Source organism: Cervus canadensis, chromosome 2, assembly GCF_019320065.1.
Source record: "Cervus canadensis isolate Bull #8, Minnesota chromosome 2, ASM1932006v1, whole genome shotgun sequence".
Classification (NCBI taxonomy): domain Eukaryota; kingdom Metazoa; phylum Chordata; class Mammalia; order Artiodactyla; family Cervidae; genus Cervus; species Cervus canadensis.
Genome location: NC_057387.1, coordinates 105,234,126 through 105,378,304, shown reverse-complemented (window position 1 = coordinate 105,378,304; position 144,179 = coordinate 105,234,126). Strand labels below are relative to the sequence as shown.

The 144,179-nt window shown below is 47.5% G+C and overlaps 3 protein-coding genes and 1 non-coding gene across 6 annotated transcripts; 1 reads left to right on the top strand and 3 right to left on the bottom strand.

Annotated features, from left to right (window-relative positions):
• Nucleotides 1-38,367: 38,367 nt before the first annotated feature.
• On the bottom strand, nucleotides 38,368-42,798 carry SMIM12 (small integral membrane protein 12). Of its 2 annotated transcripts, none has more exons than XM_043461979.1 (2): nucleotides 42,682-42,798; nucleotides 38,368-39,278 (listed from the first exon to the last, which is right to left on the bottom strand). In XM_043461979.1, the coding sequence occupies exon 2, from the start codon at nucleotides 39,271-39,273 to the stop codon at nucleotides 38,995-38,997; it is 279 nt and encodes a 92-aa protein (XP_043317914.1). In that variant the 5' UTR covers nucleotides 39,274-39,278; nucleotides 42,682-42,798; the 3' UTR covers nucleotides 38,368-38,994. The 2 variants fall into 2 exon arrangements, with proteins under 2 accessions (XP_043317914.1, XP_043317915.1); XM_043461980.1 differs by lacking the exon at nucleotides 42,682-42,798 and adding an exon at nucleotides 42,440-42,591.
• Nucleotides 42,799-48,528: 5,730 nt separating this feature from the next.
• Nucleotides 48,529-111,511, bottom strand: DLGAP3 (DLG associated protein 3). Of its 2 annotated transcripts, none has more exons than XM_043461976.1 (12): nucleotides 111,312-111,511; nucleotides 89,603-89,685; nucleotides 87,042-88,196; nucleotides 82,532-82,737; nucleotides 82,129-82,201; nucleotides 69,729-69,942; nucleotides 69,132-69,445; nucleotides 68,626-68,711; nucleotides 51,552-52,036; nucleotides 50,534-50,625; nucleotides 50,131-50,274; nucleotides 48,529-49,420 (listed from the first exon to the last, which is right to left on the bottom strand). In XM_043461976.1, exons 3-12 carry the CDS (start codon nucleotides 88,143-88,145, stop codon nucleotides 49,202-49,204), a joined length of 2,937 nt encoding a protein of 978 aa, XP_043317911.1. In that variant the 5' UTR covers nucleotides 88,146-88,196; nucleotides 89,603-89,685; nucleotides 111,312-111,511; the 3' UTR covers nucleotides 48,529-49,201. The 2 variants fall into 2 exon arrangements, with proteins under 2 accessions (XP_043317911.1, XP_043317912.1); XM_043461977.1 differs by lacking the exon at nucleotides 111,312-111,511 and adding an exon at nucleotides 107,240-107,301.
• On the top strand, nucleotides 79,238-79,310 carry TRNAE-CUC. Its single transcript has one exon. It is a non-coding gene; the product is annotated as a tRNA-Glu (tRNA).
• A 16,060-nt stretch (nucleotides 111,512-127,571) lies between the features above and the next one.
• Nucleotides 127,572-128,852, bottom strand: LOC122437254 (ankyrin repeat and SOCS box protein 6-like). The gene is given in 2 exon segments (XM_043461978.1): nucleotides 127,572-127,811; nucleotides 127,813-128,852. Coding segments are annotated over 2 exon segments (1,218 nt in total). The 5' UTR covers nucleotides 128,826-128,852; the 3' UTR covers nucleotides 127,572-127,606.
• Nucleotides 128,853-144,179: the final 15,327 nt, after the last annotated feature.

Genomic DNA, 144,179 nt, shown 5'->3' with positions numbered 1-144,179 from the left:
GCTTTACAGAATTTTGCTGTTTTCTGTCAAACCTCAACATGAATCAGCCATAGGTATACATAGATCCCCTCCCTCTTGAGCCTCCCTCCCATCTCCCTCCCCATCCCACCCCTCCAGGTTGATACAGGGCCCCTGTTTGAGTTTTCTGAGCCATACAGCAAATTCCCATAGGCTATCTATTTTACACATGGTAATGTAAGTTTCCACGTTACTCTTTCCCTACATCTCACCCTCTCCTCCCCTCTCCCCACGTCCGTAAGTCTGTTCTCTATGTCTGGTTCTCCATTGCTGCCCTGTAAATAAATTCTTCAGTACCATTTTTCTAGATTCTGCATATATGCATTAGTATGTGGTATTTATCTTTCTCTTCCTGACTCACTTCACTCTGTACAATAGATTCTAGTTTCATCCACCTCATTAGAACTGACTCAAATGCATTCTTTTTATAGCTGAGTAATATTCCTTGTGTATATGTACCACAACTTCTTTATCCATTCATCTGTCAATGGCCATCTAGGTTGCTTCCATGTTATGGCTATCGTAAATAGTGCTGCAATGAACAATGGGATACATGTGTCTCTTTCAATTTTGGCTTCCTCAGGGTATATGCCTCGGAGTGGGATTGCTGGGTCATATGGTGGTTTTATTCCTGGTAAGGAAGGAATCTGATAAGGATTCCTGATAAGGAATCTCCACACCGTCTTCCATAGTGGCTGTATCAACTTACAGTCCCACCAACAGTGCAAGAGCATTCCCTTTTCTCCACTCCCTCTCCAGCATTTACTGTTTGTAGACTTTTTGATGATGGCCATTCTGACCGGTGTGAGGTGATATCTCATTAGTTTTTTCTTTACAATAATCCTTACTACATAAGTTTGTGATATCAGCTTGACCATATATTACATTTTTGTACATAAAATGGCCTATTTCTGGACTACCTAAAATTCTGTTCCATCAACCTATCAAATTACATGATACTACCACCCTTTTCATTAGAGTAGCTTTGTAACTTACTTACAGTAACTTAGAGTTACTTACAGTAACTTAGAGTAGCTTTGTAACATCTTAATATCTGGTAGCAGGTGGAGAAGGGGACGACAGAGGATGAGATGGCTGGATGGCATCACCGACTCAATGGGCATGAGTTTGAGTAAACTCCAGGAGTTGGTGATGGACAGGGAGGCCTGGCGTGCTGCAATTCATGGGGTCGCAAAGAGTCGGACACGACTGAGTGACTGAACTGAACTGAACTGAACTGAATATCTGGTAGAATACATTCTACCAAAGAATTAATGCTTTTGAATTGTGGTGCTTCTTTCTTGAGAATCCCTTGGACTACAGAGAAATCAAACCAGTCAATTCTAAAGGAAATTAACCCTGAATATTCATTGAAAGGACTATTGCTAACGCTGAAGCCCCAGTACTTTGGCCACCTGATGTGAAGAGTCGGCTCATTGGAAAAGACCCTGATAGTGGGAAAGATTGAATGTAAAAGGAGAAAGGGGTGGCAGAGGATAAGATGGTTAGACAGCATCACTGACTCAATGGACGTGAATCTGAGCAAACTCCAGGAGATAGTGGAGGACAGAGAAATCCGGCGTGCTATAGTCCATGAGGTCACAAACAGTCAGACATGACTAAGCAACTGAACAACAAAAAATTGTTCTTACTTTTCTTGAGAATCTTGGAAGCCAGGTATATATTCTCCAGGAAGATGTTTGAAATAATCTTCTATGTGGAATCTGACAGATCCAAAAGAAAAGACTTATAGGAATGGGCACTAGGATTCCTCAAGGAAACAGAGAGTTAGATGATCATGCAATGAAGACCTCAGTCAGGAAGCCCCACTCATTCACCCAGAGCAACTTTTCAGTGACCCTCTCTCAAATATGAGCACACAGCCAAGGATGTCAGGCATTCAAGGGAAGCATCTTATATGAAAGAGTCTGAAACAAACAGAATAAAGTTTTCTAGAGGATACAGATTATGTATGGAGACTGAAACTTATTTTAACTATCACCGCTTTCTTTAGAAAGATAAAAGTGTATTGCAGCCTTGAAAAAAAGAGACGATGTGCTAAAGAAGAAACATGCAGAGAACAACAAAATCAAATTCTTGGAAAATAAAAAAAAAAAAACATAATTTGTTGTTTTTCAGTCATGTCTGACTCTTTGTAACCCCATGGACTGTAGCATACCGGGCTTCCCTGTCCGTCACCGTCTCCCAGCGCTTGCTCAAATTCAAGTCCATTGAGTCGGTGATGCCATCCAAACTTCTCATTCTCTGTCATCCCCTTCTCCTCCTGCCTTCAATCTTTCCCAGCATCAGGGTCTTGTCCAGTGAGCTGGCTCTTCATAATATCTGTATCTTTGTCTTTTACTCTATTTTCTGGGGTGGTTGCCTCGCTATCTTCTAAGATGTTTATTGAAGTTTTCAGTTCTACTGCTATCATAATCACACTACTACCACCTCAATAAATATTTTGGAAGATAGCTAGGAAACCACTCCAGAAAATAGAGTAAAAGACAAAGATATAGACATTACAAAAGTTTAGCTTTTTTTTTTTTTTTAAAGTTAGAAGACCAACTAACGGGAGTTCTAAAAAGGGGAACAGAAAAAAAAGAGTGAAAGTAATCAGAGAAAATCCTAGATTGAGAGGACTTTCAATCCGTAGTGCCCGGCTCAATGGACAATACAGGTCCTCTATATTGTCTGAATATTTTCAACACACAGAAGACAAAGAGATGAGCCTACAAGTTTCCAGAGAAAGACAAAACACAATCTGAAGAATCAGAATGGCATCACACTTTGCAACAATACCAGAGGCTACAATAGTAGAAAATGAATCACAGCCTTCAAAATTCTGAGTCAAGTGATTTTCAACGTGAGATTCTATACCCAGGACAATGACCGACAAAACCAGACTATATGCTCTGCAATTGCTCTAACAGCAGATTCCCTAAAGGCTTGAACAAACTTGCTATAAAGCCAGCTGGACTCAATGCCATCTTTATGTCCTCCTTCAAAATTTTTTTCACCGTCACTCAGTGACTATTTGCCTGTTCAAAATTTTCTTCTTCATGAATCAATCTTAGTAATTTATATTTTGCCACAAAAATTACCTGCTTAATTGTTTGAGCAATCTTTTGTCATCAGACCATATATTCTCACATTGCTTACACTTCAACTAAAAGCCTTAGTGAAATATTCCTAGGCTTCTTTGTGTGCCGTATAGAGAGAGACGTTTCATAATCAGGGTCATGCTAGTTTGGCAAAATATAATTGGAAAGCTTTCCAGCTAAAGCCCTCAAGTGTTTTACATGTGGGCTGCCACTAAGCTATTACTAAGCCCGAGCTCCTGCAATTGTGAATCTGAGAATTAAACCTGACACATCTGACGTCTGCACCAGCGAAATGCCATCATGTCCACTTCAGTCCATTGCTCCAAGTGACAAGATCCGTCCTCTTAAATCTGGATTCTGTCATCTGGAGTATTAGCCACTTCTAGCTTCCATAAATTGGATTTATTTTTCATCTGTCAAATCTGAGAGTTTAATGCAATTAAGTAGCCTTTCCTGGTGGAGACTGTTTATTCCAGGATCTGTATGTTTGGGGTCTTTGTTAAGTGGAAAATGTTGTTTCTAAAAGGCATATCCTAGGACTTCCCTGGCCCCCAGTGGCTAAGACTCCACACTCCCAACGCAGGGGGCGCAGGTTGCCTCCCTCGTCAGATAACTATTAATAAATCCCACATGTTGCAGCTGAAGATCCCTCATGTGGCAACTAAGACCCAGCACACCCAAATAAATAAATACTTTTAAAAATAAAAGTAAATGTATAAAAGGCATAGCCTTTGCTCCGCCCCCTCCAGAGGCAGGGAGGCAGCAGAGCAAAGTGCCACGTGAACCTGAGAGTGTGGGGCGCCTGACTACCCAGGCCAGGTCCTGGGCTCACTGGACAGTGGTCAGGCCAGCTTGGCTGTGACCCAGAGGAGCTCTGAAACCAGAAACAGAAACTCAGTTCAGGGAGGGTGAACTCCCACAAGGGGGAATGAGGGGCAGACACAGGAGACCACGCCCAGCACAAGGCCAAAGGTGTGAGATGTGTTGGGTTAGGACCATAGGTGCACAAGCCAGGTTTTAGCCATGGGAAGACCCACTCTCAGCCTTACGGTAGTTGGTCCCTGCAGAAAACAGAACTCAGTAAGGCAGTAAGCCCAGGATGGCTTCCCAAGATGGGCTCTAGAGAGGCCTCCAGACAGACTGAGGCGATGACAACAGAGTGTGGTCAGAGCCAGACATACCTAGAGTAGAGGTAATGAAGGACAACCAAGACCAAGAACTCCACCAACCCAACAGAGACATTAACGGGAGTTTTGACATTATTTCCAAATGAGGTTAAACACACAATTGGGTTTTAACAAACGTGTTAAAAAGCATTAAATACTAACATATTTCAAACATTACACAATTTTTGTAACTCTCTATATACAATTCTTTGCCAAAGAACACACAGAAGAACTATACAAAAAAGATCTTCATGACCCAGATAACCACGATGGTGTGATCACTCACCCAAAGCCAGACATCCTGGAATGCAAAGTCAAGCGGGCCTTAGGAAGCATCAGGACGAACAAAGCCAGTGGAGGTGATGGAGTCCCAGTTGAGCTATTTCAAATCCCAAAAGATGATGTGGTTAAAGTGCTGCACTCAATACGCCAGCAAATTTGGAAAACTCAGCAGTGGCTCCAGGACTGGAAAGATCAGTTTTCATTCCAATCCCAAATAAAGGCAATGCCAAAGAATGTTCAAACTAGCGCACAATTGCACTCATCTCACAGGCTAGCAAAGTAATTCTCACAGTTCTCCAAGTGAGGCTTCAATAATACATGAACTGCAAACTTCCAGATGTTCAAGCTGGTTTTAGAAAAGGCAGAGGAACCAGAGATCAAATTGCCAACATCCGTTGGATCATCAAAAAAGCAAGAGAATACCAGAAAAACAACTACTTCTGCTTTACTGATTATGTCAAAGCCTTTGACTATGTAGATCACCACAAACTGTGGAAAATTCTTCAAGAGATGAGAATACCAGATCACCTGACCTGCTTCCTGAGAAATCTATATACGGGTCAAGAAGCAACAGTTAGAACTGGACATGGAACAACAGACTGGTTCCAAATTGGGAAAGGAGTACGTCAAGGCTGTATATTGTCACCCTGCTTATTTAACTTATATGCAGAGTACATCATGCAAAATGCTGGGCTGGATGAAGCACAAGCTGGAATCAAGATTGCCGGGAGAAATAAATATCAATAACCTCAGATACATAGATGATACCACCCTTATGGCAGAAAGTGAAGAAGAACTAAAGAGCTTCTTGATGAAAGTGAAAGGAGAGAGTGAAAAGGCTGGCGTAAAACTCAACTTTCAAAAAACTAAGATCAGGCATCTGGTCCTATCACTTCATGGTAAATAGATGGGGAAACAATGGAAACAGTGACAGACTATTTTCTTGGGGTCCAAAATCACTGCAGATGGTGACTGCAGCCATGAAATTAAAAGATGCTTGCTCCTTGGAAGAAAAGCTATGACTCACCTAGAGAGCATATTAAAAAAGAGACATTACCTTGCCAACAAAGGTCCGTCTAGTCAAGGCTATGATTTTTCCAATAGTCATGTGAGAGTTGGACTATAAAGAAAGCTGAGCACTGAAGAATTGATGCTTCTGAACTGTGGTGTTGGTAAAGACTCGTGAGTCCCTTGGACTGTAAGGAGATCCAACCAGTCCATCCTAAAGGAAATCAATCCTGAATATTCATTGGAAGGACTCATGCTGAAGCTGAAACTCCAATACTTTACCCACCTGATGTGGAGAACTGACTCATTGGAAAAGACCCTGATGCTGAGAAAGATTGAAGGCGGGAAGAGAAGGTGATGACAGCGGACGAGATGGCTGGATGGCATCGCCAACGCTATGGACATGAGTTTGAGCAAGCTCTAGGAGATAGTGAGGGACAGGGAAGCCCTGGCGTGCTACAGTCCATGGAGTTTCAAAAAGTCTGACATGACTGAGAGGCTGAACTGAACTGAACTGATCCTCAGGGGAAACTATTTAACCAGAGATTAAGCTATTCTGGGCTTCCTAGGTGGCGCTAGTGGTAAAGAACCCGCCTGTCAGTACAGGGGACATAAGAGAAGATCCCCTGGAGGAGGCATGGCAACCCACTCCAGGATTCTTGCCTGGAGAATCCCATGGACAGAGGATCCTGGCGGACTACAGCCCCTTGGGTCGCAAAGAGTTGGACACAGCTGAAGCGACATAGTACACATATTACTGGAGTTTTATCAGAGCCTAACTGACCTGTGAGGGAAGGAAAATATTCAGCTCCAATCCCCTATTGCCAACTCGTCTCACCAAAGGGAAGCAGGGAGGAAATACATGAGAAGAACTTGGGAGGCTCACAGTCCAGAACCTCATTAAAAGACTGAGACAATCACAGGACTACAGAACACTTCCCTTGTCCCCACACCTCCCCACCACATTACTAAAGTCCTATTTACATCAGTTCCCTTTACCTAGTACATCATGGCCAGCTAGCAAGAAAAAATTATGAGACATACTAAAAGGCAAAAACAGTTTGAGGAGTCAGAGCAAACATCAGAACCAGATACAGATATGATAAGGATGTTGAATTTACCAGCTTGGGAGTTTAAAATAACTATGATTAATATGATAAGGGCTCTCGTGAATAAAAGAGATAGGATGCAAGAACAGATGGTCAATGTAAACAGAGAGACAGAAATGCTAAGAAAGAATCAGAAACAACTATTAGAGATTTTTTAAAAAAAAAACATTATAATAGAATTAAAGTATGCCTTTGAGGAGTTTATAAGTAGAATGCACATAGCTGAGGAAAGAATCTCTGAGCTGAAAGATAACACAATAGAAAATTTCAAAACTGAAAAGCAAAACAAAAACAAAAAAGCCAGAAACCAACAACAGAATAGAGTATCCAAGAACTATGGGATAACTATGAAAAGTATAATATATACATAATGGGAATTCAAGAAGAAAAAAAGATAAAAGAACAGAAGAAATATTGGAAGCAATAATGACTCAGAATCTCCCCAAAATTAATGTCTGACACCAAACCACAGACCAAAGAAGCTCAGGGAACAATAAGCAGGATAAATGTCAAAAATACTAAAATTAGGCAAGTGTGGCATCACTGACTCAATGGACATGAGTTTGAGCAAACTCCAGGAGATGGTGAAGGACAGGGAAGCCTGGTGTGCTGCAGTCCGTGGGGTGGCAAAGAGTCAGACACGACAGACATAGTGACTGAACAACAAGGCAAGTGTGTGTTAGGCACTCAGTCATGTCCAACTCTTTGTGACCCCCATGGACTATCGCCCACCAGGCTCCTCTATTCCTGGGATTTCCCAGGCAAGGATGCTGGTGTGGGTTGCCATTCCCTTCTCAAGAGTATCTTCCCAGCCCAGGGATCCAGCCCAAGTCTCCTGCATTGCAAGCAGATTCTTTACCGTATGAACCTCCAGGGAAAATATCATATTCATATTGCAGAAAATCAAAAATGAAGAAAAAAAATCCTGAAAGAATTCAGAAGGGAAAAACACCTTACCTATAGGAGGAGCAAAGATAAGAATTATATCTACCTCTCCTCAGAAACTATGCAAGCAAGAAGAAAGTAAAGTGAAATAAACTCAGAATAGAGGGTAAATACCTCAACTTGACAAAGAATATCTACAAAAAACCTACAGTAAACATACCTAATGGTGAGAAACTAGAAACTTTCCCTCTCAGATTAGGAATAAGGCAAAGATGTCTCCTTTCTCCACTCCTTCTCAGTGTCACAATCAAAGGAGTCAAAAAGCTATGTCTACGTACTCACTACTGCAAATGGATAACCAACGAGGACCTTCTGTAGAGCATGTGGAACTCTGCTCACTGCTATGTGGCAGCCTGGATGGGAGAGAGGTTTAACATTATTTGTTAACCGGCTCTATCCCAGTATAAAATAAAGAGTGTATATGCACGTAGAGGAAAAAACTATAAAAAAAAAAAAACTTATGTCCACAAAATTAAAAACAAAGAAACCTTATACCCACACAAAAAGTTGCACATAGATGTTTACAGAAGCTTTATTAAAAATTTCCAAAACTTGGAGACAGCTAAAATTGCCTTCAGTAGGTGAGTGGATAAACCGTGGTACATTCAGACAATGGAATACTATACAGCACTAACAAGAAATGAGCTATTAAGCCAATGAAAGACATGAAGGAAACTTAAATGCTTATTACCCAGTAAAAGAAGTTAAAAAGCTTACGTACTGTATGATTCCAACTATAGGACATTCTGGCAAAGGTGAAATTATGGCGACAGTGAAAAAAAATCAGTGGTTGCCAAGGGTTAGAAAGGAGAGAGGGATAAATAGGTGTACTGATCATTTTAGGACAATGAAACTATTCTGTATGATACTCTAAATAGTGGATACATATCCGTATACAGTTGTCAAAACCCACAGAATATACAGCAGGAAGAGTGAACCCTAAAGTAAACCATAGACTTTGGGTGATGATGTATCAGTGTAGGTTCATTAAATACAACAAATGTATCACTCTGGTTCTGGATGTTGATAGTGGGAGAGACTGGAGGTGGGAGGGGAGAAGGAAGGTGGTATACGGGAACTGTGCATTTTCTGTTCAATTTTGCTGTAAACCTAAAACTTCTGTAAAAATGATTTGTATTTTCTTAAGGAAAAATGGAAAAAAATACCACCCAAATACTAACAGTTGAGATATTGATATATATATATCTATAAGACAAGATATACTTTAGAACAAAGAATACTACCAGGGATAGGAGAGCATCTCATAATGTAAAGGCACCAATTCAAGGGACTTCCCTGGTGGCCCAGTGTAAGACACCACACTTCCATTGCAGGGGGTGTGGGTTCAATCCCTTGTTGGGGAACTAAGATCCCACATGCCACACAGTGTAGCCAAAAAAAAAAAAAAACCCAAATTCAAGAAGATACATCCATCTTAAATGGGTATGAATGCACTTAATTACAGAGTCTCAAAATGCAATATTCCTAAAAAAAAAAAAAAAAAAAAAAAAAAAGAACTAGGTTAGAGGATATATACTATCTGTTTTAAGGACTTACTATGATTAAAAAGGTGTGGTATTAGTATAGCAGTAAATAATAGATCAACAAAACTGAATAGAAAATTCAGAAATAGATCTACACGTATGTTTTCAGTTGCTTTTTGACAAAGATGTAAGATAAGTGAGTGAGGAAAGGATGGTTTCTTCATCAAAAGGTCCTGGAACGATTGGATATTGAAGCTGTAAAGGAACCTGAGCCCTTACCTCACACCATACATAAAAATTAACCCCAAGTAAGTCAAAAACGTAAACATGAGAGCTAATAAGAAAAACTTCTAGAAGCAAAAAGAAGATAAATTCTCGGGTTGAGTAAAGATTTGTTAGAACACGGAAGTACAAACCATGCAAGAAAAAATTGATAAATGGGATTTCATCAAAAGTGATAATTGAAATACATGAAAAGATAATGTAAGTAAATAAGGAAATACATGTTAAAACCATAATGAAATACCATAACAAAACCCACTTGGAAGGATAAAAGATTGATCATACCAGCAACATGGATGAATTGTAAAAACAAGCTGAGTAAAAAACACAAAAGACAATGAGTTATATAATTCCATTTATGAAATTCTGGAAAAGACAAAACTTCAGTGAGAGAAAGCAGATTGATGGTCGCCAGCTTCCTGAGCTATAAGGAGGGCACAATCTCTATTAGAACCTACCTCATAGGGTTGTTGCAAGGATTAAGTAAGAATTAAATGAGAAAATCTCTATAGGGAACTTAGCACAGACCTTGCACATGGAAAGAATTCAGTGATGGTTGTGAAGTTGAAAGTCACTCAGTCATGTCCAACTCTTTGTGACCCCCACAGACTGTAACCTGCCAGGCTTCTCTGTCCATGGACTTCTCCAGGCAAGAATACTGGAGTGGGTGGCCATTTCCTTCTCCAGCTACTCCCTTTTCTGGGGGATCTTCCCACCCCAGGGGTCGAACCCAGGTCTCCCACATTGCAGGTGGATTCTTTACCATCTGAGCCACCAGGGAAGCCCTATGATTGTTAGTTACACATATTTTTCAAAGCACTGATATTTTTGTGGCAGAGCCTGCTAGGATTCACCCATATCACGTTGTCAACTTCTTCCTGGACACACCGCTACACTCCATTTCTGGCCTCTTTGCATTTGGGTAGGACCACACAACTAGTCCTCACCCATATGTAGATGAAATGTGTATGATGAAACGCAGATGAAAGTGATATGAGTTACTTGTGAGCATGGCAGTTAGGAGTGAGTTGCCTTCCCCATGACCTCTCTGTTTGCTGGAGAATAGAGAGGATCCAGTGGAGGACTCAGACCCTAGAAGACAACGAAACTACAACACGGAGGAAGCCTCGGTCCCTGAATGGCTGCATAAAATAGCTCCCTCCTTCCCACACTGGACTATGAAATAAGCAACAAATGGACTTTACCTGTATTAAGCCGTGGAGAGTTGTGAGAGTGTGTGTGTGTGTGTGTGTGTGTGTGTGTGTGTGTGCTCAGTCGCTTGGTCATGTCTGACTCTTTGTGACCCCATTGACTGTAGCCCACCAGGCTCCTCCATCCATCTTGCTGAGATTATCCCAGCAAGAACCCTGAAGTGGATTGCCATTTCCTCTTTCAGGGAATCTTCCCAACTCAGGGATCGAACCCAGGTCTCCTGCATTACCAGGAGGGTTCTTTACCACTAAGTCACCTGGGAAGCCCCATGGAGAGCTGGGTGAGTTCTTATTGCTGGTGTTATTGCTATAGCATTAGTCTGCCTGACTAATCAAATATATGTATACCCATTCTCATCCTTCCTACTCTGAACACCACTCCCCAAAAGCCCTCAGCTTTCTATTCTTCAGTTTCCATCCCTTGCTCTATGCTCAACCTCCATCTTTATTTTTTCTCATAGTCCTTAGTCCAAAGTCACTGAAAGACCAAATCCCATCAACAATTCAAGGTTCTACATAGTATATCTTTATCTATAGGCAGTGAGGCACAATAGAATGAACATAACTTGGCATTTCTAAGACTTAGATCCAAATCTCTCTATAAATTACCAGCATTGTGACCTTGGTTGCGTGACTCTTTCTCTCTGAGACTCAGAGTCCCCATCTGTAAAGTGGGGATACCAGCGTCTTCTTCAAATGATTGTTGTGAAGGTTAAACTAGGTAACAGATGGTAGAGCCTATATAGCCTGATCCATGTGAGTCCTGCAAATGAACCCAAAACTACTTGCCTCATCCCCAAGGGCTACCAAGGCTGGCCAGGCTCCCAGGAGCCAGCCTACCATGCAAAGGTCTGTGAATAGGTGGGGAGAGGTACTCCTGGCCCCAGCACAGGATAGCATCTGCTCAACCCCCTTCCTGAACCCAAGGAAACAGGACTACAGCCCTCTTACTGCTAATATTGCGGCGACCTCCTTTAAATCACACACTGACAATAACTCCAGCAGCACCCATCACGTACTAATGCTGAGTACAATCTACGGGATTTATTGTGGTGTGTATTCCACAGAAGAAAAATAAGATGCTAGAAGCACATTTCATTTTCACAGCAAGCCTAGGAGGTACTTATTCTACCGATGAAGAAAGCAAGGTTCAGAAAGATTTTAAGTAACCTGCTGAAAGTTACATAGCCATTAGGTAGCAAAGCTAGAAATTGACCTGTGCATACGTTCAATCTTCCATTGATTTATTCAACAAATCATTTCTGCTCTCTGCTCTGTGCCAGGCCCCTAGGCTGGGCCTGAAGCCACAAAGATACAAGGAGACCAAGTCCTCGAGGTTCTCACAGAAAGAGACCCCTGACCCATTAGCTACAGTCCCAAGCAGAATGGAACCTGTGCAATGCTGGTCCCGCTCTGGTCCCCTCCTCCCATTCTGCTACCTCCCAGAGCTGTAGAGCCCCAGCAACAGCCCAGAGACATTTCCTGAGGCCACTATTTTCCTTGGCTCCGTGGTGGGAGACAATGTGCCCAGCAAGGTGGAAAACAAGATGGGGGAGGGGGCAGACCTTGCAGCACCCTGTCCCCGTCGCTGGTGGGAGCCTGGAACAGACGGGGCTGCCCTGGTACGCGGCCTCCAGCCCCTCCAGGCCATTGTTCCCGTGTTGTGACAGGGGGTTCAGCTGGGGCCTGCAGGCCGGGGGCTTCCTTCCCAGCCCGCCAGCCAGCCTGCTCGGACAGCTGGAGGAAACAGGCGCGGGGGAGCCAGCTCTCCACTCCAATAACAACAGGCTGCCTGCCCACTGGCGGCCTTGCTGGGGGCCCGGCCTGGAGCCAAAGAGGCCACCCCACTCCACCCCGCCACTGGCAAAACATGTTTTCTTGTTTTCCAAGGGGGAGCAGGAGGCTCGTACCCATCCTGAGTCAACACGGGAGCTGATAAGCACAGACAGGCCTGGCTGCCAGGGTGCCAGCTGGGGCGGTGGAGACAGGAGTAGAGCCAGGGCCAGGCCTACCTGGGAGACCATTCTGGCCAAAGGGCCAGGTTCAGAGTCAGAAGGGGAACAGCAAGGCCCTGGCTGCTCCAGGGATAAAGCTCCCAACCTCAAATCTGCCTTTACTGAAAAGAGAAGACCTCAGGGGCTGCCAGGCTCCAGCACCATCACTGACCTCAGACACACAGCGCACAGCGCACTGACTTTGGGGGTACAAGTGCCCATCCACCTGGCTGCTTCTCGGCCAGCCTCGATGCCAGGCCTGTTACCAGCATCACCATTTTCAGTCCTCGGAGAACATGAAAAGTGAGGACTGCTGCCCATCACCTTTTTCAGATAAGGAGACAGGTTCAGGGAGGCACGGGGACACACCCAAGGCCACATGGTGACTGGTGCCCGTTTAGGATCTGAATCTGCACTTGCCAGACCAGAAAGTTCCTGTCCTTCTGATCACACTCTAGACAGTCCTACAGCCCTTTGTGTTCACAGGGGCTTTAGCTCACGAAACACTTAACAAGTTTACTCTATTACTTTCTTAGCACTGCAGTGGGAGCCACTATCAACCTGCCATTTTTATCAGGAAGCTATTAGTGTCTTAGTTTCTATATCCCCCAAAGCAGATCCTGCAGTAAGGGTTTGAATGCAAAGTCGTTTATTCCAGAGTTGATCCCAGGAAGCTCCTACAAGGGAGGGAAGAAGGAAACGAACTCAGGGTGACTCAAGAAGCTGGGACTGCTATGGGCAGTCAGGGCTCAGTCCTGTTGGAGACGCTGGGACACACACAGAATAGAATCGTGCCCAGAGATGCAAGGAAGCTGCAGTATTTACCCACCACTCCCACCCAGCTCTGGCTAAGAGCTAAGGTGCTACTCCTGACCCCTTAGCTCTCCAAGCCTTCAGACTGCCCGTGAGGGTGCTGAGCATGGTCCTGCAACCAGAGAAAGTCCTCAGGCAGAGAAACACAAGCTGACATAACAGTATGTATGGGAAAAGTCAGGGTCCAGAGGACATGAGTGGGGTGGGCACTGAGCCACTGTGACAGTTGGTAAAACAGGGAGCATCACTCTCATTTTGTAGACATAACCCCTTGTCCCCTTAGGCTAAACCATCCCCATATGCTATGCATACTAGAGTTGTGGTCCCATAGGCCCCTCATCAGCTTTAAGTAAAGAGTCTGATCTCTCACCAAGGGTCACAGCCGCTGCATCCAACCCAAAGGGTTTGCACCCCATCAAGAGATTTCAAGTCCCCCCATCCTCAGCAATTCTGACCCTGCCCAGAGAGAGCCTAGGTCCTTTGATTCCTCCCACTGACACCTCTGCCTTCCATCTCCACCCACAACTTCCCCCTCCAAAATGTTGGGGTTGTATTTCTTCTCTTTGGGGGGAGATGATCTTAATATTACTGTCCAGGAGCCATATAATCAGTCCCCCAATACCCCTCACCATTCTCGTGAGGATTCTCCCACGATTCCCAGGCTGTTGTTCAAAGAAGACCCATGGTAGGCTGCTCACTCGATGCCAGAGTGCCCAATGCAGACAGACAAATGAAGCTGCAGCCAGCATTCTGCTGCAGAGATGAGGGAAAGCTCTGAAAATCATGGGGTTTCTCCACCTTGAGAAATGGGATATTGCCTGCCATATCATTAAACAAAGGATGTCCCGGTCATCAGCGACTGCAGCCCTCCAACAGGAGCTGGTGAGCCCTGAGGAACCTCAGGAAGGAGAAGAATCCCTGACTTCTAATAGCCATCAGACTGCAGCCACTCCCCACGGTAAACCCTGAGGAAACTCAAGATATGAAAATACAGGATACTGGTCCCAGACAGCTGAGGTGCCTATCAGAGAAATGATTTCCGTGAGTCCAGACTCTTGCACCTTCCCTTACATAGAAAAGCACTAGATTCCTTAAGATATCTGGTTTTAATTAACAATATCTTTTGATGATCAGACTATCTGCCCTTTGTCACAAAACTCCTATATATCCTGACTTCCCCCTTTGCCTCCTCAGAATAGTTCTCTCAGAATTATTTGAGGTGATGCTCCTGGGCTTGAAGTCGTAAAAATTTCTGACAAATAAAACATAACTCCCAGGGACTTACCCGGTGATCCAGTGGTTAGAAATCTGCCTTGCAATGCTGGAGATGTGGGTTCCAGCCCTGGCTGGGGAACTAGGATCCCGTGCGCCAAGGGGCAACTAAGCCCGTGTGTCACAATGAAGACCCAGGGCAGCCTAAATAAATAAAATAAACAAAATTTAAAACATAACTCCTAACTTTTACAATGTGCATATATTCTTAAGTCAACAAACTTTAACTCAGGACACTCCCTCCTGATTCCAAGTCTTTGGAAAATACAGGGTGAGCATCCTGTCACCTGAGGTTTGTAACAGATGCTAGAAAGCAGTGCTCTGTCTGCTTTGGTCCCACCACTGGCCCCTACATAGGGGTACACCAAGGTTGGGGGGGGGTCTCCCTGGTGGCTCAGCTGGTAAAGAATCCGCCTGCAATGTGGGAGACCTGGGTTCGATTCCTGGGTTGGGAAGATCCCCTGGAGAAGGGAATGGCTACCCACTCCAGTATTCTGGCCTGGAGAATTCCATGGACTGTGTAGTCCATGCGGTCGCAAGGAGTCTGACACGACTGAGCGACTTTCACTTTTCAAGGCGGGTCGGGGGAGTGGTCCACCCCACATGTGGGCAATAAAGGGGGGCAGTATCTGTAGCAAATTTTAAAATAATAAAACTGGCTAGAACTCAGCCTGCTTTTCATTTTTGCCACACAGTGGCAATTCTGGAGAATGGTATTGATGGACTAGCACCCCACCACACCAAGGAGGACCGCTCCCACCACCCCTAAGGCATCAGTGCTCAGTGCCACTCCCCGCCCTCTCTGTGACTGTGACAGACATTACGAACCAGTCAGGTCTCCCCTTTCCAGTAAAGTGAGGTGCCACCTCAAGACCCCTCCTCCACCCTGTGCAATCCTTTTCTGAGCTGGCATCAATCTGATCCCTGGCACTAAGCTCGCTGGCCCAGGCCCTGTCCCAGAAGTGTTCTCTGGCTAGGGATCTAGCCTGACCACAGTCGCTCACACTTGACCCAGCTCCCACCCCCTCTCTGATCTCACAGTCCTCACTCAGCTTCCGTTATTGTCCTCTGCTCTATATTTGCTCTGCTCTTGTCCAACTACACACCTGCTTCCTCCCCCACGGCACCCAGGGTCCTGGCCTGAGAATTCATACCAAAAATGCTTGGCCTGCAGCCAGTCTACCTCTGGGCAGTGACCTCCTGATGTTCACACTGCACAGACCCACAGGGAGCACAAGAAGGTGACGTCGTCACCCCTGCATCGCGTCATCCACTTGCCCTCTGAAAAAGCCCCTTAAGGGAGGTCTGGATTTGATGGTTGATCACTATCCAAAGTTATATGATAGCTGTGCTTAGGTTTAGGGTCTGTCTCCCTCCACTGGAAAATAAATTTCAAAAGGACATCTTACTCCCCGCTGCATCCGCTACCGAGAGCAGTGCCTGGGACACGGGAGGCATTCAGAAGCGAGCAGCTGAGAGTCAGATGAGTTTTCCTCAGCCCACATTTTAGACCCTCTACCTCCGAGGCCCTTGGGCTCCTCTGCCCCTCTCACCCACCCCACAGCCCCGCTGTGCCCTCCAGCCTCCCCCCCGTACTCTCACCACCCTTCTCGGTCCCTGAGATCTGCATATGTCCCCAGCATCTGCTCAACCTCCCAGTAGCCCACGGGATCGAAACTCAGGAGGTAGGAGAGCAGAGTGTCTGAGCGCTAGGACCCTGGAATCAGACAGTCTGATTCTTAACCTCTCCAAAGCCTAGTGTCATTTCATCAACAAAACAGCAAAAATAGTAATACCCATCTCAAAGTTTGTTACAGGGATTGCTTGGGAAGCTAAATCGTCAGATGTGTAGTGAGCCCTCGGTAGCATTTACCATTGTTATTACCAACTTAATATGTTTTTTGTTTATTTTTTGGTTTGGGGGTTTCTTTTTACTTTTTCATTTGTTATTTTTTATTGGAGTACAGTTGCTTTACAATGTGTGTGTGTGTGTATGTAACATCTTTTCTTTAAATATATGTGTATATATATATATGTACAATGGAATATTGGCCATAAAAAATAATGAAATAATGCCATTTGCAGCAACACGGATGGACCTAGAGACTCTCATATTAAGTTGAAGTAAGTCAGACAAGTACCACAGGATATCACTCATATGTGGACTCTAAAATATGACACAAATGAACTTATCTACAAAGGAGAAACAGACTCACAGACATCGAGAACAGACTGTGGTTCCCAAGGGATGGGGGGGAGGGATGAGGAGTTTGGGATTAGTAGATGTAAACTATTATATAGAGAACTGAAAAACAACAAGGTCCTTCTCTATAGCATGGGAAACTATATTTAATATCCTGTGATAAAGCAAAATGGAAAACAATATGAGAAAGGATGTGTATATGTGTATAATGAATCACTTCAGTTCATCAGAAATTAACACAACATTGTAAATCAACTACACTTTAGTAAATTGTTTTAAATGGGGCTCGGAGACCCCCACCCCACCCCAGGAATCCGAGGAGGCTCAGCGGCGGGGGCTCCAGCTGAGATGGCACTGCAGGCAGAAGACCAGGGCAGATGCTGCTGAGATGCCTGTCCCTGCAGGCTCAGCCTCCCCGAACAAACCCCGCGGCTGCCTCCAATCTCTGGGTCATTCCCTCTGGCCTCAAAGTCCTGGGCCTGATGATACGTCCCCATCCGAGCTGCCAGAAAGGGCAAGGGAGGACTACCTCACCAAAGGAAACCTCCATAGTGAGATGGGGCTGTTTCCTTCCAAGACTCAAGTGAGAGTCCCTCAAAATCAAGAGAGGGATGCCGGGCAGCCAAAACTACATGACAGAGGTCAACCCTAGACCTTTGCCTCAAGGAGCTAGCGGTGTGGGAGGATAGGGGAGATGGGACCTTGGAGCTCATCGATTCCCACATTCCCGGGTGTTGTCAGTGGAACTCTCCGAGGACGCGAGTATGAAGAAGGTTCAGTGAGAGGTGCTGGCTAACCCGGTACCCTCATTTCAGGCCTCTGAGAGCCTCTGACGTGCCAGCATGTGCTGTGAACGTCCCGGAGGGGAAGCGAGCATCAGCTTTCCCCTTGTTTGACCATGCAACCCTTTCCTCGGAGACAATTCCACACGACGGGTATTCTGTTCCCGTACCACGTTAAGGGAAACTCCGATCTAACTCAACCTTCAGACAGGGAGACTGAGGGACTTTCCTGGCCTCCCTGGGTCCCCGGCCTCCTGACTGTCCACCCAGGACTCAGGGAAGGGACCTGTTCCCAGGAAAGGAGGCCAAGATGGAAGCAGGGTCCTGGGCCGAGACAGTTGCTCAGGCCCTTCCCCCAGCCTGGTGCCCGATGACATGAGCTCACCTCCAGGTGCAGACGAACAATGCACGCTCTCTAGGCCTTCAGGGCCCACTTCCACCTTCAGGAAACCGCTTCCAGGGAAGGAGGGCCAGTCATGGCAGCCCAAGGCCATTCAGAGCCCGGTCCCAGCCATCTCAGCACCAGAGGAAAGGAGGCAGGACACCCAGCCATTAGAAGGAGCCCACAACCTGGCTGAGGAGCAGGTGTGCCGGAGTCCAGGCCCCCTGACCTCCTCCCCCACCGCTGCACGGCTGTGTGTTCTTGGGAAGGTTAGTTAGGTCTCTGAGTCTCAGTTTCTTCAGCTGAAAGAAAACAACCTATTGAATTATAAATGACTCCATAGGATCTCCCTGGATGTCCAGTGGTTAAGACTCTGAACTTCCACTGCAGGGAGTGTGAGTTTGATCCCTGGTCTGGGAACTAAGACCCCACATGCTGTGATGCACAGCCAAAAAAAAAAAAGACTCAGGAAAGTGTGAAGTGTTCTTCACATATGAAGTACTGTTGAAACAAACGTGCTTATTTTTCTTAATGAGAGACCCTGAAAAAGACTTTGCAGGTAGGTCATGGCAACTCTGGGTGGGGGGGGCTTCCCCAGAAGGCGGTGTCTCTTATTTGGTTATGTTAGGCATGGCCATGGCCTACCTAGAAACAGAGATAGGACAGCATTGACATGAGGTATTCATTCCAGAAATATTTCCTGAATGCCACTAGAGTGCCAGGAATTGTGCTGAGTTACTTACACACACACTTCACACGGGCTCACATCTTCCATCTCTGCCCTGACAGCCCATTGTTGCCTAGAATAAACTTCCCCTCTTAACCTGGGAAATTTCTATTTATCCTGCCAACCTAGGATGAGGGGTCACCTCCCCGGGGAAATTCTTCCTGGGCTCTCCTCTCTCCAACCTAAGTTGATGCCTCCTCTATGCTTTCTGTGTGCAGACTCTCATCCCTGACCCTCCTATCCCAGGGGGTCCTTATCTGTCTGTACACTTGTCTCCCCCAGTGGGCTGTGAACGACTGGAGGGCTATGAGTCTAGTCCAGCACACACAGGTTGAGTAAATGAATGTAACCCAACTTTTAGCTCCTTCTGTTGTGGGAAGCCTGGGGTTTTCCCTCACGTCAATTCTTGAAACAAGAGTCCACATGCCTTCCCATTTGCCCTAAAGAAAATACATTCTGCAGCATCTGACGGCTGACATTTTGTAAAGAAGACAGACCACACACACACCCCACAGCAAGATCCTCCACATACCTGTCAGACATGCTTATTTCCAGTCTCCCTCCTACAACACCAGTAGTCCTCGATGGTAGCCAGAATGCTGTCCCCCTCCCAAGATATCCATGTCCTAATCCCCAAACCTGTGATTACCGTCAGGCTACATGGCAAAGGGGAATTAACTTGCAGATGGAATTAAGGTTACTAGCCAGCTGACATTAAGGTGGGGGATTATCCTGAATTATCAAAGAGGTCATAAAAAGCAGACAAAGACAGCACAGGTGAGAGGTTAAAGTGATGTGATATGAGAAGGATTCGGGCTGGCTTTAAAGACAGAAAAAGGAGAAAGGCAGTCATGTACCAAGGAATGGAGGTGGAGCTTGGAAGCTGGAAAAGGCAAGGAAACAGAGTCCCCTGGGGCCTCCAAAGAAGAATGCAGCCTGAGAACGCCCTGATTTTAGCCCAGTGAGGCCAGTTTCAGACTTCTGACTCCCAGGGCCACTAGTGTACTCGTGTTAGGCCACCAAGTTCATGGTCATTTCTGTCAGCAGCAACAGGGCACCAGTGCATCCTCTTGCCCTCGCCCCTTATCATGCCCAGACTCTCCTGTCTCCAACAATTCCACTCTGGCCCCAAACTTGCACAGCTCACCCAGATGAACAAAAGCCCTGCAGTTTGCCCAAAACCACCCTTCTTAAAAGGCTGTGTAGCAACCATCTTTTGTTATACAAGGCATATCCCTCAACAAGCAGGCTCAGATCCTCACAACTAATCAAAACACTCCTTCCAAATAGATGCAATATTCTGAGATATTCTCCTGGAAGGAAGTGCTGATAAACTTATTTTCTCCATCTTACAAGTGAAAATAATAATTAGCTAACATCTGGGAGCACTTGCTACAAGCCAGGCACTACTTTTAGTACTACATGTGTTAATGCATTCCATCCTCTCAACATCTCACTGGAGCAGGTGCTGGTCTCAGCCCCATCTTACCAAGAGTTTAGTAGCCTGCCCAAGGTCACACAGCTGAGATTTTAATTCAGATGGTCTGACTCCAGTCTGGGCTCTTAACCACTGCACATCCTGGCCCCCAGGATGAGAGCAAATGAATAAATGAGGCAGGTGTGCAAAATGCACATGGATATGCGTGTGGACGGATGCCTGTGTGTGCAGATACTGAGAAACCAGGTCATGAAGACAGAGGTCCTGTGCCCATGTTTCTCACAGTCTAGCAGGAGGTGGAGACCAACTCATCAGCCCAGTGCTCTGAGGGCATCTGCTCAGAGCTCTGGGAGCAAAGTGGGAGGGTCCTGATTAGATAGGAGTCAGGGAAGGCTTTCTGGAAGAGGTGGATCTGAGCCAAAATTTGAAGGGTGTGTAGGCAATAGTGGAAGGTGTCAAAGGGTATTGAGTCAAAAAGACCCTGAGGCCTGAAGAGAAATACAGAGAGAAGACAGAGTGACTGACAGACCAACACTGACGGCAGAGTAGAGAGGCAGAGAAAGAGGCAGAAAACAGCTGACTGTGTCACGCCTGGCTGTTCCCGGCCCAACCTCCCGCCAGCTCTGGGACAGAAAATAGCCTGGCTGACCCACAGTGTACAAAGCATTTCCTGTGCAGCCCTGGGGACCCCTGAGCTGCACTTTCTCAGGGGTGGGGCTGGTGGGGGTGGGGCAGTGAGGGCGGAGGAGGAGGGGATGTAATCTCTTGGAGGAGAGTGGCTCAAGATGGGAAGGAAGCATGTCCACGCATGTGCCGGGGTGTGTGTGTAGGAGGGTACCCCGAGTGTAGGTGATGTGTCTCTGTATGTGCACATGGCTGATCCCGGGGTTCATGGGTCTCTTTGTGATAAATGAAGGCTGGGTGGACACAGCAGGTCATGGCAGCCACCTCCCTGTCTTAGGTCTGGGGACAAAGGGCAGCTCTGGAACCTTCTCGAGGACACAAGTCATCTGCTCCGGGAAGCCACCAGCGTCAGTGTTCCTGGAGCAGCTTCCAGGGGACTCTTCATCCTGCCTGCTCCCCAAGGATGCCACCTCTGCTGCTCCCTTCTCTGGTCAATGACCTGGTCCCAACTTCTGCTGGGGACTGAGTGATCCAGCCGGAACCTTCCCCGAGGACCCTTCCCAGGGAACAGGAAGAGGGCTGGGGGGCAGTCAGGTCTGGCCTCCAGAGCCCAGAACATCTAAATGGGGGAAGACACCCTCCCCTTAGGGAGATCCCTAACATCCCCCAGGGCCTTCTCCGTGCCTCCTGCCCAGCCCTCCCCCAACCCACCTCCCTGAGTCCCTGTCCCTACATTTCCCAAGGTTGTTTTTGAGACTATCTTTAAACCAGCTCTCTACACCCTATTTTCACGCAGTTTATTATTTCACCCGCTCCCCGTTAGGTTGATTTATTTACTTTTGGCCGTGCTGGGTCTTCACTGCTGCGAGCAGGCTTTATCTTGTTGCAGGGAGCAGAGGCCCCTCTTCCTTTCGGCGCGCGGGCTTGTCCTTTGGTGGCTTCTCTTGTTGCAGAGCCCAGCTCTAGCGCTCGGGCTCAGAAGTTATGGTGCACAGGCCCAGTTGCTCCACAGCATGTGGAAACCGGGGATTGAACCCTTGTCCCCTGCATTAGCAGGTGGATTCCTATCCACTGTGCCACCAGGGAAGTCCCCCTTGTTAGATGATCTCTCCGACACATGCGATGTCTTTCAATCTAGTGCACACATTTTTCCTGTTTGATGGACCTGCTTTCTGAAACGTCCTAGCAGAGACTGAGTGGCCAGCTGCTGGACCGCTGCAAAGGGGATTTCTGACCGGGCTTTCATTTTCGGCTGGGTAGACCCACACACTCATCTAGGTGAAACAAGGGCTTTCAGGACACTCAAACTTATGTTCCCACGCTCTCCTCCTAAGTCTGAAGTCTCAGCCCGTGTTGCCTCAAATTCTGACATACCTAACAACCAGCCAGGACCTTTGATTCCACCACAATGGGGCTCAGCAAGCTCACCCCAAAAGACCACAGAAGAGCTTCAAGCCTGGAGGCACACTGGCTTCTTCTGACCGGGCGGCCAGACCCTCCTGCCCCTCCCTGGGGCCACCGCCCTGGCTCCCTAGCGGCTGCACAAATGAGAGTTGCTATCATCCACCGCCTCCTGAAAGGAGACCAGTGAACTGCTGGATTCAATAACAGGAAGTGATTTGTGGAGCACCTATCATGTACCTCCTTTAACCAATGCAATTGGTAAAGAATCCGCCTACCAATGCAGGAGACGGCAGAGGCGCAGGTTTGATCTCTGGGTCAGGAAGATGCCCTGGAGTAAGCAATGGAAACCCACTCCAGTATTCTTGCCTGGAAAATTCCAAGGACAGAGGAGCCTAGTGAACTGCAGTCCGTGGGGGCGCAAAGAGTCAGACATGACAGAGCATGCACACGACATGAAGAACCCTCCTACAAGGGAACAGCTATTCTGTTGAAGAAGGGGCTTCCAGGGGAGGCAAAGTCAGGACTCCAAGTCGGGTTGTCTCTGCCACATTGGATGGGCAGTGCCCCCTCTCCCCAGCATCCCTTCACAAGGTGCGGGTGAGACATGAGGGCATATATGGAAAGCAGGCTCCTGGACGAAGGAGCCAGAGTAGGATGACCTTCCCCCAGCCCAGCTCCTGGGACTGGGCCAGAATCTCAGGGGGAGATCCCAAGGGATCACGTGAGAGAAAGCTCACAGGCCACACTGCTCCGGGGCCCGGCAACGATGTGCACAATCTGGATTTGGGGAGAGGAACTTTCTCCTCACTTCATGGAAAATCCCTGTGGATCCAGTTCTGTGAGGACTGACAGAAGCATGCTGCCACCTGGTAGCCAGTCGGTTTGCAGGTCTGAAGGCCCTGAGGCAGCATTAGGCAGAGAATAAGGCTCTCCCACAGCCCTCCTGTGGCTGGCAGGCCAGGACCAGTCATGAAACAACAGACTATGAACACATGCGAGATCTACTAGGGACCCTGAGTAGGTAGAAGTCTGGGCCCCATAGATGGGGAACTATGAAGCAGAAAAAGTGGGGACATTAAGGCCAGTGTGATTTTGTCTGCAGCCACAGGTTGGTGAGGCCAGGGAAAGTCACATCTCATGCATGATAGAGACGGGGGTCAGGCTCAGAGAGGGCAAGTTGCTTTCGTTTCACAGCCACACGCCATCTGGGACACCAGCCGACCTGGGTCACCTCTCACACCCACTTCAACACCAAGGTCCCATTAATCCTCTTTGTCAGCCCCACCCCAGCTCCATTTCTTTTTTGTCTTTTCAAACTATGTATTTGTTTGGCATCACCAGATCTCAGTTGCGGCATATGAGACCTTCAATCTTCATTTCAGCGTGTGGGATCTTCATTTGCAGCATGCAGATCTACCTCCTTGACCAGGCGTTGAACTTGGGTTCTCTGCATTGGGAGCGCTGTCTTATCCACTGGGCCACCAGAGAAGTCCCCCAGTTCCATTTCTAAAGCCAGTGCATTTCTACTAAGAAACCACTGCAGCAGAGAGGGCTGAGCCCACGTGGCAAACCCCTGCCCTGCCCAAGAGGCATCAGCACACCTGTTTCCCCTTAATATCAGCCTCCTCTGAAGACCGGGGCCCCGTCAGCAGGCCCTGCAGAAGCGACCGTGTCTCACCAAACACTTCTCTTCCCCCAGGCGCCACCTACTAGTCAAGCACCAGTGCATCTCTTCTCTGGGATTTCTGGATTCAGAAACAAAGGATCAAAGTTGTTGCTGTAACATGTCAGACTTGGGAGCTCTCAGCCACTCTGTTTTCCTCCGCGTGGAAGAAACTGGTGTGCAAGGAGAGGCTGGAGCGTGCATAGCACAAGACACAGGTGCGAAGCGGAGAGTGGGTGTGCTAGGGACCCTCGGGTCTGCCCCTGAAGCAGCTCTGAGAACCATGAGGGTCTTCTTTGGTCACGTGCACAAGGCCCTGCCCGGCCCCCATGTGCCCTTTCCCCTCCATCGCAGGAGGGGCAGGACAACAAGGAGCAGCGCCAGGGAAAGAAAAGCTGGAAGGGGGAGCGCCAGTGGGGCCGTCCCTTGGGACTTCTCCCAACAATGGCACGGGCAGCACACTGTTCTGGGTCGAGACATGTCCCCAGATACCTCCAGCCCCTCACTGGCAGTGAGTCAGGCAGAGGCAGAGACGGATAGTAGGAGCAGCTGCCAGTATTTTTGGAAGCCTTCTGATGCCGGGGACCACATCCCTGACCTAACTTTGCATGAGCAGGGAGACAAAGAGGAGAGGTCAGATGGGAGATAAGAGAACTTGTTCTATGCTGGGGAGGAAGGGGCTGACCCTGGGCTTGGGTGGAGAAGGGGCTGGGAGGTGTCTGGCCAATAGAAGCAAATTAGATGCTTGTTTTTGCTGTTTAGTTGCTAGGTTGTGTCTGACTCTTTGCCACCCCATGGACTGCAGCCTGCCAGGCTCCTCTGTCCATGGAATTTTCCAGGCAAGAATACTGGAGTGGGTTACCATTTCCTTCTCCAGGGGATCTTCCCGGCCCAGAGATCAAACCTGCATCTCTCGAGTCTCCTGCACTGGCAAGCGGGTTCTTTACCACTGAGCCACCGGGAGAGCCCTACTCAGAGCGGCTTGAGTCAGCCCTTTCTCTCTTCTTTCCTGCAGGGTCCCCAACTGTGAAACATGCAATGGGAACAGAACATACTCTGAGTTAGAGAACCCTGACATCTCCCGAGTCTGAGGACAACTTGGCCTCCTGTGCAATCCCAGGCCCACTCCTAACCTTAGCACCTGCCAAGCTCCTCTGAACTCTGACTGCTGTGAGTGGCACCTGCCCAAGGTGGGCAAGCACAGGGGCCCACACCACTGGCCTCCGCTGGAGGCAGGCTGGACCTCACTGTTGGTGCAAGCTGCTGGGAAAGGACAGGAAGCTGGGACATGGGCAGGGAGGGTGAGCTCCTCCACAGGCAAGATCCAGCCCAACACTAATGATTTCAGCCGGTCTGATGTTCAAGGCAGACAGATTTCAGAACTGGAGTTTCAGGAGATGAGTATATTCAGAGCAGGACCCCAGTCCCGCGGCTCAGGAGTACGGAAACCCAGCCCAGCCCCTCTAGGGGTGAGGAGAGGGACACTAACGAGGCTACTTGGGGTGTCAGGAAGCAACGTGAACATGAAAGTCGTTCAGTCGTGTCCGAATCTTTGCAACACCGTGGACTATACAGTCCATGAAATTCTCCAGGCCAGAATACTGGAGTGGGTAGCTTTTCCCTTCTCCAGGGGACCTTCCCAACCCAGGGATGGAACCCAGGTCTCCCATATTGCAGGTGGATTCTTTACCAGCTGAGCCACAATGAAAGCCCAAAGCAGGTCAGGAAGCAAAGCAGGTCTTCAAACAACATCAACTGGGAAGGTAGGTGCAGCTGGGGTGAGACAACTAAGATCCTGAGGCCCCAGAGCTGATACTGGAGGCCAGCAAGGCCACGTGACCGGTCCCAGTGTCTACATCACGGACAGGAGAGAAAGGGGGGAGAGAGTCTAGAGCTGCAGCCTTTGGGGTAAAGAGTCTCATGGTGGTAGTCGCTCCCCTGGGTCGAGGCAGTCGGGATCCGTACATGCATGGGGGCTGTGGAACACTGTCAGCCTGGAGATGACCCAACGCTCAGAAGGGCTCTCTGTTCAAGGTAGGGCCGGAGTGACGGAGACAAGAGGGGGAAGAAGAGAAAGGAAAGCACATCTACCTTATTTCATCCTCACAGAAACCCTGCAAAGTCAATACAATTATCTCCACTTTACAAATGAAGAGACGGAGACTCAGCAAGTCTAGGAACCCGCCTGGGGCCACACAGTTAGTTCGGGCCAGAGTCAAGGTCGGAACCCAGGTGTCCGACTCCAATGTCCGCAGCGTCCCCCCACCACGCGGCTGAGGAAGGAGCGCCCTCCCCTGGAGCTGACGGGTCAGGGCCGGGAGGGCAAGGCGGCGGGCAGCCAGACGGGGCTCCAACGGGCCTCTTCCCGTGCGAGGTCTGTCCTGTTACAACCGCATTACTCGGTCTGAGGTGCATTTCTAGAACTCGGACACACCCAGCCCCGCACATAAGGCCAAAGGCACACGGCCAAAGAAAAATTATCTGCTTCCGCGCCTTCCATTAGTGCAGATAATTAACAGCTGATATGATATTCTTGGCATAAAGGAAGACAGAGCTCTGCTTTGTTTGGGCTGATATTAAAGTACCTCTTCACCCCCTCTGCACAGTGATCCGCTCACTCACCGGAGAACCAGACAGCGGGGTCAGAAGTGAGCTGGAAGGGAAGGAGATGAGGGTGGAGAGGGGACGAACATTGCCCAGACATCTAAGCCTTGCCAGGTACCAAGCTAAGAACTTCAACAAGTTACGCAAGTAATATGACTATTCGTGCTTTACAGGAGTTAAGACTGAAGCTCAGAGAGGTGAAGCAACTTGCCCAAAGTCACACCTTCGAGGGGGGCAGAGTAGGACCTCAAAACTCAGGTCTGCCTGATTCCCAGGCCATTTTTTCTCACACTGGCTCTCGGCAGAGACCTAGAAAACCCACCTGCTAACAAAGCGCCTGATCTCCTTTCCAGCTCTCTTGGGCACCACACCTGAAGCCAGGTTCCCACTACAGTCATCCTTTCTCCCAGAAGTTCAAGTTCCCAGGAGCGGGAGCGGACCCCAGCCCCCAAGCCCATTGTGCAAGGGATGACAATGCGAGGCGGGCGGGCGCCCCCCACCCAGCGCTCTCCTCCCCGCCCCGTGGGGTGCTGCCAGTCCAGCACAATGGAGCATTCTGTGTCCAGGAGCCTCTGCTGGCGGCCCCCTGGCTCCTGCAGCCCCTCCAGACAATGGCAGGGCCCAACAGGCCTGATAACCGGTGACAAATGTATGTGAATGACCAGCTCACAGGAAGTGGCCTTCAATAGTCCGATAGCTTCCTGTATCCTGACATTGTGAAGGCCCACTTCCTGTGCTGTCTCCGAAAATACAGCAAGGCAGAGCTGGGGGCAGGGGCAGAGTCCACCCCCCAGGCCCAGGCACTATTCAACCCTCTCCCCACCCCCACCCCCCATGCCACCAGTCTCACCTGACTCCCGGCCAAATCCCACCCCAGCCCAGGCACAACAGAGGACCTATTCTCAAAGAGCCTGCAGCCTTCCTCAGTCACCACCGCCCCCTCAACCCCGCCCGCCTGCGCCCAATTCCAGGATCCCAGGCCCTCTGCTGGGAAAGGCTTTCCCATGCTACTCGCATACCTCGGGTACACTGTAAGCACACTTCCCCTGTCCGCAGGTCACCCGACCCTAACGATAACCTTCAATAGGCTTATGAATGCTTATTAAGTCTACCCTTCCACCTTATCTCCCCAGAGGAGATGATCACAATTCCTTCAGCTTCCTCCTTGTCCAAAAAAAAAAGCACGGCACAGCAATAGCCGGGAAGGCGGGGACGCCTCTGCCCCGCTGAGCTCCGGTGGGACTCAGGAAAAGGCTTTCCCAGGCTTTGCCTCCCCAAGCACCGTGCGCCCTAGAAGGAGCGGGCCAAAGAGATCAAGACCGCCTGCCAACTAGCAGGGCAAGCGTCCGGAGGGTCTTCCATGGAGTCAGGTACAATGCTTAGTGCTCTCCCCCTCGACCATCTGCTGACAGAGGGAGTAAATCCTCATGTTAAAGACAAGCACTGAAATAAGCCAGACGGAGGAAGACAAATACTACATGTTATCGCCTATATGCGGAATCTAAAAAATACACTGGTGAAGAACAAAACAGACACTCCCAAACTAGTGGTTACCAGTGGGGGGAGGGAGGCGGGGAGGGGCAAGATAGGAGTAGGAGATTAAGAGGTACCAACTACTGTGTATAAATTAATAAGCTAAAAAGATATGTTGTACAGCACAGAGAACATAGCTAATATTTTATCAGTTCAGTCGCGTCTGACTCTTTGCAACCCCATGGACTGCAGCACGCCAGGCTTCCCTGTACATCACCAACTCCCACAGTTTACTCAAACTTATGTCCATCCAGTCAGTGATGCCATCCAACCATCTCATCCTGTCGTCCCCTTCTCTTCCTGCCTTCAATCATTCCCAGCAGCAGGGTCTTTTCCAAGGAGTCAGCTCTTTGCATCAAGCGGCCAAAGTATTGGAGTTTCAGCTTCAGCATCAGTCCTTCCAGTGAATATTCAGGACTGATTTCCTTTAGGATTGACTGGTTGGATCTCCTTGCAGTAATATTTTATAGTAACTATAAATGGATATAATCTTTAAAAAGTGTGAATCACTCTGTTGTACACCTGCAACATAATATTGTGCATCAACTACACTCAATAAAAACAATCTTTTTAAGAAAATAAAGACAAGCCCACAGAGAAGCTAGGTCATCGGCCCAGGGTCACTCCGAGGCAGAGCCAGACCTCCCCAGCCTTGCTTGGCACCGGGAGACAGGTTTAGATACAGGAAAGGGGAGGATACCTTTCACCCCACTCCTCTCATACCCGCTCTAGGACACCCACCCACCTTCCAGACGCTGAAATTCCCCCAACCCTGGAGAGGGGCAGGGGCTGCACCTCCACCCCCAGGAGCCTGCCACTGTGAGCATTGTTCTATGGCTTCAATACCAGGGCACTGAATCAGCCTCGGGCCATTGTGGTCACTGGTGGGAGGGGGGGCTGCTGTGGGGAGCAGGGAGGTCAAGAAGTGACAACCTATTCATCGCCCGCAGCCACGGGAGACCTGAGAGCCAGCAGCTCGGCCAGGAGCCCCGGGTTCCGTGAGTCCAGGAATCGGCAGAACAAAGAGGTCTCTGGAGATGGAAGGAAGGAAGCAAGGAAGTCCTCACCAACTTTCCCACCCTCTACCCTCCACCGTCACAGGGTGAAGGGGGTGACAGCCAGCTTTCCTGGGGGTACGAAGAACCCAAAGCCACCAGCCAAGGGCATACCTCCCACGGCCTCCTCCACCTGTAACTTAGCCTCTGAGTCTGTGTCCTTACTGCGAAGGAAGTAAATGAGATAACCATGAAGCACCTAGACCCACGCTCATTCGAGCTCAGGGAGCAAGCAGCTTTTCCTTCTCAACTCTTCTGGGCTTCATCTGCTTCAGGTTCCCAAGACCAACAAGGTCGACGACATCCAGCCCTTTGCCAAGAAGCAGGGAACCTCTGCTATCCCGGGACTCGAGAAGCGGGCAGGGCAGGAGGCCACTGGCAGCCTGGCTGAAAGCACCATCATGCCTGCCTCCAAAGCTGGCTCCTGGACCCTCCGGGAACCCGCGGCCACATGAGACCCAGGGCTGCTGACCCCAGAGGGAGATACCGAGGGCTGGGGAGGGGCAAGGCACCAGGGGAGGCCCTTGCAGTGGTCTCTAGTGCACCGAGTGGGGCGGCCTAACTGACAAGGATGTGTGGGCTCCTGGATTTGTCATCTGTGACCGACTCGGAATCCCGGCAAACCTCTGAGCCACTTTCCCCCCATGCTCAGCTTTTTATCAAAGAACACACAGCTCAAGGAGAAAGTCTTCACTAGAATATCAGCCTGAACCAAACCAATTGCGCAGGGGAATCTTCTGGGAGAAAAAGAACAGGAGTGATGCTTGGATTCTCAGTGCTGTGTCTACCCTCCCGACATGGAAGGTCCAGAGTTGCAGAGTTCAGCTAAAACCAAGACAGCTGGAGCTGTTCCCTTCAAAGTGCCCCGACAGGGAGATTCGGGGGTTACGGCTGGCCTCTAACAGCTGCCAAGAGGCAGAAGGGTGTCCAGGCTCCAATAAGAAGGGGAAGGCTAGGACCTGTGCCTGTGGTCCAGCCCACTGACTGCTCCTTCACCCCAGAGATCACAGGGATCATCGGCTCCGAGGCTTCCGTGAGGGAGTGGAGAAGCCAGCCCCAGCCTCACCCGAGGACCAAGCTGGGGGCTGGTGCGCTCCCACCTCAGGAGGCGGGGCACCTGCGTCCAAGGCTCTGGCCGAAGCCCCTCTCCCCGGCAGAGATTCCCCCTCTCTGCGTCGCTACTCTGTCTGTCCTTCTGGTATGGGTTGAACTGTGTCCCCCCAAATCCACACGTGGAAGGCCTGGCCGCTTCCCCCGAGCATGTGACTACATCCAGAGACAAGGCCTTTCACAAGTGACTAAGTGAGGGCCCATTCGTGGGCCCTAATCCGACCGATCAGGGCCTTTAGGAGAAGAGGAGATCTAGACGCAGATGCCAGGGACTCAGGAGCCAAGAGGGACAAGCTTGTGAAGAGGCATCAAGAGTACGGCCTCTGAAGCCAAGGAGAGAAGCCACTGAGAGAAGCCCAGTGGCTAAGACCCGGTGCTCTCAACGCAGGAGGCCTGGGTTCGATCCCTGGCCGGGGAACCAGATCCCACGTGCTACAAATAAAGATCCCAAGTGCCACAACTAAGACCCAGCACAGCCAAATAAATACATACTTTTTTTTTAACTACCACTAATCAAAATAACCAACTTTTCCTAAGTGCTAACGACAGGTAAGTCTCTTGTGCTAAATGCCTCGCGGGTGTTTTCTCTCCATCCTCACAGTAACCCTGAGGTGAGTGATATGCTGGTCCCACAGGACACGTGAGATGAACCAGAGAAGCAGCTTGGGAAAGGCAGCTGTCAGTGGCGGTGCTGGGCTGTGAACCCAAGCAGTCTAACTGCAGAGCTGAATTTCTCAGAGGGGAAAGGGACGGGCTGGGATCTGAGCCCATCAAGGTCCCGGCACAGGACGGTGAGGCAGGGGCCAGCCAAGGACAGGGGTTTAGGGAAAACAGCGGCGGAACAATCCACCTTGTCATCAACTGACCAAACAAGGAACACAGAGGCCTCCATCTGTGGGAAAGACAGTGACCTCCTACCCTCCCACACGTGGGGAAAACAGCCTGCAGAGCATCAAAGGGGCAGAGCTGCCCCAGAGGTTTATCTTTGGTCTGTGGGCCGGGAAAACCAAACAGGGAAAGGCAGGAGAAGCAGGCCGCAGAGATAAGGCACGCCAGCGCCAGCAGAGGGGCCGCGGCGGTGCCAGCACACTCTCAAGGGTGTTCCCCTTGCTCAGGTCAACCGGTGGGCAGACCAGTGGACCCCGGTTTGCTGTGATGACGAGCAGCAAATTGGGAAGGGGAGGGGCGGTGGGGTGGCCGCAAGCCCAGCGCTGCCAAGAACTCCCCGAGTTATCTCGGGTGAGCCGCTTCCCGTTCTGGGCCTCGATCCCCTGAGTGAACAAAAGCGGAACCGGGACCCCTCTCCTGTCTGCGCTCCTTGGGGAGGAGGCGCAAACAAAGAGGGCTTCAGATAAACACCAGACGTTCTAGGCCAGCTTCGTGATAAAATGAGGATACCCCGGGAGTTCCCTGGAGGTCCAGTGGTTAGGACTTAGGCCAAGTTAGGACTTGGCTCTTTCACTCCCGTGGTGCGGGTTCGATCCCTGGTCAGGGAACTAAGATCCTACAAGCCGTGCCACATAGTAAAAGAAAAAAGAAAAAAAGAAACCTAAGATTCCTCATGGTACGCAGTGTGGCCAATGATTAAGAAATGATTAAGAATGATTAAGAAAAAAAAAACTGAGGACATCGAAGCCTGCTCCATCTCTCGTTTCCAAGGCTTCCACCTCACCTGCCAGCCCACCCTCCCCTTCCAGGCCACAGCCAGAGGGGAGGCACGAAGGGAAAACGGAGAGAGAGGGAGCAGAGACACCCCAGCAACAGTGGTACCCTCAGGCTCCCGCGCTTCCCCACGCCTTCCCAGCATCTGTGTTCCTCGGAGTCAGCCCAGGGGTCCACAGAAGCCGAGAGCAAGCCCCAGCTGGTAAAGGCGTTACAGCTCCTCAGGCTCTGACCGGGGCCCCGCGGGTGCCTTAGAGGGCTCCCGTCCACCCTGCCCAGCTGCTGCACGACTTTGATGACCACGACACGAAGGGTTTCCTGAATGCTTTCCTGAGGACATTGTTCCCCTCTGCAGTGTCATCAAGGTCAAATTCATCATGGGCCAGGCTGGTCCAGGTCCTAGCCAGTGGGGAAAGCCCGCCCTCTGTCCAAGCCCCACTTCCCCCGGGAAAATTCAGCCAGTGCTTTCTCTCGTTTTAGCTCATTACCAGTCTCGGAGATGGCAAAGCCGTAGGAAACACGGCTGCCGTGAGCTCAAGACTGCAGAGCACACACCTGGGGGGCCTGGGGGGCGGCAGGGGGAATTCACAACTAGAGACAGACATCTGGGAGCCCCACTCCGTCTTCCTAAGAGGCTCGTCTCCACACCCAGCCCAGGACATGCTCCATCCCAGAATCACACTCAGGGGCCTCTGAAGTCATTCAATGTTTATTGGAAATGCCTCTGTGCAAGGTTTGGTCCCTCCCCTCAAGGAACTCACAGTCTAGGGGAACGGACACACAACCAGCACAACGCCTTGTGTAAATGCCGCGGGAGGAGAGCGGACCCCGGGCCGGAGAGGCAGTCTCTGCTCAACCTCCTGGGCCGTCCTGGAGGGGAAGAGAATTCACCAGGCATCCCAGGAGGCTGGCTGCGCAGTGCACACGAGGCCTCAGGACCCGGACGGGCACCGCACAGTCAGGAGGTGGCACAAGCCGGGCTCTGTCCTGGGGACGATGCGAGGGAGGCGGGGGCAAGACGGCGAAAGGACGTGCGTGGCGCACACGGGGCTCAGGAGAGAGAAGCCATGGAGGTCTTTAAGGAGGGACCTCATCAGGGATGTGTTTGACAGAGAAAATGCTGGGAGGAGTGGAAGGAATTTTCAGGAAGACACCAAAAGTTTAGGCCAGAGGTGATGAGGGCAGCGAAGCAAGATGGAGAAAACAGACAAAAAAAGAAACCGCCACAGGTGGGTGGGGGTGGGGACGGGGCAGGAGGGTCAGAACCCAGCTGAGCAACAGGAGAAAGGAGATGGAATATATGCTAAACACTGCACTGGTGTTTCACAAACACTCTCCATCTTCATCCCCACTGTACAGATGCTGCTTAGGAAAGCTGAAGTGACTTCCCTGGTCACAAAACTAAATCACACAGTTAAGCTTCAAACCCACGTCAACACCTTTAACCATCATGATACAAATCAAGACACAGAGATACATAGTGAGCTGTTTCAGAGGATGATCTGGAGCCTGGGGGGCGGTGGGGAATTCACAACTAGAGACAGACATCTGGGAGTCTTCAAGGTAGATCAGTAGGTGGCTGAAGGCACAGGTGAGGCTGAAACTATCTGGCAAGAAAACAAACATGGAAGCTGGAAGAACACTCATAGTTAGGAGAACAGGAGGAGGCGATGGCAGAAGAGATAGCTGGAAAAGGAAACGGTGGTGCGGTGATATCAAGACAGAATTCCATGAAGTGTGCTGGATATTACGACTAAGAATGGACACCAGATTTGCAATCATAAAGGCTTTTAGCCAAACTGGCTTCACCACTGCAGCGCTAGAGGCAGAGAGCAAGCAGCAAGGGCCAAGAGGGATGCAGGGATGGGGCTGAGGAGGCTGGCTTATTAAAACAAACAAAAAAAAAAGTGACCTTGAAGGTTGCATCTGAAACCACACGTGGAGACTGCCAGGCCACATGGTTATGTACAATTCTCCCGCTGCGCTAAGCAGCTCAGGCACAGAACCAAACAGAAATGGACAGGGGAGCTGGGGTTGGAAGTGCAACAGGGGCAGTGGAGAGGGGCGTAAGGACACAAAGGACTGGGCTCTTCTAGAGAGAACTGCCCTTTCTAGGACTCCAGTAAACATGTTTAAAAATACCAGAAATATGCGGAGGACCCATTCGAAATTTTTAAACAGAAACAAAGCCAAGGTCCTCCCTGCACTGAGAAGGATTTGATAAACAGATAACTAATGTTAACAAACTTAATTCAAAAGGAATAAACAGTTTTTAAGTACATGCAGAGGATGAGATGGTTGGATGGCATCGCCAACTCAACAGATATAAGCTCGAGTGAACTTTGGGAGTTGGTGATGGACAGGGAGGCCTGGCGTGCTGTGGTCCACGAGGTCGCAAAGAGTCGGACACGACTGAGTGACTGAACTGACTGAGGTACATCAAGGTACCCATGGAACAGGAAGCAAAATGATACATACTAATTATTAATAATGCCTCTTTACTCTTAAAGCTGACTCCCCCAGTGACTTCTCCTTAGCAGTTCGAGAGACTGTTCAGGAAAAGCACAGAGGAGCATTTATGTCTATTCCATTATCAGACTGGCTGCCATCCGAGTCGATAAAAGGGGGATTTTACCGGGATACAACAGCATTTCCATGTTTCTGAAGCTCTAAGCTGGCTTCTCACTCCTTTTACACTACAACAGGGAGGATAGCGGTATCCCCATCCTTCCGAGGCCAGCAGAGGTGGAGGTCACACTGTTCTCGTGCCTCCAAGGCTCCCTGTTCCAGCCATCCTGAGGGGCGACACTCTCGGGTGCTCCCCCACACCTTGCTCCCCACTTCTCGTCTCTGACCTTGACACAGCACCGATGTGGCTACTACTTAGCAACACAGGTCGAAGCCTGCACTCCCCTAGCCAGCCTGGCTCTGGGACATGGCAGTCCCTCCTATGAAACACTCCCCAAGAAGCCCTGGACCACCAGACCTATGAGGGCGGGTCCCGGGATCACTCTCCCAGCCACAGCGGCTTGCTCTCTCCTCCTGATCCCAGCTCACCAGGATCACAAGGATAGACGGAACTCTTTTTCCTGCAAAAAAACTAAAGCAGCCAACACTTACTGAGCACCTACCTATTGCCACGGGCTCTGCTAAGAACTTTACATATGATATCTTAGCTTTGCAACAACCCAGCAAAAACAGGTCTTCTTATTCCTGTTTACCAGGTAACTGACACCTGAAGCTCAGAGAGGCTACGTCATTCAGCTAGCAGTTGAGGCAGCATCATACATCTGTCGACCTCTAGGATCCACCTCGTTTTCACTGTACCACACGGCCCTGGCTCACCATTCTACAAGTGCCCAGAGACCTGTGCCAGAGGGGAAAAGGAAAAGTGAGATAAGACGAGCAAGCCTCTTGGTTTTCACTGCCTGGTTCCCGAGTGACTCTGGGGAGTCTAATCTCACGGTGTTTCGCTCAGCTGACAGCCTCGTCAGCCTGGGCCCTGGCAAGCTGACAGGGGTCAGAGGGCCCCCGGCTGGCTCGTCCTGGCAGCTGCCCAGCTGACTTGCGCTAACACAGCAACAGGCACAGGAAAGGCAAGAGAGGGAGTGGAAAAGCACCAGACACCAGGCCCCTGGGGGCAGAGACGCGAGCCCTGACGTGCTCAGACAGGGTAACGCTGCTCTAACGCCACACTGGGCCTCCCTGGCGGCTCGGCAGTGAAGAATCCGCCTGCCAGCGCAGGAGATGTAGGTTCAGTCCCTGGGTCGGGAAGATCACCTGGAGACGAAACGGCTACCCACTCCAGTATTCTTGCCTGAAAAATCCCATGGACAAAGGAGCCTGGCGGGATACAGTCCACGGAGCCGCAGAGAGTCAGACCCAACTAGTGACTAAACAACAACAAAGCCACCACTATTACCGGGGGTGGGGAGGCAAACCCCAAGTACATCTGCTTACAAGTATGTTTCAGGGGATCAGACAGTGTGGGAGAAAACCAGTCCGTGCCTTGGCTGGTCCCAACAAGTCTGGCCCACGTTTGTCAAATCCATGGAAAGCCTGCTGCTTGGGACTTCCCTGGGAGTCTAGTGGTTAAGACTTCCCCTTCCAGTGTAGGAGATGTGAGTTCAATCCCTGGTCAGAGAGCTAAGATCCCGCATGCCTCATGGGCAAAAAAACAAAGCAAAAAACAGAAGCAATATTGTAACACATTCCCAAAAAGACTTTAAAAATGGTCCACATCAAAACAAAAAACAACACCCTGCTTCCTAACACTACCTGAGCAGAGGCAAGAAAGCAGGCGCTATCCCAGAGCCCCACGGCAGCAGGAGAGCCCAGCCTGTGGGAAAGCAAGAGCCAGCTGGGAATATTAATAGACTTGCTACAGGCAGAAAGTCAGTGAGGGCAAGCCCTCCGAAATAAAATTACTTAAAGGGGGCTCCAAGTGAGACTAGGAAAAGGGAGCAACTTGCATTCCCAAGGACAGGGCTTCCTCCGCCAGGCACTGGAAGTGGGTACAGCAGGGCCAGCATGGTTTTTCTAAAACATCTGAAAACCCAAGAATGTCCTCATCCGTGGGAAAATGTTTTTGGTGTTATTTCTGTTATGTTTTCTAAAGTCCTCCAGTGTTTTCCTTAGGCTGATACTAAACTACATATGTGCAGGATGCCCCAAAGTGTTTCAAGGGAAACCACTCCTGGGATCTCATATTTGCCACAATTGTTAAGATGATCGCTTAAAAATAAAGCACATCTCTCAGGTTTCATTAGAACGCGAGGGGCAGCTTGACAGGTGGCAAACTGGCAGTGACCAGGTCAAATTAACCCTATGGGTATGTGAGTATACTTAGAATTTTTAAAAAAAATAAATTGTCAACATTTAAAAATCAGAAGTTTCATGCCAAAAAAAAAATCCACAAAAATCTGAATTTCTAATATCTTCTAGGAAAAAAACACAGATAAAAATCTGGTATCTCTGGCAAAGCAAGCAGCACAAACTGGAAGAAGCTGCCCAGCCACTGCCCCCTTCAGGCGGGCCTGCGCTTTCTAGCCTGCCCTAGCCTCTCATTTGACACCTCACTGACCCCTACAGGCCTGAGTGTTGGTCCAGGGAAGGGATCCCAGGCTTGGCGGTACTCAGGACTGCCACAGGGGGGCAGCACTGGCCTGCTGAGGAGGCCTGCGGCAGCCCCAGCCAGTAACCAAACTAACCTCAGCACATCCTTCCAGAACCAGAAACCTCATCCTTATTTCAGTAGCAGATCCTACCACCCCACGTTCCCCACCAAATTTACTCCCTGAGAAGCAACAACAGTTCATTTCAACATTCCCACCAGGCTCCGGTGTCTGAGGGGGAAGCCACCGACTTGATTTGCCCCCTCCTCTGGCTACCATCTTCGGCCTCCCCTGCTCCCTCCACGCCACAGCCAGAACCTCTACCTGTTCAGGAGTCCTACCTTCCCCCACCTGGTAACACCATCAGGCCTCAAATCCTGAGGTGAGAAGCAGGGCAAATGCCCTCCCCCTTTTAAGGCAGTTCATTCTTCATCAAACACACCACCTGCCTTTGCTCACTCGGGGTGAAGGTCAATTGACTTCATGAGGCAACAGGTTTGCTCTCTGCTGTCACCCTTTCCAACCTCACTGACAACAGCTTTAGTGGCAGCATTCAGTATAAGCTCCAACCGCCCTTCAGGGCAGATGTTCAGTTGTTACCCATTAAGACCCTTAAATTAATCATCCCACTTCATCCAGAATGCCATTTACTGTTCCTACCCCTCTCCTGTATTCCAAAACGCAGGAAAAGCCTCACATAAGATACTCTTGGCAGTATTTCTGAGTGAACAATCAAAAACAACCCACATGTCCAGCGACAGGGAAACAGTTAAAAAACAAACTATGCTATAGTCCCACTTGATGGGCAACTGGAAACAATTAGGGTTATGAAGACCATGTGACAAGATGGGAAAGTGATTCCAATATGAAATACTATGTAAAAAGAGAATATAAAATTACATGTACAGTAATGATAAGTATCTAAAAACAACTAGGCCAAGAATTAGTGAAAAATACCAAAATGTTACCTTTTTATCTGTACTAAAGCCCTCGGAGTGTAGGTAACCATTTTTCAAACCCCCTGCCAAATATTATGTATATATACTACTTTTGATGTGTGCATATGAATATTAAGTTGGAAAATTTGATGTTAATTGTCAAGCTCCCTGGTCTACTCTAATTTAGACTTTGAAAGTCTATAAGCCTCTTGTTATCATGATAAAAATGCCCATGGGAAAAAAAAAAAAATGCCCATGGGAACCTGCGCCTCCAGGACTCTCCGTCTCCAGGATCCAACACAACCACACTAGTAAAACAAAGCTCCAGGGCCCTGAAGTCTTTAGTTAAAGGCCAATGTTATCCTACCTGGAGATGTCTGCACTTACATAACTCCTAAGGAGACCCCAACCACCACCTGGAAGATAGGATTAGATCAAAATGGTTCTCAGACGCCACTTTAATCAAGTTTTGCACTATACATTAATGGGGGGGGGGGGGTGTGTGAAAGATGGTGATTGTTTTCAAGCTAATTCACCTGCCCCAAGGCAAACAGTCTGGGCTCCCAAGAACAGAAAACAGTGTTCCTTCCCAGGGGAATCCCCTCCCTGAGCTGCCAGGACAGGATTTCAGGGAGAATGAGCACAAAGGACAGGGCAAGCTAGTTAAGAGAGCCAGGTAGATCTGTGAACTCTCCCACCACCCCAATCCCAGCCACTCCCACTGGAGGCCAAACCGCCTTCCCACCGGGACTGACAGCCAGTGTTCGTTTCGTAACTCTCCCCCGAGTGGTGCGCCCAGCAGCGCAGAAGCCAGGGCAGTTGTGGTCACCATTCAGCTGAGGCGACCTTCAGGCCAGAACCCTCCCAGGCCTTCCTCTTCACTGGCCCCTCCACTTCCAGAGTGTCTGCCTCGCCATAGCAGAGGCAGTGTGTGCGTGGCTGTGGGGGGGTGGGAGGGGCCAGAAGCAGCAATAAAGCAAATCAGATGTGGGTTCTGGGGCTGGGTCGACGTGGTGGCAGGACCAGCCATGGCCCATGGAAGGCCCCATCGGGCCCTGAGTCCTCCATTAGTTCTTCTCCGGGCGGTTTCTGTTCAGGACGGCTTTAGGAGCAAATTCCAGCTTGTCCTTAAGGCTCACAACCTGGGTGTGGTCCTTGCCTAGCAGCTCATCCAGCTTGCGCTCCTCCCGGCGCTCTGAGATGCTCTTCTCCTCCTCCACAGGCTGTGGCTCCTTCCCCCGGATGAACCATTCCAGGTGGTACCCCACAGCCCCGACCACGAAGGCCACAGGAAAGGTGACGTAGGGAGCATAGGTGCGCACCGCGGTCCAAAGCACAGGCCACATGGCATCTGCAGGAGAGCATAAGGCCGTTAGGCAGAAGCCGCGCCCACCCTACCGAGCATGGGCAGCCCGCCGGGGCGCTCCGCTGACCAGGCGGCCTGGCACGGCGGCCTGAGCATCCACCCCGTGCAGAGCAATGCAAGAGGGCACCCCGCTTTATGCAACAGTGGGGTCCCTGAAACCATCTAGGCAATGTCAGAAGATTCCGTGTTAGGGAAGAGGACGAGAGTCTACTTTATGGACTACACTCTTTGACAGTTACACAACCACATATGGCAGTGTTCCCCACAAGAGACCCTCTGAGCCTTACCTGATAAAGCCTCAAGCCTGCTGGTGACCCCAGGCCCTCCCTGCACAGGTTGCCGACGTCTCAAGAGTCGGTAAGAGCCTTCCTTTGTTCTATATAATTCCTCCATCAGCAGAGCTAGCCACCCCTTCCCCACCACACACAATCCCACCGTGAGTCTCCTGTCCTTTGCCCCGTGTAAAGAAGAAGGAACATATTTAGGCAGCCAAAACCATTACCCAACCAATCTGGATTTTAGGTAAAGAGATAATGGTTTTTTCCTATTCTGAACCCGACTTTCCTGACTAGACGAACCTCTTCAAATCTGCTGACCAAACCACTTTCAAAATACACTCTCTTCAACCAAAGCCATATCCTCATATTTACATAATAAGCTCTTAAAAAATATCACCAACCCATTATACATTCTCTGGACACACTAGAACTTGAAAATGAAAATTCTATGTTTTTGGGGAAAAAAAAAAAAAAAAAAACCACTGTACAGAACTTCCCTGGTGATCCAGTGGTTAAGACTCCACGCTTCCAATGTAGGGGGCCTGGGTATGCTTCATGGTCAGGGAACTAGATTCCACATGCGGCTACTAAGAGTTCAAATGCCACCAACTAGAGATTCTGCTTGCCACAATTGAGGCAGCGCACAGCCAAATAAATAGCAGCTAATAAAGAATCTGTCTGCCAATGCAGGAGATGTGGGTTCGATCCCTGGGCCAGGAAGATCCCCTGGAGAAGGAAATGGCAACCCACTCCAGGATTCTTTCGTGGAGAAGTCCATGGACAGAGGAGCCTAGCAGGCTACAGTCCATGGAGTTGCAAAGAGTCAGACACTACTGAGTGACTAACAGTTTCACTTTTTTTTTTTTTTCATAAAACAAAACACAACACAGTACAAGCCATGGCAGAAAAACAAAGAAGTGGAATGGCCCTAGAGTTTCCAGAAATGAAGACAACACCAAAATAATGTAAAAACACACAAAGTGGGTCACTCTGATGGCCATTCAGGCTCAAATGATTATTATTAACAATTATCAAGGACTACTCACAAGTATCATGATAGTGATAGCTCCATTTATTGTGCACTAAGTGCCAGACCTTGGGGTAAGCACTTTATATATACAATGTCCTCTAATACACGTCCACTCTGTGATAGATGGCATGACCAGAGGGTTAAGTAATGTGCCGGAAAGTCTCAACTGAAACATCATTCCCTTTGTACCCCTGTAGGTGTTTCCCCAGCTCAGCTGTCTCTGGTCTACCTCACCAAAGATCAGATGACTCTCTCCCTCTCTCTTTGGTTCTAATTCTCTTTGGAGGAATCCCAGCATTTTGTGGACCCAAGATTATAATGGACCATCACCAGGGAAAAAACTGCAGGAGCAGCTCTGAGCTTGCGCTGAGTCCCTGTCTTAGCACCAGGCACTATGCCGGACAATTCACACACTAGTCACCACCTCATCTTCACAGGTGAAGATCACCTCTCTAAGGAAGGGATTACTAGTCCAGATTTTTGTTGAAGACCACAAAGGCTCAGGAACATAACCTTAACTGGCCCAAGATCACCAGAAATGACAGAGCCACTAATTGGAACCCAGGACTCTCCATCTTCAACACCTATGTTCCTTCAACTGTAAAGAACACACTGCAAATAGATGTGTGTGTGTGTGTGTGTGTGTGTGTGTGTGCGCGCGCGCGCGCACAGTTCGCTTCACTCAGCCCTGTGTGTGTGTGTGTGTGTGTGTGTGCGCGCGCGCGCGCACAGTTCGCTTCACTCAGCCCTGTCCGCCTCTCTGTGACCCTATGGACTGGCTTCTGTCCAAATCCTGGTCTTGAAGACAGCTTCCTGCAATTCTTCCCCATCAACTTGGCACTTCACTACTTAGAAGAGCTTCTCTTTTTGAAAACTCTAAGATTTGTGATACACTCAGAGATTTGTGAAATGATAAGGACCCTTGAAGAATCTCAAACCTAATACTTCTTTATTTTCTTTCCTGTCTTGTAAGCAAGTCTTCTGTGAGTAAACACGTTCCCTGAACAGCAACTCTCCACGCAGATCACCCATTTGCCTTAACATATATGAAGAATGACTCCACCATGCTTTTCTCTCTCATATGCAGCCCAAGGTCTCCCTCTGTGGTTCATGTTCTAATCATCCCCAAACAACTTAATCCATTCATTTATTCAACATTGAGAGCATTAGACACTTTGTCTGTGTCACATATTGGGCTGGCCTAACCCATTTGTGTGCATTCCTCAAAACACTTTGCGGTCCAAAAGGGCAAGGCCCATGTTTGCGCGTGCCCACTGTGGCCTATCCATCCCCCATTCTTCCGACCCCGTCCAGCATTAAATGCTCAAAAAGTTTCTTGAATGAATAAGCAACTGGCTTGTGTAAAATCACCAGTCATTCAACCACCCGCCCTCAAAAGGCGGCAGAACACAGCAGGTGCCTTTGCTGATCACAGGAAGCTAGATACTCTAACAAGTCATCCCTAAGGGGTCAAAATGAGAGGCAAAAGTGTCTGGCAAATACCGTGAGGCGTATTTCCAGCCCCGCACGGAGGGAGTCTGAGCGGGAAAAGGTCAAACGGGTTGCAGGGAAACCTGCCTTTGTGCCGGGGGCCCTGGAGGCCCACTGAGATGAGAAACTGCAGTCAGGAGATTTGAGAACCGCTAACAAGGGCAAAGGAGACCAGACTGGGTGGAAAAATCAATCCTCACCGTCACTGAGACTGGTCCGGGGATGAGAGCGTTAAGGAGGTCAGGGTCCAAGGGTCTGCCCGTCGCCCTTCTCTGGGTTCCCGTTCCCCGGCCCCGGCCCCGGCCCCTGTCCCACCACGCTCACGACCTCGTCGGGTCCGTCCTCACCCACGTGCCTAAGGCCGAGAAGCCCTGACCGCTAAGTGTTCGCAGGGCGCTCAGACGCTCACGCCGAGCCCGGGGAAGAAAAGGGGGCCATCTCTTCTTCTCAGGCCTGGTCAGGGCCAGAGCCGACGCTAGGCATTACCCCTCCCCTAACTCAGAGGTCAAGGCCACGAGGCGTCACCACAGCTACGGGCGGCCCGGCAGCAGCTCCGGAAGAGGGACCGCCTGCCGGGAGGCCTGCTCACCTGCGCGAAAGTCCACACACCACCGTCCGGACCCCGCCCTCCAGCCGAGCGCCGGGAGCCCAGACACCGCCTCTCCCAGCGGCCCGCGGGGCCTAGCCCCGGGACCCGCCCACTGGCGCCGGCTCCCTCGGAGCGCAGGGATTGGCTGAAAGGACTGGGGAAGCTAGGCGCCCGCAACCGGCCGCGCCGAGCTGAGATGCCTACAGCGTCCCCTTCCGGCCAGGAGGTTTCTCAGTGACGTCACCACGGGCTTTCGTTTGGAGAAAGGCTTCAACTGATGTTGACTAGGAGGCTCGTAAGACTTTGGTCTGGGCACAGAAAAAAAAATAAAAAACATGACCCTTGACCTCAAGAAGGGCTCAGCAGAGTAAAATCTAGAACTCTTAAAAACTATTCCGATCTGGGCTAGCTTTCTAGCCGTGTGACGTTGGGAAATGTGTGACATTCAGCCGTGTGACTGAGCCTCCTTTCTCGCCTATGCATAGACGTAATAACACCTTTTTCACGGGATGTTGAGAGAGTTGATGAGATAATGCATGCAAAGTGCTCTGCTGGCACATCGCAAGCAGGGAAATAGCATCAGTTCAGTTCAGTCGCTCAGTCGTGTCCAACGCTTCGCGACCCCATGGGCCACAGAATGCCAGGCCTCCCTGTCCATCACCAACTCCCGGAGTGTACTCAAACTCATCTTCATTGAGTCGGTGATGCCATCCAAGCATCTCATCCTCTGTCGTCCCCTTCTCCTCCTGCCCCCAATCCCTCCCAGCATCAGGGTCTTTTCAGATGAGTCAGCTCTTCGCATCAGGTAGCCAAAGTATTGGAGTTTCAGCTTCAACATCAATCCTTCCAATGAACACTCAGGACTAATCTCCTTTAGGATGGACTGGCTGGATCTCCTTGCAGTCCAAGGGACTCTCAAGAGTCTTCTCCAACACCACAGTTCAAAAGCATCACTTCTTCGGCGCTCAGCTTTCTTTATAGTCCAACTCTCACATTCATACATGACTAATGGAAAAACCATAGCCTTGACGAGAGGGACCTTTGTTGGCAAAGTAATGTCTCTGCTTTTTAACATGCTGTCTAGGTTGGTCATAACTTTCCCTGCAAGGAGTAAGCGTCTTAATTTCATGGCTGCAGACATCATCGGCAGTGATTTTGGAGCCCCCCAAAAAATAAAGTCAGCCACTGTTTCCACTGTTTCCCCATCTATTTTCCATGAAGTGATGGGACCAGATGCCATGATCTTAGTTTTCTGAATGTTGAGCTTTAAGCCAACTTCTTCAGTCTCCTTTCGTACAAATAATTAAAATACAGTGACACCTGTGTCTTACTTGGCCCCCAGGTGCAAGTATTCACTCCCTCCTCTGTGTCCCCACTGTGCCCTGTACAGATGTCTATTTTATAGCATATAGAAGAAGAAGGGGAAAAAAAAAAAAAAAACAGTGTAGGCTTCATAACACCCCAACTAGCTCTACGTCACCACCCATGTGATGCAGCAGAAACACATACTAAATCCCTCCTCATCCACCTATAGAGACCACTGTTTCACACCTCCATGCCTTTATTTACACTTTTTCATCTACCTGGAATGCCCTTCCCACTTTTCTCTACCAAAGGAGCTCTGGCTTGTTTTTCAAGCTTAAAGGACACCTTGGTGGAAGCCTCATAGATTGCATTATCAGGTTAGATCTGCTTCCTGTATGATCTCAAAGATCTCAATGCTAAGTTCTGACAATGGAGGAGGAGAAAAAGGAACTGATAAAGAATCAAGAAAGGTGCAGGAAACCGGGGACTTCCCTGGTGGTGCTGTGGCTAAGACTCTGTGCTCCCAATGCAGGGGACCCAGGTTTGATCCCCGGTCAGGGAACTAGCTCCCACATGCTGCAACTGAAAGATCCCTGAAGCCACAATGATGATCAAAGATCCCATGCTGCAACTAAGACCCAGAACAGCCAAGTAAATAAGTTTTTGAAAAAGAAATGTATAGGAAACCACTATTAGCAGAAAGTGTTCACTAATTGAATATGTAGAGAGAAGAAAGCTATGACAAACCTAGACAGCATATTAAAAAGCAGAGATATCACTTTGCCAACAAAGGTCTGTCTAGTCCAAGCCAAGGTTTTTTCCAATAGTCATGTATGGATGTGAGAGTTGGACCATAAAGAAAGCTGAGTGCTAAAGAATTGATGCTTTTGAACTGTGGTGGTGGAGACGACTCCTGAGAGTCCCTTGGACAGCAAGGAGATCAAACCAGTCCATCCTAAAGGAAATCAGTCCTGATATTCATTGGAAGGACTGATGCTGAAGCTGAAACTCCCAATACTTCAGCCACCTGATGCGAAGAACTGACTCATTGGAAAAGACCTTGATGCTGGGAAAGATTGAGGGCAGGAGGAGAAGGGGACAACAGAGGATGAGATGGTTGGATGGCACTGTTGACTCAATGGACATGAGTCTGAGCAAACTTTGGGAGGTAGTGGAGGACAGAGGAACCCAGCGTGCTCAGTTCAGGGGGTTGCAAAGAGTCGGACTTGACTTCATGCTGAACAACAACAGCAATAGAGAAGGGAACAGAATTGCCTACAACAGGCAATTAACATGTGCTAGGCATTGGGGATGCAAAAATAACTGGGACCACCTTTTCTCTCAGAGTTGTCTGACTAATGTGGAAACAGAAGGGTCTAGAAAATGAGAGAGTGTGCAAGATGTGATGACAGGAGTGTGCACAAGCAGCAGAGAGAAGGATCCCCAGGAAGAATCAGGGAAGACTCCCCAGAGGAACCTTGAGTCTCAAATGCTGGCAAGCAGTTCTGTTGCCTGAGAACTAAGTGGGGCTCCAGGACACAGACTTAGGAATCAGAGAATTGTAGATTCCCATGCTGGCCCTGCTGCCTGCTAATCTCAGAAAATCTGTTCACCCATTGTTGAAAAAAAAAAAAAATGACAAAGAGAGACTTTCCTGGTAGTCTAGTGGTTAAGATTTCACCTTCAGGGGGCGGGGGCATGTGCAGTTTCGATTCCTGATTGGTAGCTAAGATCCCACCTGCTGTCTGTCAAAAAAAGTGAAAAAGAAAGAAAGAAAGAAAGAAACAACATTGTAACAAAGTCAATAAAGACTTTAAAATTGGTCCACATTAAAAAAAAATCTTAATTAAAAAAAAAAATCCCTGGGTTGGGAAGATGCCCTGGAGAAGGGAAAGGCTACCCACTCCAGTTTTCTGACCTGGAAAATTCCATGGACTATGTAGTCCATGGGGTCGCAAAGAGTTGGATACAACTGAGCAACTTTCACACTTTCACACACTTCACTTTCATCTCCTCCTAAGTGCTTGGTAATTGCGTTTTGCTTTCACTTTATGTTTAGTATTCCTCAAATTCGGGCCTCCTTCTGCAATGTCCTATGTCCATTTATGGCATTATTTAGTAAGCCAAAAACTTGGCTGACATTTTCAAGGCCTCTTCATCTTTGCATTAGTCCCCAGATCCAGTTTACAGCACCTAAGCCTCCTCAATGTCTCTCAACTTCAACATCATCCCTTACCTGGACCACCTTGGCAACTCCTTCAGTGGTGTCCCTGCCTTCCATTATCTCCTTCAGTCCATTTCTTTCAAACATTTAAATAAAACCATGAAATCTCCAGCTTACACTCATGGGTCCCTTCCAGCCACATCTCCTTTATTTCCTCTCTACCCCTGTCCTGCCTGTCACCTCTGTCAGTGTCTGCTCTTCCCATCATCTACTACTGTACTGTACATCTAGTACTGTTCCATGACTTTGCCTAAGTGGGTCCATTTGCCTGAAATGAATGTCTTCCCTTTTCATCCCTGACTGCAAAACTCCAATTCATCCTGCAAGACCCAGTTCAAAAGCCCTCTCTTGCAGAAAGCTTTCCCAGACTTGCTGGCTGTTAGAGGCTCCCTCCTCTGGTCTCTTCAGCCCCCTGGGTGAATAGGCCTACCTTTGTGCCATAACTTTGTGTTTATGTGACTCGCTAAGCCAGATGGGAGCAACTCAGGGACTGGATCTAATCCTTCACATATCCATGGAGCCCAGCACAACTACCTGGGCCACAACACCCTAAGGAGACTCCCCCCATCAGCTCCTCCATCAGCCCCACACGGGGAGACTTTAGACATCACGTCTGCAGCGGGATGCCTGCACAGTCTCAGATGCTGCCTGTCCTCTGCAATTCACTCCTATATACCTCTTGGTCCCAGCAAGCCTGGCCTAGTTTCTGGGAAAACATGTAGACTCATAAAAAGCTGTATAATGTAGAGGGTTAAACTTAGACTCAGCCATTTCCTGGCTTCATGATTTGGGGTAAGTTGTTGAACCTCTCCAAGCCTCAGTTTTTTCATCTGTAAAATGGAGTTGCTAACAACACCTGCCTCATAGGATTGCTCTGAGTATTGTCTAGTTCAAAATTCACCCAGGTCCCCACTTTCGAACCCCAGGATGATAAAGTCACTCAGCCAATGTCTGTCTTGGCAAGTCTGGGGATAACAGACTTATGAGCAGTTCTAGGTGAAACTTGAGATAGCCAAACAATTTTAGTGTTCCCAAACCTGGCCAGCATCAGAATCACCTCATTTGGTAAAAACTTATCCAAGGGCAAGGATTCTATTCACTTTGTCTTGCCCCAGAGCCCTCTTCACCTCCCAGTGGATAGAGGACCTCTCGCTTTTCAGGCGGCCTTCCAAACCAGCCTGTAAAATATCTGCTCATGTCACTCTCCTGTTCAAAACCCCTCCGTAGCTCCCCATGGCCCTCAGGACCCAGGCCCACCTTCCTCAAACTGACCCAAAAGCCCAGCATGATCAAGCCTCTGCACTCCCAATGCCCCTCTCTCCTCCAGGCTTCTGCACAGCTCTTCTCTAATCTCGTACATTCTTCACAACCCTCTTTCAGGGGCTAATACCTAGTCATCGCTCCAGCACTCACCCTTACAATGTAACTGCTCGCTTACTTATCTATTTTTCCCATACAGCTGCTAGCACCTTAAGAGTAGAAACTTGTTCAGGGCTATCTTCATGGTGATGGACAGGGCCAACCGTGGTTCTTGATAAATACTTGCTGAATAAATGAATGAGAACTGGCTAGTCCAGAGTGACCCAGAAGAGCAGGCAACCCCGTGGGAAGGTTCTTCCTCCTGCCTCAAGGTGACACGTCAGCCTGAGGACTGGAAAGATGACATTGTGGGTAGGAGCTGCCATCTTTTTCTGGACTCAGAAGGCTGTAGAGCTAAAAGCTCAGGATTAACATTGGACAGACTTGGGTCAACGCTCTTAGCTCTGCCTGTGACTTTGGCCTAAACACTTGACCTCTCCTGAGCTCCAGCTTTCTCATCTGTTAGAAGATTGAGCTACATTCATGTAAACCACTCACATCTTGCCTGACCCACAGCAAGCATCCAATAAACATTAGGTTTGGGATGCCACTTAGCTTCCCAGGAAAGTGCTGCTCTCTCTTTTGTTCCCCATCAATGTGCCCATGCAGTAGAGGCATCAGAAAATGTGATGGCACAGAACGGAACAGTTCCCAGAGCAGAGAGAACACTGGCTTTTTAGGGAAAAGAACACCAATATTTGTTCACATCGGAGACAGCAGCCCTCCCCGTTTATGAAGCACACGCTTCCCTCGGGGCGGGGGGGAGGGAAGCCCAGGGAACTGGAAGGCATAAAGGAAAGCAGGCTGAACAATATTTTCTCCCCAAGGAAGCCCCTTTCCCTCGTCTGGCCCACGAAACCCCGCTCTCCCCAGATCAAGAATGTGGGCTCGGGCCTCCCCACCCCCCTACGCAGGCACGCGCAGAAGTGGCTTCTTCTGGAGAGAGCAGCTGGCTCAAGTGCAGTTCTGCCGTTTTATTTTTCCTGGGATACTCAAGGGGATGTGGGAACAGCCACAGGTGTGGTGAGGGGAAGCCCCCATCTCCCCTCCCCAGCAGCTGGGGAAAGGGGAGAGGCCCAGGCGCCCTGGTCCTGGGTTGGTCCAGCCACTGTGGTCCCTGGGCCCGGTGGGCTGAGGGCTCAGGGGAGCGCCCCTGGGAGGGTAGGGCGGGCTCCTAGGCGGGGTTCGGGATTCTTCATAAAAAGCCACGAAGCTTGATTTCCCCACGAAGCCCAGCCCCGCGGGGTGGGGGGGGTGGGTGAGGAGAGGGGGGACGCAGAGCCCAGATGGGGGACCCGGCCCGGCCTGGCCCGTGGGGGGTGGGGGGGGGGTAATGGCAGAGATGGTGCCCGTGGAGAGGAGGTGGGGACGAAGCGTCGGACCTCGAGGAAGAGGGGTCCCGGTGGGGGCACAGGGCGGAGAGGCACGGCCCCCAGCCCAGCCCGGGCGCCTTCGCGTGGGGTCAGGAAGGTAAAAAACCCACGAGCGCGTGACGGGCCGGAGGGGCCGGGGCGTGCGGTGCCGGCGGGGCGGGCGCACGGGGCGGCCCGCGTTCACAGTGACCTCGACGCTGGGTGTACAGTACGGGTAGAAAACCGCGGGCCCGGGCCGGGGCTGGGCGGGCCGGGCCGGTCACAGCCTGGTCTGGGCCTCGGGGATGTAGATCTCGATGCTGTCGGCGCTCTCGGTGGCCGAGCTGTGGCGGAAGGAGGCGGCGCGCTTGGCCGCCAGGAGCCGCTTGCGGGCTTCCTGCCGCTGCCGGTCCACCGAGTCCAGGGAGCGCTCCTTCACCGGCACACCCCGGCCCCGCGAGGGCTTCTTTGGTATCGGCGGAGGGACCTTCTTCTCCTCCTGCCGGCAGAGGGGCGGCGCTTAGCTTGGGGGCGGGGTCCCGGCCGACTCCCCACCTCGCTCCCCCGCGGCCCCGAGGGGGTTCACAGCGCACACCTCTGACTCGTGAGCCAGGCTCTCGAGAGCGCGTGCGGGCCCCCCGAAGCCCCAGGGGTGCCTGTTCTGCCAAGGTCAAACCCACATTTTTCATCTTTAAAAAAAAAAGGTGGACTCGTGCGCCCCCTGGTGGAGCCATTTTCCACCTCTCGCATCAGAGAGAGGGTTCGCTTCCTCGCGGGGAGTGGATGCTCTCCCTCCAGACACACGGGGAGTGCAGCTTCCCTGACCTGGGCAAGACAATGGGGGTTCACATTCCAAGCTGCTGGGCCCCATCTCTATGACGGTCTAGTGAGATGAGGGCTGAAGGTCCCCTCCGTGCCTAGAGCCAAGCTGAGGGCAGTTTGCCAATCTGACTTCCTCAAACTACAGCTGTAGCTTTCTTTGGTAAAGAAAGGGGCTCTTGCAGCTCAGGCAGTGATGAGGTGGTTCTTGTCGTGGAACCAAGCAGACGGCAATGACCCAGAGGGTGGTCGTAGAGGGTCCCCATCACCTGTCCAGGGCTGCCTTGGCTGGCCAGGGTCTCCTCCTGCTTTCCTCTCCCCCGCCCACACTCTCTGGGGAAGGGCATTTCCCAGGGTTTGGACTCTTGGCTTGAAGGGACCTCCCCCCACCTTAGGCTCCAGGAGTTTCCAGCTGTTGGCCTTGAGTTGCTGTAGCTCCAGGAACTTGAGGGTCACATCCTCGATAGAGAGCTGCAGGAGGTCCCAGAAACCCGCCAGGTCCTGGAAGGTGGGCACAGGGAACGCAGTGGGGTCCTGCAGTGGAAGGAGTCAGAGGGGAGGCAGCCAGTCAGAGGGGCCTGAGCCCCAGCCAGGAGCTGAGAAAGCCCACCCCACCCTCACTGTCCAGAAGTTCAATCTGGGAGAGCGGAGTGGGGACTGGGAGGAGGGAGACAAGAGCGAGCCCAGACCTCTCTGTCATGGGCACAAACGCCTGGTCTCCCCCCAGGTATCCATGCGCTCTGGTCGTCTACCAGGTACACACACCTGAGGCTCCATGCCCACGATCACTCACCATGCTCTGCTGACACAGCCGGAAGAACTGCTGAACCTTTTGGGACAGGAGAAGTTGTGTGCTGCCCACGGCACTGCGGATTTTCTCCAGGACTGGAGAGCAAAACGAGATGGAGGAGGGGAATGATGCCTCTCCTTCCTCTGCCTCCAGGAAGTCTGCCTGGGATGACTCTGACCCCTCTTGTTATCTGGCACCATCTATCCGTCTGTCTCCTCCGGCCCCTCCCCTCCCCATATACTCAAGATCCTAACAAGCAACTCCTGCGCCATTTCACCAAGAAGACTGACTCCCCAGACACTGTTCCTTCCATCATACGATCTACATTTCTTGACTGGCTATCCTCCTGTGTCCTCTTGCCTCCCATGTCAGAGGAGAGATGGAAATCAGCACCAGTCCAGCCCTACAGCCTTAGCCAGCCAGGTACTAGCTCAGTGACACCTCGCTGGCAGAACTTTGTCACCCATCAGAGTCCTTGGCTCACTGAGAATTACCAAATAATGTCATGTCCCTGACTCATCTTCTAGTCACGATCCTATCAGCTTGAGGGTTGGGCGGTAAACCGCTGTCTGCCCTCACACTGTACCTGCAGACCCCTCTGGCAGGACCATGTCTTCCTGGCTGAGTCTCCTTCCCCCAGGCCGCAGACAAGAGCTGACCTGCACACTGCCTCCCCCTCTGCCTGAAGGCCTGCTCTCACACCTGGATCAGACCTGGATTCCCAGCCAGCCCAGATGGAAATAGGGCCTCCTGGAATCTCCATGGCCTTGGGCTGGTAGCCGTCTCCTAGAAAGCCCAGCCCTTTCACTCGCTCACTCTCCCCCGTCCCAGCTCTGGCCTCTGAAGCTGCTCGCGCTTCCTTCCAGGAGCTCCCGGCACACTGCCCGTGGGAGCCACCAAGGCCTGGGGTCACGCCGCCAAGTGTGAGAAAGGCACGGTCACGCCCAGGGTCCTCCCGTACCCCGCCGCGGCCCGGCCACCGCCAGCCCCCAGGCCGCCGGCGCACCGAGCCCGCACTCACTCTCCTCCGGCAGTTCATAGTCCTCCGCCTCGCGCTCCATCTGCTGGCACCAATGCTCCAGCTTCTCCACCTCCGCCCTCAGCATCTTGATGAACCACTCGCCATCCCGTGGGCAGGGGGACGTGCGGCCTGAGTCCGGGAGGCTACGTGAGCCGCGCTCCATCCAGGAGTCGCGGCGCCCGGACCCGGGGCCGGGGGTGGGGGCAGGGGCAGGGCCGGGCGACCCATCGGTGGCCGGCGGCTCGTACGGCAGTGGGTAGCCCTCGCGGTAGGCCCACTGGCCCTGCGTGTGGACCGTGCGGAAGACTGAGTAGGTGGGGGCCCGGGGCCCGGGCTGGGGCTCAGAGGCGTGCCTCTGGAAGGAGCGTCCGAATTGCAGGGCCTTGTCTTCTGTGGCCACGGTGGCCAGGCCGGCCAGGCCCTCCAGCTCCAGGTCAGCCTGCACGCCGGCTGTCACACTGTTGGAGCGCTTGAACCTCGCCCGCCTGGTGAGAGAGGTGGCGGTCATCTCTGCGCCTGCCCAGTCTCACCCCAGCCCTCACCTGCACCCCAGGGCAAAAGGAGAAGGAATGAGACAGGAAACCTACAAAGTGATTGATGGACCTTTAAATCCATCACCTTTAAATGAATCGGTCCTCGCCACAGGTGAGCACATAATATACCTACCTGTTGCACCGGTTCTGGACAGGGGTGATATTCAAAACATTAAACCACTTTTACTCGATGGGCAGAACAGAGGCTGGCATATACCAATCGGACAGACATAGCCAAAGTGCTAGGGCATCACCCTGCAGAAGCTGGGCTGAGGCCCACAGTCACCCAGCTGCGAAACAGCAGAGCCAGAATGTGGACCCAGGGCTGCCACGCTCCACAGCCCAGGAACTCCTCACCACACCAGCTGCTAGAACATCAGGAGGAACTGTCTTAGAGCAGCTGGGGGAAGGAGGGTGGGCTGCAGCTGGGAGGACTTCTCCTCTAGGGACCCCAGGGCTCAGCACAGAGCCTGGCCAGACAGTCAGCTGGTGCCAAGAGAGCTGAATTAAGTTGTTGACAGGAATGATACAGGGCCTGGAAATTTCTTGTCTTTGAGTTAATAACATGCAAATCTTATGCAAAACAGAGTCAATTAGCCTTGTTATCCCCCCTGACCACCCCGACCCGACTGAGTTCAGTCAGAGTGAGGGCTCTTTTCTATGAAGAAGTCACTTCTCCCGAGGGGCAGGAGGCTGGGGTCAGACAACACTTAAAGAAGGGAGAGTCAGGAGATGCGGGGGTGGCAGGGAGAGATGAATAGAAGTTTGCAGTCTGGAAATTCAAGAAGCAGGCAAGAAAAGCCCATGTGTCCGAAGCTAACTTCACTCTCATGGTCAGAAGAAAAAGGGGGTTGGGAGCTAGGTTTAGGGGCTCCTCCAGCTTCCTGGGAGACTCCCACAACCCCCACAACTTCAGTCTTCCTCTTGCTGCCCAGGCCTTCTTTCCCTGCCTGCTTTGCCTGCCTGCTTCCCTCCAGCTGGCGGGCTGCCTGCTGGGAGCCTGTTGCCATAGAAACCAGGCCCGGAAGGATGCGGCAGGACCCAGGAAAGAGAGATGCACTCATGTGCAGTTTCCAACCAGCCCTATGTCCCAACCCCCACCCAGAGAGAGAGAAAGCAAGAACATATCCACATGGCCTCCCACATGGTCTTCACCTTGCTGCCTGCCCTGTCTTGCCCTGGTCAGGACTTGCATCATTCTTACCTTGACTACTGGATCAGCCTCCTTTTAGACACCACTGCCTCCACTCAGTATAGCAGAGACGAGCACCAGACTAGAAGGCAGACCTGAGTTCCAATGCTGGCCTTGATGCTACGTGCCTTTGGGAAGTCACTCACCCTCCACCCAGACCACCTAGTATATAATATATGTATATGTGTATATAAAATACATTATATGGCATATATGAATATATATTACATATAAACACACACACATATATGATATAAAATGATAGGAATGGACCAGTACCATTGCCAAGGTACCTCCTTTCTCTAAAATTATACTTTGCAGGTGGGGGATAAGTGTAATAGGCAAGGGAGATTAAGAGGGACAAACTTCCAGCTACAAAATAGTATAAATAACTCACAGAAGTGAAATGTACAGCATGAGTAATATAGTCAATACTATTGTAGTAACTTTATATGGTGACAGATGGTAACTAGACTTATCGTGGTGACCACTGCAATATATATATATATATAGTGTATGGAAATACTGAATTTTTGCACCTGGCACTGCACAGCATTGTAGGTCAATTATACCGCAATAAAAATAATAAAATAATTTTTAGATAAAATAAAATTATACATTTTAAAAATTATATCTTATACAATTATACCTATGCATATTTTAGGATCTGGGGCCCAACTTTCCCTCACCAATCCACCCAGGACTAGAATAGTCTTTCTTTCTTTCTTTAATACTTATTTACTTATTTGGCTGTGCTGGGTCTTAGTCAAGGCACAAGGGATCTTTATTCTGAAGTGCAGGATCTTTAGTTGTGGCAAGAGAACTCAGTTGCAGCATGTAGGATCTATTAATAGTTCCCTGACCAAGGATCGAACCTGGGCCCCCGGCATGGGGAGTGCAGAGTCTTAGCCACTGGACCACCAGGGAAGTCCCTGGAGTAGTCTCTCTGAAGCTGACCTCTGCCCAACTCATTCCCCTGCTCAGAACCCTTTCATTGCTCCCCACTGCCAACAAGACAGAGTCTAGGCTTCCTGTGCTGACATTTACTCTGGATGCAGTTCTCTCTGATCTTATCCCGCTTGCACCCTCTTTGCTCCCCAAGTAGATTCTCGTGGCCCTTACTTTAGCCTCTGCATTTGCTATTCCCCCACTTAAAAAGGCCTTCTTCCTCCTCACTCCCTGTTGGTTCCCTGCTCAAGTTCCCTCTTCTTCTGTGAGCCTTCTCTAGACCATCCTTGGAACCATTCCTCTCTCAGCTGTCTTCTTGCACATGGAGGCAGTCCCACACTTTAGGGCTTCCCAGGTGGCTCAGTGGGTAAAGAATCTGCCTGCAGTGCAGGAGACACAGATTCCATCCCTGGGTCAGGAAGATCCCCTGGAGAAAGGCACAGTAACTCACTTCAGTATTCTTGCCTGGGGAATCCCATGGACAGAGCAGCCTGCCAGGCTACAATCCGTAGGGTAGCAAAGAGTCAGACACGACTGAGCACTCATGCATGCCACTGTTTGGTTACATTGTTCTGTTTCTGGTGAGAGTCCTGTGTGTCTAACTAAACTGTTAGGATGCCCTTTGGCTTCCTTTGAATATTTTTGTGCTTTGAGCTCCAGTTATTCTCTGGCTCCTTCAGTGCTCCAGCAATGGCAAACCCCACTGGGAAAGGTGGGGCTTGCCCCAGTAAATACACTAGTGAAGATGTGCCTTCCTTATTTGCTTTCCTGTTGCCCCCACAAAGCATGGATGTGTCTTTCGGTATCTGTGCCTTTCACTCTCCTCTGAGAGGTCCTGAGAAGATCACTCTGTGTCTTGATGGAAATAGGCCACACAGTCTGGAACTTCAGAAGCCTGAATGCCCCAGGCTACATCGTTCTCAAGTCAGTACCTCAAGAAGCTCTCTCATCGTGTCTACTTGAAGGAAGACCAAAGAAATTGAGAAGCTTATAGGATTACTGGAAACACAATCTTTACCAACACTTCCAGCCAGGAGCCAGAGATTTGCACAGCGCAAGCAGGAATTGGTCATCCTTGAGCAAGTGGCACTTAAAACTAGCAGTGTAGGACTTCCCTGGTGGTCTAGTGGTTAAGAATTTGCCTGCCAGTGCAGGTGTTTGATCCCTGGTCCAGAAAGATTCCACATGCCGTGGGGCAACTAAACCCATGCCCCACAAGTGCTGAGCCCGGGTGCCTAGAACCTGTGCTCCGAAACAAGAGAAGTCACCGCGATGAGAACTGCGGGCACATCCACCAGAGAGTAGTCCCCGCTTGCTGCAACTACAGAAAACCTGCTCGCAGCAACGAAGACCCAGCGCAGCCAAAAATAAATCAACCATTTTAAAAATAAATAAAACCAGCAATGTGGGATAAGATTACCCAAGGAAAGAGCAATGGAACAAAGATGCCCTGGGAACACAGACATTTCAGGGGTTGGTGGAGACAGTGTAGCCCCAGATGTGTCTAAGCCAGAGACGAAAAGGAAGAAAATCAAGAGAAAGTCACCTAAAAGCAGATAGGAGACCAAAAAAGTGGGGAGCCCCCCATAAAAGGGTCTCAATAGGGAATGAGCAGCCAACTGGAAAATGTAACCAACTGAGAACGAAAGGTGTTTACTGACTTGGCAACATGGAAGCCACTTGTGATCAGTCAGTTTGGTGGAGTTTGAGCGCAAATGCAGAGGTAAGAGGCTGTGAGAAAACTGGGAGCGTGTGCTTGAGCGCTCAGTCATATCTGACTCTTTGCGACCCTATGGACTGTATGTAGCCCGCCAGGCTCCTCTGTCCATGGGATTCTCCAGGCAGGGCGTAGAGAAAACTAGGCAAGACAATGGGCTTCCCTGGTGGCTCAGTGGTAAAGAATCCACCTGTAATTCAGGAGACACAGGTTCCATCCCCAGGTCGGGAAGATCCCCTGGAGAAGGACATGGTAACCCACTCCAGTATTCTGGCCTGGGAAATCCCATGGACAAAGGAGCCTGGCTGGCTACAATCCATGGGGTCGCGAAGAGTCAGACACGACTTAGCGACTAAACCACCCCCACCACCAGGCAGCTCCCAGAGAGCCTGGTGGAGAAGGGAGGAATAGAGAAGGCAATGTACTTTTAAGGAAGGGATAATATGATTATCTGGCAATTATATCTCAATAGGACTGGGAGGAGGGACATTTTGCTGAGGATGGTTCTCACATGCTATATCCCTAAGGGGCAGGCAGAATAATGGCCCCCCAAGGAAGTCCAGGTCCCAATTCCCACAACCTGTGAATATGTTAACTTCCACAACAAAAAAGACTTTGCAGAAATGATCACATCAAGGATCTTGAGATCCTGCACTATCCAGTGGTATACATTTTAGTCAGAAGAGTTCTTGTAAGTCAAAGAGGGTAGCAGGAAAGTCAGGGTCAGAGAAGGCAATGGGACAACAGGATCAAGGCTGGAGTGACATCATGGGAGGACTCTACCCGCCACTGCTGGCTCTGAAACCAGAAATGGGCTACAAGCCAAGGAATGCAGACAGCCTCTCTAAACTGGAAAAGGTGATAAAATGGATGCTTTCCAGAGACTCCAGAAGGGATCAGTCCTGCCAACACCTTGATTTTAGCCCAGTGAAACCCAGTTCAGACTTCCAACCTCTAGAAATGTAAAATCATAAATACAGATTATTAGATGCTGCTAAATTTGTGACTATATATCCTATCAGCAATAGGTAACTAATGCAATTTGTAAAGAGAAATCAACTGAAGCTAGAGAAGAGAGAGGCAGTAATCCAAGGACCAGATATGAGGGGAATAAATAAAAATGAACATCCTCTGAACAGTTCAGTTCAGTTCAGTCGCTCAGTCGTGTCCGACTCTTTGCAACCCCATGAATTGCAGCACGCCAGGCCTCCCTGTCCATCTGAACAGTTAGCAAGTGCTAAAGTACTTTACATGCTTTAATCAATATGCTCAATCATCACATTAGTATCACCCCGACTTACAGGTGAGAAAACTAAGACTTAGAGAAGCTAGGTGACTTCCTAAGACCTGACAGTATCAATTTAGGGCAGTCTGTCCACAGTGGCCAGCTCTTAAACCATGACATTCCACTGCCTCCCTAGGATTGAGGGAGAGGGGCAGCCTCAACCAGAAAGGCAGATACCTCAACCCCTGAGGCCAGACTGTTGGAGGAGGCAAGGGAAGAGATGCAAGCTAGAGGTTGGTCCAGAAATGGAAAGAGATCCCACCAGATGACCTCAGTTGTTACAATAAAATACACAGGGAGGGGACTTCACTGGTGGTCCGGTGATTAAAACGACACGCTTTCACTACAGGTGGCACAGGTTTGACCCCAGGTCAGGTAACTAAGATCCCACTTGCCGCAGGGCATGTATGGCCAGAAAATAAAATATAAATTAAAAAAAATAATAAAGTAAGCAGGGCAGTTGTCTGCTGGAGATTAGGGGGAAAGGAGGCTGGGGGAGGAAATGAGAATGAACAGCTTTTGGGGAGGCAGGCTAGCAGAGTGGTTAAGCATGTATGCTCTGGAGCCAGACTGCCTGGGTCCAAAGCCTAGCTCTATGGTTTGTGCCTCAGTTTCCTTATCTGTAAATGAGAATGATAACAGTACCTATTCATAGGACTGTTATGATAAATCTAAAAAACTTAACAGCACCTGGTCTGCCCATTGCAAATGTTAGCTATTATATGGTAAGGCAGGAAGGCTTGTAGCTTGCATTGAAAAGAAAGGGAGGTGGACAAATAAAATAATGGGAGTGTAGCACTGAGAACCCAGGAAGACCATTGTAGTTACTGATTATCATGATTGCTTTTGATCATTTCCATCTGTTCTCCCACAGCACTCTGAATAAAACCTCTTTTATACTCCATACCACACTGCATTATAGTTATGTAGTTGTATATCTGTCTCCCTTATCAAATTGGGCAGTTCCTCAAATAAACGTTGCTTGGGTGGTAGGTTGGTTGGTTTGCTGGTTGGAAGGAAGGATGGCAGAGACTACGAATCATCTCTCAACATCCATTTCCCTCCTCCCTTAATAATAGAATCCCACAGTTTTAAGTTAGACACATGGCCACTTCAAATAAAGATTCTTTTACAATTCCCCTTGCAGTCAGGTGCAGCATGTGGTTAAGTTCTAGCTCATGGGATATAAGCAGAAGTAGAATGTGCAACTTTCAGAAAATGTTCCTAAAGGGAGAAGGTATGCCCTTCTTTGTTCCTTTCTCATCCTTGCTGTCCAGAATTCAGACATGATGGCTGAACCTCAAGCAGCCATTTTGGAACATGAGATGGAAGCCAAGTACTGAGGATGGAGGAGCAATAAAGTAGAAGAAGACTGGGTCCTGACACCGTGTAGCACCTACCAGCCCTCAACTGACTCTCTGGGCTTCTAGGCAAGACAGAAATAAACTGTCATATTCGAGTCACTGTCATTTAGGAATTTTCTATAACTCACAGCCAAACCTAATCCTAACTCTAACAGATCCATTTTCAGGGTACTGAAGTCCAGGGCTTATGCCCCTATTTAGTTTTGGATCTGGCAGTATTTGCTGCAGTCTTCACCAATAGTTGTAAACACAGGATAGAAATTGGCTTCAGTTATGAATCACTACTAACTCATAACAATGCCTTTCACAATATTTTCTCCCCAAGCCTTTTAACAAGGCTGAGGAGGGCTTCTCCCCTCAAGTCCTTTAGAATGACAGTGCTCACATTCCTGATGCTTCTGGAAGTTGTTATCATGGTTACTTCTGGGAGATGTTTCTACAGTGATTCTCCAAGGGATAACAAAAGGCTCTGGGAAGAAACTGGCTTATCCCAAGAGATGCATTGTCCAAGGAATGCTCAACATTCTAGGAGTTGTCAAGAGGTTTTGCTAGGAGTATTTGGCAGCAAACTGGCAGGGGTGGGAGGGATAATGGGATTGGAGATTTCAGCAAGGCTCGGCCATTGTACCAGCTCCCTCTCTGAGAAAGCATCCAAGAGCTTAAACATATAATCAATCAGGGATCCCCAAGTCCACCATCCCTAGCCTGGGGGCTGTCTCTCTACCCCCACCCAAGTGGGGCTAGGATGGGAGACTGAGGAAGAATCATAACCATCTTGGAGTTGACGGCAGAGGAGTAGAGGCGGTGTCCACCCCCCAGTCTTGTGGCCAGTCAGCAACTCACTGCTTTTGCAGGACTGCTCTTGGAATATAACGTCGTGAGGATGGATGCATACTGTTCTTTCAGCACATTCCCTTCACAAGTCCCCGTGCCAGAAATGACCATGATACTAAGGAAGGGGTGGACTTCCTGCACAGAGTTCTCTAGGTATCCCTGACTGGGCATGTGCATCTAAGTAGGGTTGTCAGATAAAATACTACAGGACTCTCAGTTAAATTTTAATTTCAAATAAATAACAGCTAATTTTTTAGTATATGTCTCAAGTACTATTTGGGAAATACTTTTACTAAAAATAATTCATTGCTTATCTGAAAATCAGATTTAATTGGCTAGTATAGTGTTTTCTACTCATGTTTTTTGTTTTGTTTTGTTTTTGCTAAATCTGGGATTTCAGATAAGATCTTAGTGGGAGAGATCCAGAAGTGGAAGCTACAAGGGGATCCCATGATTAGAGAGAGTCAGAAGTAAAAATCACATGGTTTCGATGTTCACAGAAGGCCCTGGGAACAGACTTCTGATACTCAGCAAGGACCTTTGATGCATTCTTTTGTCAAAGCCCAGAGTGTGCTGGGTCTGGAAAGACAGGTGCTGTGGGATGCTCTGAGACAGGGCTGGTAACTGTTTCTTAACTATGCTCCCTCCCACCACAGTCTTAGCACCTGCTGGCCCTTCTGCCAGGAACGCTCAGCTCCCACTTTCACCTTGTTGATTTTTGCCCATCCTTCAGGTCTCCACTCAAATGTCACCTTCTCCGCAAGGGGGAATCCATGCCTGACCTCTCTGATGGGTCCAAGCCCCGTATTACACACTCTCACAGTCTGTATACCTCTCCTCTGAGGCTCCTGAAGTTATACTTCTACATCACTTAAGAGGTTCTTAGATTAATGCAGCAGCAAGCTTCACAGCGCAGGGCTGTGTCCGGCCGTGCCCACCTCTGTATCCTTGGTGCCCAGCACAAAACGTGACACAAATGCCAGGGGTACAGTTAACGCCTGTGGACAGATGAACCCAGGTGGGGGCATGGTGGAGATGGAACCGAAGGGGCACCAACCCCAACTCCTGTCTGTCGCTAAGCCAGGCCACCACTGCTGATGAACAACAGCAAAGACCCACAGGCAACTCTCAGGTGTTACAGGCAATACATCTGAATTCTTCACCCAACTGGTTAGCAGAGAACCCCTGCATGGCAGAAAAGGAGAAACTTTTCCTCCCCTGCCATTTTTAAAACCAAAGTAGAGAGAGAGAAAGAGAGAAATACTTGGATCAGTGAGACAGGAGCAAGGACAAGAGACTCCAAGAAAATTTGGTGGCAGCGGGTGGGGGGTGGGGCTAAGCCTGGATGCATGCCTAGAAAGGCTGCTGGTACTCATGGCTCACTTTTACGTACCAGTTGGGACATGGTGTGTGGTAAGTCAGACTTAGAGTGCCAGGGACATAAGGGACAGAAAGGACGGTGCAGGTGCATAACTAAGGATGCCTTCAGCAGACAAGCAAGGGAACCTGGCCAGAAAGATGCGCCAGATTTCTTCTCTCCCCACCTGTCACCCCCTCCAGATTCCCAGTGTGATCACCTGTCCCAAGCAATTCAGTTCCTTAGACATTGATCCAACACCATCTCCCTTCCCCAACCCACCCCTCCAGACCTCCCTGAGCACCTACATGAGGACAAGGAAGACCTCAGTCTCTACCTGTCCCCACCCTTCCTGACTTCACTCCAAATGAAGTCCACTTCTCTATCTGCTGTTCATGGCCTAGTCCAGACCACTGATCGATGTAGTGGACTGAACCAGCTTAAGAAGTTCCCACCCACCACCCCCATTCACATAGAAATGCTGGATCAAACAAAGCCCAAAAGGTGGTTTTGCTACAATGCCAAGCTTGAAAACAGGAAAGAGACAACTTCAAGTATCAGAAACAAAGAAGAAATTCAATATCTGAGTGGTGAGCAGGAATCTAAGCCAAGTGAGCCACAGGAATACGGGCCAGACATATGCTAGAGGCTAGATGGTAATGCCCAGGGAGGATAAAAGGAGACACCCTGAGCCTGTGCATCCTGGGGACCTGGAAGGACACCCCATGCATAAAGCCAGCAGCAAAAAAAAAAAAAAAAAAGGTTGTTTCATTTACAAACGCAGACTAGAAAACTCATGTCATGATTCAGGTATGTGGCCTGGAAGCAGGATGCTGAAAAATGAGAATATTAAGGCTGCTCTGTGTGTGGGTGTGGGGTTTGAATAAGTAGTACCAGTGAAATACAGAAACCTCAAGCTGAGATATTAACTCTAAAACTGGTCCCAAGCTCAAGCAGTACTTCGGCATAAAGGGAATTGAACCCAGGAGGAAGCAGTGGGTAGTAACAAGCAATAGTGAACACATAAATTGTTAAAACATGTTTGTAAATCCAAACTATTAAACTATAAAAGATACAACAACAACTGATTTGGCAGGGTTTTTTAAAGAGGTATAATCAGAATACTAGAAAAACATAACATGGAAAATGGGAACTAAGAAGGAAATTAAAGTGTTTAAAGGTTCTTATTTTGTGCCTATTTCAAGATAGAAATACTAATTTCAGACTCTATTAGAGAAGTGTGAAATTAAGTATATTTGTTTGAAATCTGAGGGAAATCACTACTAAAACATAAACTTCCACACCAGTGGAGAGATGGAGGGAACAGGATAAATTAAGTCACCTTGATCAGTTCAATAGATGGCAGAAAAGTAGGGGAGGATAAAAGCAAAGGAAAACCATGTCCGGAAGAAAATTTTCAAAGAGATGATAGTAATAAGGCCAAATAAACCAGTAATCAAAAATATATAAATGGATTAAATAGGTCTACTAAACTCTAGCCCCATACTGCTTATGAGCAACATATCTAAAACATGAAGATAGAGGGACATGAGGAGACAAAGGATGAAAAAAGATGCAGTGGAAAATTAATCAAAAGAAAGCAGACATAGCAATTAAACCAGGCAAAATCAACTTCAAGGCAAAAACCAGCAATAAGGATGAAAAGCATCCTATTTAATGATAAAAGGGCCAACCCATCAAGAAGATACAATAATCATAAGCCTGAATACTATTGACTTTAAAAAATGCACAGTGTAGGAGCTGCCAGTTAAGTTTTATTTGGGGCAAAATGAGGACTGCAGCCTGGGAGATACAACCTCAGATAGCTCTGAGAAACTGCTCCAAAGAGGTAGGGGGGAAGGATAGTATACATGTGATTTTGGTAAAGGGGGAGTACGTGCAATCAAGCACTTTTTTTTGTAGAAAGTTTCTGCTGGGAAACAATCGTCACCATGAAGGATTTTGGTGCTTTTCTAGCTATGATGAGATACAAGAATTGGGCTCATAGAAACAGCTCCTGGGAATATCTGACTATCTGAAGACCGGTCCGGCCAGTTTTCCCACAGAATGCCTCATTTCTGCTCTCCATCCTGAACTCCTTCGTGGGTGTCGGAGGTGCTGCTGCAGCAACAGCACGTGATGTAACTCTTGTAGAGGTGGATGGCAAGTGCCAATCTGTGATCGACAATACTAAATAGCATTCTTTCAAATTAAAGAAAATGATCAATAAAATTCCCAGCACATTCATAATCATGGTGAGACATTTTTAACACACCTGTCTCATAACTGTTAAACATCCAAAAAAAACAAAGGTAAACATTTGAAAAATATAATTTACAAGTCTGACTACATATATATATATGATGAAGAAGCCCTGACAAATTCTAAGGAATAAATATCACACAGAATGCATTCTACAACCACAATGTAGCAAATCTAGAAAATGAGAGTGTCCTGCACATGCACAAAAAATACATTTGGCAATTATAAAATAATTCTTCTAAATAATTTATAAGGTAAAAAGGAAATGATGATGAAAAGTTACAAACTAGTTAGAACTGAACAATGAAAACACTGCATCCCAAAACTGATGAGATACAGATACAGCAATGTAGTTAGAAGCAAATGGATGGCCTTAAAAACACATTGGAAAATAAGAAATAGTGTTCAAGAGGCTGAAAAGAAACAAACATGGTAAAAGAAAGAAAATAATAACACAAAAGTAGTAGAAGAAAGGAAATATTAAAGGTAAAAGAGAAACAATAGAGACACTTATCCAAACCAAAAGCTAGTTTTTTTCTTTAAGACTAATAAAGGACAATTTTTTAAAATATATTAAAATAATAAAATATACAAACCTTGGGCAAAATGAGTCAAGAAAGAGAGGTAGGGTATAAATATGTGGTATTAGGAATAAAAATGAGGCACAGCTTGTAAATATGTTAACACTTTATAAAATTATAATACTATCAGAAAGAATATTTATACCAAAAATTTTGAAAACTGTCAATTTTTGTTAAATGGCCCATTTTTTAGAAATACATGAGTCACCAAAATTGACTCAAGAAGAAAAATAAAACCAGAATAGTCAATAACCGCTAAAGAAACAGAAGCTGCAGTTTGAAGTCTCTCCTATCCCAGAAAGGCATCAGGCCCAGATAGCTTTATAGGTAGCCTTTACTGAAACTTTAAGGACGAGATAACCCTTACTTTACACAAACTGTTTCAAAGAACAGAAACACAGAGAACACTACCAAGCTCATTTTCAGAGTCGAGCATAAGCTTAATGCCTGAGCTAAATAACAACAATCAAAACAAAATTGTGGGCCAATATCATTTATGAACACAAATATAAAAATCTTACATAAAGTAACAGCTATTCAAAAATCCAGCAATGTCTATGAAAACAATACCACAAGACTGTGACAAAACTGTTAGAGTTCCATATACTCATTTTTCTCTTTGTCTGCAGCAAGAAGAATCCTAATTTTCAGCTCTGCTCATTGCACTTTGCTTCCCAATAAAAGACTATTCCACAGCCCCCCTTGCAGCTAGATGCCACCATGGGATGGAGCTTTAGCCAATGTGATGTGTGAAAGTACTGTGTGTAACTTTTAGGAAGTCTTTTAAAAAGGAGGGACCGCATCCTCCTCCTCTCCAAGGAATTCTCCTTGGTACTGCTCAGAATGCAGACAGGATAGCTAGGGTTTAATCATCAGCTTCTTGGATATAAGTGCTGTACAAAGGGTGGAAGACCAGCAAGACAAGAGGAGTCTGGGGTCCTGACACTGAACTTCTACATCTAGGCTTTTTATTTGTTTGTGTGCATGCTAAGTCGCTTCAGTCATGTCCAACTCTTTGTGACCCCATGGACTGTAGCCCACCAGGCTCATCGATCCATGGGATTCTCCAGGCAAGAATACTGGAGTGGGTTGCCATGCCCTTCTCCAGGGCATCTCTCCAACCCAGAGATGGAACCTGCATCTTCCTGCAGCTTTAGTCAGAGAGAAATATATTGAACACACTACTGAGTCCCTATCTGCTGAAAGTGAAAGTCACTCAGTTGTGTCTGACTCTTTGCTCCCCCTTGGACTATACAGTCCATGGAATTCTCCTGGCCAGAATACTGGAGTGGGTAACCTTTCCCTTCTCCAAGGGATCTTCCCAACCCAGGGATCAAACGCAGGTCTCCCGCATTGCAGGCAGATTCTTTACCAGCTGAGCCACAAAGGAAGCCCAAGAACACGAGTGACTCAGCCCTGTTTAGCCCTGATTAGCCAAACTTAGCCCTGTTTAGCCAAACTTAATCCAAACTCATAATGGGATTCATCGAGGTTTAACCCAGGAATGAAGGAATGGGTCAACATGGAAAATAAATCAATGTAATTCAGCATGTTACAGATGAAAGGAGAAAATCTAGGATCATATCTCAATAGATTCTAGAAAAGCACTCAATAAAATTCCACTCTCATTTTTTATTGAAAAATAAAAACTCTTAGCCAACTAGAAATAGAAGGGAATTTCCTTAACTGATAAACAGTTCCCATCAAAATCTGAGGCCAACATCATCATACTTCTAAGTGGGACTTAGAAGATATTCACTAATATCAGGAGTGACACAAGAGTGCTACACTCAACAGTGAACTAGAAGTCCTAGTTGACGCACTATTACAAGAAAAAGAGATTTTACTTTTATCTATTTATTTACTTATTTGGCTGTGCCATGCAGCTTATAGGATCTTAGTTCCCTGACCACAGATTGAAGCCACACCCTCAGCAGTGGAAATGTGGAGTCCTAACCATTGGACAGCCAGGGAATTCAAAGAAATTTTTAAAATATAGATTTAAAAGAAATATTCTCATTTGCAAAACTGACGACATAAAAAAAACCCATCATGATTTTCAGACAAACTTTGGGTCTTAATAAGACAGAGCAGCAAGGTTGCTGAATACAAAATCAACATGTAAAACCTAATAGTGTTCCCACACATTAGTAGTACCCAAGTATACATTTAGCAGGGAAAAAAGATCCCCAACCTGAGATTGTCCACAATGCCTTCCTTCTGGATCATTAAAAAAAATCCTGCTTCCTAGTCTCCCCATGTCTGCCCTTACTTTCCTCAAATTCATTCTTCACTCAGAAGCTAGTGATCTTTTGTAAACATTAATTAGATCATACCACACTCCTTTAACCTTTCAAAGGCCACTCATTAGTTAGAATTAAATTCCAAGGGGAGTTTAGGGAAGAATGGATACATGTATATGTATGGCTGAGTCCCTTTGCTATCCACCTGAAACTATCACAATACTGTTAATCAGCTATCCAAGTGTCCAAGTGTTAGTCACTCAGTCCTGTCTGATTCTTTGCGACCCTGCCAGGTCCCTCTGTCCACAGAATTCTCCAGGCAAGAATACTGGAGTGGGTTGCCATTCCCTTCTCCAGGGACTCTTCCCGACCCAGGGATCAGACCTGGGTCTCCTGCGTTGCAGGCGAATTCTTTACCGTCTGAGCTACTATACTCCAATATAAAATAAAAATGTTTTTTAAAAAAGAATTAAATTCCAGTTCTTTATCATGCCCATGCTCTACATGACCTGGCCCCACCTATTCTCCAATCCACTCCCCCACAACCACCCCATCCTGTTCCACACCAGCCATACGAACCTTCTTTCAGTTCCTGAAGCATGTCACTCTTTCCTGTCCCAGCGCTTCCACATAGTGCTACTCCCTCTTCCTGGGATGCTTCCCGCATGTTCACCAGCCTCCCGCCTGCTACCACCTGAGTGTTCCCCGTCAGCCCTCAAGTCTCAGCTTAAATGTCACCTGCTTAATCTGAGTAAAGTCCCTTCTCTCTTAGCGCCTGCTTTTTTCTTTCATATGACCACTGTAATGTGTAATAATATCCCATTACCTGTTATACCATAGTATGTAATTATATCTTTACTCATGTATTATTTTCTTTCTTAATTTTATTTAATGTATTTATTTATTGGCTGAACCACACAGCCTGTGGGATCTTAGTTCCCTGACAGGGATCAAACCCATGCCCCCTGCATTGGAAGCACAGTTTTAACCACTGGACCTCCAAGGAAATCCCACTCATGGATTGTTTACTCATTGCCTTGATTCCCTTCTAGGCCATAACTCCTATGAGGCCAGAAGTCATGTCTTTCATGCTTCCCGGAGCATTTAACAGAAGCTGTCATATAACAGATGCTTAACAAGTATTTTCTAAATGAATCAATCCAGAAATGAATGACAGAGTTTGCTGATTTAGCTCAAGTCTCAGCAGCATGCCTGCTGGACTCTTCCCAGGATTCAGGTTTGTTTTGAGGAATGGGGTACCTCCAGGGGTCTATCTGGATGAGGGACCAAGAAGCCTCATCAAGGAGCAAATGGGGCCACATGGGCTTGGTTGATGGTCCATGGTTCAGCATTACAGCTGGCGGCAGCGTTCTGAACACAGTGCTGCACCTCGCCATGACTCCTACCCCACCTCTCAAGAACTCAAGTTATGGACTTGCAGGATTCGGTTGCCAGAACGTACAACTTTTCTGAGATCTTTATGGTATATTAAGAATTTGAAGGGGACCTCCCTGACAGTCCAGTGGCTAAGACTCCACACTCCCAATGCAGGGGGCCTGGGTTCGATCCTTGGTCAGGAACTAGATCCTACATGCTATAACTAAGATCGGTGAAGGTAAATAAATAAAAAGAATTTGGAGGACAGTAGCTTTCAGGAATAATGGGGGCAACAAGGGTGTCTTTTTGCTGTCCTCGATAGAGACACTCACAGCCTTAGGAGCATAGGAGCTGCAGGGCGCTAACATGAAGAGGAAAATGGTGAACCCCCGCAGGAACCTCAAGAAGTCTTCATCACACACACACGATGCTCCCAGGGGTTCCCAGAAACAGCTGGGGGGATTTAGGGAAGGTCTAAAAGCCCAACAATGGCAACCAGAAACAGAGATGCTAAGGACTGCTACGGGCACTCTAGTTTTACTCCTTCATGGGGTATGACCTGGGCCACACAGATTACCGTAAATCTCTTACTGCCAGCCCCAGGCAGGTTCCCCGACACCACACTTAGGGCCCCTGGCCTGGGAGCAAGGCAGCCCAGAAGGCAGACGGGCCACCGTGGCACTGCTACCTGGTCATTAGGGAAAGAAAGCATCTTCCACAGGAACCCAACAACAGAGGGATTCCTCCCAGTGTTCCCTCCAGAGCTCTCAGTGCTAATTTTTCAGATGGAAATTAAGAAAACAATCTTTCTGAGGCCATCTAATGCCAGAAGAGTGGCTGTTAATTTCTTGGGTACAACACAGACTCAGGCATATAATAGGTACCCCCGACTGGTTAAATGCTTGTGTGAGCCGAATGAGGAGGAGTGTTATATCTACCAGGGGTCCCTGAGAGGCAATCTTCATGTTTATTTGTTTCTTTTTGAGCTCACATACTTGTACACCACAGGAAGTCAGCAGGGACTGGAAAAATCCTGTGATCCTCTGTAAAGCACAACTGCTGGAGGCCTCCTCTGCACCCACCTGCTACTGCCCCCTACCACCCGCTTTCCTGGACCCCTGGATACCTCCTGTCCACCGCTCAGCATCTGGGACAGGCACTGGAGCTAAGAGAATTCACTTTAGATCTGATGACTGCGGGATGGGGCATCTCTGTGACCAACCTCTTTGGCTGCGCTGACGCCTCCCCAATAAAAGGGCTTGTTCCCCAGGACCAGGAGGAGAGAGTTTCAGGGAGACCAGGGCAGTGAAGTCCTTATGCAGCCCTCTCTCCACTTCTCCCCACTGCCCACAAGGCCTGAGATATCCCCACTGGAACCTACCTCTTGTCTTCTTCCACCTGTACACCGATGGAATGGAACTCTCTTCGACTCCTGTTCTCCGTGTCTGAGTCCGAGATAGTCTCCACCTGGTGGCAGGGTTGGGGAGTCAGTAGGCAGGGCTAGGAGGCCAAGGCACTCAAGCCCTTCCCCAGAAGCCAGAGGGCAGATCCTGCAAATATGATCTGCCTGAACAGGACGGCAGACCCAGAAGGTTAGATGCATTAAGGTTACAACTTCTGAGCACCGCTCTCCGCTTGCCAGGGGTGATGGTGCCAGGATGAGGGACAACGATGTGGGCAAGGCTGTTTGAAGCAGCAACCCCGCCCCACGCCCCATCGATGATCAGGCTTAGAGCAAGCGAGGAAAAGGTCTGTGTATCCAGAAGGCCCCACTGACCCTCTCAACCCATCCTCAACATGGCCAAGGCCATGCAGAATCCATGGTGTTAAAAATATAAGCAACTAAGAAAAAAGCAAAGCTTTCGCTGGCGCCTCCTCCTGCCATACCTGAACCCCGATGGACGGCCGCCACTTCCGCTGCCGCGCCAGGCTCCGCAGCTCCTCCCTGCCAGGAATGGTCTTGATGATGAGTGTGGGGGGCTTGGGGCTGGCCCGGGGTGGCACCGGCGCCAACTCCAGGGTGCGCGCCCCCATGGCCGGGCCGTCCAGCCCGTCAGCGGAGCTGCAGCGCCGGGCGGGGCCCTCGGCCGCGGTGAAGCTCTCGTGGGCGGAGTCGGTGCTGCTCTGGGCGGTGATGGAGATGCGGGGCGGGGCCTGGCTTCCCGGCGGGATGGGGGGCGGGGCCTTTCTGAAGTTGAAGGCTGTGGCCCCGGAACCCAGAGACACAGCGGGTGAGAAACGCCGACCCGCAGGAATCTGTGGCCGACCACCCCCCACACCCACGCGGTAGCACAGGACCCAGCAGCCACGCCCAACCCCCCACGTGCGGCTACGTAAAGAACCACGGATCGTTCCCGTCATCCGGCTCAGAGAGGCAAGCGATCTGCCCAAAGTCGAGCAGCAGGGCCGCGACCAGGGCTGGAGCTGGAACCCAGATCACTCTCCAACCTAGGGCTGGGCCAGGGGCAGAGAGGGCATACTCACAGGAGCCGGGCCTCCCTGAGACAGAGGCAGGGGCAGCAAGGAGGGGCAGGCAGTCGTCGTCTTGAGAGCAGCCAGCCTGGATGGCCCGGAGGTAGCTGTGGCTCCGCATGCGGAAACAGCCGGGCAGATCCAGAGCGTCCACGGCCTGGGACTCCAGTTCCCCAAACACGGACCCGCACACGGCCTCCAGCTGCTGGTTCAGCTCCTCGCTGAGCTGGGTGCAGGGACCAGAAGGACAGTTACCTTGGTGCTGGAACGGGGGCGGGTCTGAGGCACTTTGCCTTAGGAACATCTCTAGTTCTGCAGAGACTCTCAGTGTGGGACTTACGCATTTGGACCAAAAGAAACCCTCAGACCATGCAGAGAAAGATGGAGGCACATCTGCCCTGTGCTGTTCCCTGGGCCTGCTCTGGGATCAGCCTTGGTGTCTAATCTTTCCTCTAAATACTCCTCCCTCTGCGCCAGCTTTACCTCTCCCAGACGGCCCCATCTTCCTCTCCACCTGGTCCCATCCCCTCATGGTTCTCTCACCCGACCCTTGGGGGAGAGGACCAGGGAGCTGACAGCCAAGTATGGGGGGGGTGGGTACTGCAGGAAAGAACAACTTTCATTATTTATGACCTGAAAAAGTGAAAGTCTCTCAGTGGTGTCTGACTCTTTGCGACTTCATGTACTATAGTCCACCAGAGCCCTCTGTCCATGGAACTGTCCAGGCAAGAATACTGGAGTGGGTTGCCATTTCCTTCTCCAGGGCATCTTCCCCAACCAGGGACTGAACTCAGTTCTCCTGCATTGCGGGCAGTTCTTTACTGTTTGAGCCACAAGGGAAGCCCATTTATGACCTACTGCGTTACAAAAATGATTGAAAGCAACTATAGAGATATAACCATGTGGAAGGAAGGAAATTAATGAGCACATAATGGAGCAAAAATTATCAACCTTGTAGTGTTTCAAGCCCTCCCCAACCTTCTGCCCACTAACTAAGGAGGGACTCAGCCTGGTTCAGCCTGCAGGTTCCTGCCCTGCCCTCCTCCTCTGAGGGAAGTGCAGTCATTGATGATCAAGATTCTTGTTTTTGGTTGTGATAGTTTGTGATGCAGAATCATTTTGTGATGTGTTAGAAAGAATTTAAGCAACTAAGAAAAAGCAAAACGAGAATTTTGTTCATGGAACCATGTTGCGTAACACTGCACTAAGACTAAATACACCAGAGGCTGTTGCTTCATTTGCTTTGAATGAGAAAACTGGCACAAAGAAAATATAAAGATATGGAAGAAGGTGGGATAGTGGTAAACTCAACACTCAGGGAACAGGAAGGTTGCACCTTTGACCCTGAGCTTCAGAGCAGCCAACGCTTTGCGTATAGGCTGTGGGTTGTCTGCAAGGGCTATGTTGTAAGACTCAGCTGGACTCAAATGCTGGCTCTGCTATTTCCTAGCAGTGTAGCCTGAGAAAGTTATTTGAAGTTTTTGGGCCCCAGTTTAATCACCGGTCAAATAGGAATGATAATGGTACCATACTCGTAGGGCTGTTTAGGGGACTCAAAGAAAAACATGGGAGGCACTTGGTGCAGGTAAGCCCTCCATCTGTGCCATGTGATGGTCTCAGGGCCTGCCTGGCAAACACAGGCCACCACTCATGACAACCACTCTAGTCTTGCCACTGAGTCCCAGAGAAATTCCCCCATGGGTGATTATGTAGAGGCCACTGGATGAAGTCATGGACAAGGTCCTTAGTAGCAACCAGAGGATGAATATGACAGCAAGTATCCCATGGCTGAATCTTGTGACATCTCCCAGGAAAGAGTCATGGCATCCTATTTATGTGCAGTCAACAGGAAAGGAGTGGCTTGATCCATGTGTAAAATGCAGCTCAACATTTCCAAACTCGGCCTCCAAAGTATAAATGATATTATAACACTACAGTCTACCTCAAACTGAGCAGGAACTTCCATCCTATTCTACCTACAGGCAAACCAAGGCTCAGAGAGGGCAGATGAATTATCCAAAGATGCCCATTATGTAAGTCAGAAAACCAAAGTGCTCAGTTTCCTGGCTCTCCTGCCAGGCTGACTGAGTATCAGAATTTCCTGGAGACCTTGTTAAACTTACATTAACGTGGGCACCACCCTAAGGATCTGAACCCAGAGTTCTCTAACTTTAAGCCTCTCTTCGTTTTGACTGCTTTGAAGTTCAGAGCCAAATTTTCTGGAGATTCAGGTTCAGTGATTCCAATATTGGTCCAGTAATTAAAAAGGAAGACTGTCTTCAGCTTTTTCCTAAACGAACTTCATTACAAGTGTACAGAAATTACAAAAGAAGTGTTAGTCGCTCATTCGTGTCCAGCTCTTTGTGACCCCATGGACTGTAGCCTGTCAGGCTCCTTTGCCCACAGAATTCTCCAGATAAGAATACTGGAGTGGGTAACCCTTCCCTTCTCCAGGGGATCTTCCCGACCCAGGGATCAAGCCCAGGTCTCCTGCATTGCAGGCAGATCCTTTACCATCCAAGGTACAAGGGAAGCCCATGGACAAATCACAACTCCTTGTGCGCCTACCTCTCCGTCTCCTACCTCTTGACCTCTGGGGTACCAAGTACCAGTTGTGCCAGGCTATTTGCTAACGCTCAAGAGATAACCTAACTCCTACTATTGCTAGGCAAGGCTCAAGATACTCCCCAACCAGAACGAGTCCAACCCAGGGGGTCCCTCTGAAGCGCAAGAAAGCTGACCCAACCCCAGCAGAGAGCATTTTGGTCTCAAGTCTGAACATCAAGGATGGAAGGAATCTCACTCTGTGGCTTATCTCTGTATCTCTAGCCCTCTTCTGTATGTAAAGCACTAGACATAATATCTGGCATATAGCAGATGCTTAATAAACATTAGCAGACTTCCCTGGTGGTCCAGTGGTTAAAAATCCACCTGCCAATGCAGGAGACACGGGTTCAATCCCTGGTCCAGGAAGATTCCACATGCCATGGGGAAACTAAGGCCACTAGCCGCACCCACCGAGCCCATGCACCTAGAACCTGTGCTCTGCAACAAGAGAAGCTACCACAATGAAAAGCCCATGCACTGCAACTACGAAAGCCCGCACCAGCAACGAAGACCCAGTGCAGCCAAAAATAAATAATAAAATAAATAAATTTTAAAATAGAAAGAAACAAACTGAAGTTGCTCAGTCGTGTCCGACTCTTTGCAACCCCATGGACTGTAGCACCCCAGGCTCTTCTGTCCATGAAATTTTTCAGGCAAGAGTACTGGAGTGGGTTGCCATTTCCTTCTCCAAAATTTTAAAATACTTATGTATATAATAAAAATAAATAAATTTACATTGTTACTATTATTAGTAGCAAGAGGTTCTTAAATCACAGTGACAATACTTTTCAGAGGCCCCTCCTTCCCAAAGGTTCTCAAGCTCTTGAAATCCCAACCATATGTTAGTTCCATGACCAACTCTATCTAAGGCAGACAGAAGTGGGGTGAGAAACTCCCCAGGGCCACACATCTTCCATCTCTACTAGCCAAGAGGAACTTCTAGAATTCTAACAAGGGACCAGGACCCAAGAGAAATGCAGACTTTTATAGACTCTCAGAGGAATATTGCATCTGAGCTGATCTTTACTGTATTATAAGTATGAAATTGTAACATTATGCTGTGAATTCTCTGATTTTTCCCTAAACAGCCTTCCATCCTGCTCCCCCTTACACACACTTTCAGGTGAGTCAAAATCAAAAAATCCTCTTGGGTAATGGGAACCTTAGCCTTTCTGCAATCCAGACTCAGAATCAGTATTTCCAAGGCTGCGGGATATTTAAAAGAAAATACTTTGTTTGGGTCTAATTGAAAATTGTCTGTACTGGTGCTGATGGGTCCAGTTGGGGGCAAGGCAACATCCTGTATACTTTACATGTAGCATTTGGCTTACATAACTTTGGAAAACCCTCTCATTTTAAAACATTCTAAAACACTGGATAAAATATAACAAACGTTTTATATGCATAGCTGAGCTCACAAGAAAGCAAGATAAGTCCCCAGGGGACAAAAACAAAGAGGAGATTGGAAAATCAGAATATTAACTGTGTAAGCCAATGCTGCAAACAGCCCAGTGGAGGTGGGAGGTAGGGGGAAGGGGGAGCTGGTCTCGGTAACTGAAGGACTTAGATTTTAACACCCACTTGGGTGTAGGAGTAAGGCTCTGGGCCCACATGAGGCATGGAACTGGAAATGGGAACCTGCATACAAGTAGAAAAGGAGAAAGCTTTGATAAAATGATAAACTAGGAAAAAAATCAATTATCGGCACACACTGATGACAAAGGAGCTCGTCAGCATCCAGGCACTGAGGAGACGGGAAAGAAGATAAGTTTCCTAAGGATTTATACTCACAAAGTGGTTTTCACACAGACACAGGATTTTGTATCTACATGGGTCAGACCCCTCCCCAGATTAAAAATTAACATAAAATGGTCCCAGACCAAGAACAGTCTAACAGAGCAATCTAAAAATCTGGGGGACCCACTCTTAAGCCAAGCTGATGAGGATGCTCACAAATAAAGCTCCACTGAAGATGACCTCATATTAGAATGTGTGATCTGACATGGCCCCTAAATCTTCACCTCCTGGCATTCTCACTCTTGCAGAGTCCCCTCCTCTCGAGTGCAGATTAGACCTATCTGCCCACTTCTAATGAAAAGAATATGGCGGATACAATGGCATGTCCCTTCTGAGACTAGATCTCAAAAATACCAGGGCTTCCATCTTGGACACATTCTCTCAGTCTCTCGGAGCCTTTGGTCTGGGGGAAGCAAGTTGTGTGCTGTGAGTTGTGTTATATGGTGAATCTCACGCATTACGGATATGAAGCCTGCTGGCAGCAGGTGAGCACGGAAGGAGATCTTCCTCCAGTCAAACCTTGACATGACTGCAGCCTTGGCCAACACCTTGATAAAGCCTGTAAGACATCTGACCCAGGTGGCACCAGCTAAACTGTGCTCAGATTCCTGACCTATAGAAATTGTGAAATAATAAATATATTTGAAGACATGTTTTTATTGGTTTGGTTTTGGCTGCACTGGGTCTTCGCTGTGCTGTGTAGGCTTAGTTCCTGGTCAAGGGACCAAACCTGCGTCTCCTGCACTGGAAGGCGGATTCTTAACCACTGGACCACAGGAGAGTCCCAAGACACTATGTTTTGGGGTAATTTTTTATGCAGTGATAGGTAACTGGGCTTCCAAGTGATGCTAGCAGAAAAGAGCCTGCCTGCCAATGCATGAGACATAAGAGACCCAGGTTTGATCCCTGGGTCAAGAAGATTCCCCTGGAGGAGGGCATGGATATTCTTGGTATATCAGAGTGAGGATACCCACTCTGATATTCTTGCCTGGAGAACCCCATGGGACAGAGGACCCTGGTAGGCTACTGGCCAAAGGATAGCAAAGAGTCAGACATGACTGAAGCAACTTAGCAAAATAGGTAACTAATATAAACAATGACATAAATAAGAACTAAACTTTTATTGAGTTAAGCCATTGAGAATTCAAGGTTTATTTGTTATAGCAGCCAGTATTACCTTAGCTAAAGCAGATTAGCTTTTAAACTATGCTTAAATTTTCTAAAACTTAAAAGATAAATAAAGCTGAAAACATAAGGATAGAATAAAAGCTTTGGGGGAAAAAAAAAGCAGAAAGATTTCCAAAGAAACCAAATCAGATTTCTAGGTGGGAGGAAGGGAGGGGAAAATTAAAACACAAGTAATGAGTTAAGTAGTAAATGAAACAGAACTGAAGAGAAAAACAGAGAACCAGAAAATATATCTGAGGAACTTACTCCAAAGGCAGCAAAGAGAGGTAAAGAAATGGAAAATATGAAGGAGAGGTTAAGCTATATAAAGGAAATAATAAAAATACCCCAAATACAACTAACAGAAGTGCTAGAGGAGGGACCAGATAAAATATGTCTGTGTTAGTCACTTAGTCATGTCTGACTCTATGTTACCCCATGGACTGTAGCTTGCCAGACTCCTCTTTCCACGGAATTCTCCAGGCAAGAATACTGGGGTGGGTAGCCAATCCCTTCTCCAGGGATCTTCCCGACCCATGGATCGAACCTGGGTTTCCTGCATTGCAGGTGGACTCTCCAGGGAAGCCCAGATAAAACGCAGAAGAAGCAATATTCTAAGAGATAATAATGGTTGTTTAGTTGTGAAGTCATGTCCAACTCTTGTGACCCCATGGACTGTAGCCTGTCAGGTTCCTCTGTCCATGGGATTCTCCAGGCAAGAATACTGGAGTGAGTTGATAATAACAGTCATTAAGAATTTCCCAGACTTATGACTTCAGACACAACAGAGTGAGGATACCAAACCCTATGCCCTAACACAACTATAAAGCTGCACAAAGCTCTCCAAAACAACCATTTTATCACTCTGAAAATCAATCAAAGTTATACAACAAAGAAACACATTCATGAAAATTGCTGAACTTTGGGTAAGAACAATGAGTCTGTAGTGTCCTCACCTGCAGTTGATCCCATAACACAAGTTCCCAGCTCTAAAAGTTGCAATAGTTCAACTAGGGTGGACCAGGCTATGAAAACCAGCTGCTTAACTGCAACTAACAGAGGGGCTCACTTTATTTTGAGCACTGTCCATTATGGCGTCAAGAATAAGAATAACCAGCTGCACTAACAGGTTGAGGTTTCAGCACTGTTTGGGGGCAAGCAATGGGACTGGCAGACGAGACAGGAACTTGATGGGGAATTCTAGGGGGAAAAGGTAGCCACAGAGAGTTTGATAAGCACTTCACATAATCTGGGTTAACTAGAGGCTGGGTGCATATACCACAAAAATCAGAAACACCTTGAGCCCACCCACATATCCCTGGCCAATGGAGCCTATGCATATGTACAGAAGAAATGTAGGAGAACCTGTGAAAAATAAAAGCCAGAGCAGGCTTGAAAGTGACAATTCCTCAGCTCACACAGAACCATAAAAGGAGAGAAAGAAAACCTTACTGGCTTGAAGTTTTTGAGCACAACCTCTGATCAGTCTCTGGCTGGACACTAAGCTACGCAGAGACAGGGTCAACCCCTAGGAAAGCAGGCTTTAAAATAAAAACAAGAAAGAAAAAAATTAGTGGAGACATCAGAGGCTACACCTGGCAAGGTAGATCGATTTCACAGATTTAGACCAGGAATTAACAAGTAAACAAAGCAATAGCAATCTTCAAGAGGTAAAATAAGAATCCAGAGTTGCTACAATATATGAAATAAAATGTTCAGTATTCAACCAAAAATTTTATGACACATGTAAATAAACAAGAAAATGTGAATGTCCCTGAATGTTTGATTTATTATACAAAGACTACAAAGTACTTATTATAAGAATGTTCAAAGAACTAAAGGAAATCATATTTAAATATTTAAAGGAAAGTATGACAATAGTGAGGAGAAGGCAGTGGCACCCCATCCAGTACTCTTGCCTGGAAAATCCCACGGGCAGAGGAGCCTGGTGGGCTGCAGTCCATGGGGTCGCGAAGGGTCGGACACGACTGAGCGACTTCACCTTCACTTTTCACTTTCATGCACTGGAGAAGAAAATGGCAGCCCACTCCAGTGTTCTTGCCTGGAGAATCCCAAGGACGGCGGAGCCTGGAGGGCTGCCGTCTAAGGGGTCGCACAGAGTCAGACATGACTGAAGCGACTTGGTAGCAGCAGCAGTAGCAGCAGCATGACAATAGTGATGGCATTAACAGAAAATCACAGTAAAGAGAAAATTTTTTTAAAAGAAGAAAAGAATCAAATGGAAAGTCTAGACCTGAAAAGTACAATAACTGAAATTTAAAATTTGCTGGAAAGGCTCAGCATAAAAAGCGATCAGTAAAGCTTAATATAATCAGAATAGATTATCCAATATAAAGAATACAGTGGGGTGAAAGATTGAATAGAAATGAGCGGTGTCTCAGAGACCTATGGGCAACATCAAGTATACTGGTATGCATGTAATGGGAGTCCCAGAAAAAAGAGGAAGAAAACATATCTGAAGAAATAATGGCCCCAAACTTCCCAAATTTGCCAAAAACCATTAATCCACAGGTCAAAGACACTCAGTGAATCCAAAGTAGGCTAAATACAAAGCGATCCATACTCAGACACATTACAGTCAACTTTCTAAAGATAAAGAGAACATATTTTTAAGAAAATCTTAATAACAACAAGAGAAAAACAATTCATTGCATACCCCCCAAAAATTATTAATTGACTTTTCATCAGAAACCATGAACACCAAAATCAGTTGTGTTCAGAGTGTATAGCACTCAGTGTATAGTCAAAGTGCTAAAAGAAAAAAACTATCAACCAGGAATTCTATATTCAGCAAAAATATCCTTCAAAAAATGAAGGAAAAATAAAGACGTTTCCAAATAAATACAGACTGAAGAAAGTATTGCCAGCAGAGCAATCTTATAAGAAATACTAATGGAAGTTCTTCAGGTTAAAAGGAAGTGACACCCAATGGTAACTCAAATCCACAGGAAGAAATGATGAGCACAGAAACAGTAAACATGTGAGCAAATATAAATATGTTTCACACTTTTTTCCTCAAATTCTTTAAAAGACATAAGATTTTTAAAAGGTTAAAAAAGACATAAAATTGTGCAAAGTAATTATTCCATTACTATTATCAGTTTATAATAAGTTTTAGGCTTATAACATATATATATAGGAAATATATATGACAATAATAGCACAAAGAAGGGAGAGGAAAAGGAAATATATTAGAGCAATGCTTCTATATTTTACTAGAATAAACTAGGTTTCAATAAGTTACACATGTAATTCTTAGCGCAATCACTGATGCACTAAATAATGTAGTAAAAGGAATTAACAAAAACAAATAAAACAACACACAAAATATTTAATGTAAAAGAAGGCATAAAGGAAGAAGAGAGGAACAAAAATGACATGAGACAATCCAACCAAATCAATAATCACATTAAACGTGAATAGACAAAACGCTCATTCAAAAGGCAGAGATTGTCAGACTGGATCAAAAAGCAAGTGGATTGAAAGTAAAAGGATGTACCAGCAAACAGGAACATGAGAGAAAGTTCCAGATTTGATGAAAGACATGAATTCTCAGACTCTGGAAACACACGTGTGTGTGTGTGTGTGTGTGTGTATGAGCGTGCACACACACATACACATCATTGTGAAACTGCAGGACACCAAAATCAAAGGCAAGATCTTGAAAGCAATCAGAGAGAAGTGAAAATCACCAACAAAGACAATTGGGTTAATAGCAGACTTCTCAACAGCAACAACAGAACAGATGACAGAGGAATATCTTCAAAACACACAGAGAAAATAAATGTTGACCTAGGATTCTATAATAAGCTAAATTATGTTCAACAGTGACGGTAAACTATATTTTTGGTTAAAGGCAGAATTTGCCACTGACATGCACTGAAAAAAATGAGTAAAGAATTTACTTTAAAAGGAAGGAGTGAGGGAATTCCCTGATGGTCCAGTGGTTAGGATGTGGTACTCTCACTGCTTGGAGCCCAGGTTCAATCCCTGATCAGGGAACTAAGATCCCACAAGCCACATGGCACAGACAAAAACAAAATAAAAGGAAGGAATGAAATGTAAGAAGGTATAGTGAGAGGGAACTAAAATACTGTACATGCTAACGTACTAAAGTACAAGCTAAAATACTCCAACAAGTACCTGTGAGAAAGGTAGAGGTGATCAACAGTAAATGGAGAAGACAGTGGATGGAGCAGGTAACTTGGAGAGAAAGAAAAAGGGTACCAGCAGTTTGGTTTTGGACATTTTAACTTTGAGATGTCTACTCAGTATCCAAGCAAGATTTCAATACACAGTTAGATATTCATGCCCGGTATTTATGGGAGAATGTGGGCTGATGATAAACATTTGGAAGTCATCAGGCTCTCAATAAGATTCAAAGCCACGAGCCTAGATGAGTTCGCCCAATGAGTGAGTGTAAGGAGAAGTCTGTGAACTTCCAGATGTTCAAGCTGGTTTTAGAAAAGCAGAGGAACCAGAGATCAAATTGCCAATATCCGCTGGATCATCAAAAAAGCAAGAGAGTTCCAGAAAAACCTCTATTTCTGCTTTATTGACTATGCCAAAGCCTTTGACTGTGTGGATCACAATAAACTGTGGAAAATTTTGAAGGAGATGGGAATACCAGACCACCTGACCCACCTCTTGAGAAACCTGTATGCAGGTCAGGAAGCAACAGTTAGAACCGGACATGGAACAACAGACTGGTTCCAAATAAGAAAAGGAGTACGTCAAGGCTGTATATTGCCACCCAGCTTATTTAACTTATATGCAGAGTACATCATGAGAAATTCTGGGCTGCAAGAAGCACAAGCTGGAATCAAGATTGGTGGGAGAAATATCAATAACCTCAGATATGCAGATGACACCACCCTTATGGCAGAAAGTGAAGAGGAACTAAAAAGCCTCTTGATGAAAGTGAAAGAGGAGAGTGAAAAAGTTGGCTTAAAGCTCAACATTCAGAAAACTAAGATCATGGCATCTGGTCCCATCACTTCATGGAAAATAGATGGGGAAACAGTGGAAACAGTGGCAGACTTTATTTTTGGGGGGACTCCAAAATCACTGCAGATGGTGACTGCAGCCATGAAATTAAAAGACGCTTATTCCTTGGAACGAAAGTTATGATCAACCTAAATAGCATATTAAAAAGCAGAGACATTACTTTGCCAACAAAGGTCTGTCTAGTCAAGGCTATGGTTTTTCCAGTAGTCATGTATGGATGTGCGAGTTGGACTGTGAAGAAAGCTGAGTGCTGAAGAATTGATGCTTTTGAACTGTGGTGTTGGAGAAGACTCTTGAGAGTCCCTTGGACTGCAAGGAGATCCAACCAGTCCATCCTAAAGGAGATCAGTCCTGGGTGTTCACTGGAAGGACTGATGTTGAAGCTGAAACTCCAATACTTGGCCACCTCATGCGAAGAGTTGACTCATTGGAAAAGACCCTGGTGCTGGGAGGGATTGGGGGCAGGAGGAGAAGGGGACGACAGAGAATGAGATGGCTGGATGGCATCACCGACTCGATGGGCATGAGTTTGAGTAAACTCCGGGAGCTGGTGATGGACAGGGAGGCCTGGCGTGCTACGATTCATGGGGACGCAAAGAGTCGGACACGACTGAGCAACTGAACAGAACTGAACTGAAGAAGTCCAGGAACTAAGCCCTGGAAAGCTCCAGTGTTTAGATCCTGGACGAGTTCGTGGGCCCCAGTGACACAGACTGAGAACAGACAGCCAGAGAGAGAATCTAGAAGAATCTAAAAGATGTGGCATCCTCAAGGCCAACTGAGAAACGTGTGTCAGGAAGGAGAGAATCATCAGCTGTGTTAGACGTTGCTGATGGCTCAAGTGAAACAAATACGGAGCATTAACAATTAAGTTTAGCAACATAGGCTGGTCTTATGTGAAAAGATGACTGTGCCAGTCAAGATTCCCTGATTCAGGAAATGTAACAAAGAAATGCTGAGAGAGCAGCAGCAACAAACAATGAGAGCCAAGGAGGATAGACTTTTGCATTGCTTTTTGCATTGCTTTTTTTCCCCAGCAAACAGTAAAAATAGCTAACCTTTATCGAGTGCTGGCTCTGTGCCAAGAACACTATTATGATGCCTATTTTTAAATAGGGAGAGTGGGGCTCAAAAAAGTCAAGTAACTTGCCCCAGGTCACTCAGCTGCTAAGGAGTGGAGTTGGAATTCAAACCCACCTAAAGCATTTAATTACTAAACTGCACTGCCTTCTTTAGTTAAGGGGAAAGTCTATACTTAAGTATAGAACTCACACTTATAAAATAGCAGTTTGGGGCCAGCTTCCTTGTGTTTGCATGTATTTGTCACTGAATTCCCCAACCCTCTCTGAGACAAGCATCACTACAATTGTCATTTCAACAATGAGAAAACAGAGGCGCTGAGAGGAAATTATCTTGCCAGTGGTCCCAGGGTGGAGTGGAGGGGAGAAAGCTCAAGCCCTGATCATCTCTGAGACTGAAGCTCTGCCCCTCTCCAGTCTGTGAAGTCAGTCCTGCCTTTTACACGGGGTGGGGGGCGGTGGGGAGGGACCAGGACAGGGCTAGGGAAGCTCAAAGAATTGACATTGCCCTTCCAAGTTCATCACTTGGAGGATGCTTGGTTTTTAAGGATGTGACTCTCTGAGATCCTCAGTCTGATTCAGCTCGGAGAATCCCAAGGCAGGCTTCCCAGCTCCCCAGAACTAGACCTGTGCTCTCTTCAGGGGCAGATTCCTGATTTTTAAGGCCTAGGCTGAGCATGGGAGCGAATCCTCCTCCCGACCCCTTCCCCCTGGTATGCTGGGCTGCTTCCTACCTGTCCGGTGGTGAGGGAACGGCTGTAGCCAGGAATGGAGCTCCGCGGGTGGATCCGGGGTGGGACACAGCAGCTGGGAAAGGTCAAAATTCCAGATTCAGAATGGGGGTTTGCTAGGAGGTAGGGGAGGGGAATGAGAGTACTGGGGTCCCTGAGTGGGTTCTATTCCTCAGAGACCCCCAGAATCTCCAGGAGGAGACTCCTGAGTAAAAAGACTGAGCTAAAGAGGGATTGAGATAGAGGCTTTCACAGGCACCCCCTCTTTATACGGGGCAGAGCAAGACTGCCCAGTTGAACCCTAAGCCGGGAACCTGACCGGTACCCAGGCGATGCACATCTCCTGCAGGCACCCAGGATCAGCCTCCTGCCCCCTCCCCATCCCCCAGCTCTCCCCTGTCCTTACTTGATCCGGGCCTGGTCCACACTGGAGGAGCGGCGAGTGGTGAAGCGCCGGGCGACCGCTTTGGGAGATGTCTTGGGGCTGCCGTCCGAGTCTCCGCTCTCCTCATCCCCCATGGCTTTGATGTAGCTGCCGCTCCGCATCCTACGGCAGGGGATCTCCCCGTCCTTGCCCCCAGTGGGGTAGCCCCCCCAGTCGTCTTGCGGCACCTGCAGGGACAAGGGGCCTCAGGTACCTACTAACTCTGGAGGCCGGGACCCTCTTTCTCCACTGCCTGTGGGAGATGCACAGACCTGGCTCAAGCAAACCACACTCAGGAGTATGTTGAGGCCGATCAGGACATGCCTCATTCATCCTCCATGGGCCTTCTGCTACTTAACTGAGGGCCATCTAGAGAGTTTAGGGGCTCCCATGATAGGCGCAAGAGGTTGAAGCTCAGAGGCCAAAGTGACCTATGTCAATCTCACCCCTAGCAGTAAGGCATCCCCGACTTCAGTCACCTTTCACCCCTCCTTCTCCTTCATCCTCTTAATGTGCTTACATCCCAAATCCTCTGGCGTCCCCCTCCCTTCTGTGAAGAGCCACAGAAGAAGTGGCATCAGTGTGTGTTTCAGAAAGAGCACTTCAACAGTCCAAAGAGAGGTTGGATTGTGGAGAGCCAGGAGCAGGGCAGGGGCTCAAGTGGTGAGAGGAAGACCAATTAAGAGGCTGATGCTGTTATCCAGGCAAGAGATGATGAGGCCTAAATTAAGACAATGACAATGAGGGGGAAGAGAAGATGGAAATGAGAGGTGTTCAGGAGCATCAGTGAGCCTGATTAGATGTGGGGGGTGAGGGGGCGGGGAGGAGTCGTGGAGGACCGGGAGGCTGCCGGCTGAGGACCTGGGGGATGCTGGTGTTTCTCACTGAGCCACAGAATCCCAGAGAAACAGATGTGGGGGAAAGGTGATAGGTTCAGGGCTGAGCATCTTGAGCTGGCAAAGAACTGTGGAGCAGGTGGTTGAGTGTGTGGTTCTGGAGTTCAGTGGAGAGATCTGAGCTGGAGGCAGACATGGGGGAGTCTTGGGTGGCAGCTGAATCCATAGGAGTGAATGAAACAGCCCAGAGGAGAGAAGAAAGAGAGGTGGGCAGGGATCCACTGACATTTAAAAGGGGGACTGCGAAGAAAGGGAGAGGAGCCTATGAAGTCACCTGTGAAGGAGTGGGCAGATGGGTGGGAGGGAAGTCAGGAGAACGCCCTGTCACGGAAACAGGAGACATTTCCAGAATAGAAGGAGTTGATAATGTCAGATGCCACAGTGCATGCTAAGGTTAGCGGTTTGGGCTGGGGAGTTAGAACCATATTCAAATTCTGGCCCCGTCACTTGCTAGCTGTGTAAACGTGAGCAAAGTTGTGTTAAACTCTGCCACAGTTTCCTCATCTGTGAACTGGTAATGCTAATTACGCCTGCATCACAGCATTGGCGGAAACAGTAAATGTACCAACAGAGAGTAAGGGTTCAATGTTAACTATCACAACGGTAAGCATTGAAAGATGCCTTTCAAGGAGGGCTCTCAACAGACCATTGGTGACCACTGCCAGGACATTTTAGAGGCCAGGAGTGTGGAAGTCAGACTCTAGTAAAGCGGAGAATGAAAGGAAATGATGGAGTCTATGCGCTAAGAACTTGGAAATGAAGGGGAGACAGGAAGGAGACGGAAGGGGGTATGGGGTTAAGGAAAGTTTTCTTTTTTTTTAGGACGAGAGCCATCTGGGCATGTTTGCAGGATGTGGGAAAGAGTCAGTAAAGAGAAAGATAGTCTTTAAATGTGGGGAGGAAGCAGGGGATAGTTCATGGATGAAAGGGATCCCAGGGAGATGGGCTCAAGCCCTGTGGAGGGGTCACCCTGTGATGCGCAGTCCTGGCTTCATCTCTGAGCCAAGGAAGAGGATGATGAGGGCTGGGGATCTTGATGAGTCTGCAGGTGGGTGAGGGAGTCCATAATGGTTGGCCTGTGCCTGTTGAAAAGAACAGGCTAAATGAGGGTCAGGGTCAGGGTTCGGGGACAGCATAGGGCTCAGGAGAAGAACAGAGACTCTAGGGTGAGGCTAGATGAAAGGCCAGAGATCAGTGTGAGAACAGGGACTCAGGGATGGGTGAGGGCACATGAAGAGCCCTTGGTGGGAGGACAGGGCTGAGTGGGGGGCTGGGCTCAATCAAATGGGAACACAGGGAGGAGACAAGGCTCCATAAAGGAACAAGGGCTCTGAGTGAGAAGGGGGGTTCTGAAAGAAGGCTGTGGGAGACCTGAATCCAGTGGGAGAATAGAGTCTCAACAAAAGGGCTGGGGATCCAACCAAGACACCTGGGCTGATGCGGCCAGCTTGCCCTGCTTTTGTGCCAGGGGAGTATAGGTTGTCTGGAGAGTTTCTATAGCCCATTGTTCTCTGCCAAACAGGCTCAGACTTTCCAGTCCTCAGATGCCCTGGAACCCCAGCCCGATAGAGCCTCCCCTTCTCCATACTCTACAGAGAGGAGCCACAGGCAGGCAGAGGGAGGTGACAGGCCAGCCAGGGCACGCTCTGCCACACTGCAGGGTTCCCACTCCATAGCCACTGCAGAGCTGCTGGCTCCTCCGCAGGACACTGTGAGGCGCATGTTAAAAAGGGGGCCCCAAGGGAGGTCAGGGCAGCCCTGGAGAAGCAGCAGGGAGCAGCGAGGTGGAGGCAAGGCTCCAGGGATGGGAGAAGAAGGGTTGGTGTTCTCTCCTGAGCCCTTCCTTCTGGACCCTTCAATTCCCAATTTAGAGAACCTTCCTACCCAGGGAGAGGGCAGTGCAAGACCAATCCTGAATCCTACAAGTCTCCAACCTCCCCTTCTGTGTCTCACCCCTTTCTGCTTCCACTCTATGGCCCTTGAGCTGTTGTGAGTTCCCCACCCAGGAGAGCCCTAACATGTGAACAACTTACCAAAAAGGCCAGTGATACCCAAAGGACATGTGCAAGCTCAGTTCTCCATGCCTCTGAACATGCTGCAGCCTCTTCCCGGAACACTCAGGCCTGGAAACACTGCAGGCGACTAACTCCAACTTGTCCACTGCAACTCTGTTCGGGGACATTCTGCCCAGGAGCTGCTCTGAGCAGCCCCTGGCCACCACCACCCAAGCGGGTGAGGTGTCTCCTCTGGGCTCCCGAGGTTCCCAAGACTCTCTCCTCTCGCCGCCTCACTGCACTCTATTCTGTGTGTGCTATGCGCTTAGTCGTTCAGTCGTGCCCGACTCCTTGCCACCCCATGGACTGTATGTAGTCTGCTAGGCTCCTCTGTTCATGGGGATTCTCCAGGCAAGAATACTGGAGTGGGTTGCCATGCCCTCCTCCAAGGGATCTTCCTGACCCAGGGATTGAACCCAGGTCTCCTGCATTGCAGGAAGATTCTTTACCATCTGAGGCACCAGGGAAGCTGTCTTGTCTAATCCACTGTGAGCTCCTCCAGGCAGCATCTGTGTCTGCCTCTTTGCATTCACAGCACTCAGGGAACACTCACTAAATGAATGGATGTGGATTAACCATGTGAAATGTGAGTTTGGGGGATAACCCTAAGTCTACTGGACTTCTAGAACTTGTCTAGACTCTTTCTCCTCCAACTATAGGAGGGCTCAAGAAGACACGTCAGGGGATGTGGGAGAGGAGCGTGAGACAGAGAAGAGGAAGGTGGATGGCAGGAAGAGCCCCTAACCCCATCTCTATAGGATGATGGAGAGGGGACAGTGAGGGATAGACCAAGGCTCCATAAGAAGAAGGGGTCAGAGCTCCTAGCCTCACCTGCAGACACCACAGAGGTGGTAAAAGAGGGCAGGGACAGTGCGCCAGTTATCACCTGCACCATCCACTCCCAGGAAGCCCTAGCCCACCGCGGGGTCTGGGGCTCAGACTTCAGTGTGCACCCCAGCCCAAGAAAACCCACAGGACAGATTCCCTGGCTCCTCCACAGCCTCGTGGGTGTCCCACCTGCAGGTTCCCCAGAATGACAACACCAGCAGAGGCACGTTCTGGAAATAACTGACCTTCATATCCGAATACTATCTGGACCACCCAGATTTGGGCAGAAAAGAGGTCTGGAGAAGGCCCGGGGGCAAGACAACTGCTTTCCAACTGCTGACCTCTAATCTTGGGGAAGCCAAGGCAGGCAGCAGCACTCTGTCTGTTCACTGCTCACCCTCAACCTCATTCTGCCTCCAGCCTCACAAGACAGAGGCCAGCACAGCTTGTCCTAAACAGCAGGTAAGAGAAAAGTCTTCCTGGCACTGACGTACGACATCAAAATAGAAGGGTGCCCTCACTGCACAAATGGGGAAACTGAGGTCCCCAAAGGCGCTCAAGGTGTTACAGTACAGTGAGGCGGGGAAGAACCCGCTGCCTCCAGACCCGTCATCATGGGAAGAGCTGGCTCCCATCCAACCCTTTCCACAGCCCCCAGGGTAACAACACAGGTGAGGGCTGAGGAGCCTGTCCCCCACCCCACCAAAGCCTCACCTGCAGATAGTGATAAGTCCTGGCTTTGGCCTTAGCCTCTGGCCCCAGGAGCCCCTTGCTGGGCCCAGCCCCCGGGTATCCATCCCGGCCCTGGCTGACCATCATGGTATGCCAGGCACTTCGCTTGACCGATTGTCCATCCAGTGACATGGACATGCCAGTGCAGGCAAGACAGCGGCCTTCCGACCCTCCCGAGCGCCCCTTGAAGCTCAAGTCCCGGTAGGACCCATCCGGAGCCTCCAGGCAGAAGGGGCCCCCGGGCTCCCCAGGGGGCCGCCCGCCGGCCAGGAAGCCGCTGTCACTGTCCAAGTTGTCGTCGGAGCTCCACCAGCCCGCGGCCTTGGCCTGGTGCCGGCCATCCCCCTTGCGGTCCTTGCTCTTACTCCTCTTGCCATGCCGGGCCTGGTGGTGGTGGTGATGGTGGTGGTGATGGTGGTGGGAGGTGTGGGGGCCACCAGCGCTCGGGCCTGGGTAGCTGTCCCCCCCGGAGCCACCTCTTCCCTCGGCCTTGGGCCCATTGTAGTCCCGCTTCCCTGGAGCCTCCAGAGAGTGGGACTTGGCAAACAGCTTCTGCACAGAGTGAACCAGATGCCGGATGCGGCTGGGGCTCTCGCTGCGGGCCTCCGGGGCGGTGCCAGACCCCGGCCCTGGCCCGGGCCCGGCCCCTGCCGGACCCCGCTGGTATGGCAGCGTGTGGAAGCCATCCTGTTGAACTGGCAACTGCTTTTCAAACTGGTCCAGCAGTGTGGGAGGCAGGCGGGGGGCACCCTTGCCCTGCGGGTGGCCCACACAGTCTTCACAGGTGTCGAAGGGGCCCTGGCCGGGGTACATCCTGGGGAAGGTGCTGCTACCCCCCCCAGCCCCGGCCCCTCCTGGCCCTCCCTCGGGGCCTATGGATGGCCCCTCGCTCAGGCTCAGGGGCCCTTCAGGAGAAAGGTGTCCCAGGCCAGCTCTTGGGGCACAGAAGCGGGGCTCGGTGGAGAAGGCCTCCCCGGAGCCCACCAGGTACGGGGCCCTGGCAGCAGGGCCCACGTCCATATGCTGCTGGTCGGCAAAGCGGGCTGGGCGGGGATGGCTGCCTCGGTCGCCATGGTAACCCCTCATGGCCTCAGCAAGGGCTCTTCATAGCGCTGGGGGCCAGGCCCCAGGAACCTCCTGGGAAAATAGGGAGCAATGGGATTAGGATCGAACAACTGGCCACTTGACCTGAAACTTTTATCAGGTATTCTTAGCACCGCTTAGGTAATGCATATCAGTCTGTTGTGGTTAATTGTACTGTCCACAAACAGGCTTAAAAGTCATACTAGACAAAGACTCACAAGGGCACAAAATAATATCACCATTCATCAAATGCTGCAAAGATGATAAATACTTATTCACAAGAGGAAATGTCCTCAACCAAACGGGTTTTTTAAAGAATCTTAGGTAACCAAGAGTAAAAAGATACCAATACAGACATAAAAACAATAGTCAAACATACAAGCCATTATGTGAACTAGCTTCTAACAAGCTGGTGTGAGGCAAATTGAGCCAGAGCCACACCTGTGTCCCATCCCTACCCAATTCCCCTGCTATGAAGAGCCAGGGCTCTGGGTCACAGCTCCCAGAAGCAATAACCAAAGAGAACGTTGGACCCAAATCTACACATCCATTACGAGACTGTAGAATAACCCCTCCCCTTCCTTCCACACCCAGTTCCTTCCATCTGGCTGGAGGCTCATTCTCCCTCCCCTCCAGGGCTGAGACTGGAAGGGATAACCTGAGATGACTCCTCCCTCCTCTTCTGGGTTCCGAATATTCCCTGATGAAATTTCTCCCTGTGCCTTTTACCACCACCCCCATTCCAGGGGAGGAGAGGTCATGAAGGGGGGAGAAACATAAAAGAGGCACGCTGGCTATTCAAGCAGCATCTGAATCCTAAACTGGGGTTAGAACCCAGGAGTTCCTCCTCCCAGGAACAGTGGGCTGGCAGGGCAGGGAGGTGATGGAGGGAAAGCGTTGGAACCAGTGCCCCTGGCCCCCACCCCAGGCTGGCCAAGGCTGCAGGACAGAGAGGTCAGCTCTCAGCAAGAACTGCCTCCAGTCAGGGCTCCAGAGCTGCCAGGACAGGAGCTACAGCAGGAGGGAGGGCCAGCAGGAGGGACGGGGACCAAGGAGCTGGCAGACGGTGCCCTCCTTCATCCCAGACCAGGCTCCTGGGCCATCTGCTGACTGTGAGGAGATGACAGCCTCAAAGACTCCAGACAGCAGCACCTCCAAGGTTTTCCCTCCCTTCCTCCTCACCACGGCCTCCCCATGCCCACCACGGCTCGAGCTTCTTCCAGATCCCGCTCACAGTTCATCTCTGAGCACTTGCCGTGTACCGGTTACTGTGCACACCCAGTATTCTCTAATCCCCCTGAAATCCTATGTGCAGATGTTATCCACATCTACTCATGAGAAAATAGCCCAAAATGGTAAGGTCACAAAGCCGGTAAGTGGGTGAGTCACTTTGCATCAAGATTCAAACCCAGCTTATTTTGATTTGAGAACCCTATCCCCCAGACTCTCCTACCACTCACCATCTGGGGTGTCCCATCCTTGGTGTCAGGATCTCCACCGCCAGGCAGAATCCTAACTTCAGAAGGCGCAGGACCACTGGCTCCTAACCGGAAAGAAAAGGGTGGTAAGCAAAGAGGAATACAGATTCTCCCAGAGTCCTTAGAGGACGGGTCGCTGGCCTTGACAGTTTCCCTGCCCAACCCCCCAGGCCAGGACTGATTGGATCCCCCATGATGCAGAGCCTCTGGACCCCCAGGGAAATGAAGTTGGCTTCATTATGCAAATGCATGCAAATAAGCTTACAGGTTGGACTACCTCCAACTGCAGGTGTCTGTGTGATCTGTCCGTGGTGCTGAGCCACTGCATTTTCATTGCCCTCAAATATGATTCCATTCCACAAATATTTGTTGAGCAGCTACCATACCAAGACTCAGAGTGAGACATGAACAGAGGTGATTTAAATGTGGTCCCTGTCATTAAGAGGCTTAGAGTCTAACAGGAGGACCAACCTTTCACATGAGAGGGTTATTTTAGGTCCCTGTATTTTTGCATAAGCTGCTCCCTCCTCCTAGAATCTACTTTCATCCACCACCACCCCCCAACACATTCCCCTGGCTAACACTTATTCAGATTAAGCTCCACCTTCCCTTGAAGACTTTTCTGGGTTATGCCTCTCTATCGCATTTTTAGAATACCCTGGGTTCCCCCATGAAAGCAACTATCACATTGCACTGAAATTGTCTGTTTCAGATTCTGTCTCCCCAAGTAGAATCTGGTCTTCTGCAGAGTAGGAACCAAATTCTATTTATCACTGGATCTCCAGCACTCAGCTCGGGCCTTTGCCCAGAGATGGTACTTAACAAATGTTCACTAAATAGATGAATAAATGACTGTGCTGTAAAGAGGTTCCAAAATGTTAGGCCAGTTAAGATGAGAGCAAGAAGAGATCCAATAGAGGGAAACTGAGGAAGACTTCCCAGAGAAGAGTGTGTCTGAGATGGAGAACAAGATGGCTGTGTGTAAGGGAGATGGAATTCCCAGTGAAGGCAAGAGCATGCACAAAGGCAGAAGAGGTGGGCAAATAAGGAATTTTAAGGGGTGGGATGAGAGAGTTCCAGCAGACATTGGGGGTTTGGAAAACACTGGGAAGACATGGGAGAGAGAGAGAGTCAGAAAGGAAGACGACTCTGAAGTTTGCAGCAGCCGTGACTGGAAGACTAATGATGCCATTATTAGACACAGGGATGTCAGGAAGAAGAGCTAGCTTTGCGGGCATGATTAATAGTAGTGGAAGAGACACAGTCAGACAACAAGAAGAACTTCCTGACCCTGAGGGATGTGAGACAATGAGGAAGATTGTGAAGTCTCCTGGGAATCTTCCATAGAGGGGAGGGTAGGACCTGTCCAGCCTCTGGTCCACCCTATGGCCTGAGCTGGAGAGGCTGTTGGTTATCCTGCCTGGAGGGGAACTGGGGTGACCTTACAGATATCAACTGCCTATCTCCAGATGACAATTCTTTTCCACCTTTACCTCTCTCTGGAGAAGCGGAGGGGACTTCAGACCAAAATGGCCTCAAATAGTTATCGGAAAAGCACCTAGAAGCATCTCTCCGCCTTGGAAAGAAGCTTTGATAGCTTGGTCTTTTATCCATGGCACAGTCCTCCTCTTCCTACCCCAAGCAGGACCCATGTCTGAGACTCACAGCATGAAAGGCCAGTTTGGCAGAAATCCAGACCACCCATTTGCTTTGTCTGTGGCCACAGCAAGCCTGGGAATGTCCGCACCAATGGTTTGGACACTCCCAGGTTTTCCCACGTCCCCCACCACTACACAGGTGCTGCTGCCAGTCACTGAGCCTTCATCAAGATCTTATCAAACTCAGTCTCTTTAGCATCAATCCATGTTCTCCCCCTCACCCAGAGAAGGGCATGGCAACCCACTCCAGTGTTTTTGCCTTGAGGATCCCATGGACAGAGCAGCCTGGCAGGCTCTAGTCCACAGGGTTGCAAAGAGTCGAACACAACTGAAGCGACTTAGTACACACGCATGCACCATGTTCTCCCAGCTCTAGTCTCAGAGGAGATGGGCCCCTGTATTTATTCCTCTCCAGACAAAGCACTCCCAACTCCCTTTCCCATGTCCTACAGGGTAGTACTTGCTAGTGGAAAAAAGCACAAACCCTGACACCACAAACCCTCAGACCACCCTGAGACCTGGTGACCCACCCTCTCGAAGCCTAATGATACCTGCTCACCTGTCTCCAAGGATTTTAGTATCAAGTGATACAACGTACATGAAACCACACTATAAACTCTAAAAGATTACACAATATAGTCCCCCATGTGAAGCCCTCATTCTGGATTTCCAAAATCCCCAATGTCCAAATACTACACAATACAATCGAATTCAAATTACTGGGAGAAAAGGAAGCTATCCAATTTCTGGATTTCTTAAAGAGAAGATTTAATTGATATAGATTTAATTATATAAACTTCATCCTATATCTCACGATTATAATCACATTCCTCCCCATTACTAAACATAATCAATAGGAAGGAAAAACAAGTGAGGAGGGGACTAATAATTCAATCCATCACCATGTCCTATGGATTTTGTTTCCTAAAAATAGATCTGCCTACTTATTTCCGAATCTACCAAATCACTGTCAGCCGACTAGCCAAAACTCATTCTCAACCTCCTTTGCCCAGACTCTCTTGTACCTAGAAGTCACATGATTCACATTTAGATAATAACATATACATAAAAAAATCTGATGAGAGTCTCTGGGGAAGATCTTGCCTTTATAATAAAAGGGGCAGGACTTGCCAGTACCATCCTCCCTTTCTTTTCAGCTTGAATACAATCACAATGCCTGGAGCCAGGGCAGCTGTCTTGCCACCATGAGAGCAAGGCATAGAGAATCACAGAAATGCCAGCCCTGGAGTCATCGAGCCAGGGAACCAACAGAAGCAGTTGCCTTCCTCCAGGCCTAAATGCAGGAAGGAATCAAGTCCTTTTTACTTAAACCACTGTTGGCCAGATTTTCTGTATTTGCAGCAGAAAGCGCTGCTAACTAATCCAACTACCTCAGAACATCATCTCCTGCCTGGATGTCTGCATAAGCCTCCTAAATGGTCTCCCTGCCTCCATTCTTACCCAGTTCCCCTCCAAATGGTCATTTGGAAACACAAATCTGATCATGTCACTTCTCCGCTTAAAACTCTTCACTGGCTTATTGATGTTCTTAGGATAAAATGCCTTAACCCATCCAACAAGGCCTGAAGGCTCTGGCCCTTCCTGGGCTTCCAAAATCCTCTCACAACACGCTCCCCCCTTGCTTCCTCTGCTCCAGCCAGGCTGGTCTTTTGCAGTCCCACAATCCCTCCCATCATGGGGCCTATTTCTCTCCCATCTGGAAAGCTTTTCCCACCCACCTCTGCCTTGCTAACTCCTACACACCCTTCAGATCTCAGCCCAGTTGTTGCTTCCTCAGGGAAGCTTTCTCTGGCCTCCCTGACTAGGTCAGATCTCCCTGCTGTTTGCTCTCAAGGCACTGTGTACCTCTTCTATCATTACAATTTTCAATTTGTGTGATTCAGAAATTGTCTGTCTCTCCCATTAGAAGGTAAGCTCCATGGAAGGGCAGGAATTCCATCCATCTTATTCAATGCATTATCTCCCCCATTCCTAGAACAATGCTTGGCAGATGGCACGTGTTGGAAAAGTGGGTGCAGACCTACAAAGAACAAGACCCATTCACGTATGACATTTTAACTGCCTCCTTGGAAAAGCCCCTGATGCTGGCAAAGATTGCAGGCAAAAGGAGAAGGGGGCGGCAGAAGATGAGATGGGTTAGATGGCATCACCAATTCAATGGGCGTGAATCTGAACAAACTCCAGGAGATGGAGGAGGACAGGGGAGCCTGGCGTGCTGCAGTCCATGGGGTCACAAAGAGTTGGACATGACTGAGCAACTGAACGACAACAGAAATGCCAAGGGACAGATACTACCCCACCCCTCAATTCACAGGAGAAGAAACTGAGGCTGGGAGGGCCTAGCGGACAGTCCCAAGGCTGCACAGTTGGTGGCAAACCCAGAAGTGAAACCCAGCGTAGCTTCACTCCAGCGCCTTAGCTTTTCTCCTTCCCATGCTGCTGCCCAGGGGAGACAAACTGATTAAACACCATTCTGAAGGAACGCAGTAATGGATTTGTTTTTTTTAAAAAGGAAACACAAAACTAAGAACCTCACACATACCACACACTCCAGAGGTAACCAGAGTGTGGTTTAGCCCTTTCCCCTGTGTGGTGAGTACTGAATTTGTTCCAAATCCAAGGTCAGAAGAGTAGAGAATAAAGGAGGCTCCCTGAAGCCCTCGGACAACTCTGGGTGCTAGTCTTACTTTCCCCCGTTCTGTGGCACCGAGGCATCTAACTACTTCCCCAGGACACAGCGAGCTGCCTGGGGGGTGAACCTCTGGGCCTAGGGAAGCAGCCACTTTTGCAATCGCCTGTGGCTGGCTGGGAAGTAGGGGGGTGAAGGAGGTTAGAAGGGTGCCACATGTGACACATTCTCTGATGCAGCTCACATCTTTCTGGGATTGGAAGAAGGACCACACATGCCGTCACCAAGAAATTACCCAATTTAGCACCAACTACACAATCCAGCAATTAGCTTCTTAAACCGGAACTTGCTGGGGCTGCCAGGCTGGCAGGGTTGTTGTTACAAATTTCACTGGGAAACCAGCTGTGTAATTCGCCAGGAGGTTGTCACTGCCCCAAGCAATTACCTTCCAGAAAAAGAATGGAAAATGGAGGAAGGAAAAGGGCTGCAGAGGACAAGAGTCAGGGTGCTTTCTTTTCCTCTCCCCCAGGGCCCTGCTTGGTCAAGCCAGCTGATTTTCCTTTCTTGAGACCTAGGTGACTCCCGGATTCCCGGCATCAAAGTAGTTCCTGGTATAGCCTCTGCCGTCAGACTCTCAGGGTTCAAATCCCTTTCCATTCACTCGCTCACTGTATGTACTTGGGCAGGTGGTTCGCCTCTCTCAGCCTATTTTCTCTTCTGTACGATTAGAGTTCTCAGAAAGCTACGAAGGCTGTGAGGGTCGACTAGGTAAAGCATATAATATTGTGCCCGGCACATGGTGAATCCTCAATAAAGGAGCGATAGGTATTTGTATTTTCATTTTTATGACTTCCTCCAGGGGTTTACAGTGTGACCTTGAGTAGGTCACTTTACTTCTCTGGGACAACTGTGTAAGACCAAAGGTATTTTACAGGAAAAGAAAAAGAAAAAACAGTTCTGAGACTTCCCTGGTGGTTCAGTGACTAAGATTCCTCACTTCCAATGCAGGTGGCCCAGGTTCGATCCCTGGTCAGGGAACTAGATCCCACATGCCACAATTAAGAGTTCGCATGCTGCAAACTCCGCATGCCGCAAGTAAGACCTCGCGCAGTCAAATAAATAAATACATATTTTTAAAAAAGAAAAAGGCAGTTTTTACACAAAATCATCCACACCTGCACACTCAAGGATCAAGGAGCCTTTGACAAAGGCCAGTGTCTCAGAGGTTAACACAAAGTGATGATTTGGGCAAAGATGAAGATTTCAAAAAGCAAGTATTAACTGCTTCATGCCTTCCCCCAAGAAGCTGTCTGGAAGAGGTACACACTGGACATGATGGTCCAGATGGCAGCAAAGGGGTACAGTTGCTCTCTGGCTGGAGATCAGCCTTCTCTAGACCCCTCACACTGAACCTCTGAGGTCATCCCCATACCAGTTCCAATACAGCACAACTTATAGCAACTTAGGCCTGGAACTCATCTGGCTGCTCTAGGCCTGGGCTCCTCCATGGCTGTGGGTAGAGGACCTCAGAGCTTCAGGCTTTACCTTCCTAGTCCCCTTCCCTGGGTCAGTCTAACCAGAGTGGCCAGGATTCTGCCTCAGTTTCCCTTTCCAGTCCTCCTCTACCCCTATCCTGACAGCAGCTTGGAGGCTGAGGCTGTCTTGTCCACGGTGAAGGGTCCAGCTACTGGGGAGCCCTGACACAGAGCCTCTGACCTGTATCCCAAGCTCAATGATGGGCCTTCCTCCTCCGGCCCCCACCTTCTCCTGCATCCAGGGCTGTCTGAGCCCCCTTGACCATTTCAGCACTGGCGTTGTTCAGCTCTCTTGGGCAGGATCTCTGCAGCTGGGCTGGTTTCCTCACCCCGGCCTCTCTTAACCTCGCTGCCCAGATTTGTCGCTGGAGACTCAGCATGCCTTCTGCCCAACCTCCACCCTTCGGACCCAAGAAAAACATTCTCTTCCCCTCACTGCCCCAAAAAGTGGAAAGAAGGAAGGGTGAGCAGAATAGGAGGGAGGGTTGGGATCTTTTTCATTCACTTTTATTACTTTATTTAATGAATTCCTCCTGGGGGTTTAGGGTAGGAATTTTACAGAAAATGGGCTTACTGCTCCGAAACACTTGTGACAGAGGCAGATCCAAAGGCTAAATCCATCTCCTGACCCACAGGACGGTGCTCAGCCTGTGAATAACCCATACTACCTATAATCTCTTTGAAAATCCCACCTCAGGGGGCTTTATACTTGATGTTCTCTCTGTTGGAACACTGTGCCCCAGATATTCCCATGGCTTCCTCTGTCTGATCTTTCAGGTCTCAGCTCAGAGAAGCCTTCCCTGACCACTCGCTAGCTGAAGTTGAGCTCCTTCCCCCAGGAACGCTCTACATCACCTGTTTTCATTGCCTTCATAGGGCTATCGCTCTTTGAAATTATTTTCTTTATCTAGTCCATGTTTATAGTATGTCTCCCCATAGCAGAATACAAGCCCCAGGGGGGCAGGAACTATGTCTGTCATGTGCTGCGTGCCTAGCATGAACAGGTGCTTAGAAAGTATCAAGTGTATGGATGCATGTCTTCACTTTCCACTCCACTCCTGTGCCCAACAGCCCACAGACAGGACCTCCACTCCTTTCTCCCTAAGGGCTCTGGAGAGCCCCTGGAGGATGTGGTATTAGAAATCCCATCACCAAATCCAGCCCTGTCCATCACGTTTATCTAGCCCCTCTCAACTGGCAGGTAAGGATAGTCCTTTTTCAGCCACTTCTGGGGCTCTCCAGATGTGCCTCTGCCTTCAAGGAAGGCAGTGAGGCGGAAGAGGAACGAGGCAGAGGAAGTTACCCTCCCGACACTGCAGAGCAGGAGGAGAGACCAAAAGGAGGGGAATATCCCAGCCCCAAAGAGCTCTCTTCCTCCAGACAATCTGGGCTCCAGCTCCTCTCCCAGCTGAGGCCATGTGGCCAAGAGGTGCCAGAAGCAAAGTTCAGGCTCTTTCAGGGCTGTCAAAGGCAATAAATGATACAGTTCAAGCTGATCAGTCTCACGCCTCACCCCCTAGCCGCAGCCATGGTCAACTGCTTTGGGCCCATTCTTCCCTTTTTTGTCAAATGATCAGTCCCCAGGAGGGTCTGCCTGCCCATGCTCCCACTCCTACCTGCCTGTTTTGGGAAAGACATCCCAGTCCACCACTGAGAGACAGACCTCCAGGATTAGACTCCTATAGGACCCTGGTCAGGGATAGCTAGCAAGAGAGGCTGTGGGTCCTGGGCCTCCCGGGTCCACCAGTTACTAGATGTGAAGCCTTAAGGAAGTCTTTGGACCTCTCTCTCTAGTTCAGTGTCTTCATTTTTCAAATGGGAGCAAGCATAGGTCCCTTCTCACCACGATGTCATGAGTATTAAGGTCATGCAGGTAAAATAGCGCAGCGCTGAAGGTTAGCTCCTGACAACCAGGGAGAAACTGCGAGAACCAGTGAGATCTGGAAGCAGGGCCTTTGAGAGGATTTCTCGGCCTCCGGCAGAGGCTGGAGCCACACCTGACTCAGATCTGGATCAGAGGTCCAAAACTGAAAACTCATTTGTTTCATGTTTCACCCAGGACCTTCTGTTTGCCTGGGTTCTTTTTGAAGACCTTCCACCCCTGGAGATGCTGAAGACAGCAGAGCAGCCCCAGTGATCAAAGATGATGGCATCTGAGGGAACTAGAGGCCCTTGATCTGTAGACCCCACAAATCCCTGCAGTCAGGGCTAGTGGTCTCTCTTCCAGCTCCAAGGATCTGGGAGGGAAAGTCCAGTGACGTTTTGCTGGATATTGCAAAGACAATCACCTGCTTCCAACCATTTTCTCTCAGCCTACCTGCATGACCATGAGTCTCAATTCTGTCATCTGTAAAGCAGGGATAACAAAACCTACCTCCTAAGTTGCAGCAATGAGTACCCAAGCTGATCTGTCCAAGGCAACGATCACATATGTTCCCACATGTTGGCTACTTCTGACTTCAGCACCTTAGTGCCTGCTTTTGTTTGTATGTGTTTGGTGGGACTTGGGCTGTTGCTGCCCTGGGCTCCAGAATGCTGCCAGCTTTGAGCCTGCTATCAGAAAACAACAGGCAGAATCCCCAGTCTACGGCAAGGGTCCACTGGGCAGCAGTTTCTCAGCCAGGTCAGGCCTGTGGCCGGTCCTCCTCCCTGGTCCACAGGTCTTATTCCCTCGTGAAGCCTGCCTCCTGGGTTAGCACCTGTCCTGTAAGCTCTCTGGGAGTTGGGGCAGGGGCTGTCTGCTGTCTTCTCCAGGCCTCTCCCACAGAGGAGTCAGGCACAGAGCTGGGTCCCCTGAGGGCTGGTTGGTGGGTTAACAGCCAGGTTCATGTGGCAGCACCTCTCAAACCTCAGCTCTGCCTGGTCCTCCCCCAGCATCCAGAGTACCTTAACCCCTGCTCTCTTCTCTAGCTTTCTGGGCTTAGCAGGAGCCAGGACCACAACAGGATACAGAATGGGGAGAGGAGTCAGCACAGACTGTAGGATTCTTCCATATGGAAAGCCTGTCCCCCGACCTTTGCCTCTGATGCAGTTCAGGCATCCTCTCTTCCAAGAAACCTCACCTAAGCTTGCCCACCTCATCAACCCTGGGCCATAGTAGTCGCTACCTTCTCTAAGGTCCCATACTTCAACACAGTAGGATAAAAATGTGTTTGCAGGGTGTGAGCTCCTTGGAAAGCAGGATCCATCTGCTTTATCTCTGTATAAACAAAACCTGGCATAGACTAGATGCTCAATAAGTTCAGGTTAGTAATTGAGCCATCGAGAAGTAGTATCCATCTGCTGGGGCATAGAAATAGGGTGAGAAATGGGAGAAGGCATGAGGGAAATGACTCCCTGCAGCTGGACCAGAACTCTGCAGTAGGCAGGGCTGGTCCAGTGTGATGTGGGTTTCCTGAAGAGCTGGGAGTATCCTGTCCAGGGAGACATATAAGCTGAGATTGGAGAACCACCTTGGAGGATAGTATGGGATGCATTCAAGCATAGAACACATTTCAGATCACACAACCTCTGGTACCTTTCAACTCTAAAGCCTAAGGCTCAGCTCACTGAATGCCTACAACTGAGCAGGCACTGTGTCAAGTGCTAAGTGTACTTTTTTGTATAGTCCTCAAAACCATCCTTTGCAGTAGGTGCCATTATTATCCCCATTTTACAGATGAGGAGATGGAGGCTGAGAAATTTAAAACTCGCCCAAAGTCACACAGGTGGTAGAGGATTTGAATATGGATCTGGTCCTGGCCTGACACTCTCAACCACTAGGAGATCAAGCCCTGGCACATCTGAAGGAGCATCTCTCTGACCAAACTGGCCTGATGAGATCACCAAGTGGACTCCCAGTGTGCCCTGACTCATCACTTAGCCTCAGGAAACCTCCACCCTCGCCATCCCTCCCTTGCACATGGGCATCCATGGTCCCAAGAATGTCTATTCACAATTTAACACACATGTTCTCCAGAGGCAGCTTATGAGCCATGCAGACTCATTCAACACAACTCACGTGGCATTTGTCCTCAAATAACTAGTCACCATCACATAACATGCACACATACATACAGACTTGTTCCCACAAGGGTTCACACATGTGCATTTTCATCCAAAGGACATGGATGCTTGTGCACACAGAAGCTACACAGACACAAAACCTCACATACATGTTCACATGTTTATCCCCATACAACAGATACCCATGTTCATCTCACATCGCTTAAGCACCCACATCTGCTCAACATCATACATCAAATCCTCCCCCAACAAGAACTTTATCCATTGTTCCCAGATCTAATACTGGGCCCAGGTGAGCAATGATGCTGCCTCCCTCTGGGGTTGGCCAGGCAGCCCTAAGATGGGGAGATGGCTCAGCCTGCCTGTGATGGATGGAATTAATCTACTGAGCTGGAGAAACTAAATAATTAAATCCCTAATCACCCCCCAAGCCAGCCCAAGCCAATATAGCTGAGGGAGGGAGGGGGCTCTCAGGCCCAGACCAATATCCTAGAGAGGAGGAGGGGCTTGGGAAGAGAGGCCTAGACAGAACCCTCTAGGAGGGTTCTTTGGAAGGCAGACAAGCAGCCACGGTTCTCCCTCTCCATGTGAAAACGGAGCAGCTTGGGAAGATGGCCCACCAGCACCCACTCACACAGGATGAGACCAAGGGGTACCGTCCTCCTCCCACCAGCCCCAGAGCCCTTCCTGTCTCTCCAGGGTGTGGGTCTTAGGAGAGTAAGGGGATGGGGCAGCGGGGGGGCGGGGGGGGGGGCACAGAACATTCAAAGTGCACAGGACCACGGTCATCCATGGCGATCGACTGCCCAAAGGGGCGCTGATGCAGAATCAGTCAGGCCCCGGCCACCCCTGGAAGAGGCCCTTCCCCAGCCTGGCGCAGAGGGCAGGGAAGGGCCCTCCGCACAGGTGCGGCCTGCTTCCCTCAGGAAGAGGGGCCAGCACGTGACTAACAGGCTGAGGAAGGAGCAGAGGCCTGGGCAGGGGGGCTCAGGGAACGAGCCTGGGAACAGGCCCCAGTCTGATTGGCTGAAAAGTGGGTCATTTTCCTTTTGAAAAATAGGGAGAAAATGGAGAAGTAGGTCGGGCTCTCATCCCCTCAGCCCCAGGAACCATGCCTTGTGGGGTGGGGCGAGAAGGAGAGGTCTGCACCTGCCAAAGCCCCCCCCCCTCCCCCAGGACCCCACTGGGGCCCCCGGTACAGGAGGACAAGGTCGTCATCACTCAGGAAGCCCAAGGGCATGCACCCTCTGAGGCCAGGCCGGGAGCACAAGTCTCGCCCTGCCCTGGGGGCCCTGGGCCCGACTGGAGGGGTGGGGGGGCTCAGACACGCAGGACCTGGAGGAGCCCCCTCCCATCCTCCCGTCGGTGTGGTGCTTCCTCGCCTCTCCTCTCCTCCCTTTCCTCAACGTCCACGTGGGCAGAGTCGTTGCCATGACACCGCGCGCAGGTGGGCGGCTCTGGCGGCTGTCTGGGCCCAACCCCCATGCTCAGAGCCCAGGTGGGAGGGGAGCGGCGGCAGCGCCCCCGCCCCTGGTCCAGAGGCGAGCAGAGATTGGCAGAAGGCCCCTCACACACCCCAGAACCCCGAGTCTCTAGCTCTTGGAAAGGAAGCAACCCAGATGCAGGCTTGGGGGTCTCGGGGAGGAGCTCTCAAAGAGGACTTGAGGCCTTCACCCCCGCCCACCCCCGGCCCCTAGGGGTCAGGGGGCGGCGCCGGAGGGGGCTGACCCACGGCTCCCACCTCTTCCCCCGTTGCTCACCCGCCGGCCTCCAAGCTTCCCCGGGTACTAAGTTTCCGTCGCTTCACCCTAGACGCTGAAAGGTCCTGCCCGAGGGCTAACCTCAGTGCCTCATTCTGCAACGCAAGCTCAAGTCTTCCTGCCCTCTCTTTAGGGAGGAAATCAGACCAAGCTGAGACGCTCAGAGAGATTCCTCCCCTACCACCAAACCCCTAGTCTGTCCTCTGGAAATTGGGTCTCCATTCCTTGGGTGTCCTCACATCCCTGAACTCACACACCCTGGGGCAGGGGGGAATCGCTCACTCCGAAGTCCATACTTGGGGTCACGTCAGCCACCCTACTAGGAAAAAGGACCAGAGAGGAGCAGAGAGAGGAGGAGGGGCAGAAAAAGATGGGGCTACCCAGTGGATGCCCTCTGGGGATGCTGTCCTGCCTCTCACCACGTCTTGCTTCAGGAGGTCTGGGCCGGGCCTGCGGTCGCTGCCTCTGAGCACCCCTCTCAGGGTCCACGTGCCTCCCCCACGTGTCTCTAAGTCTCTGTGACTCTGACTTCTGAAGACCCCTTCCACTGCTCAGGACCCAGGACCCTTGTGGAACCTTGTGTGCTGAGGCAGAAGCCCTGCATCACTGACCAAATGGAACCTGCCTGGCAGTCCTTTGAGCCTGCTTGACAGAGGAAGGCGGATGTGTGGGGAGCATCCAGGGTTAGCTGGAGGGTGTCCAGCTTGTCACTCGGTGCTCATGGCATCCATACCATATTAACATATAAAGACATTTTTACTTTCTTCCTTAGCTTTCTTTGACTCAGACAGTAGATGTAACTGGCTAAACTATAATACGTGCGCACACGTGGGCCTATGTGTGTGTGCATGCGTGTGTTTGTACACTGTATCTCCCTTTCTCCACCTCCACTCCTGATGTTCTCCATCAGGCCACCCTCATCCTAAATTTCCACCAAAGCTCTTCCAGCGGGTTCCTAACTGGCCTCTCCACCTTGTAGCTTGGCCCAGCCCGATCCACTCTCCTCACTGCCTGCCACTGTGATCTACCTAAGATCTGTGTGTAGTGAATGCCTCTGAGCCAGGCACGCCTCGGAACACAGTGGGTGCCAGAGCAAAACCAGATCTCCTCATGCTCCATTCTCATGAAGTTTATATCCTAGTGGAAAAGGAGATGCGGAACAAATTTATGAAATAATGGAGGTGGTAAGTGCTGAAAATTTTTTTTTTGAGGTGAGAGGACAGCATGACAAGGGGGCTATTTAAGATAGACTGTGGGGGAGGCCTCTCCAAAAAAGTGACTTTTGAGCTAAGACTTGAATCAAGTGAAGGAGTAAGTCACGCGGGTACCTGGGGGGAGAGCACTTCAGGCTGAAGGGAAAGCAGCGGCCCGGAGATGAGGCTGTGCTCAGCTCAGCATCTTTGTGGAACTGAAAGGAAGCACTTGCAGGGAAGGAACTTGAAATCAGGGAAGTCACCGGAGGCTACTTTACACACAGCACTTCTGTCACTCAGGGCCCACTAAGCACTCAGGATTTCACTCTGAGTGAGATGGAAAGCCATGGGAAAGGCATAATTCTGGCTCAGATGGTGAAGTATCTGCCTGCAATGCAGGAGACCTAGGTTCAATCCCTGGGTCAGGAAGATCCCCTGGAGACGGGAATAGCTATCCACTCTAGTATTCTTGCCTGGAGAATTCCATGGAGCCTGGCAGGCACAGTCTATGGGGTCGTAAAGAATCCAACATGACTGAGTGACTAACACTATCTTAGGCTGGCTGCTTTCGTGGGGAAGCTCTCTGGAGGAGAGGCTGGCAAGGGAGGAGGTAAGGAGACCAGTTGGGACCTTTCCTGTCACTGAAACACCTTTTCCTAAAGTTGCCCACCTGGTGAATACCTGTTTAAGCCTTGGCTCAATGGCCTCCTCTTCTGTGGATCCTTTACTAAGGCCCTCCCTTTCCCACTCTGGAATTGACCAAGCCCTCCACAGACCCCCACTAGTCCCCATGAATACATCTGTCCTCCTGCTTTCCTGAACACTCTCCTGGATCCAGGTCTAGATTGTAAGTTACCCGAGGTTGAGGACCATCCCCAGTGTCCAGCACAGTACACGGCACAACACAGGCATGAGGTAAACGTTGGCTGAGTGAATGGATGAATCAGGGGAGGCACACGTGATGGAAGAGGGACTCTTCGTAAGCTGTTGTTAACCTGGGTGAGTGAGGTCACGGGTTGCCATCAGGCCAATATTAGGACACGCATGCCTGTTAATTTGCCTCAATCATGTCTCACTGTTTGCAACCCAATGAACTGCAGCCCGCCAGGCTCCTCTGTCCATGGGATTCTCCAGGCAAGAATACTGAAGTGGGCTGTCATGCCCTCATCCAGGGGATCTTCCTGACCCAGGGATCGAACCTGCGTCTCTTATGCCACCTGAATTCCTTACTACTAGCACCACCTGGGAAGCCCAATATTAGCAAATGCCTACACATTTAGTAAATGCATACATATTTTGCATACTCTGTCTATATACATATGCGTGTTAGCATGTATGTTTACGTCGACAAACCTCTCTTTTGGTAGGTATGTTCCTGTAGATTTTTTCATGTGTACACATTAGAAAGTACATTTATGTTGAAATATGCAAAGACAAAAAGGCAAAGACAAGTAATGTACACATACACATATACACAAATACATGTATATGTGAGCACAGGCTGATGTACACACTTGGACCTCCCTAAAATCCCTGCCCCTTTCATCCACTGAGCCCAGGTTGTCCGGTTTGATTCTTGAAACCTCAGTAGTAATGTTAACATTCAAGCTCTCAAACTCCTTCCCCATATACACTCCTGGGCACCATAGCATTTGATCAGCTTTCAGCTCAGCTCCCTTACTCAGCTGTCCCCAAGGCCTGCACAGGCCTCTCCTCTGCAAACTCCCTTCATATGGATGGTGGTGGGGAAGAGTTGAGGCCCCATAAAAGATAATTTGAGAGACCTCAAGGAGCCTGGTTTTTGGAGAAGAGCTACAGGCATCAGAGTGGATCAAGTTCAAGCCTGTGTGAAAAAAACTTTTGAACAGCCCCACTGTTTGGTCAGAATCTCTCTTTCATCCTTTCTGTCACATCCATTCACGTGGATGACAACTTATATACATATATTCATATGCTGTTAATTCATGTGCTGCCTCACATGCATACTTACATTCACATATACATATGGTTGAGTGAGCACCCCACCCCCCCCACAGGTTTAATTAGGTAATTGCCTGTATAGTCACATGTATACCTAAATGCATACATAGAGCCCTACATATCTATATACATGTGTCTATACAAACTCACAAATGTGTTTGTACACATTCATGCAGCACTCTCACACTTATGTATGGACATATACACAGTCACACACACACTCACAGACAGAAATACACATGCACAGGCACTGGAAGAGCAGAGACACCCAGCCTCTCCTCTGGCTTTTCCATCCTATGCACAAAACTGGAAGTCCATCTTCTCTCCAAGTGACACTACAAGCTTGCATTTGCTCTCTCCTCTTGCCAGTCTCCCAGTTCTTTCTGGAAAGTTGTTCCTATTATCAATAAGATAAGCCCCACTCCTGGACATACTCCATTTCTACCCACTCACAGAAAAAAAAAAAAAAAAGTCATTCCAAAAAAGGGCTTTGTTATCCCCTTGTCTCATGCCTGGAATAATCAGTATTTCCACAGACAACCTGGGAGGCAGGGAACATGAAGCAGGTGCACCTCAGAGGAGAAGCACCTTTTTCCACCCAAAAGGCAGCCCCCACCTCCCATATATCTAAAACTTTTTAATTCTAAAAGGGGAAATGAAGGGAAAGTATTAAGGCCAGGGTTCTTCCTCCCAGTCCCCCTGGGTATGTTGCACAGCTCCCAGATTCCAAAACAGCTATTGGGGCAGAGAAAAGAACAGTACAAACATTGTCTCTGGGCACTAAAACTTCTCGGGATGCCTCTCTTCTTCCCTAGAGGACAGCTGCATGACGTCTAGTGAAACCCTCCCACCCCTGGAGGCTTAAAAATGTAAAGAGTGGGGGTAACCTGGGCTCACAAGACTAAAAGAAGCAACTATTTAGAGAGCAGGAGCTGGCTAGGGAGCAGGAAAGCAAACGGAAGACCCCTCCCAGCAGGAAAGCAGCTGCTGAAACACTAGATCGTGAATGTAGCAAGACTCTCCAAGGGGCCCCGGAGAAGGGGGTGGACATCCAACATTCCATGTGGGGGTGGAGGGGTGACTGCTTCAGGCAGTAGCAGCAGCTCCAAAGTAAAGTCTTATCAAAGCTGTTATGTAACCAAGAGAGCTGAGTAGAGCACAAACACCTCCCCTCCCCAAACAGGCACCCACACCCACACCCACCACCTCCCAGCACCCACAGCACAGGAAAACTCAGCTCCTCCCAAGCAACCAGAGAAGAATCATCCTGACGAGTTACATGAAAAACATGATGGGTGAGGGGCTCCTTATTAACCAGAAGTCACATCTGGAAAGGTCAGACCTGGTTCCGTTTGGGGTCCCTAACTACCTCCCCCTTTCCTTGAACTCCCTGCCACACCCATTTTTTGCCCAGCATCCGGAAACTTTCTCCTTCCTCTCCCCTCAAGAAGGATGCCATTTGAATATTTGATTGTTCTCCTGGGGATGGAAGGTGAAGCTGCCATCATCCACTCCTGCCTGTTGTTCCCCCACAGTCTCATCTGCATGTCCTGACATTTGGCTTTCATCCCCCTGGGATGACAAGAGAAGGGACCCGGAGAAATAAATCCTTGCTCTATTCCCTTCAGATTTACAAAGATGGAGCCTAAGAACCCAGAAAACTGAGATGATCCTGACCCTAGGTTAGTGGGGAAAAGATTTACAAAGGAGCTGAGGATTGAAATCCAGAACCCCAATCCCCCAATTTGAGTAGCTTTTTTCTCCCCCAGATTTTCCTCGTTGCCCACTGCCCCATCGCTAGTAGCCTCCTCCTTCTCTGCTCCATGGCACTGAACAACCCCACCCACTCCTTGAATCCTCTGCTTGGAAACCTTCCTCCCCAACAAAAGTCTCTCTCAAATGCTGCTCTGAGCTGTGGCTGGGCTGGGCAAAACAGGAGACAGGCTTGCAGAGTATTTCACTGCCTCTTTCCTTAATTCAAAAGTATGATGGGCAGGGGGATGTTACATGGTCAAATTATCCAGTACTCCTGAGCTCTACCCGACCCAGGCCTAAACCGGCAAAACCTGAACTCTCTTAGTTCAGATCTGCCTCGAGTCTGAACTTCTGGGACCCAGTAGCAGAAAGGCTGGTGCCAGTACCCCTAAGCTTATTGCGCTAAAAACTATCCAGGAGAAGAGAGCTCACAGCAGAAACATCATCACCTACCCATACCCCCACACTAACCATATGGTGGTTTTAGAAAGGGGAGGAGGAACTGAAACAGGAAAACAGGGGTCCCTTTCCCACATACTATTAAGAACGGTGAGGCCTAAGGCCAGGGGAAGGACCCCAAAATCTATCTGTCCACCCAAGGACTCTGTCCTTGGAAAGTGGGTCATTTGGAAGAATTTTTCTAGTGAGCCCTCAGCTCTGCCCATCACCGGTCCCCCAATGCAGCCCCAATCAATACTCAGGACAGTTCCAAAGCAGCAAATCCTACCGAGTCAAATTCAGCACCTGGGACAGCTCCCAGCCACTCTGCGGGCCCCATTGCCAGAAAGGCAGGATGCCAGAAGCGAAAGGCTTACCCCACTCTACACCCTCTTGAGTACAGAAGCCCCTCTCCCCTGCCCCTCCCACACTCGCTCCCATCCACCGGAGGCACCTGGTACTCCTCCTTTCTCTCTATGTCCAAAGAAAGAAAAGAAACCCAGACACGAGACTTCCCTGAGTGAGCCTAGAGAGAGGACCCCACCCACCTCTTTTCAGCCCTGAGCCTCTCAACGCCACTCACAGCTGGTTCTAAAACCACTTTCCTTCTCAACCACCACCCCAAAAAATAAAAGAAATACTCACGTGGGGGCTCCCAGCCCTGCAGGCAGATGTGGTGGGGGGAGGCAGAGACAGGTAGCTCCCCACACCCTGTTCTGAGACCCCTTTCTGAAGGAGCCAGCTCCCATCTGGACTGGGGGGAGGAAAGACATGTGGAAGCACTGAGTGAGGGGAGGGAAGAAGAGAGGAGGAGGCAAGAGCGAGGGACTGCAGGGTGGGGATGTCCGGATAGGGGCGAGGGAATCCTTTCTAATTTCATTCTCTCCCCATGTCTACATGAGCCCTGCAGGCTCAGCTCTTTAATATTTACACACAGGAAGAGGAAAGGATGAGAAAGGACAGACAGTGAGGGGGGCAGGGGATACCTGAGCTCAAAGGGGATAGAGGCAGGAGCCTTGGAGAGCTGGGTGCTCACACCATCCCCAGGTCATTTCCATTCTGAGCTCTTGACTGGAAGGAAGAAGGAACTCTGGGACCATTCTGTCCCTTTGTTAACAAGACACTTTGAAACAGCATCAGAAAAAGATCAGATCCCCACCCACATACCTGGACACCCCCACAAACCCAGATTTCTTGGGTGCCTTATGTTCAGATGATAGAGGCAGTATTCATGCGCAAGCATGTTCTGATGCTTGGAGGCATGTTTGCATGTAGGCTGCTGTGTAAAAGCACATGAACATGTCAGCCAGCATGTACAGGTTTCTACAAGTATGTTCTCAGTATATGCACATGTAACAGCCCATGCAATCATACGCAAACTTATATAATCATATCTGTAAACCAGTCCCCAAGCAACTTCCCCACAGCTCCCCAGCTACAGTCCCAAGGACAAGGCCACCCACCTCCCCAGACTCCCTTATTCACAGGCCCCTCCCTCAAAGCCTCACTTTTTCTTTCTGTGACATGGGGAGAAGGGATGGTTGGAAGGCATGCTGCATTTGAGCCCAGGGACTTGACAAGTTATTAGCAACGATGAGCTGGCAGCTCGTTACCATAACGATGTTGCCACCACCTCACCCCAGCTCAAACCCAGACTCCCCAGACAGCAGGAGGCCCGCTGAGCCAGCAGCCTTCAGACTGGGGGGTTGGGGGGGAAGAGGGAATCAAAACATAGCGCTTGTAGAGTGGAGGGTATGCAGCTGTTCTTCCAACCCCCACTGAGAGACAAAGCTTTGAATCTACCAAGTGGGAATGACATCAGACTCTGGAAAGGTTTCCTGACCATGGGGCTGGTAAGATACTGGAAGGGGTCTGTAGAAGCCCCTCTAGACAAAGGCTTTTGTTGTCATTTGCTCCTCTGTCCCCTCACCCAAAAGAATCTCTTCTACTGATCTTAGTAGATTACTAGAAAAACCGAACACGTAGGAGGCTCTTCTATGAATTTTGATTTTCCCATCTGTAAAATGGGAACTTATCTTTATCATTTACCCGAGACTCTGGGAAAGTTTAATCAGAAAGAGTTTAAGAGTAACCACAAACCCCTCCAAAATCATACAAGCCCCAGAAGCTTCTCTACCTAACTGGAACCTATAAACTTATAAAATAAGGAATTGTCAGGTCAACAAAATGCATCAGAAACTGGATGGTATGAAGCAAAATGGAGCTCAGCCAGCCCAGGTTCCAACATCAACTGGAGAGAGATGATGTGAGCTGCCAGGTAGCAGCCAGCTGCTGCCACAGAAGAAAGTCTGGGAGTCTGGCCTGCAGCAGTTTCAGTCCCTCACTGGCGAGAATTAAAGAGATGCCATGGCCTACCTCAGTGGTGGGTATGGCTAGGAATCCCCGTTCCCAGGAACATCTGTTAACTCCTCTTTGGAAAGGGGTCCCAGGTCGAAGGGTCTATAGCCTTAGGGTTATTGAGTCTTTGCTTCTTTTCCCCAAATCCCTTCTGCTCTAAGGAGCAAAAGGTGGGAGTGGGGGTTTCCAGGAATGGAAAGCAACATGGAAGGTTGAAAAGTTCCTGAGCTAAGATAGCTAGGAACCCACAAGTTTGTTGTATGACCTTGGGCAAGTCCTCTTCCTTCTCTGGGCTTCAATCTCCTCACTTTGTAATTAAGAGATTGGACCAAGTCAATTCTAAGTTTCCTCCCCTGGCCGTCATTCTGTAACTACATACAAGCTCCCTCCTTGGACATGAGCCCCCTGGCATAAAATGCAGTGGGCACTGCCTGCCAGATCAGTGGAGCAGTGGGGGGTGGGGGATGCGGGGGTTGTATCTGAGGCTGTTCATCCTATGTTCGTGTTCCTTTTAGAAACACCTGCCACCCTAGCCCTCCCAGCTCCCTTTTTAGACCCTGATTCACTGCCAACTCACGAAGCCTCTCCCACCCCTCCCTCCTCTCTTCTCCCCCTCTCTCCCATCTAGGCCTTGGCAGCTGGGTGCAGAAGTGGCCCCAGCACTCAGGGAATGCTGGGCGGAGGTGGAGGGCAGTGCCACCGGGGTCAGAGCGAGCACAGCAGGGAGCACCACTCTCTAACCTCGGCCCAGCCCAGCTCTTCCGGTCAGCAAAAGACCCAGGCTGAAGTCTTTCTGAACCACTAACTAGCAGTGTGTGATTGTGGGGAATGCAATTCAACTCTCAAGCCTCAACATCCTCATCTGTAAGTGGGCATTATATTAGGTTGAACCACATGCAATTGCTGGGTTTGTAGGTAAAAAGCAAAGACAGTTGAATATTGGTAATTTCATATGACTTAACCTGCCCTGCCTGTTTCCTGGGGCTGTTAGGAAGAAGAGAAAGAGTTGAGAGGGGAGCATTTTTCAAAAGCCCTGAACTGATACAAGGACATTGTCTCTTAAATTATTATTACTTCAAAGAGCTTTTGCACAGACCCACCTGGAGTCAGTGGGCTGAACCAATGACCCAGAACTTAGAAATCGAGGACTTGGAAGTCTAGAGACAGCCACCTGCTCTGATGACTAAGAACAGGACAGAAGCCTCCACCTGGCCTCCTGAGCCCCTGGCGCTAAAGGGCCCTTGGTGAAACATCACTGGGATGACACAGGTTCCAGACCTCAAGAAGGAGACGCACACACAGGCACACACTCCAGCTGCACCCCCCGCCCCACAACCCCCAGGAGCCGCAGTGTCCAGCCAGGACACAACCAGTAGCATCACAGAGGGTACCGCCTGGGTAGGTGAAGGTGGGAACCAAGGTGGAAAGTGCCATGCAGCTCTTGCCTGAGTGGGGTGAGCAGCCCCTGGGGAAGGGCTTTGATCTGACCTCACAAAGTCCCATCTCTCTGTCCCATCCCCAGCACCCCACCAGGCATCCCCTGGGGGAGGAGGGGACAAAGCCTAGGTGTGCGTGATTCCGAATGAACCCAGCTCAGATACATTCCCACATAGCACGCACCCCCCCAACCACACACACACACATTCACGCAGGCCACAGATACCTGAACCCACTCTCGGAAACAGTCACACTAGCACACACACATCCGCTCACATATACACTCAGAGGACACCCCCCCCGCCCCAGGCACACACGGTGACAACACACACACACTCATTCACACACATGTTCACAGATACATACACGGGAACACCCTCCACACTCACACTGCATACACCCACGGACACGCACACACTCACCCACAATGACACACGCACACTCTCGCTCCATACACTCACTGGCACGCACAGCCACCCACAGACCCACACGGTGACACACACGTTCATCACAGACACACAGTGACATGCACTCACACTCACACACCTGCAGAGGAAAACTTCTCTCCGGATCTCCCTGAAACCTCCACTTCCCCCCACCACCCTGCTGGCTGCTCCCGCTCAGACCCAAGCCTCAGCCGGGCCGGGGCTGGGCCGGGGCTGGTGGCCCCGCGGCTCGACCCCGAGAGCCGGTCCCCGGTCCGCGTGGTCTCCCACCCGTCCCTCCGGTCAGGCCCGCGGGCAGCCAGGCCCGGGCGGGGGCGGCGGAGGAGGCCCAGCCTTCCCCCATCCCCGGACAGGGAACCGAGGCCGCCGGAGCCCGGGGCGTGGGCGGCGCCGGGGCCGCAGCCAGGCCGAGGCTGGGGGGCGCTGCAGAGGGCGCGGCGCGCGCGGCCCGGTCCCCACCCCTCCCCGCGGCTTACCTGGCCCGGCTCGGGCTCCGGCCGGGTTACATGGTGCCGGCGGCCCGGGCCGTGGGCGCTGCGGCGGCGGGCGGGCGGGCAGGGAAGGGGCCCGGCACTGCGGAGCCCCCGGCGAAGGGGCCGCGCCGGCTGCGGAGCCCCGAGCGAGCGCCGAGCGGCAGCGGGCGCGGGAGCGGGAGGCGGCCAAGCCACGGAGGCTGGATTTCCCGGGGACCAGGAAGGGGAGGCGGGGGGATCCCGCCCGCGCGCTCCGCCCCCGCCCCCGCCCCCGCCCCCGCGCAGGGCTGCCGAGCCCGGAGCCGGCGAGAGGGAGGGGGCCGAGCTCCCCGCCCCCGCACGGGACCCAGGAGGGCCGAGGTCGCAGCCAGCGGACGGCCGCCCGGGTCTCCGAGGAGCGCCCGCCTCGGGGAGGCTGAGCGACGGCTCTGCGAGGCCCAGGCGGGGGTGCGAATAAGCTCCCCCTCCCCGGGGACCACCGGGTCCGCGTCCGCTGGGGACCCAGGAGCGGGCACACACAGTGTCACGGTCACGCACGGCCGCCCAGGCACAGGGTCCGGAGCCCAGAGACGGGCGCTTGGGGAGAGAGTCACACAGCCTCCCAGACAGGGTCTGCGCCCCACCGAGGCACAGTCACACCCTGAATGTCACACAGCCCCCTGGGCGCATCCCTTTAGGAGACGCTTTTCGGGTTTCGCGATGAGCTACCCGACTGCAGCTGCTGGCCGCAGGTCTAAGGGCCCCTCTTCGGCCCTGCGTCCCCGGCTGGGGCGCCGTGCCGCGGCTCAGAGCCACGGAGTGGATGGAGTCTGTCACCCACAGCCCAGGCAGCCCCACTGTGTGGACGGAAAACCCCGCTCGACCTGCGGACTTTGCCAGGGCCCCACCTGTGCCCACTGTGTCCGCCCACCTCTAGGCCCGGAGCCAGGGGTCGTGCCAAGGCGGGGGCGGGCTGGGGGAGGGAAAAGGGACGGTCCGGAGCACAGCCGGAGGCTGCAGAGCCGGGACTCGGGCTGCGGGAGCCAGGAGAGGCGGAGGAGAAAAGGACTGCAGCAGTCCCTGGCTGGAATCCGTCTTGGCGCCCAGAACGATGCTGTAATGGGGGGGAGGGGGCCGCACGGGGGAAACCGCTTGGGGAGGGGCTGGCTCTGGGTTCTGATTTCCTGAGGTGGGTGTGAAGGGAGCTCGGCCTCAGGCGCTGAAAGTTGGGGTGGAGAGTAGCGTGCATCCTTAAAGCCGTCTTTCCCTCTTCCCTCGTCCACCTTTTCTGGTCTGGAAAGCTTTGGGGCGATGAGGTGTGGGTTTGGGAGGCTTAGGGAGACTGAACATCCTCCTCTCTAGGAATAGACAGACCTTGGAATAGTTCTGATTCAGTATCCACCCGACAGCCTTCTCTCTGTACCTTTTTGGGGCCACTGGCTCTCCTTATATAAAGGGGGAAGCTGAAGATAGAGGAAGTAGAAGTCACAGGCCCAAGTGAATTAAAACTGGGAGTCACGCCCTTTCCCCATTTCCCAAGAAGATGTTTGAAGAGGCCACATGACATAAATTCTGGTGGGAGATAGGCGGACTGGTCACCTGTCCTGCTGCCTACAAGACCTATTCAATCAAGAAGTTTCACCCTGGGCTAAGGTTGCAGAGAATTCCCAGCCCAGGGATCAGCCAAGACCAGATAACAGGGAAGATCAGATAGAAAGCAGATCCTAGGAACCCTCTTTAGAACTGCAAGAAGCATCTCACTTGCCATGAAGTATAAGAACAGCCGTCACGCAGGATGTTAAAAGGCACCGCCACGTTTTCTCCGTTTTTTTAATTATTATTATTTTATTTATTTATTTTTGACTGTGCTGGGTCTTCACTGCTGCCTGCAGGCTTTCTCTGGTTGCAGTGAGCATGGCGCACAGGTGTCTCAATGCAGTGGCTTTTCTTATTTTGGAGCACAGGCTCTAGGGCATGCAGGCCCAATAGTTGTGGCACATGGTCTTAGCTGTCCCACAGCATATGGAATCTTTCCAGAACAGGGATCGAACCCATGTCTCCTGCATTGTCAGGCGGATTCTTAATCACTGGACCACCAGGGAAGTCCTTCTCAGTTCTAAAATGTACATTCTGTTAACTATTCTGAAATTGGAAAAGCATCTTACGATGGATAGGGACATTTTATGTGGTTCTCTACTTTTTTACAGTTGTATGAAAGAGTTGACATATTTTAGAATTAAGAAATGGTGTAGTTTTCATCTGTTCCTTCCACGAATATTTACTGATTGTACCTGGCACCTTGCTAGCCTGCTGGGGCATAAAGATTAGTCAGACAGTCTTTAGATAGCATTCTCTCACAGCCATCCAGTATCGTATGAGGGAGATAGAGAGGGAAATCAGTCATGACTCTCAGGGCCAGCTGCATGGGAGTGTGAGTGGGGCAGTCACACAGAGCCCCACGCTTACAAGGTTTATGCTCTGCTGTCACAGTTTTGAAATTCTCAATAATTTTTTTAACAAGGGACCTTGCACTCCACAAATTATGACTGCTGTGTTAAGAATGCCATGCCTTAATAGAGACGAGCACTAAATACTTTTAGAATCTAGAGCTCTGTCTGGGTGAAGAAGGGCAGTCAAAGAAGTCAAGAAGCATAACGGAAGCATTTGAATCGAGTCTCCAAGACCAGAAGAGAGAATTAGAGAGCCACACAGGTGCAGAGACAGAGAAACTCATCAAAATGTCAGTCAAGCAGTATGGCAGACTAGGTGCCTGGTTTATCCTCCCACTGAAAACATGATAAATGATTTTTTTTAATGATAGATGAAATATATTTTTAAATCTTCTTAACTGCATCAGTGAGCTGGTTAAAAAAAAAAAAAGAATCCCTCCTGCCAAAATCTAAGTGAAGACAGAACCAGAGGAGTAAGCAGAGCACTGAAGCCAACTTTAGCCTTGGGGACTATAATACCTTGGTTGCAAAAGTGGTGCTAATTCACCCCTCCATGAATCCATGATTTTGCCATATGACTTTGCAACTCCCTGCATCAAGAAAGGGCTCTGTTTTCCCACTCCTTAAATCTGGATGGAGTTGTGACTTGCTTTAACCAACAGAATATGGAAAAAGTCATGGTGTGTCTATTCTGAGCCCAAACTGTAAAAGGCTTGCCTGCTTCTACTCTTTGTCTTGGTCTTCTGCCTCCTTTGTGAGAACAAGCTGTTGGATAACAGACAAGATGCAAGCGAGACTTGCTATCCAAGACAAGGCCATCACAGACCAGGCTGTAGCCAGCTGACCCCCAAACATGTGAGAGAATCCAGCCAAGAGCAACAGAGACACATACCTTACTGTGGCTGACTGTAGACACTTAAGTGAGACCACCTGAATGAGAAGAATCACTCAGTCGGTCTGAGGACTGTTGAGCAATAATTATGCATATTAATTTGAGCCACTGAGAAAAACCACTATCCTAAAAGACACACATACCCCAATGTTCATTGCATCATTATTCACAATAGCCAGGACATGGAAGCAACCTAGGTATCTATTGACAGATGAATGGATAAAGAAGGTGTGGTACAAATATACAATGGAATATAACTCAGCCATAAAAAAGAACGAATTTGAATCAGTTCTAGTGAGGTGGATGAACTTAGAGCCTGTTATATGGAGTGAAGTAAGTCAGAAAGAGAAAAATAAATATCATACATTAATGCACATATATATGGAATTTAGAAAAAAAGGGGGGTATTGAAGAACCTATTTGCAAGGAAGGAATGGAGATGCAAATGTAGAGAATAGACTAATGGACACAGTGGGGGAGGGAGAGAGTGGGACGAATGGAGAAAGTAGCATCAACATATATGTACTATCATGTGTGAAATGGATAGCTGGTGAAAAGTTGCTATGTAACACAGGGAGCTCCACCTGGCACTCTGTGATGACCTAAGAGGGTGGGACAGAGGGGAGGGGAGGGGTGCTTGAGAGGGATATATGAATAAATACAGCTGATTCACGTTGTTGTACAGCAGAAACCAACACAACATTGTAAAAAAAAATTTTTTAATAAATAACTAAAACACTATGGGCAACAAAAATAAATAAATAAATGAAATGTTCCCAGATAGGTAGTACCCCAGGTGTCTAGCAGAAGGAAACATAAATCTTTGTTAGAGGACCTCACTTTAATCTCAGGATTCAAATAATTTCCAGCAATACAGTTCCAAAGAAAATGAACAGCAACAAATAGCAGAAACACATCTACAAGGGACCCAGTTACTAGAATTATGAGACACAGATGATAAAATGTGTTTGATATATTTAGAGAAAATAATCCTATTGCCTTTAGTTTGTTTTTCTTGTCTTATTGTGCTGGCCACAGAACAATGTTAGGTAGAAGTGATGATGGTGGGTATGTTTGTTTTGTTCAGAATTTTAATGCTCCAACACTTTTTCTTTAGGATGAGACTTATTGTGGGATTTTTGAATACCTCTCTTGATCAGGTAAAGGAAATTCCACTTTATTGCTAATTTACTACAAGTTTTATCAAATGTATTTTGAATTTTTCAAAGGTTTTTTTCTGCATCTTTTGATGTGATCGTATGGTTTTTCTCCTTTAATCTATTGTGATCAATTCCATTTAGACATTTATTATATTAATATTAAATTTTACTAATATTAATTTTACTTTCCTGAGATAAACCAAATTTACTTGAGGAGTTTAGCATTTCTTTTACATGTACTATTGGATTTGATCTGGTAGTGTTTTGTTTTGGATTTTTGCATCCTGTATTAATAAATTAAATAACCCTGATGTTTTCCTGTTCTTTGTTATCTAGGATTTGGTTTCTAAGTTATTCTAGCTTCTTAGAGTGTGTTTTTGTCTCTGAAGAAGTTTGTATAAGAATAGGATGATTTGATAGATGTTAAATTTGGTGAGACACATCTGTAAAACCATCTGGAACTGGTGCGTTTTTGTTTTAATGGAAAGTTTTTTGTTTGGCCTTGTTTTGTTTAGTTTTACTATTACTGCTGTTTCTTTAACAAGACTATTCATTTATGTTTTGGCTGCACTGTGTGACTTGTTTGATCTTAGTTCCCTGGCAGTGAAAGTACTGAGTCCTAACCACTGGTGCACCATGGAATTCCCTAACAGGACTATTTAAAGGACTATGTCAAGTTTTCTATTTCTTCTGAATCAATTCTAAGAATTTATATCTTGCTACAAATGTCTATTTTGTCTAAGTTTTCAAACATACTGTCATAAAGTTAATGATGAAATTCTCATTTTTTTTAAATTGGAGGATAATTGCTGTACAATGTTGTGTTGGTTTCTGCCATTCAACAATGTGAATCAGTCATAACTGTATATATATCCATACATATATATATATATATCCCCTCCCTCTTGAGTCTCCCTCCCACTCCCCTACCCCACCCTACCCCTCTAGGTCATCACAGACTGCCAGGCTGGGCTCTCTGTCTTACACGGTAGCTTCCCGCCAGCTGGCTGTCTTACACAGAGTAATGCATATACGTCAATCCTACTTTCTCAATTTGCCCTGCCCTCTCCTTCTCACGCTGTGTCCACAAATCCATTCTCTATGTCTGCGTCTCTATTCCTTCCCTGCAGAAGATAGGTTTATCAGTACCATTTTTCTAGATTTCATATATGTTGATATGTTGATATATGATATTTATTATTGTCTTTCTGACTTACTTCACCCTGTATAATAGGCTCTAGGTTACATCCACCTCACTACAACTGACTCAAATTCATTCCTTTATATGGCCAAGTAATATTCCATTGTATGTATGTTATCTTTTGAATCTGCTTCCTCTGTAATTGTGCCTCCTTTATAATATGTATTGGTGCCATCTCTCTTTTTCTTGATTCTCATTGCCAGAGACTTGTCCATATTTTAATTATTGTAAAGGATAATTTTTTGTTTGCTTTGTCAATCTTCTCTATTGTATCTTCTAGTTTCTTGATTTCTGCTCTTATTTGTATTGTTTCAGTTCAGTTCAGTCGCTCAATCATGTCCGACTCTTTGCAACCCCATGAACCGCAGCACACCAGGCCTCCCTGTGCATCGCCAACTCCCAGAGTCCACCCACACCCATGTCCATCGAGTTGGTGATGCCATCCAAGCATTTCATCCTCTGTCGTCCCCTTCTCCTCCTGCCCGGAATCCCTCCCGGCATCACGGTCTTTTCCAGTGAGTCAGCTCTTCACATCAGGTGGCCAAAGTATTGGAGTTTCAGCTTCAACATCAGTCCTTCCAATGAACACCCAGGACTGATCTCCTTTAGGATGGACTGGTTGGATCTCCTTGCAGTCCAAGGGACTCTCAAGAGTCTTCTCCAACACCACAGTTCAAAAGCATCAATTCTTCTGTGCTCAGCTTTCTTTATAGTCCCACTCTCACATCCATACATGACTACTGGAAAAACCACAGCCTTGACTAGATGGACCTTTTTTGGCAAAGTAATGTCTCTGCTTTTTCATATGCTGTCTAGGTTGGTCATAACTTTCCTTCCAAAGAGTAAGCGTGTTTTAATTTCATGGCTGCAATCACCATCTGCAGTGATTTTGAAGCCCTGAAAAATAAAGTCAGCCACTGTTTCCACTGTTTCCCCATCTATCTGCCATGAAGTGATGGGACCAGATGCCATGATCTTAGTTTTCTGAATGTTGAACTTTAAGCCAACTTTTTCACTCTCCTCTTTCATTTTCATCAAGAGGCTCTTTAGTTCTTCTTCACTTTTTGCCATAAGGATGGTGTCATCTGCATATCTGAGGTTATTGATATTTCTCCTGGCAATCTTGATTCCAGCTTGTGCTTTCTCCAGCCCAGCATTTCTCATAATGTACTCTGCATATAAGTTAAATAAGCAGGGTGACAATATATAGCCTTGACGTACTCTTTTTCCTATTTGGAACCAGTCTGTTGTTCCATGCCCAGTTCTAACTCTTGCTTCCTGACCTGCATACAGGTTTCTCAAGAGGCTACTGCCCTCTATTTTCTTCAAGTCTACTCCTTCTTTAAGTCACTGCTTAGTTTGGAAATGTGTTTCTTAATTTTTGGCTTTTCCTTTTATTCTTGTATTTTTTCTTAAATGTTCCACAGTTCTTTGTGTGTGTGTGTGTGTGTGTGTGTGTGGCTGTGCCAGATTTAAGTTGCTTCGTGCAAGATCTTCATTGCCAAGTGTGGGTTCTTCCTTGTGGCATTTAGGATCTTTAACTGCGGGCACACAGGATCTACTTCCCTGACCAGGAATCAAACCCAGGTCCCCTGCTTTGGAAGCATTGGGTCTTAGCCACTGGACCACCAGGTAAGTCACACTTTTTCCTCTTTTTAAATATAAATAGAAAGGCTGTAAATTATTCTTGGGGATTCCCTACCAGTCCAGAGGTTATAACTTGGCATTTTCACTGCTAAGTGAGGGCCTGGTTCCATCCCCGATGGAGGAACTAACATCCCACAAGCCTTGAGGCACTGAACTCCCCCCAAAAAATTATCCTTGAAAAACTATTTTCACTACGTTTCACGTTTTCATTATCATTCAATTCTGAATATTGTAAAATTTTCATTATGATTTTTTGTTTGATCTGTGAGTTATTCGGAAGTGTGTTAATCATTTCCAAATAGCATTATTTTGTGTTCATTTTTGTTATTATCTTCTCACCTCATTGTATTGTAATCAAAGAATCCTGCCTACATGATACTTATTCTTTGCAATTGCTCTGTGACTAGTATATAATCAATGGTTGTAAAGGTTATATGTGTGGTAGTCAGTCTCCAAGGTGACCCCCAGTTATTCTCCTCTTAAGGTATTTATTCTTTTGGGTAGTCCCCTCCCACAGTGAAATAGGGCTGTTATGTACAACCAGAAGGACACTGCAGAAATAACAGTCTGTGACTTTCTGAAGCTACATCGTAAAACATTTTGCAGTGTCCATCTTTCAGTCTGAAGTTGCTCACACTGAGGGAAGCTAGCTGCCATGTCATGAAGGCACTCAGCACTGTGAAAAGAACTGCATGGGAAGGAACCAAAGCTTCCTTCCAACCACCAGCACCAATTTACTAGTTATGTGGGTGAGTCTGTTTAAAAGCAGATCCTCCAGCTCCAGTCCAGTCATCAGAAGACTGGAGCCACTTACAACATTTCTGTGACTCTCCTGAGAAATATTGAGCTAAAACTACCCAGCCAAGCTGATCATAAATTCCTGACCCACAGACACTTAGAGACTTTTAGAATGTTTGTTTTCATTTTACACTACTGAGTTTGTACAGCAGTGGATAACTAAAGCTGTTTTGGAGGAGATTTTGTGCTAATTGTAGAAAGGAGATTTATGTTCAGTCCAGCTTCTGTTCATTCAGTTTTATTGTTTGTATCTTCAATATGTTTATTGAAACTTTATCTGCTTGACTTGTCCACAACTTTTAAAAATGTGCTGAAATCCCTTCTTCTCACAGTGGGTTTGTCTATATTTTATTGCAGCCTTATCAAATTTTCTTTATGTAGTTTAAGGCTACTTTGTTAGGTGTGTACATGATAGGATTAAAGAGGAAAAATAAAACTATCATTATTTTCAGATGATATAATTGTCTGCCTAGAAAATAATCTAAAGACAAATTATTATATTAGATCTAATTATATTTATCCAGGTGTCTGGATAGAAGACCAATTTACAAAAATCACTTGCATGTTTTTACATTAACACAATAATAAAACATGTAATTTGTAAAAGTATATCACTTACAATAGCTATAGAGATGTTAGATATTTAATATTAAATCTAATAAAAGATACATAATAGCATAAATATTTACTCAAAGTCATTTTAAAAAAAGACCTAATCAATGGAGAGAGATTTCACATTCATGGATAAAAAATTATAATTTTTTAATGATGTCAGTTCTTCCGATTCAATGCTATTTCAATTTTAAAAAAATGTAATTTGATAAGCTGATTCTAAAATCATTATGGAAAACTAAAGAACCAAGAACAACTAAGACATATTTTTTTAAACTTTTTATTATGAAAAATTTCAAACATACACACAAATATATAGTAGAGAGATTAATATAATCCCCCACCCCCATTTATCTATTACCTATATTCAATTATTATTATAAATTCCTGGCCAATTTTGTTTAATCTATATCTTCTAGTCTCCCTCTCTGTATTATTTTGAAGCAAGTCATAAACATAATATTTTATTAATACATATTTTAGTATGTATAAAATGATCACATCTAAAAAATTTGTCAGTCCCTTAATATCATCAAATATCTAGGGAAATAGCCAATCAAATCTTTCTGGCTTCTCATACATTGTACAGTGGACCTTTGAACAACATGGGTTTGAACTATATGTGTCCACTTATACACAGATTTTTTTCAATGAATGTGTACTACAGTACTAAATGATCCATGGTTGATGGAACCCACAAATGTGAAATAGTGAATATGGAGGACTCACTGTAAAGTTATAAATGATATTTGACTGCTCAGAGGGTCAGCTCCCCTAATCCCCCACATTGTTCAAGGGTCAATTGTAATTGATTGATGTCACTTAAATATTTTTTAATCTATAGATTCCCTTCTTCCATTTTTTGTAACAAGTTTATTTGTTGTTAAAAAAAAAACAGGATTGTTAATCTTAAGAACTTCTTACACTTTGGATTATTTTTTACCTGCAGAGTTATCGTATTTCTTTATCCTTCACATTTTTTATACATTGATAATTAGATCTAGAAGTTTGATCAGATGTAGGTTCAATTTGGGGGCAATAATTCTTCATAAGTAGTGTTATATATTTCTATCAATAAGTGTATCATATCATAATCTCTCTTTTGATAATGTCTCCTTTTTATTTTTTCTAATGAGACTGAAAAAATGGTGGTATACCAATTTTATAATTCCTTCTTCAATTATTAGCTGGAGCACTTTTATAAAGAAAAATTTCTATCAAGAGAACTTCTTTCCTCAATTATTTCATTATCTTATTTTACAGATTGTAGAGGAAAAGTGGGAAAAGCTTGACTATTCTTCCCTTCAGTTTTCAGTTTTTAAGCACTGAGTTGGATAAAAATGAACCTTGACCTGAAAAAGTACAGAAAAAAATCTTTGACCACAAAAAAGAAGTTCAAAATGGATGGTATACCTAAATGTGAATGGTAAAATATTTAAACTTCTAGAAGAAAATAAAGGAGAATATCTTTATGACCTTGAAGAGGAAAAACATTTCTTAAGCAGTATACAAAATGTGCTACCTGTATAAGAAAATATTGATGAGAGGATTCTGGAAATATTGAGGAGTAGGAAGCCCCGAGAACCTGTCTTCCCATCTCGATACCTGCATTGTCAGAATCTGTCTGATGTAACTGTTTTGGAGCTCTGGCGTCTATTGAGGACTTGAAACTTCCAGAGGAAGACTTGTACAGTAAATTGCTGTTTATTTTGGTCAACTTCAGCTTTTAGTATAGTAGTAGTGGCACATTCCCCATCTCCAGTCATGTAACAGGCAGCTGTGCATGTGTTCCTGGGCCAGCTTGCAGAAACCAGTGTGCAGAAAGGGCCCTGTTTTCCAAATATCAGAGATCTATGCTCTGATCACTCAAAGCCATTTCTAATAACAGAAGTGTAGACAAAGAGGAAGTGTCCATTGTTGCTGGATTTCATCCTATTATTGCAAGACCCAACCCCTCTGGCTAAAGTGATTTCCAGTGGATTTATGGAACTGGAGCCTCTTTTTCCCTTTCATTTTCTTCTTTTCCATTTTTGGAACACAGACATTAAAGACTAAGATATTTTAAAGCAACTACATATTCAAGAGAAATTAGTGTCACCATGCCTGCCCAGGAAAGATACAGGCTCAGAAAACACCTAAGATGTTAACTTTACACCACATGTTGATCCTTGGTATAGAAACAGCCTACAAGAATTTATTTTTTAAAAAACAATAGCAAACCCTGGGGATGAAGGCAAAACCTGATTTCCAGAGTTGCCACATTATTAGATTAAAATGTCTAGATTTCAACAAATAAAGTCAAAAAGCACACAGAGAAATGGAGAGGTACAGCGCATTCAAAGGAAAATAATAAGCCAACTGAAACTGTTCCCAAAAAAGACCCAATGGTGGATTTATTAGCCAAAGACTTTAAAACAACTGTCAATAAAAACAAAATGAAAAAGTATTCTGGAGATGAAAAATACAATAACTGAAATACAAATTTACTAGAGAGTTCCAAAGGCAAATGTGAGCAGGCAGAAGAAAATACCAGTGAACTTGAAGATAGGGCAACAGAAATTCTTGAGGTTGAGGAACAGGGAAAAAGAGGTTGAAGAAAACTATACAGAGCTTAAGGGACCTGTGGGGCACCTTGAGGGGCTTGTGGGGCAAGGAGAACAATGTACATATTGTAGGAGTTCTAGAAAGACAAGAAAGAGAAAGGAGCAGAGAGAATATTTTAAATTTCCCAAATTTGATGAAAGACATATATATTCACACGAAGCTCAGTGAATTCCAAGTAGGTTGAACCCAAAGAGACCCACAAGGACACTAATTATAACCACATTTTAAAAAGGTAAAGACAAAAAGAACTTTGAAAACATATTGAAGAAAAGCAGTTTGTCACAAACAAGGGATCATGATTAAAATAGTAAGCAGATTTCCCATCAGAAACTTTAGAGGCCAGAAGAAAGTGGCCAATATATTCAAAGTGTTAAAAGAACAAAGTTTGGCAAAGTTGTTTTTCAAAATGAGGGAGAAATTAAGACATTTACAGATAAACAAAGCTGAGGACATTTGTTACTATTAGACCTGGCCTGTAAGAAACGCTCAAGAGTCCTGCAGGTGGAAATGGAAGGACACTAGACAGTAACTCAAAACTGTATGGAGAAATAAGATCTCACTAAAGGTAAATTCATGGACAATTATTAAAGCTAGTATTATTGTAACAGTGATTCATAATTGTATATTTGGGTTTTTTTCTACATGATGCAAGAGACTAAACATTTAAAGAAAAATTAGTATAAAAGCTAATATTAATATGAATTTGACTTGTAACTTCAAATCTTATTTTCAACATAATTTAAGATACTAATGCATTTAAAAGAATTATCAGTTTATATTGTGGGACACATTCTACATAAAGACAAAATTTTGTGACATGAACAACTGAAAGAGATGGGGATAGAGCTTTTTGTATGTTATTAAAGTTAAGTTAGTAAGTTCAAATTATTGTGCTATAATTTTAGGATTTTAAATGAAATCCCCATAGTAACCACAATGAAAATAGCTCTAGAGTACACACAAAGGAAATAAGAAAGGAATTTAAATATTTCACTGCAAAGAGAAAAACACCTAAACACAAAAGAAGATAATAATGCAAGAACAGGAGTGGCCATACTAATGTTGGACAAAATAAAATTTAAATCAAAATGCATTACAAGAGACAAAGAAGGACATTATGCTCAGTGAAATAAGCTAGTTATAAAAAGATAAATACTACATGATTCCACTTGTATGAGGTACTTAGAGTAGTCAAAATCATAGAGACAGAAAACAGAATAGTGATTGCCAGTGACCGGAAAGGGACTGGGGAGTAATTGTTTTAATAGGTATAGAGTCAGTTTTGCAAAAGGAGAAGAGTTCTGGATATAGATGGTAGTGATGGTTGTACAGCGACATGAATGTACTTAATACCACTAAATTGTACATTTAAAAATGGTTGTGAGGGTGAATTTTATGTTATATGTATATCTCCACAGTTGTTAATTGAAGAAAAATATTAACAAATTTGAATCTTGTTTAAATTAAGCAGATGTTCACTAACAGACACCATTAAAAGAATGAAAAGGCAAACCACAGACTGAGGAATAAATACTTGCAATATATGCATCCAATAAAGAACTCATATCCAGAATATAGGAAAAATCCATCCAAATCAATATGAAACAAAATAACAAGCCAAAAATTTTAATGAGAAAAAAATCGTGAGTAACTACTCAAAAGAAGATCTCTCATTGGCCAAAAAACCTCAGTTGGATACCACACACACCCAACAGAATGACTATATTTTTAAAAGAACAATACCAAGTGCCAGTGAAACGTGGAGCAACTAGAACTCTGATATATTACTGGTAAGGGTGTAATGGTACAATCATGTTTAGAAAATTCTTTGACCATGTCTCTTAAAGCTAAGCACACCTACCCTACGACCCAACAATTCTACTCCTAGGTATATATCCCTCCAAAATGAGTGCATACGCTCATCCCGAGACATGTACAAGAATGTTCACAGCAACTTAATTCATCATGACCCCAAACTGAAAACAACAAAATGTCCATCGATAGTAAGATAAGCAAAGAAATGTTAGAATATTAATACAATGGAAAATCACTCAGCAATAAAGAGAACAAACTACTGCTACATGCTACAACATTGAAAACGTTACAACCTTGCTTCTCAAAATGTGGTCCACAAACCAACTGTATCAGAGTCACTTGGGAGATTATTAAAAATACAGGATCCAAGATCTTACTGAATCAGAATTTGCATTTTAACATATTCACTAGTTGATGCAAATGCACACTGAGATTTGAGAAGCACTATTCTTCTGATAGATAGATAGTTAAGTAGATGTATATACATGTAAATTTTCACCAATCTATACATATAAGATAATACTTCAGATTGAACATATCCAGATCTATACATTTAAGATGCACTCTATGGGTTATTTAAATTCAATCAAAATTAAGATAATTGAATAAAAGTAATGATTTGGTTCATTAGTATTCTGAAGGGGACCAATGAGGATTTTTAAAGTATCATTGCAACCTCATGGATTTAAACATACTTGACGTATTTTAATACACTGAATTAGTTATTCTACTTTTGCTTTCTTTTTCCCATCTTTGACCAAGTGGAGTTTCTTCAAGCTAATGGCTGGGAAATTTGCAACCCCAGAAATCTTGGTGATTTCTTTACTTTTTAATGTAAGAAAATATTTCAACTCATTTTGTACAACATTTTTGCCCAGATCTGAAAAAATAACAATTTCTCCAAGGAGCCAGAGTCCTTTTAATTTTTTATTTGTATATTTATATAAATACATGTCAGATATATAATTCTATAACCAATAAATGTTTAATTATATAACATATATTTATTAAAGATATATATAAAGATTTATTATAAGGAATTGTATCATGCAATTATGAAGGCTGAGAAGTCCCCAGACCTATAGTCGGCAAGCTGGAGACCCAAGAGAATCACTGATATAGTTCTAGTCCAAGTCCAAAGGCCTGAGAACAAGAAGGGCATTTGGTACAAGTTCCAGTCTGAGTTGTAATGCAAAAACAAGAAAAGATCAATGTCAACTCAAAGACAGTGAGGCAGAGAAAGAATTCTTTCTTACTCAGCCTTTTTATTCTATTCAGGCTTCAGTAAGTTAGATTGAGGAGGGAAATCTGCTTTTCACAAATGTTAATCCCATCCAGACACGCCTCCACAGACTTACCCAGAAATAATATTTAACCAAATATCTGGGTATCCTATGACCCAGTCATGTTGACACATAAAATTAACCATCACAGAAGTATGTTGTTGTTCAGTCACTTAAGTCATTTCCAACTCTGCAACCCCATGGACTGCATGCAGCACACCAGGCGCCTCTGTCCTTCACTATCTCCTGGAGTTTGCTCAGATTCATGGCCGTTGAGTCAGTGATGCTACCTAACCATCTCCCTTCTGCTGGTCCCTTCTCCTTTTGCCTTCAATCTTTCCCAGCATCGAGGTCTTTACCAATGAGTAGGCTCTTTGCGTCAGGTGACCAAAGCTTCAGCTTCAGCATCACGCCTTCCAATGAATATTCAGGGTTGATTTTCTTTAGGATTAACTGGTTTGATCTCCTTGCAGTCCACGGGACTCTCAAGAGTCTTCTCCAACATCACAATTTGAAATCATCAATTCTTCAATGCTCAAACTTCTTTATGATCCAACTCACATCTGCACATGACTACTGGAAAAATTGTAGCTTTGACTATATGGATCTTTGTTGGCAAAATGATCTCTCTGTTTTTTAATACACTGTCTAGGTTTGTCATGGCTTTCCTTCCAAGGAACAAGTGTCTTAATTTCATGGCTGCAGTCACCGTCTTCAGTGATTTTGAAAGTGAAAGTGAAAGAAGCTCAGTCATGTCTGACTCTTTGCAACCCCATGGACTATACAGTCCATGGAATTCTCCAGGCCAGAATACTGGAGTCAGTAGCCTTTCCCTTCTCCAGGGGATCTTCCCAACTCAGGGATTGAACCCAGGTCTCCCACATTCCAGGTGGATTCTTTACCAGCTGAGCTATGAGGGAAGCCCCTTCGGTGATTTTAGAGCCCCTAAAAATAAAATCTGCCAATTTTTCCACTTTTTCCCCTTCTACTTGCCATGAAGTGATGGGACCAAATGCCATGGTCTTAGTTTTTTTGTTTTTATTTTTTTTTTTAAGACCAAGAGAAATCATTTTAATCTTATAAATATATCCTTTAGGCACCTCGGCTTATCTCCAAGGCAGTTACACAATTCACAATGACCACCTTGTGTGACCCACAGGCGGCCTGCTGAGGGCTCAACACAGGGCAGAGGTTGGCTTTCACCCTTGGTAGCATTTCCCATCAGATGAACCCTCACGATGTGAGACATTTCAGAAAGACAGCGCACAGTCATGCATGATTGCTTGTTAGAAGGCGTGGTCCCCAAACCCCAGGCTTGGGACGAACAGCTGCCACCCGGGCAGGGCCCTGGCCCTTGCTGGGCAGGGTGGTGGGTGGCTTGGCCCCAGAGCCATAGAAGCTGGCAGGAGTTAGCTCAGCTCTCCTTGCCTGCCCCGAAGCGCTTATTTTTTTTTGACAGAATCTTGGGTGAAGAGTCAATGGTCTTGGCCGGGCTGCACCCCACAGGCCCCTTCTGGCGTCTCCACGCAGGCCGGGCCGGCTTCCTGCAGCGGGCCCGGGCGTGGAGGCCCCTTGCTTCTCGGAGTGCCCAGCACTCCCTCCCATCAGGAGGGTCCGTGCTTGTCCTAAACCCTATCCCCGCTTCCACTGTGGGCCGAGGCTCGGAGTCACTGCCAGGGGAAGCGGGGGCAGTCTCCCACAGAGAGAGGCCTTCCTCCGCTGGAGTGCTTGCCGCCACCGGGCTCCACCCTGCGCCTCTGACAGGCGGACCAAAGGCTGTCCCCTCGGGCCGCCCAGGTACTTGAATCACCCACATGCCGAGGGGGCTGCCCAGACCCCGCCCCCCAGCCCGGACGGTCAGATGTCGTCCTCGACGGCGCCGCTGTGCTCGCTGAGGAGGTACCACTTGAACCTGTCGGGCAGAGGTAGGGCCTTGACCTTGGCGTCCACCGGCCACGGCTGAAGGTAGAGGCGGATGCACACGCGGCATACGTGCTTGAGGGGCGGGGGGTAGCTCTCCAGCTGCCTCAGGGAGACGTGCAGGGCCTGGATCTTGTCCGCCCTGGGAGTTGGTCACCATGAGATCCAGCACGGTCTCCGCCTTGCGCAGCAGGTCCGCGTGGCTCTCGTCCTCCGCACGGCCCGGGTGGGAGCAGAGCCTCTCGAAGATGATGTGGAAGCCGGACCAGCAGGACGCGCCATGCAGGGAGCAGTTGTAGGCTGCTCCCGACTCCAGCAGGAAGCGCAGCAGGGGGAAGTGCAGCTTGAAACTTTTGAGGCAGATGTGCATGAGGGACTCCTGGGCCGGGCACTCGCTGGGGTCGGCACTGTGGGCCAGCAGCAGCTGCGTGACTTGGAAGCAGAAGCGGTTGATTAGCTGGGCCTCCTCTTTGTCGCCTCCCACTGTCTCGCCCAGCAGGAAGATGATGCAGGTGAACACCGTGTCTCCGTCTTTGGTAGTGGTCTTGACGTCCGCCCCTCCTTCCAGCAGGAGCCGGATGTTCTCGGTGTTGTGGACCTGCACCCCATCACTGCTGGCCAGAGCGTGAAGCAGGGCTGTCTTACCATGCTTGTCGGCCGCACTGACATCTGCTCCGAGGTCCAGGAGGCGTTGCAGGCAGGGCAGGCCCTCTGGCTCCTCGCTGGCCAGGTCCAGGGGGCTGCTCTCGTGGATCCGGTCCCTGCGGTTGACGTCGGCCCCGTGGCGCACCAGCAGCTCCACCATGTCCGGCTGGTTCCGTAGGACGGCGATGTGCAGCGCCGTGTAGTAGGTGACCGGGTCTTCAAAATTGAGGTTGGCTCCATTCCGCAGGAGGATGGCGGCCGCACGTGCCAGCCCCAGCTCGGCCATCTTCAGCACGGCGTTGCTCACACCTTCCTGGTAAAATGGAGACTGGGCTTTTCTCTCAAGCAACTCGGTAAGAACAAGGATGAGGCTCTCCTCGCTGGCGGCATAACTGGGCCTGTCCAGGGGCTCCTGCCGCTCGGGGTCCTGGATGCCCAAGGAGCCCAGGATAGCATCCACGAGCGGCTGGTACTCGAAGATAATCCTCCGGAAGCCATGCAGAAACGGCATGCCGGCGGCCGCAGCTTCCACCGAGGCCGAGACACCGACGGGTGCGTCGCGCGGCCCGCGGTCCTGACCAGGTTCGGCCACTCGCTGAGTCCAGTTCCCAGCCCCGCGCCTTAGTTTTTTTAATGTTGCATTTCAAGCCAGTTTTCACACTCCTTTCACCCTGAACAAGAGGCTCTTTAGTTCCTCTTCACTTTCTGCCATGAGAGTGGTATCATCTGCATATCTGAGGCTATTGATATTTCTCCTGGCAATCTTGATTCCAGCTTGTGATTCATCCAGCCTGGCATTTAGCATGATGTACTCTGCATATAATTTAAATAAACAGATTGACAATATACAGCCTTGGCATATTCCTGTCCCAAGTTGGAATCAGTCAGTTGTTCCATGTTTGGTTCTAACTGTTGCTTTTTGACCCACATATGGTTTTTTAGGAGACAGGTAGAGTGGTCTGGTACTCCCATCTCTTTAAGAATTTTCCACAGTTTGTTGTGATCCACACAGTCAACGGCTTTATCAGAGTCCATGAAGCAGATGTATAAGAAAATATTATTCTGAACTTGGATTAGACCCAGGTGGCTTGGTAATAAAGAATCCGCCAATGAAGGAGATGCAAAAGATGCGGGTTTCATCCCTGGGTCAGGGAGATCCCCTGGAGGAGGAAATAGCAACCCACCCCAGTGTTCTTGCTGGGATAAACCCATGGACAAAGGAGCCTGGCAGACTGTAGTCTCTGGGGTCACAAAGAGTTGGACACAACTGAGCACACACACACTTGGATTAGGAAAATTTTCTTAAATAAGACAAACAAAAAACACTGTAAGATAAGACTGATGCACTTGACTATATTAAAAATCTTCTATTCATAAATTATCTTAAAGAAAATGAAAAGACAAGCTACAAATGAGACATTTCTAACATACATAACTGACTAAGAATTGGCATCAAGTCTCAATACCACTATTCAGTTCAGTTCAGTTCAGTCGCTCAGTCATGTCCGACTCTTTGCGACCCCGTGAACCACAGCACGCCAGGCTTCCCTGTGCAGCACCAACTCCCAGAGTCCACCCAAATCCATGTCCATCAAGTCGGTGATGCCATCCACCTTCTCATCCTCTGTTATCCCCTTCTCCTCCTGCCCTCAATCTTTCCCAGCATCAGGGTCTTTTCCAATGAGTCAGCTCTTCGCATGAGGTGGCCAAAGTATTGGAGTTTCAGCTTCAGCATCAGTCCTTCCAATGAACACCCAGGACTGATCTCCTTTAGGATGGACTGGTTGGATCTCCTTGCAGTCCAAGGGACTCTCAAGAGTCTTCTCCAACACCACAGTTCAAAAGAATCCATTCTTTGGCGCTCAGCTTTCTTTATAGTCCAACTCTCACATCCATACATGACCACTGGAAACACCATAGCCCTGACTAGATGGACCTTTGTTGGCAAAGTAATGTCTCTGCTTTTTAATATGCTGTCTAGGTTGGTCATAACTTTCCTTCCAAGGAGTAAGCGTCTTTTAATTTCATGGCTGCAATCACCATCTGCAGTGATTTTGGAGCCCAAAAAAATAAAGTCTGACACTGTTTCCACTGTTTCCCCATCTATTTGCCATGAAGTGATGGGACCAGATGCCATGATCTTAGTTTTCTGAATGTTGAGCTTTAAGCCAACTTTTTCACTCTCCTCTTTCACTTTCATCAAGAGGCTCTTTAGTTCCTCTTCACTTTCTGCCATAAGGGTGGTGTCATCTGCATATCCGAGGTTATTGATATTTCTCCCAGCAATCTTGATTCCAGCTTGTGCTTCCTCCAGCCCAGCGTTTCTCATGATGTACTCTGCATATAAGTTAAATAAGCAGGGTGACAATATACAGCCTTGACGTACTCCTTTTCCTATTTGGAACCAGTCTGTTGTTCCATGTCCAGTTCTAACTGTTGCTTCCTGACCTGCATACAGGTTTCTCAAGAGGCAGGTCAGTGGTCTGATATTCCCATCTCTTTCAGAATTTTCCACAGTTTATTGTGATCCACACAGTCAAAGGCTTTGGCATAGTCAATAAAGCAGAAATAGATGTTTTTCTGGAACTCTCTTGCTTTTTCGGTGATCCAGCGGATGTTGGCAATTTGATCTCTGGCTCCTCAGCCTTTTCTAAAACCAGCTTGAACATCTGGAAGTTCACGGTTCACATATTGCTGAAGCCTGGCTTGGAGAATTTTAAGCATTACTTTACTAGTGTGTGAGATGAGTGCAATTGTGCAGTAGTTTGAGCATTCTTTGGCGTTGCCTTTCTTTGGGATTGGAATGAAAACTGACCTTTTCCAGTCCTGTGGCTACTGCTGAGTTTTCCAAATTTGGTGGCATATTGAGTGCAGCACTTTCACAGTGTCATCTTTCAGGATTGAAATAGCTCAAGTGGTGTTCCATCACCTCCACTAGCTTTGTTCCTAGTGATGCTTCCTAAGGCCCACTTGACTTCACATTCCAGGATGTCTGGCTCTAGGTGAGTGATCACACCATCGTGATTATCTGGGTTATGAAAATCTTTTTTGTACAGTTCTTCTGTGTATTCTTGCCAATTCTTCTTAATATCTTCTGCTTCTGTTAGGTCCCTACCATTTCTGTCCTTTATTGAGCCCATCTTTGCATGAAATGTTCCCTTGGTATATCTAAGTTTCTTGAAGAGATCGCTAGTCTTTCACATTCTATTGTTTTCCTCTATTTCTTTGCACTGATCACTGAGGAAGGCTTTCTTATCTCTCCTTGCTATTCTTTGGAACTCTGCATTCAAATGGGTATATCTTTCCTTTTCTCCTTTGCTTTTCACTTCCCTTCTTTTCACAGCTATTTGTAAGTCCCCCTCAGACAGCCATTTTGCTTTTTTGCATTTCTTTTTCTTGGGGATGATCTTGATTCCTGTCTCCTGTACAATGTCATGAATCTCCATCCATAGTTCATGAGGCACTCTGTCTCTCAGATCTAGCCCCTTAAATCTATTTCTCACTTCCACTGTATAGTCATAAGGGATTTGATTTAGGTCATACTTGAATGGCCTAGTGGTTTTCTCCACTTTGTTCAATTTCAGTCTGAATTTGGCAATAAGGAGTTCATGATCTGAGCCACAGTCAGCTCCTGGTCTTGTTTTTGCTGACTGTATAGAGCTTCTCCATCTTTGGCTGCAAAGAATATAATCAATCTGATTTCAGTGTTGACCATCTGGTGATGTCCATGTGTAGAGTCTTCTCTTGTGTTGTTGGAAGAGGGTGTTTGCTTTAACCAGTGTGTTCTCTTGGCAAAATTCTATTAGCCTTTGCCCTGCTTCATTCTGTACTCCAAGGCCAAATTTGCCTGTTACTTCAGGTGTTTCTTGACTTCCTACTTTTGCATTCCAGTCCCCTATAATGAAAAGGACATCTTTTTGGGGTGTTAGTTCTAGAAGGTCTTGTAGGTCTTCATAGAACTGTTCAGCTTCTTCAGCATTACTGGTTGGGGCATAGACTTGGATTACCATGATATTGAATGGTTTGCCTTGGAAATGAACAGAGATCATTCTATCGTTTTTGAGATTGCACCCAAGTACTGCATTTCGGACTCTTTTGTTGACTATGATGGCTACTCCATTTCTTCTAAGGGATTCCTGCCCACAGTAGTAGATATAATGGTTATCTGAGTTAAATTCACCCATTCCAGTCCATCTTAGTTCATTGATTCCTAGAATGTCGATGTTTACTCTTGTCATCTCCTGTTTGACCACTTCCAATTTGCCTTGATTCGTGGACCTAACATTCCAGGTTCCTATGCAATATTGCTCTTTATAGCACCGAACCCTGCTTCCATCACCAGTCCCATTCACAACGGGGTGTTGTTTTTGCTTTGGCTCCATCCCTTCATTCTTTCTGAAGTTATTTCTCTACTGATCTCCACTGCATATTGGGCACCTACTGACCTGGGGATTTCATCTTTCAGTGTCATATCTTTTTGCCTTTTCATACTGTTCATGGGGTTCTCAAGGCAAGAATACTAAAGTAGTTTGCCATTCCCTTCTCCAGTGGACCACATTCTGTCAGTCCTCTCCACCATGACCCAGCTGTCTTGGGTGGCCTCACATGGCATGGCTTGGTTTCATTGAGTTAGACACGACTGTGGTTCTGTGATCAGATTGGCTAGTTGTCTGTGATTGTAGTTTCAGTCTGTCTGCTCTCTGATCCCCTCTCTCAGTCCCTACCATCTTACTTGGGCTTCTCTTACCTTGGACGTAGGGTCTCTCTTCATGGCTGCTCCAGCAAAGCACAGAGGCAGCTATCAGAGAAATGCAAATCAAAACTGCAATGAGGTACCACCTCACACCAGTCAGAATGACCATCATTAAAAAGTCTACAAGTAACAAACACTGGAGAGGGTTTGGAGAAAAGGGAACCCTCCTACACTGTTGGTGGAAATGTAAGTTGGTGCATTCACTATGGAAGACAATATGGAGTCCTCAGAAAACTGAAAATAGAATTACCATATGGTCTAACAATCTCATTCCTGGGCATATATTTTGACAAAATTATAATTCAAAAGGATACATGCACCCCTATGCTCACAGCAGTGCTATTCCCATAGACAAGACATGAAAACAACCTAATGGATATATAATGTATACATATACAATAGATAAGTACTGCTCAGCCATAAATAAGAATGAAATCATGCTCTCTTCAGAAAAAAATGGTTGCAACTGGAGATTATTATACTGGGTGAAGTAAGTCAAAAAAGAAAATACCAAAAAAAAAGAAAATACCATATGATATCACTTATATGTGGAATCTAAAATATAACACAATGAACCTGTCTACCAAGCAGAAGCAGACTCGTAGACATAGAGAACAGACTTGTGGTTGCCAAGAGGGAGGGTGGGAAGGGATGAACTGGGAGTTTGGGGTTAGCAGAAGCAAAGTGTTATGTATAGAATGGGTGGACAACAAGGTCCTACTATGTAACAAAAGGAACAATATTCAATGTCCTGGGATAAACCATAATGAAAAGAATATTAAAAAGAATATATATATGTATGTATGTGTGTGTGTGTATGTATGTATGTGTATAGCTGAGTACTTTGTTGTATAGTAGAAATTAACATAACATTGTAAATCAACTATACTTCAATTAAACATAATTGGCATCAAGGATTTTGTAATTTCTTTATATGAATTTCTTCAAATGAATGAGAAAAAGATAATCAAATAGAAAAATACATGGTACAAGAGTAAGGTACATGAGCAAGATATATGAGTAGGGAATTCTCAAAGGAAAGGCCTATGGCCAGTATACACTCAGAGAGATGCTCAAACTTATTAGTAAACAGAAAATCAAGACCACATTGAGATACTAACTTACACCTATTTGATTGGTAAAAATTAAGATATCTGACAATTTGAAATGTTGGAGAGAATGTAGATCAACAAGATCTCCTGTATTTCTTGTGGAGGTATAAATTTGAACAACCATTTTAAAATAATTTGGCTACAAAGTTTATTTCATAGACCCTCAAGGATAATACTGAAGTATTAACAACCAACACCACATGGGTACTGCCCAATTAAAACAGATGCCTGGCCAACCAGACTGGATGCTAGCCAATAGTTCTACTGGTGTGCACTGGCTTATTACTAATCCTATTTCCAGTACAACTCAGCATTCCACCTCTATTTACATACGCAGTGGAAACTTGCTCATGTTTATACAGAGATAGATATAAGAATATTCATAGCAAGGCTATGAATTAGTTAGTAGCTATTAATGCCTAGTCAAAATGCACAGTAACAGAAAAATGGATAAAATAATCATGGAATAGTCACACAATGGAATTATAAAGAACATGCCAAAATATGGGTAAATCTTAGTTAATATAATGTCAAATTTTCTCTAAGTCCCAAGAGATTATATACACTGAAATATACTTTTTTTTCATAGAGTTCAAAAATAACTAAAACTGAACAATATATTTAGGTCACATAGATAGATTATAGAACTGTAAGAACAAAAAAGAAAGGGAATAATCATCACAAGTTTAGGAAGGGGGAAGCATGGTTATAAGATGAAGAGGAGCAGATAGGTAGCTCTTCTAGTTGTTGGATGGTGGGATTGTAGGTGTTCACTACATTGGGCTTCCCTGTGGCTCAGACAGGAATGAATCTGCCTGCAATGTGGGAGACCCAGGTTCAATCCCTGGGTCAGGAAGATCCTGTGGAGAAGGGAGTGGCCCCCCACTTCAGTATTCTTCCCTGAAGAATTCCATGGACAGAGGAGCCTGGCAGACTACAGTTCATGGGTTTGCAAAAAGCTGGACACAACTGAAAGACTAACACTTTCACTTTTATACATACATACATATTCAAATAAGAGGTCTATGTCCGATGATACCAGTGACTATCAACCAAGGGTTATGATTTATCCAATTCTGTGTGTCTCAGATTCATTGAAAAATAAAAGGTGATTTTGAAATATGAGCAAAGAGCAAGGAATTTTAAAGAATGACCAAGCAGATAAGAAAGGAACTACATATAATTTCTAGGAATGAAAACTGTAATAGCTATAATTAGAAACTCAATAAATGGGTTTAATGGCCAAGTAGATTGCAGGTGCTAACAGAACTAGTGAAACAGAAAGATAGGGCTGAAAAAATACATGCAGGAAGCATCATAGAGAAATAAAGCTCTGAGAAAGAAGGGTTAAGGGATGTGAAGGGAACATGAGATGACCTAACACACTTCTAATCAGAGGCCCCCCAAAAGAGGGAGAGAACAGGGCAGAGGCAATTAATGGTGAGATAATAACTGATGATTTTTCAGAACTGATAAATACATCAAGATACAAATTCCCAACAAATTTCAAGTAAACAAATAGAAATAAATCCACACCTACAACATCATATTAAAACTGTAAAACCAGAGATAAAAAGAAGATTTAAAAGCAGCCAAAGAAAAGACAGGTTGTCTTCAAAGAAGCAATAAATAAGCTAACTGACCTCACAAAGCAACAACAGACACCCAGAGGACAATGGATCAGTATGTTCAATGTACTGAGAAAACAAAATGGTCAATTTAGAAATCTATGCCCAGTTAAAAAAGACTTTTCAAGGATCATGGTGAAATAAAGATATTTCAGAGAAGAAAAAGATCGAAAGATTGCCATTAACAGACTTCACTAAAGAAAATTATAGTAGGACTAGAGATGCAGACAGAGTACAGATATATGCACATACGGGGGCGGGGGACGAACTGAGAGAGGAGCATTGACATATATACGCTATCATATGCAAAACAGATAGCTACTGGAAAGCTGTTCTATAGCACGGGGAGCTCAGTGATGCTGGATGCTGGATGCTCTGTGATGACCCTGAGGTGTGGGATGGGGAGGGTGGCGTGGGAGGGAGGCTCAAAATGGAGGGACTATATGTATACATACAGCTCATTCACTTTGTTTTACAGCAGAAACGAACACAACATTGTATAGCAATTATACTCCAATAAAAAATAAAAAGGAAGTTCTTTAGACAAAATATCGTTTCCTATAAAAGTGATCTCAGATGGAAGGTTAGGATGCAAGGCGTAATGAAGAACAAAGGAAATAGTCAATATGCAGATACATACGAAAAAGACTTGACTGTATAAAACAGTAATAAAACAGGTTGGTGGGGTTTTCAAAGATAGAATTAAAACATATGTCAACAATAGTATATATCTCTGGAGAAGAAAGAAAAGAACAGAATTAGAGTTTCTAAGAGCCTCCTATTTGGGGAGAGGAAGATAAAGAGATCTATTAACTTCAGACTTTGATAAGTATATATGTTAAATTTTCAAGAGTAGGCAAAAAAAAAAAAAGAACAGAAATAGAATACTTTCCAAACAGTTGTAGAAAAACTGAAATAAACATCCTCAATAAAAATGGGAATCCCAGTACTATTTCAAGATGATTAGACTGTGGGCATGGTGGTAGGAGATGAGATTAATGATAAAGCAAGTCAGATTACAAAGGGTCTGAGGAGCCCAGCTGAGGTGTCGGACGCCTAAGCAATGTGGAGTCAGTGAGGTTTTGATTCAGGTGAGACTAACATGATCAGATCTGCTTTAAGAAACAGCACTTTAACAACAGTGTGGATATAGACTAGATTTTATACACACACAAACACACACACATTTATATAAGATCTCACAAAGATAATCAGAAATCTCAGACTTTGCCAGGAGAGTAATACAAATGTCTCCCATTGACATTCACTACTAAATCTTGGTAGCTTAAAACCCAGACCTTGGGACTTCTTGGTGGTCCAATGCTAAGACCACCATTGGAGGTGACGTGGGTTCCATCTCTGGTCAGGGAACTATGATCCCACATGCTGGGGGTCTACTAAGCCAATACTCACAATGAAGAACCAGTGCAGCCAAAATTTTACTTTAATTTAAAATTAAAAAAATTAAAAAGCATGAGAACAAGATGGCAGAGGAGTAGGTGGACGTGGAGTACATGTCTCTCTCCACAGACACATCAGGAACACACCTTCAGACACAGAAGTGCATGAAGAACACCAGCTGAGAGCGGACAGGAGTACCCAACCAGAGGAAAAGAATATATGAACCACGCAAAACTCGGTAGGACAGGGGAACTAGGGGGGAAGCAGGAATGTTAGTAGGACTGGGCCTGCCCTCTGCCGATAGGGGAACTGAAGCAGCGGTCCGAACCCCACACAGGGGAAATTGTCTGGGTCAGAGGAGAAACATTTTAAGGCTGAGAGTGAAACAGCTGACTTGTGGCAGCCTAAATAGAATCAGAATCAGAATCAGACAGTCCTTGCTGCAGTCATACATACCCCAGACAGGGATGCAGTTCCCCTGGAAGGCGCAGAGGCTGGGAGCTGGAGTTTAGGGATTGTGGAGAAATCCCTAATGGATTGTGGATCAGGGCAAGGGCTGTTGACTGTGGAGAGACAGATGGAGGGGATGTGAGGGAGGAGATTGTGGTGGGAAATGCCTGTGGAGAAAAACCAGGCAGCCATGGAAGCAAGGCAGTACTGCTGAGTCACACATAGAGGGTGGAGCCATCACCATAGCCTCTCTCTCCTCACATGCCAGCATCGGCACCGGAACAATAGAGAGGCTGGCCCATCAAATGCCTGACGCGCTGAACTATCGAGCAGGACCCCAGCCAGGGGTGCTCCTTCAAGTGACTGATGTGACGAACTAAAGAGTAGGACCCCCCAGGGGTGCCCCTCTAAGTATCTGATGGGCTGGACAACTGAGAAGGACCCCAGGCAAGGGAGCCTTCTAAGTGCCTGAAAGGGTGGAGCTACGGAGAAAGACTGGCCAAAGAGGCCTTCTGATTGCCAGCTACAAGAGGCTGGAAAAAAGACTCTGATAGGGCCATAGCTCCTGTGGCAAAGGCAGCCTGTGTCCCTGCACACTTGGCACCACCAGGGTCCCCACAAGCCAAGCAGCCGTGCCACCTTCATGCTCAACTCTCACTGGGGCAGAGCTGCCACAGGCAAAGAAAGTCTCGCAACTATGCATGCAGGGTCACTTCGGTAGTGTCCGACTCTGCGACCCTGTAGACTGTGGCCTGCCAGCCTTCTCTGTCGGGGAGGGGGCTCTCCAGACAAGAATACTGGAGTGTATTGGACAAGACTGGTTACCATACCCTTCTAGAGCACTCTATTTCCTGCTGCCTTAGTCACCAACTCCCCTGAGGACCTGGTGCTGCCAGAACCCATGCGATCCAAGCAGCTGCACCACCTCCACTCCTGGCCCTCACAGGGGCAGACCCAAGTCCTCCAGGGCAGCCTCAGGGGCAAACCCCAGCAGATGACCCAGATGCAGAGGTGACAGTAAAACCACAATTGAAACCCAGGGGCAGTGTGGCTAAGGAATAAGACCCAAAACCTTCCCACCAGCTGTACAAGCTGCTGATTAAAACCACAGGATCAACTAGGCAGACTCTGTGTCTATGGAATATACAAAAGGTCATTGAGAGCTCCCACAAAAGAAAATGCACTAGTCTTGATAGCTGTGGACATTGGAGGCAAGAACACACAGCAGCAGGACCAGATTAGAATCTGAGCTGCCCCCACTGCAGGTCCAGAGATCAGAACAGTGTTGGAGGGCATCCTGGGGAGGTGAGGTGGACTGTGACTCCCAGCGAGGGCAAGGACTCTGACAGCAGTGACTCAAGAAACACATTTATTATTCTCAGGTTTTGACTTGTTCTGTAGATTCTTTTGGATTTTTTCTTCCCCACCGCCCCCCCCCCCCCGCCCCGCCACGTTGTAGTTGTCAACTTTATTGGCACTATGAAATCCAATTAAGCTTTTGAGCTTTTTTTTTCTTGGTCACATTTTTTCTTGTTGTTATAAACCTCTGCCTCTGCATTGAGTTTTTGCAGTTCTGTGCAGTTTTCTTTTTTTTTCTTTTCTCTTTTTTAAATTTTTAATCTTTTAAACCTATTATTATTTTTTCAACATTTATTTCCTTGTTTGCTTTTCCTACTGTTCTTTTCCCCTTGCAGTTAATCTTTAATGTATATAAATCGTCTTTATCTACCTCTATTTAACTTGGAATATCTAATTCTTTCTTTTTTTTCTTTCCTTTCCTCTCAACATATTTGTTAGTTTTATTTTCGTTGCTTTATTCCCCACTTGGCACCTTGCTTTAGTTTTGTTTTCCAGTTTGTGCTTTAGTTAGTTTTGTTCTGGTAGATATAATTTTTGTTTCCTTTATTCACTGGGTCAATCTATTGTACTTTATTTTTGTTGGACTGTTTTGATTTTGCTTATAGATGTATATGTATATGAATATATTCAGTCACACTTTTTACTGTTGTTATAAACCTCTGCCTCTACATTGGGCTTTTGCAGTTCTGTGGAGTTTTCCTTTTTTTTTTTTTTTTTTCTTTTTTCTTTCTTCTTCCATTTTTTTTACTTTTCTCTTTTTTGTAATTTTAATTTTTTAAACCTATTATATTTTTTCTATATTTGTTACTTTGTTTGCCTTCCCTACTGTTCTTTTCCCCTTGCAGTTAATCTTTAGTGTATATGAATCTTCTTCATCTACCTCTGTTTAACTTGGAATATCTATTTCTTTCTTTTCTTTCTTTCCTTTCCCCTCAACATATTTGTTAGTTTTATTTTCATTGCTTTATTCCCCACTTGGCACCTTCCTTTAGTTTTGTTTTCCAGTTTGTGCTTTAGTTAGTGTTGTTCTTAATTGTTAAATATAATTTTTTATTTCCTTTGTTCACTGGCTTAATCTGCTGTACTTTTTTTTATTGGACTGTTTGACTTTGCTCATGGGTGTATATGTATATGTGTATATTCCATTATTTTAATTATTATTTGCCTGATTTTGTAACTGCCATTTGTCTGGGGTTCATCTTTGGTTTCTCATTTTTCGATATTTGTTTTAATCTCACTTAATGCCATAACAAACAACTTGTGGAATCTTCGTTCCTGACCAGAGATCAAGCCCTGAGCCTTTGAAGTGGGAACACTAACTCCAAGACCATAGACCACCAGAGGACTAACCCTAGGGAATATCAAATAGTGAGAACTCACACAAAGGAAACTACTTGAATGCAAGGCCTGGCATCACCCAACCACCAGTAGCACCCTGTGCAGGATGCCTCATCTAAACAACAAACAAAAATACAAACCCAATCATCAGCAGATAGGATTACCACCTCACTCAGCCTTGCCCATCTGAGGAAAAATGAACAAACAAAAACTCAGCACAAACCTCACCCTATAAGTTTACACAAACCACTGGACCAAACTTAGGAGGGCAGAAACCAAAAGGAAGAAAGAAGTCAGCCTTGAAGCCTGGGAAAAGAGACCTCAAACACATTAAGTTAAAAAAGAAATAATGAAAAAGCAGAGAAATACCACACAAATGAAGGAACAAACTAGAAACACAGAAGTCCAAATAAATGAAGAGGAAATAAGCAAACTACTGAAAAAGAATTCAGAATAATGATCGTAAAGACGATCAAAAGCCTTGAAAACAAAATGAAGAAAATGCAAGAATCAATTAACAAAGACCTAGAAGAATTAAAGAATAAGCCTGCAGAGACAAACAGCACAATTACCAAAATTAAAAATGCTCTAGAAGGAATCAATAGCAGAATATCTGAAGCAGAAGAACGAATCAGTGAGCTGGAAGATAAAATAGTGAAAATAACTTCTGAAGAGCAGAATAAAATAAAAAGAATGAAAAGAACTGAGGATATTCTCAGAGACTTCTGGGACAATATCAAATGCACCAACATTTGGATTATAGGGGTCCCAGGAGAAGAAGAGAAAAAGAAAGAGTATGAGAAAATTTTTGAAGAGATTATAGTTGAAAATTTCCCCAACATGGAAAAGGAAATAGTCAATCAAGTCCGAGAGACACAAAGAGTCCCAAACAGGATAAACCCAAGGAGAAACATGCCAAGAGACACACTAATCAAACTAACAAAGACTAAACACAAAGAGAATATTAAAAGCAGCAATGGAGAAGCAACAGGTAACATACAAGGAAAACCCCATATGCTTAACAGCTGATCTTTCAGCAGAAACTCTGCAGGCCAGAAGGGAATGGCAGGTATATTTAAAGTACTGAAAGGGAAAAACCTACAACTAAGATTACTGTACCCAGCAAGGATCGCATTCAAAATTGATGGAGAAATAAAAAGCTTTCCAGACAAGCAAAACTTAGGAGAATTTAGTACCACCAAACCAGCTTTACAACAAATGATAAAGGGACTTATATAGTCAAAAAATACAAGAGAAGAAAAAAGATCTACAAAATCAACCCCAAACAAGTAAGAAAATGGCAATAGGAGCATATATATAAATAATTACTTTCAATGTAAATGGATTAAGTGCTCCAACCAAAAGACACAGACTGGCTGAATGGATACAAAAACAAGACCCTTACATATGCTGTCTACAGGAAACCCACTTCAGACCTCAAGAAATGTATAGCCTGAAAGTGAGAGGATGGAAAAATATATTCCATGCAAATGGGAAGCAAAAGAAAGCTGGAGTAGCAATTCTCATATCAGACGAAATAGACCTTAAAATAAAGAATATTATAAGAGATAAGGAAGAACACTATATAATGATCAAGGAATCAATCCAAGAGGAAGACATAACAATTGTAAGTATTTATGCACCCAACATAGAAGCACCTCAATACATAAGACAAACACTAACAGACATAAAAGGAGAAATTGACAGTAACACAATAATAGTAGGAGACTTTAACGCCCCACTCACACCAATGGACAGATCATCCAAACAGAAAATTAATAAGGAAACACAAGTCTTTTTTTTTTTTTCCAGTGGGTTTTGTCATACATTGATATGAATCAGCCATAGATTTACACGTATTCCCCATCCCGATCCCCCCTCCCACCTCCCTCTCCACCCGATTCCTCTGGGTCTTCCCAGTGCACCAGGCCAGAGCACTTGTCTCATGCATCCCACCTGGGCTGGTGATCTGTTTCACCATAGATAATATACATGCTGTTCTTTCAAAACATCCCACCCTCACCTTCTCCCACAGAGTTCAAAAGTCTGTTCTGTACTTCTGTGTCTCTTTTTCTGTTTTGTATATAGGGTTGTCGTTACCATCTTTCTAAATTCCATATATATGTGTTAGTATGCTGTAATGTTCTTTATCTTTCTGGCTTACTTCACTCTGTATAATGGGCTCTAGTTTCATCCATCTCATTAGAACTGATTCAAATGAATTCTTTTTAATGGCTGAGTAATATTCCATGGTGTATATGTACCACAGCTTCCTTATCCATTCATCTGCTGATGGGCATCTAGGTTGCTTCCATGTCCTGGCTATTATAAACAGTGCTGCGATGAACACTGGGGTGCACGTGTCTCTTTCAGATCTGGTTTCCTCAGTGTGTATGCCCAGAAGTGGGATTGCTGGGTCATATGGCAGTTCTATTTCCAGTTTTTTAAGAAATCTCCACACTGTTTTCCATAGTGGCTGTACTAGTTTGCATTCCCACCAACAGTGTAAGAGGGTTCCCTTTTCTCCACACCCTCTCCAGCATTTATTGCTTGTAGACTTTTGGATAGCAGCCATCCTGACTGGCGGAAAACACAAGTCTTAAATGATACATTAGATGAGCTGGATCTCATTGATATCTTCAGGACATTCCATCCAAATGCAGAAGAATACACCTTCTTCTCAATTGCACATGGAACATTCTCCAGGATAGACCACATCTTGGGTCACAAATCAAACCTCAGTAAATTTTTAAAAATTGAAATCATATCAAGCATCTACTTTGACCACAACACTATGAGACTAGATATCAATTACAAGAAAAAAAACTGAGAAACACAAACACATGGAGATTAAACAATACATGACTAAATAACCAACAGGTTACTGAAGAAATCAAAAGGAAAATAAAAAAATTTCTAGAAACAAATGACAATGAAAACACAACAACTCAAAACCTGAGGGATGCAGCAAAAGCAGTTCTAAGAGAGAAGTTTATAGCAATACAATCCTACTGCAAGAAATAAGAAAAACATTGAATAGACAACCTAACTTTACACCTTAAACAACTGGATAAAGAAGAACAAAAAATCCCCAAAATTAGTAGAAGGAAATAAATCATAAAGATCCGAGCAGAAATAAATGAAAAAGAAATGAAAGAAACAATAGTAAAGATTAATAAAGCTAAAAGCTGGTTCTTTTAGAAGATAAACAAAATTGGCAAGCCTTTAGCCAAACTCACCAAGAAAAAAAGAGAGAAGAATCAAATCAACAAAATTAGAAATGAAAAATGGAGGTTACAACAGACAATGCAGAAATAACAAAGGATTGTAAGAGACTATTATGAACTACTATCTGACAATAAAATGGATAACCTGGAAGAAATAGACACATTCTTAGAAAAGCTCAATGTTCCAAGACTGAACCAGGAAGAAATAGAAACTATGAACAACTCAATTACAAATGCTGAAATTGAAGCTGTGATCAAAAATTTCCCAAAAAACAAAAGCCCAGGGCCAGATGGCTTCACAGTAGAATTCTATCAAACATTTAGAGAAGAGCTAATGCATATCGTTCTAAAACTCTTTCAAAAAATTACAGAGGAAGGAACATTTCCAAATTCATTCTATGAGGCCACCATCACCCTGATACCAAAATCAGACAAAGAAAACTACAGGCCAATATCACTGATGAACACAGATGCAAAAATCCTCAACAAAATTTTAGCAAACAGAATTCAGCAACACATCAAAAAGCTCATACACTGTGATCAAGTTGGGTTTATTCCAGGAATGCAAGGATTCTTCAATATATGCAAATCAATCAA

Coding starts and splice junctions, on each gene's coding strand:
- DLGAP3 (XM_043461976.1), bottom strand. CDS start 88,145: ATGAGGGGTTACCATGGCGACCGAGGCAGCCATCCCCGCCCAGCCCGC. Junction 82,738..87,041: donor GGACTTATCACTATCTGCAG/GTGAGGCTTTGG, acceptor TTGTCCCTGCAG/GTGCCGCAAGACGACTGGGG. Junction 68,712..69,131: donor GGCCGTCCATCGGGGTTCAG/GTATGGCAGGAG, acceptor CCCTGCCACCAG/GTGGAGACTATCTCGGACTC.
- SMIM12 (XM_043461979.1), bottom strand. CDS start 39,273: ATGTGGCCTGTGCTTTGGACCGCGGTGCGCACCTATGCTCCCTACGTC.